This window comes from Gorilla gorilla, chromosome 20 (genome assembly GCF_029281585.2).
Source record: "Gorilla gorilla gorilla isolate KB3781 chromosome 20, NHGRI_mGorGor1-v2.1_pri, whole genome shotgun sequence".
Classification (NCBI taxonomy): Eukaryota; Metazoa; Chordata; class Mammalia; order Primates; family Hominidae; genus Gorilla; species Gorilla gorilla.
In genome coordinates this window covers 55,340,463-55,458,444 of record NC_073244.2, presented here as the reverse complement: position 1 = coordinate 55,458,444, position 117,982 = coordinate 55,340,463, and the positions used below count along the sequence as shown (strand labels likewise).

General features: G+C 38.6%; 3 protein-coding genes across 40 annotated transcripts; 2 read left to right on the top strand and 1 right to left on the bottom strand.

Moving 5' to 3' along the window:
• The first annotated feature begins 7,137 nt into the window (after nucleotides 1-7,137).
• Nucleotides 7,138-30,187, top strand: ZNF45 (zinc finger protein 45). Of its 27 annotated transcripts, none has more exons than XM_055369624.2 (12): nucleotides 7,198-7,253; nucleotides 7,756-8,053; nucleotides 9,029-9,135; nucleotides 9,790-9,875; nucleotides 11,117-11,235; nucleotides 17,037-17,170; nucleotides 17,934-18,093; nucleotides 18,185-18,257; nucleotides 20,580-20,626; nucleotides 23,115-23,241; nucleotides 23,851-23,943; nucleotides 27,616-30,187. In XM_055369624.2, the coding sequence occupies exons 9-12, from the start codon at nucleotides 20,612-20,614 to the stop codon at nucleotides 29,427-29,429; spliced, it is 2,049 nt and encodes a 682-aa protein (XP_055225599.1). In that variant the 5' UTR covers nucleotides 7,198-7,253; nucleotides 7,756-8,053; nucleotides 9,029-9,135; nucleotides 9,790-9,875; nucleotides 11,117-11,235; nucleotides 17,037-17,170; nucleotides 17,934-18,093; nucleotides 18,185-18,257; nucleotides 20,580-20,611; the 3' UTR covers nucleotides 29,430-30,187. The 27 variants fall into 27 exon arrangements, with proteins under 27 accessions (XP_030860467.2, XP_055225611.1, XP_055225610.1 ...); XM_055369626.2 differs by having other exon boundaries at nucleotides 7,201-7,253; nucleotides 7,786-8,053; XM_055369625.2 differs by having other exon boundaries at nucleotides 7,229-7,559.
• A 10,800-nt stretch (nucleotides 30,188-40,987) lies between these two features.
• On the top strand, nucleotides 40,988-73,222 carry ZNF404 (zinc finger protein 404). 9 transcript variants are annotated; one of them, XM_063701417.1, is made up of 5 exons: nucleotides 40,996-41,739; nucleotides 41,822-41,910; nucleotides 58,724-58,819; nucleotides 62,632-62,758; nucleotides 68,686-70,411. In XM_063701417.1, exon 5 carries the CDS (start codon nucleotides 68,791-68,793, stop codon nucleotides 70,114-70,116), a length of 1,326 nt encoding a protein of 441 aa, XP_063557487.1. In that variant the 5' UTR covers nucleotides 40,996-41,739; nucleotides 41,822-41,910; nucleotides 58,724-58,819; nucleotides 62,632-62,758; nucleotides 68,686-68,790; the 3' UTR covers nucleotides 70,117-70,411. The 9 variants fall into 9 exon arrangements, 4 of the variants coding, with proteins under 4 accessions (XP_063557489.1, XP_063557487.1, XP_063557488.1 ...); XM_063701418.1 differs by having other exon boundaries at nucleotides 41,011-41,731; XM_063701419.1 differs by lacking the exon at nucleotides 58,724-58,819 and having other exon boundaries at nucleotides 40,990-41,739; nucleotides 68,686-73,222.
• Nucleotides 73,223-93,991: 20,769 nt separating this feature from the next.
• ZNF283 (zinc finger protein 283) lies at nucleotides 93,992-117,112 on the bottom strand. Of its 4 annotated transcripts, none has more exons than XM_019014392.4 (7): nucleotides 116,965-117,112; nucleotides 116,429-116,634; nucleotides 116,129-116,208; nucleotides 113,052-113,115; nucleotides 108,842-108,929; nucleotides 107,252-107,378; nucleotides 93,992-97,481 (listed from the first exon to the last, which is right to left on the bottom strand). In XM_019014392.4, the coding sequence occupies exons 4-7, from the start codon at nucleotides 113,063-113,065 to the stop codon at nucleotides 94,267-94,269; spliced, it is 3,444 nt and encodes a 1,147-aa protein (XP_018869937.2). In that variant the 5' UTR covers nucleotides 113,066-113,115; nucleotides 116,129-116,208; nucleotides 116,429-116,634; nucleotides 116,965-117,112; the 3' UTR covers nucleotides 93,992-94,266. The 4 variants fall into 4 exon arrangements, with proteins under 4 accessions (XP_018869937.2, XP_055225596.1, XP_063557486.1 ...); XM_055369621.2 differs by having other exon boundaries at nucleotides 116,470-116,634; nucleotides 116,965-117,077; XM_063701416.1 differs by lacking the exons at nucleotides 107,252-107,378; nucleotides 108,842-108,929 and having other exon boundaries at nucleotides 116,965-117,077.
• Between the last annotated feature and the right edge of the window lie 870 nt (nucleotides 117,113-117,982).

Sequence of the window (117,982 nt, the reverse complement as noted above, 5' to 3'; positions counted from 1 at the left end):
TCCATCTGAAAAAAAAAAAGAAAAAAAAAAAAAAAAAAGGAAATTAACCTGGTTGGCTGCCTGCTAAAACAAAAAGAACTCAATGTTCTCTATAGATTTTAATAGGACCAGAATCTTGTAACATATTGAAAATGCTCAGGATACAATCCAAAATTACTTGACATGTAAAAAGAAAAACAGGTATATCTGACCAACTTCAAGAAAAAAGCCATTCAAGAGATTCCAACCCCTGAATGTTCTAGATTTTTGCATTATCAGAGACTTTTAAAAGTTATTGTAATCATTCTCCATGAGGTATAGGTAAGCATTTGAAATAAATGGAAATATAAAAGTTGTCAGAAAACTAGAAACTATAAAAGCAAGCAAATGGAAATTTCAGAACTTCAAAATACAACAACTGAAATTTAAAATCAGTCAGTAGCAGAATGGAGATGACAAAGGCAACTCATTGAGCTTAAAAACTGAACAGTATAAAATATCAAATCTGAAGGAGAAAAAGCAAACATAGAAAAACTGAATTGAGCCCTAAGGACATTTGGGACAACATTAAAAGATCTAACATTCCCATGATTGGAATTCCAGAAGAGGAGGAGAAAGGTATTGAAATAGGAAACTTTTCAAATAAATTATAGTCGAATACTTCACCAATTTAATAAAAGAAATACATCTGCAGATTGAAAAAAAACTCAGCAAAACCTAAATATGTTAAAAATGAAGAAAACCATACCCCAGCACATCATAATGAAACTATTAAAATATCAAAGATAAAGAAAAAAATGTTTGAAAGCATTTAAAGAAAAATTATACATTGCAAATAGGGCAACATTTCAAATGAATGCAAATTTCTTATCAGAAACCCTGGATGTCAGAAGACAGTAAAGCAGCATTTTAATGTGCTGAAAGTAAAGAATTGTCAATCCAGACACTATATTCAAGGAAAATATCCTCCAGAAATGAAAATAAAATAAGGACCTTCTCAGACAAAAGAAAACTAAGAGAATTCATCACTAGCAGATATACTTTAAAAGAAATGCTGAAGAGAAATAATATCAGAGGAAAGTTTCAGGAACGAAGGCAGAGAAACAGAAATAGTAAACTTGGTACATATAATACAATATTTCCCCCCTTTTAAATTCTTTAAAATATATATGATGGTTGAATATAAAAAATTAAAGTATTGGTGGGATTTTTCAGAGCATGTAGATATAATACACACACTATAGCATAAAGAGGGGAGGATAAACAGACCTCAATAATTGTTAAGTTTTCCTTGTTTTATGTGAAGCCATAAACTATTGGCTCAAAATAGTCCACAATATGTTAGGTATGTATACATGGGTTTCTAAAGCAACACTAAATCAAACAAAAGATAAAACCAAAGTCATGTAGTTTAAAAATAACATGTACAGCCTGGGCAACAGAGCGAGACTCTGTCTCAAAAAAAAAAAAAAGTAAATAAAAATAGAGCATTAAAAAAATTCAAATAATCCAAAAGAAGAAAGAAAGGAGGTAACATAGGAACAAAAAGAGACAAACACAAAAATAATAAATTGGTAGGTATAAATCAAACCATATAAATAATTACATTAAATGTGAAGTGTCTAATTTAACTACGTAAAGACAATGTTTGTCACATTATTTATTTTAAAAACGTGACCTGATCAGGGGTGGCTCACACCTGTAATCCCAGCACTTTGGGAGGCTGAGGCGGGCGGATCACGAGGCCTGGAGATCGAAACCATCCTGGCTAACGCGGTGAAACCCCGTCTCTACCAAAAATACAAAAAATTAGCCTGGCGTGGTGGCGGGCGCCTGTAGTCCCAGCTGCTCGGGAGGCTGAGGCAGGAGAATGGCGTGAACCCGGGAGGCGGAGCTTGCAGTGAGCCGAGATTGCGCCATTGCACTCCAGCCTGGGCGACAGAGCGAGACTCCGTCTCAAAAACAAATAAACAAACAAACAACAACAACGAAAAAAAGTGACCCAACTATAAGCTATATATAAGAAACTCACTTTAAATATAATTATATAGAGAGACTGAAAATGGAGTGATGAAAAATATGTGCCATGAAAGCACTAATCAAAAGATTGCTGATACAACAAGTGTTGGCACAGATGTGGAGAAATTGGAAACTTCGTGCATTTCTGGTGGGAATGTAAAATGGTGTTGTCACTGTGGAAAGCCATATAGTAGTTCCTCAAAAAAAAAAAAACATAAAATTACCATTTGATATAACAGTTCCGCTTCTGGGTGTATACACAGAATGATTGAAAGCAGAGACTTGAACAGATATTTGTATAGCAATGTTCATAGCAGCATTATTCACAATATCTAGAAGGTGGCAACAACTCAAATGTTTGTGGATAAATGAATAAACAAAATGTAGTATATACATACAACAGAATATTATTCAGCCTTAAGGAATTAAATTCTGACACATGTGATAACATGAATGAAGCTTAAAGACATTATGTTAAGTGAAAGAAGTCAGACATAAAAGGACAAATATTGTATGATTTCACTTATGCGAGGTACTTAGAATAGTCAAATACACAGAAACAGAAAGTAGAACAGCAATTACTCGGGGCTAGAGAGAGAGAGGATGTGAAGTTATTGTTTAATGGGTACTGAGTTTCAGTATGTGATGAAGAAAAAGTTGGAGATGGACAGTAGTGATAGTTGCACAACATTGTGAACATACTTAGCACTACTGTACTGTTCACTTAAACAGTTAAAACAGTAAATTTTATGCTATGCATATTTTACCACAATAAAAAGAAAAAATGTATGGCTGATGTGGTTACATTATTATCAGACAATTTAGACTTTAGGTCAATGAAAACTTCCAGGGATAAAGTGAAACATTACACAATTATAGAGGATCCATTCACTAACAAGACCTAACAATCCTAATTGTGTATGCACCTAAAAACAGAGCTCCAAGATACATAAAGCAAAAACTGATCGAACCTAAAAAACAAAATAGATAAATACACAATCAGAAATGAAAAATAGAAACCATTATTTATAATATTAGTAACATTGAAAATATGAAATATTTCTACATAATTTTTATAGCTATTCTGCCCTCAAGGAGATGGGATATAATTCCCTATTTCCTCCATGTGGGCTACTCATGGCGACTTCCTTCCAAAGAATACAATATGAGAAAAGGGGAAAAAGGGTGAGGAAACCTAACAAACACTACCTCAGCTATGTGATCAAGGTCAACATCAAGAGTGATAGGTTATATTGATCATGTACCCTTGAATGACATGATAAAAATGGCACTTTACTTCCCCAAAATCCATAACCTTAATTTGATTATGAGGAAAAAATCCAATTGAGGGATATTCTACAGGACACCCGACCAGCACTCCTCAAAACTGTCAAGGTCATCAAAAACAAGGGAAGTCTGAGAAACGATCACAACCAAGAGGAGCCTAGGGAGACATGATAAACTAAATATAACATGATATTCTGGATGGCATACTGGCACATAAGAAGGACATTAGTTTAAAACTAAATAAATCTCAACAAACCGTGGACTTTAGTTAATAATAATGTATCAATATTGGTTCATTAATTCTAGCAAATGTAACATACTAATGTAAGAAGTTAATAACGGGAAATTGGGTATAGGATATATGGGAACTTCCTCTACTACCTGCTCAATTTTTCTGTAAATCTAAAGCTTTTAAGTTTGAGGTTTATTTTAAAAACGACTATTTAAAGGTAAATCTGATCAAAGACATTCATGACATCTACATTGAAAGCTATAAAATATTGCCAAGAGAAATTAAAAGAGGCCTAAATGAATGGAGCAACATAGTATGACTAAGGATTGGAAGATACGATATTGTTAAGTCATCAATTCTTACCAAATTGATCTATAAATTGAATGCAGTCCCAATTAAAATTTCAGCAGGCTGGCCAGGTGTGGTGCCTCATGCCTGTAATCCCAGCACTATAGGAGTCCAAGAAGTATGGATCACTGGAGGCCAGGAGATCAAGACTAGCCTGGCCAACATGGCAAAACCCCATCTCTACAAAAATTAGCCGGGTGTGGTGGTGCACACCTGTAGCCCCAGCTACTTGGGAGACGAGGCAGAGAATCGCTTGAATTCAGGAGGTGGAGGTTACAGTGAGCTGAGATCATGCCACTGCACTCCAGCCTGGGTGACAGAGTGAGACTCTGTCTCAGGAAAAAAAAATCAGCATGCTTATTTGAGGAAATTGACAAGCTAATTGTTAAATTCATATGAAAATCCAAAGCATCAGAATAGCCAAAATAACCTCAAAAAAAAAAAAAGTTGGAGAACGGATGTTGCCTGGCTTCTAGACTTTTTATAAAGCTGCAGCAATCAAAACAGCATAATATTGGCATCAAATTAGACATATAAATCAAAAGAACACTATAGGGAGTCCAGAAGTTGGAAATAAACCCACACACATATATGGTCAAATGATTTTGTACCAAAGGTCTCAAGTAATTTAAAGAAGGGAAGAGTCTTTTAAAAAAATGAATTGGAAAAAAAATGAATTGGAAATACCTATACAAATAGTAATTACTTGGATGACAGGCCTAAATATAAAAGCTAAAATTTATAAAACTTCTAGAAGAAAACATAGGAGAAAAATCTTATCTTTGGAGTCAACAAAGATTTATTAGATATAATTTTTTTAAACTAACTATAAAAAATTGATAAATTGGACTTCATAAAAATAAAAACCTGCTCTTCAAAAGATTTTGTTAGAGATAAAAATACATGCCCAGAGTGGAGGAAACTATTCTCACTACACATATCTGACAAAAGGTTTTTTATCCAAAATATAAAAGAAGTCTGAATTCATGAATAATAAGACAACTAACCCAGTTAAAAAAATGGGCTCAAGATTTGAGCACTTAACAAAATACATAAATGGCCAAAAAGCACATGAAAATGTGATGAATATTTAGTCACCTGTAAAATGCAAACAAAAACCACCATAAGCACTACACACCCACAGAATGACTTAAAAAGTCTGACAACACCAAGTGCTGGTGAAGACTGGAGATGCTGGAATCTTCATACATTTTGATGGAAATATAAAAATTACAACCCTTTTGGAAAACAATTTGACAATTTCTGATAAAGTTAAGCCTATAAAAAAATTACAGAGTGGCATAAGGGAAGTTTTGAGTGTGACGGATATGTCCATTACCTTGATTGTGGCATGGTTTCTTAAGTGTGTACATATGTTAAGTCTCATCAAATTATATACTTTATGGGCAGTGTATTGCACGTCATTTATGCTTTCATGATGCTATAAAATATAATGTAAGCCAGCAGTTTCACTATTAGGAATCTAAACTACAGAAGTAAAAACGTATGTTTACACAAATCATTGTTGTGAAATGTCCACATCAGCTTTGCTCATAGTAGCAAAAAATTGAAAGCATTCCAAATGTTTATCAAGAAATAAATGGATTAATAAGTTGTGATATATCCGTATCATTGAAGAGTACTCAACAGTAAGAACAAATAGTACAACCCGAATGAATTTTAAAAACATGCTGTGTCGGCTGGGTGCAGTGGCTCATGCCTGTAATCCCAGCACTTTGGGAGGCTGAGGCAGGCAGATCACGTGTATTAAACTCTTTCTCTATTGCAATTCATGTCTTGATAAATTGGCTCTATCTGGGCAGTGGGCAAGATGAGTCCATTGGGTGATTACATTTCTCTCTTCCTCTTACTAAAGTAGAGAGAGTACTTATCTAGATTTTGAAATGGCATTGATGCAGGGCAGTTTCTTGGCTTTGCTCAGGAAAGAATTCAACAGCAAGCCAGCAGCGGAAGAAAGCAGGTTTATCGAATCAACAGTGTTAAAGCTCAGTGACTGTTCCTTGCAGACCAAGACTAGCCCACAGGCAGTGTGCCCAGAGTAGCAGCATATGGGCTGTTGGCTGGGTATATTTATACCAACTTTTCATTACATGCAAATTAAGGGGTGAGTTACTCGGAAATCTCTAGAAAAGGGGTTGGTAACTTCCAGGTGTTGCCATGGCATTTATAAACCGTCATGGCGCTGGTGGGAGTGTCTTATACTGATAGGTAGCAAAGGGAATTTACAGGTTGCTTTCCATCACTTGCCGGTTTCAGCAGGTTTCTTATGTGATCTTGGAATCACGCCCTGCTGGTCTCCTGCCTCAGCCTAAATTGAACATTGTTCAGATGTTTACAGCTACTCCTATGTAGTCAACTTCCATTTTTTCTTCTTTACCCTTTCATAATAAAGTTGGAAAAATATTTAGTTTCTACCTAGGAGAAAAGTGAATAGTATAGCTTTCTGTATTTTTTGCACTTCATGTCTTAATCCCTCACTTCACCTCCCTCTCCTTACTGAATATTCATAGACACTTTGGCAAATCATAAGACACCTTTACAGATTCCTGATTCTGAGAGCAAGAAGTGATGTGATTCCTTAATCTGAACTGAATGTTTTCAAGATTTTCTATAGGGTAGAGCCTATTCAATACTATAATACTTTCTTCAGTATCCTGCGAATAAAAGAAAACTAAGCGCAAGAAAAGTGGAGAATTTTGCTGCTTTTGTTTCATGTCCTGCTGGATGATTGCATCTCCTTTTTTGAGCATTTTTAATCACAGATGAATCCATACCCATATTATAAAAAGGCTTGTTGTTCTGGGCGGCTCTGGCCACCTCTTTTATTACCTCTGTTTTTAGCTCACACACAGCATTCCTTTGTATTTTCCTTTTTTTTTTCATATTTGCAACTTCTGTCACATATAAAAGGGAACAATGGCAAAAGGAAAAAGCAGGCTGAGCTCTACAAGCAACGACTTAGACTCCCCCCGCTAATTCAAAAGGAAAATTGTAGGCTGGCGGGAAGCTCAGCCCTACAGAGGATTCTGGGACGTGTGGTCCAGACTTTTGGGGGCACTTCAGCTCTGGGAAAGCGCGGCTTTGTTATTTGCTCCCCTGGGGAAACAGGAACCTATACCCCAGTGCTCAGTGGGTTCGGTGGTACTTCGGCTTTTTGAGGACGAGAACACTAAGCCCGCTCACCTTGGGGATTCTGAGAAATACGATTCGGCCGTGGGAGTCGAAGCCCGCACTTCCGCCCAGGGGGCGGGGCAGCGGCTTCCGTTCCTCCCGGGGATGCTGGGAAATGTAGTTCCAGAGCTCCCTGCTCTCCCAGGCACTTCCGCTGCAAGAGGTTGAGAGCGCGGCCTTCATTCCTCTTGTGGAGGTGAGTGAGTCCTGGGATCCCGCGACCTGTTTTAACTTTTATGGCTTGGTCGTAGGATCAGCGGGGCTCGCACTTCGGTCAGCAGGAAAAGACGCTGCGGCGAGCAGCGGAGGGCGGAGTTGAATGGCTGGGCAGCTGATTGCCTTACTGTATCCGGAGCTGCTGCGTTCGGGGCGGTTCGGGAGTCCCCAGGTTGGAAGTGGACCTGAATGGGGAGGCGTCTGAGGGTCTCCTGGGCTCTCAGCGGCCCGACCCGCCTTCCCCCACCTCCCACAGCTCTGTCGCTTCCTAGCGGTGTAACGTTGGGTGAGAACTTAATCTTTCGGTGCTTAGTTTCTGGTCTTAGTTTCCTCTTCTGCAAAAGGGAATATTAACCTTATATATTTGTTTTGACAATTAGTAATATAGTACAAGTAAAATGTGTATGGAATAGTACAGGAATATGGCAACATGTTGGCTGTTAATATTAAAACTATCATAATAAAAAATATTCATTTTTCAGCGAGCGCCTGGCTCTTTCTGATTCCTGCAGGAAAGGAGGCTGTTCTTGGACTATGTCTGACCCGTTTTTTAAGAAAGAGTGCATCACTCAACAGGTGGCGTCTGGAGTTATCCTCTGTGGATTTTCCAGGATCTCAGACAAGATCGTGCAATCTCCCAGCCTCCTTTCCTTCCCCTGCCCTGACTTCTGAAAGAATGCTGCGGAGAGGAGGAAGGAGAGCATCCTGGCTCCTGGCAGCAGAGCCCCACTGTGACAGGACCTAGCATTCACCTTTCTCTTCTGTTCCGAGTGCGAGAAGGTATTTCATTCCTTGCAAATGTTTCTGCTACAGAAGTGTTCCATTATTGTATAATTGGAGAAAATGTGACATGAATATTAGTCACACTAGTTAAACATTGGGTGCTGAGTATCACTCTGAGGGCTTTATAAAAACTAACACACTGAACCTTCACAAAGGCCTTGTGTTGTGGGTTCTGTTCACCTTACAAAGGTGATGTGGGTATTGTGATGTGCGTACTGTTATTACACCAATTATACAGATGAGGAAATGGAGAGAGCCTAATTTACTTTCCTATATCACAGTGCTAGTAAGAACAGTGGGGTTTGTGTCCTAGACTTGGGTTCCTTACATCTGAATACCCTTGGTCTCACAGTTTGAAATCCCAATTTAGAATTAGGAAATAAAATAGATAAACGATCCATATAAATAATCATAGGAAACTGGCTGCAAGGAGCCATTTGAGATCAAGTTGGGGAGGGAGGTTGGAATTTTACTGTAGAAGATTTTGAAAGCAAGGTTGAGTTTAGACTTTATAAAATTTTGAAAGAATTCTCATTTAATTTAATTTTAAGCAATATTAGTAGTTCATATTTTGATCATAGAGGTGCACGTTCTCTGTACAGGATGCAGAAAATACAGAAATATAAAATATTACAAATTTCCTTAATACTAGGATATAGATAATTATTAACATTTTAATGCATTTCTGTTTAGCAGTTTTTAATGTGTTTTTGTCTGTGTTTTATGAAATTGTTATCACACTATTCATAGTGGGTTGTTATTCCCTTATTTTTTACTATGGAAATATCCAAACATACCCAAATATAATGAACTCTTATGTACAGTCACCCTGCTTCCATTCTTGCTAATCTTATTGCCTCTCCCACCAACTTTTTTTCCCTTGAGTATTTTAAAACAAACCCAGATGATGAGTCAGTAAGGCTTAAAAACTAATAATTATCATTAATTGTGTTGTTTTTTGTTTTTTTTGAGATGGAATCTTGCTCTGTTGCCCAGGCTGGAGTGCAATGGTACGATCTCAGCTCACTGCAACCTCTGCCTCCTGGGTTCAAGCAATTCTCCTGCCTCTGGCTTTACAGGTGCCCATCACCACGCCCTACTAATTTTTGTGTTTATAGTAAAGACTGGGTTTCTCCATGTTGGCCAGGCTGGTCTCAAACTCGACCTCAAGTGATCCGCCCACCTCAGCCTCCCAAAGTATTGGGATTCCAGGTGTGAGCCACCATGCTAGGCCTCACTAATCGTTTATATATGAAGGCCAAGGGAGGGGCAATTATATTCATTTGCCAGGGCTGCCATAAGAAAATACTACAAATTGGCTGGATTATACAGAAATGTATTTGTTACAGTTCTGGAGGCTAAAAGTCCAAAATCAAGGTGTCAACCAGTTTTGGTGTCTTGTAAGGCCTCTCCCCTCTGTGTGCATGAGCTCCCTTGCTGTAAGTCAACTTCATCACCTCTTTAAAGGCCCTATTTCCAAAGACAGTTATTTCTGAGATACCGAGCATTAGGACTTTAACATTTTGAGAGAGGCACATACAATTCAGCCCATAATAGATATTAACAGTAACTCTGAGGTTTTTCACTCCTGGCAGCTAGGAGAATGCTACTTATGTGAGAAAGCTAGAAAGAGTTGCAATTAGGAAAAGAAAGATGATTGATTTTCTTTGCTTTTTTGGAGTTGCACTTGCCACTGGCATATAACTCTTGGTTTCCTATCTCTCTCCCATTAGACTTCAGGGACCTCTGTTTCATGGACATTATCATATTCTTCTCAGAGTACCCAGCAAGAGGTTTGCAAAGAGGAGTTATTCAGTGAGTAAGTGTGATTCATGTAGCTCTCCAACAGGCATCTGGATTTTGGGTGCTACAGCTTGCAATTAGAGAACAAAATAGAAGGATTATCCACAGTCCTTGTCTGTTATCTCACGTTTGGTGGGCTGTAGAATCCATCAACTTTTTCAGGGTATTCAAAAGTTGATGAACAATTGTGGATAATATTGTCAAGATCTAAAACAAACTCCCTTAAAGACAAATCAGACCACTATTAAGGTTCAGTTTTTTGGGTTTTTTGGTTTGCTTGTTTCTTGAGACAAAGTCTTGCTCTGTCACCCAGGCTGGAGTGCAGTGGCGCGATCTTGGCTCACTGCAACCTCCACCTCCTGGGTTTCAGCAATTCTCCTGCCTCAGCCTCCCCAGTAGCTGGGATTACAGGCGTGCACCACCATGCCCAGCTAATTTTTGTATTTTTAGTAGAGACGGGGTTTTGGCATGTTGGTCAGGTTAGTCTCGAACTCCTGACCTCAAGTGATCTGCCCGCCTCCGCCTCTCAAAGTGCTGGGATTATAGGCATGAGCCACCATGCCTGGCCAGGTTTAATATTTATCACATGGAGATTATGATGAGGACTGCTGACATTTGTTGGGTGTTTCTTATGACTTGGAGAATTTCTAGTGCTTTCCATGCGCTAGCTTATTTGTTCTTTATGACAGTTCTATTTTATTCTGATTTCAAAGATGAAAAAACAAACACACAACAAGTTAACTGTACAGATGAACTGGTGGCACAATCAGCGGGGCAGAGCCAGAATCAAACCTCAGCAGCTAGGTTGGAACACTCAGTGACTGAATAACCTTGGGCAAGTTACTTGACCTTTCTGTGCCTCAGTTTTCTTACCCGTTAAGTAGGGATGATATTAATAACTACCTCGTAAAGTTTCTGTGAAGACTAAAAGAGATATGTAACATGTTTGAAATAGTGCCTCGCATGTAGTAAGTCCTCTGTGTATTATAGACTAAAGCTGGCCTTCATCTTCTACAGATAAGTTGAAAAATGCAACAAGTTATTGAAGGAGCAAAGGTATATATATATATATACTTTTTTTTTTTTTTTGAGACAGAGTCTTACTCTGTTGACCAGGCTGGAGTGCAATGGTACGATCTCAGCTCACTGCAACCTCTGCCTCCCAGGTTCAAGCAATTCTCTGCCTCAGCCTCCCGAGTAGCTGGGATTACAGGCACCCGCCACCACGCCCAGCTAATTTTTTTGTATTTTTAATAGAGACGAGGTTTCACCATCTTGGCTAGGCTGGTCTTGAATTCCTGACCTCGTGATCCACCCGCCTGGGCCTCCCAAAGTGCTGGGATTACATGCGTGAGCCACCGTGCCCAGCCTCAAAGGTATATTTTTAAGTATTCTTTTCTTCCCCACTTTCCACTTTGTCTATGGATACTTTAATTCTGTTACATATTTAAACAAATGTGAATAGTTTCTATGATAGTGATTGTTGAAACCTATAACTAATTTGCTGTCTTTTGAACTTAGCAAGTCCCTGTGAGATGATTATATAGTCTATATTGCCTTAATAAAAAGGTCTAAACCTGCACTATCCAATAGTGTAGCCATTAGCCGCATGTGATTATTGAGCACCTGAAACGTAACTAGTCTGAATTGAGATATGTTATAATGGTAAGGCACAACAGATTTCAAAGATCTAGTATGAAAAAAAGAAAGTAAAATCCCTCAATAATTCTTAATACTGATTACAAGTTGAGGGGATAATACTTTGGATATGTTGGGTTAAAGAAAATATATTGTTGAAATTAAGTTCACTTGCTTCATCTTACCTTTTTCAATGTAGCTATGAGAAAAATTTAAATTACACAAATAGCTTGCCTGCATTATATTTCTGTTGGACAGCACTGGTCTAAGGGAAGCCTCCCCTTTCATTCTGAGAATTTGCCTCCAGAGGCATTACCAGTCATTCTGCAGCCCTTTCCTCTTATAGAGAGCTCTAGGGGCATCTTATACTGGAGAGGAGCAGGGAGCTGATAATCAGTAGGCCTGAGTGCCAGGCGGAGCCATGCCCCTGGTTTCCTGGGTGCCCTTGGACAGTTCCGTCAACTCTTTAAGAGGCAGTGTAGAATAATGCAGTGGTTCTTGAACTGTGGTCACATCAGAATCATAAGACCCAGGCCCTACACTACTTCTATGAGCTTGAACTTCTGTGTTCTTTATTAGTAATTCGGGGGTTCTGGTCACCTATTCACCCCATTGGTGAAGGAGGGATTCCCCCACCTGCTGCTGTCTGAGTGTCCTCCAAACATTGAAACTTAATCCCCATTGTGGTGTTATTAAAAGGTGAGGCCTTTGGGAAGTGATTAAGTCATGAGGGCATGAAGGAGTTAATGCTCTTATAAAAGAGGCTTCAGAGAGAGAGTTCACCTCCCTTGTTCTTCTGCCATATGAAGACTATGAAGACACAGCATTCCTCCATCCCCCTTTTCCCCTACCCTTCTGCCACGTGAGAACACAGCAAAAAGGCCCTTACCAGACCCACAACCTACTGGAGCCTTGATCTTAGACTTCCCATCCTTCAGAACTGTGAGAAATTTCTGTTCTTTATAACTGTGGTATTTTGTTATAGCAGCAAAAATAGACTAAGACATCACTTGAACTGGCAGGAGGTGGCTGAACACACAAACCCTACAGTCAGCCTATGCAGAAGAGGTTGGTAGCAGTTTATTAGTCACATATTCACAGCCCAGGGGACTTGCACTTGAGAATAGATTGAACCAACAGGGGCCATGGTAGGTTGATTTTGTAGTGACAGGAGGGTAGCAGGGTGACCCTTGGTTCCTGCAAGAAGATTTAATTGACCATTTGGATAATTCTACAGGCTGGCAGGGAGGCGAAACCTGTTATGTGGAGGACCTGGTGGGGTACAGGTGGTCTGGCTAAATAGGATGAATTGTGCCTAAGTCTTAATTTTATAAAAGCGGCTGAGTGACAACACGGAGAGATTAATGCCAATGAATAGTATTTTAATACTTAGAGTTCCACTGGTACATCACACCACACCAGACCACATGAAGCCCACTACAGGCAAGGGTCAGGAAGCAGACAGAGAAAGGAACTGGGGCCTATGCTTTTGTAATATGTCTTTCTCCCACCGGTGAAAGCTGCTTGCAGGGAAGATGCAAATAATTTTTGTTGTTAGTCTGGCCCTGTGATTCAGCAGACTTAGGGAGAGATTAGGAATAGCAGATATCAAATAGCCAGTACATAAAACATGGTTAACATTTGAGGAACTAGGTGGCCAGGGATCCTTTCCCACTGAGAGGGCATATCTGGAGAGAGCTGGGAGCTCATGGCTAGGCCTTCAGGGCCCTGTGAGTCTCAAAGGTATCAAGGCAGCACATGGAACCTCAGGCCTTTTGATATGGATGCATACCAGAGTTTGAGAACCACTGTAGAGCGGTTAAGAACATGGGCACAGGTGTCAGATTGCCTGGGTTCATTGCCTGGTGCAGCCAGTGTTCTAGTAGATAAGGCACTGGGTGAAAATCCTGACTTTTCTGGGCCACTTGTTAAACATGAACAAGTTACTTCTGTGTGCCTCTATTTCCTTGTCTGTAAAATGGGCATAATTATTTTCTCAATCTCTATCATTGTTATGAAAATCAAATGAGATACTACATGTGAAGAATTTATGTAAACAGTGCCTTGGTAGGCAGTCAGTCAGTTGCTCTAAATGTCAGTTGCTGTCATTATAGGGAGTATTTTATGAGTGTCCTGGGTTTTTTCATGGTTAATGTTAGGAGCATAGAGTTGATCTTGGCACTCCTGATCCTAACAAACCTTCATTCCTGTTTGTTAGTATCAGAGAGAAAGAGAAGCTTGCAGTTTGTTTTTACCTTCTTTAGTTCTTTTTGCCCTTAGGCAATAGGATAGTATATTGGGGTTAGTAGAAAAATTGGAGGTGAAAACCTCAAGTGTTAGTCTGTCTGAAAATATCTAGAGAGCTGTTTCAACTGATGCTATCAAATTGTAATTTAGGGACAAGCAGCATTAGCATCACCTGGGATATTGGTAGAAATAGGTTCTTAGTCCCGTCCTTGATCTTCTGTAACTGCAGAAGTACACGTGCAGGTTTGTTCTATAGGTAAACTTGTGTCATGGGGGTTTGTCGTACAGATTATTTTGTCACCCAGGTATTAAGCCTAGTACCCATGAGTTATTTTTTCTGATCATCTCCCTCCTCCCACCCTCCACCCTCCGATGGAGACCCCAGTGTCTGTTGTTCCCCTCTATGTGTCCATGTATTCTCATCATTTAGCTCCCACTTATGAGTTAGAACATGTGGTATTTGGTTTTCTGTTCCTGTATTAGTTTACTAAGAATAATGTCCTCCAGCTCCATCCATCTTCCCGCAAAGGACATCTTTTTTTTTTTTTTTTTTTTTTTTTGAGACAGAGTTTCGCTCTTGTTGCCCAGACTGGAGTGCAATGGTGCGATCTTGGCTCACCACAAGCTCGACCTCCCAGGTTCAAGCAATTCTCCTGCCTCATCCTCCTGAGTAGCTGGGATTACAGGCATTCGCCACCATGCCTGGCTAATTTTTTTTTTTTTTTTTTTTTTTTTTAAGTAGAGACAGGGTTTCTCCATGTTGGTTAGGCTGTTCTCGAACTCCTAACCTCAGGTGATCCGCCTGCCTCACTCTCCCAAAGTGCTGGGATTACAGGCATGAGCCACCGTGCCCAGCCAGGACATCTTTTTTATGGCCGCATAGTATTCCATGGTGTATATGCACCACATTTTCTTTATCCAGACTGCTATCGACGGGCATTTAGGTTGATTCCATGTCTTTGCTAAATACCAGACCTATGGCTTTTTAACAAAAAAAATATTTTCTATGTTCTTCAGGGCTGAATTACATGCCTTCAGATATCAGATATCTACATGGCTTTCGAAGTTCCTATATTTGAGGTCTCTGTTCAAATACAAGAGAAATCTTTCATGACAAAAACTTATTCTGTGACAGCCTCTCCTTTCATCTCTTTTTATTTCTTTACCCTGCCCTATTCTTAAAAGTGTCTCTCGCTATATATTGGGGGTTTGCTATGCTCTTGTAGCCCATTATAATATCATCTTTGTGAGATCAAGGTCTTTGTTCACTGCTGTATATTTCACATCTAGGACCCTTGGCTGGCACAGAGTAGACCCTTCAACAATCATATGTTGAATGAATGGTTCAGGTGATAAATAATGAGGCCCTGATCCACATGGTGTATCTATCAACTATTCACTGAGTCATTAAAGTAGTCATTCTGCAAATCTCTGGGTTCCTTCCAAATGCTTGTAGCAACTTAGTAGGTCTTGGGGATGGAGCAGGTAACGAAACTCCACATTAGACAAGTGTAATGAATATAAGTAAGTAAATACCTAGAAGGATGTTAGAGAGGAATAAGGGCTTAGAGAAAAGAAGTAAGCAGAGATGAGGGATAGGAAGTGTTGGGGTGCAGTTAGGAGACCGAAATTATCTACAGGATGGCTAGAGAGAGACTCTGAGGTGGTGACATTTGAATAAAGAAGAAAGAGTTTCTTAGTGTGGCTCTCCTAATAGTCTCTCTGGCCCTAGCCTCCTCCCCCTCAAGCCTCCTCCCATCTGAGAGGGTAATCTGTTTCTAACACGAAAGGAATCTTTTTACTCTCCTTTCCAGAAGTCCTTCAGTGTTCTCCTGCTGACTTGCAGATAATTTTGTGACTTGAACGTCATCATGGTTTGAATTCTGCCTTCCTGCCCATCTCTTTCTGCCTGTTATTTGTCTTCACATCATGACATTTGTTCTCTGGGAGTTTTATAGTGATTTGGATTCTCTGGCTAATAGAGCTCAGTCACCCTCCAGGGCTCAGATTAAGCTACATTTGTGTAGAACCCCCTGCATTCCACTGTGGGCTTATGAGCCCATTCCTCATGCCGCTAAAGGATGCTGTGCACTACTCTGGCATTTAGCCATGTATAGTGGAATTGCCAGCTTCCTCATCACTAGACTGTGAGCATCTTGAGGCTGGGGAATTGCATCTCTTTTAGTAAGGGTCCCACAAGTCTTCACTGAGTTAAACTCATCTATTTAATGAAGTAGTAATAAATTCACCTGTCTAGTGCTAATTATGCAGGCAGTAAAATAGTGTTCATTCTCAATATTTTAAGGGACACATTCTGTGGGTTCTGTAACAGTGACTCATGTTGTCGCTGATTTTGAAGAGCAGAGAGTACTTTCCTAAGATGGTATTTAACAAAATCCAGAGATGCTTTTCCTTCCAAAGATGACTTTGATCTTGCCCAAGGACAGCAAATATGGTGAAAGACCTAGAGGAAAAATTTGGAAATAAAACCCTTGCTCTCCAAATCTTCCCAACTGGAGTCAGTCTCAGGGAGACTTAGACCAACTAGTCTAGTCTTCCTATATGCCTCTCCATGTCTGATGGTGGGTTCAGTCATTTCTGCTGGGCAATTACTTTGTACAGGAACTGTTTTAGGTACTTGGGATATAAAGCTGAATAAACATTCATCACAAGACAGATGGTTGATTTGCTATTATCTCTTTTTTTTTCCCGAGGCGATGGAAATATATCCCCTGCAAAACATTCTTATTGAGCAGAGGTTGCTGGGCAAATATAGAGTTAGAACAAAGTGAATTACAAATTCTAAAAGAGTATTTCAGGCTGGGTGTGGTGGCTTACGCCTATAATCCCAGCACTTTGGGAGGCCAAGGCGGGTGGATCACTTGAGGTCGGGAGGTCGAGACCAGCCTGGCCAAAATGGTGAAACCTCATCTGTACTAAAAAAAAAAAAGAAACAAAAAAAATTAGCCAGGAATGGTGGCGGGTGCCCATAATCCAGCTACTGGGGAGGCTGAGGCAGGATAATCTTTTGAACCCGGAAGGCTGAGGTTGCAGTAAACCGAGATCATTCCACTGCACTCCAGCCTGGGCCACAGCGCGAGACTCCATTTCAGAAAAATAAATAAATAAGTATTTCTTCTAAGACTGGAAGGTTTTATGTTTCCCTTTTCAATAGTAAGGGTTCTTCTATCTGAAGTAAGAGAACTAAGAATAATTTACTAATAAATCAAGCAGTAATTAACTAATACTAAGCTTTTAATCTGGGTATTTTACTCGTTTCCACCCTCCATAGAATCAGAATCATACCCTGAGAGCTACAAGAACTCCATTTTTCACTGTGCAGAGGCTCTCTGCTGAAGGGTCAAGTGGAATCTGGAATCCAGCCCATGTTTCCCCATCATCAAGCCATGTGAAGCTGCAGACTCCGTGAGTGTCTTAGTCCATTTGTGCTGCTATAACAAACAATACCATAGGCTGGGTGGCTTAAACAACAAACCTTTATAACTCACAGTCCTGGAGACTGGGAAGTCCATGATCAAGTCACTGGCAAATCCAATGTCTAATGAGGCCACTCTTACTGGTTCGCAGAAGCTGTTGTCTTGTATCTTCCTGGGAGGAAGAGAGAAAGAGCTAGGTTACTTGCTTTTCTTACAAGGAAAGCAATCCCATTATGGAGGCTTCACCCTCATGACCTAATTACCTCCTAAAGGCCCCACCTCCCAATAACATCACATTAGGGCTTCAACATAAGAATTTTGAGGGGACACAGACATTGGTCCACAGCAGCAAGGGAGGGGTTCCCTGACTGTTTCATGTAAAGCATCTGCATGGGTTTATGTGTAACTTCTATTGATTGTTTAAGCTGCCAGAAACTGTTCCACATGTTTTGTGTATACTTAGTCACTTTCACTGACCTTCCTATGAAGTAGGTATTATTATTATATCCAGTTTATAGATTATACATTAGAGCACAAAGTACTAGCAAGTTGGAGATGCCCGTATTCCAGTACTGGTGGGCTGGTTCTGGAGTCTAGACTGTTCACAACTCTGTTCTCTACTCCCTCAAGCAGCTCCCTTGGCTTCAGAGTCCAATCTCCATTTCTGTGTCTGTCTTTTACCCCTAACTCTGGAGCCCTCATTTCTCCTTCCATGAGATCTTAGACTCCCATCTGCTTATTTTTGTCTTTAGAAGCAACAGAGAGACAAGATTTAGAATACTGGCTCTGGTATGAAAGCTGGATTCAGGTACTGTTCCTGCCTCTTGACCTCACCAAGCCTCAGCTTCCTCGCCTGTTAAATGGATACAATTGTCGTCATCATCATTTGTTGAGAACTCCCTAAAATGCCAGGTACTATGCCAAGGGCATTGCATAAATTCACTCATTGATTCCTCACAGTAATCCTATGATTAACATCCTGTTTTCATTTCCCTTCTTATAGCTGAGCATAGGCATGGAAGTTTAGGTGTTTGGACCAAGGTCACACAACTGATACAACAGTAGCTTCTTCACAGGTATGTGTGAAGTACCTTAATGAAACATGTGCCAAGTTCTTCATAAGGTCCCTAATATGTATTTAGTTAAATATCACCATTTTTGTTGTTATTATTGTGCTTCCTATAGCTTGTTAATTTCAGTGACATTATCTAATTTATAGTTGCATAAATCTTGCAGAGTCATGATTTTTTATTAAATTTTCTCTGTCTCTATGATAGTCTTTTTAAGGCCCTACTGTTAAAGTAAATTTTGCAAGGTCTTTTTTTTTTTTTTAGATTTTTTTTTTTTTCTCTTTAGAGATCGCTCTGTTGGCCAGGTTGGTCTTGAACTCTTGGCCTCAAGCAGTCCTCCTACTTTGGCCTCCCAGAGTGCTAGGATTACAGGCATGAGCCACTGTACACAGCCAAATTTTGCAAGGTCTTATACCTTTTAGAAACCAGTCCATATAGTCAAATTCATAGAGATAACATGGTTATCAGGGGCTGGGAGGGGGAATGGGGAATTATTACTTAATGGGTACATAAAAAATTCTGATGATGGATAGTGGTGATGGCTGCACAACAATGTAAATGTACTTACTGAATGTAACCACTTAAAAAATGGTTAAAATGGTAAATTTTATGTTACATATTTTACTATCAAAAAAAGCAGTCATCTATGTACAGTAGTCCCCCCTTATCCACAGCAGATACCTTCCAAGACCCCCAGTGAATGACTTAAACCTCAGATATTCCTGCACCCTAAATATACTATATTTTTCCTTTACCTGCATACTTATGATAAAGCTTAATTTATAAATTAGGCACAGTAAGAGACTAACAACAATAACTCATAATAAAATAGAATAATGATAAAATACTGTAACAAAAGTTCTATAAACATGGTCTCTCTCTCTCTCTCAGAATATCTTACTGCACTGTACTCACCTATTTTTGGACCATAGTTGACTTCAGGTAACTGAAACCACAGAAAGCAAAACTATGGATAGGAAGGACCACTGTAATCTTAAGTACTATTGCAAAAGCCTCAAGTTAAGTATGGGAAACCAAGAGAGAATAACAGGTATTTCAGAGGTTAAAGGCGAGGTTAAAGTAGAGGTTAAAAAACCTCTACTAAAGAATTCATCGGCTGAATGTGGTGGCTCACACCTGTAATCCCAGCACTTTGGGAGGCTGAGGCAGGAGGATCGCTTGAGCTCAGGAGTTTGAGACTGGCTCGGGCAACATAGCATGACCTCGTCTCTACAAAAAGTCAAAAAATTAGCTGGACATTGTGGTGCACACCTGTGGTCCCAGCTACTTGGGAGGCTGAGGTGGGAGGATCGCTTGAGCCCAGGAGGTCAAGGCTTTAGTGAATCATGATTGTGCCACTGCACTCCAGCCTGGGCAGCAGAGCAAGACCCTCTCTCAAAAAAAAAAAAAAAAACAAAGAATTTTGGTAGAAACCATTAATGAGGACAGGTTTTATGTTACTGAATGTTATGTGCTTTTCTGCAGCTAAGAAATAAGGTACTCTGAAAATATTCTTTGAGCTTTTTCCCTCATTTAATTCGTAAACAATCCTATGAGATTGTTAATTCTCTCATTGTTAAACTCTTCATTTTATGGATGAAAGAACTGAGGCACAGAGATATTAATAATTTGTCCTGGATTTCATAGCGAATAAATAGCAATGCCATAAATCTAGGCATTTGGCTCCAGAGGGGCCAAATACTCTTAATCTGGGTATTTTACTCTCAATTTCTACTCTCCCTAGAATCAGTCATACCCTGAGAGCCACAAGGAGAAATTATGTCGGGGGCATACTCTGTGTGGTCGGGCAGGTCACTTGCTGCCAGGGTCTTACAGCCAAAGGGACAAGTAGTATCTGGAATCCAGCCTAGTTTCTGTTCATCAAGCCAGCCCGAGGAAGGAACACTGTTGCTATTTCACGTTAAAAAACAAAACAAAACAAGGCCGGGCGCGGTGGCTCACGCCTGTAATCCCAGCACTTTGGGAGGCCGAGACGGGTGGATCACGAGGTCAGGAGATCGAGACCATCCTGGCTAACACGGTGAAACCCCGTCTCTACTAAAAATACAAAAATTAGCCGGGCATGGTGGCGCGCGCCTGTAGTCCCAGCTACGCGGGAGGCTGAGGCAGGAGAATGGCGTGAACCTGGGAGGCGGAGCTTGCAGTGAGTCGAGATCGCACCACTGCACTCCAGCCTGGGCGACAGAGCGAAACTCCGTCTCAAAAACAAAACAAAACAAAACAAAACAAAACAAAACAAAACAAAAAAACAGCTATGGTTTTTTTTTTGGCCAAACTCTCATGGCTTTTTTCTCCTTCCCTCTTAAGACTTGGCACTTCTCCAGAAGGAGGAGGACAAAATGACGAAGTCTAAGGTGAGTTGGACCTCCCTTTCTCTGTAATAATTGTCATCTCATTTCGGAAAGATTACACACACCTTATTCTCTTTGTTAGGAAGATGAAGGAGAACGGTAGACATTTGAGAACCTCTTGTGTGCCAAATGCTTGCTGCTTTTTACTTTTGTGTTGTTTAATTTTTGTTGCTTTATTTTATGACTTTATAATTTAATAAATAAGCATAGAATAGAAAAGTCAATAACAATAAAAATCTCTCATTTTCCTACTGTTTCCCTTACAAAACAACTGTTTTGATTTTCCATGTTCTTTTCCTCAGATGTATTCATAACTGCGTATTTGTAAGCATTGTATAGACAAAATGTTCAAGTTACACCTTTTCTAATTAATATTACTTGCTCCATATTTTTATAGTCCTTTGAATTGATGTTACTCTGTGGTGTGTATGTGAGATAACTTTTCTCCTCATTCATCAATGTTTAGGTAGTTTAGAATTTTTACTGAAAATTGTTACTACAGTTTTCCCACCAATAACCATTTTTTCCAAAAAGCAATTTGAAGGAGTTTTGCTATTATTTACTTTTAATGTTATAGAAACACTATATTGAAAAAGTACTTTTGATATGTGGTACTTTGGGTAGTTCCTATGTCAGTGATTCAAATATGACATCGTGTGACATGATGTCACTGATTTTAGAGAAAATATTATTAGATATTTCCACGTAAGAAAGCTAGATTTTTCTTACCCAGGCCTGAGTTATACCCTATGTATGTTTACTTACTGATCCGTATTGTTTTACTCTTATGTTAACTTATTTTATTGAAGTAATAATGTACTTAATTTTAAAAGTCTAGCAGTACAAGAGGACTTACCAGATACTTCTCTTACTGTATTTATTCCTCAAACCAACTTTATGAGGCAGTACTTGGTCTCATGTGCATTTTAATTACAAAGAAACAAGATTGTAGAATTGTGGAAAGTTGCTTAGTTTCATATAGGATACCAAAGATCCAACTGATTTCAAAAGACTCCAGGATTTTTACTTGATTGAAGGGAGAGAGGCAAAGGAAAAGAATTCTCCACTCAGTGGACCTGGCCCTTTTTGTGTGGGTGCCTAGCTTGTCCTGGTTGGTGGAAGGTGCCTCAGATAATACTGCCCCTACTTGATTCACTCTCCAGTGGCCTCTTCTTCTCTATGACCACTGTCATTCATTTAGGGCACCTGAATGTGCAGGGCTCCAGGGATGAACAGTCTTCATATGAAAGTTAAAACAGTATGATAATGCTGGCCGAGCACAGTGGCTCACACCTGTAATCCCAGCAGTTTGTGAGGCCGAGACAGGTGGATAACTTGAGGTCAGGAGTTCGAGACCAGCCTGGACAAACATGGCTAAACCCCATCTGTACTAAAAATACAAAAATTAGCCTGGCATAGTGGCGCACGCCTGTATTCCCAGCTTCTCGGGAGGCTGAGGCACAAGAATCACTTGAACCCAGGAGGCGGAGATTGCAGTGAGCTAAGATCGTACCACTGCACTCCAGCCTGGGGAACAGAGCAAGGCTGTGTCTCAAAAAAAAAAAAAAAAAAAAAAAAAAAACCAATACGATATGCTAGTGCTTCTTTATCATGGGTGACTTTACCGCCCACCACCCACCGCCCCCCCCGCCACCCGGCAACATCTGGAAACATTCCTGGTACCACAGGTCGGGGGTGCTACCAGCATCTAGTAGGTAGAAGCTAAGGGTGCTGCAAAACGCCCTACAGTGCCCTAGACACCCCCACACAGCAGACAACTGTCCCGCCCGAGACAGCAATAGTGTTGAGTTTAAGAAACACTCCTGAACACAAAGCTGTAAAACACCAGCAAAATGTAGGTGAACAACAACGTATATGCTAAAAAAGACTTAAAATCATCACTAGAAATTTTACAGTTATAAGATAAAATTCTAAATGGAATATCAATAAAAGGACAGTAACAGGTGAGATACCAAAGAAAAATAAAGATGTCCAGTAAATATACGAAAATATGATCTTACTAGTTAATTACAGACCAAAAAACCCAGTTGTTTCTTACTGGACAGATTGCCTAGGATTTTTTAAAAATTGGTTATATTCAGTGTTATCTATGGTATGGAAAATCAATGATACTTACTTTATCTTGGGGGAAGGATAAGATAGGGAAAAATTGAAAAGAAAATCTGTCGTACATCATAATTTGGAAGTTGCATATTCTTTGACATTGTGATTTTTCACTTCTTGGAACTTACCTAAGAAAATAGGTGGGTAATATCTATGCAAAAAGTTGTTCTTTACAGCATTTATTATGAAAAGGAAAAACCTCTAAAATATAATACACTTTATATGTGTTTAACTGTAGTAAAGTTGAGTATGGTCTCTTAAGAATCTGACACCTTTCCCTACACATCTTTTTCACATTTCTCAGTGGTATCCCTTTTCCAGTGGACCTTTATTGCAAGATTTAGGTGGAGTGTGTTTGATGTTGTAGGAGGCAGTGACATTCAAGGACGTGGCTGTGGTCTTCTCTGAGGAGGAGCTGCAACTGCTGGACCTTGCCCAGAGGAAGCTGTACCGAGATGTGATGCTGGAGAACTTCAGGAATGTGGTCTCAGTGGGTGAGGACAGGCATTCTCTGACTGAACACTGGCTCCCTCTGTTGTCTCTCTGTCCTTGGGTATACAGGGCTTTGGAGCTCTTGAACTGGTTTTCAGTTTTCTAGTCATCCATCATAAGACAGATATGGAATTTTTAAAGTCTTTCTCCCCTGGCGAAAGTGTATATTTTGTTAATGAACCATAAATTGACAGCATGACAACTATACACTTTTATCCTTTCTCAAATTGTGGTCATCTCCAGTTAGTGGGTCCTGATATACATTTGATGAATTGTACCATTGGTTTTTTTAATGAAATAAAATGGGGTAGAAAATGTCAGAGCACTTGGCAATAACTGCACATTGCAGCAAAAACTATGTCCTGTTGCCAAGAAGAATGTGAGAGACAATGGAGAGGGTATGATGAAAACATTTTTTTTCCAGTAATTTATACTTATATCTGCATATCTTGGGTCTTTGCATGAAATATACTTCCTCCAATGGGTCATGATTAGAAGTGTGGAAAACACTAAGTTTGATGTCCTGAAGACGATGAAATGAGGACAATAATTTTTAGTGATTTTGGCTTCTGATGTATTAATTATAAACCTATGTCCCTGCCTTTTCACAGGGCATCAGTCCACACCAGATGGTCTACCACAGTTAGAGAGAGAAGAAAAGCTGTGGATGATGAAGATGGCAACCCAGAGAGAGAACTCCTCAGGTGAGGAGGGGCTGGGGCTGCTGGACTTTTTTCTATTAGTCTTGGAGATATTCCAAGGTTGGCAAACAAAAATATGTGACGAAGGCATAGTCTAGAACAGTTTTTTTCCCCCTGATGAATATCTAATCTAATTCTAATTTATTGGGTGCTTTTGGATACATGAAGATCTGTATTCATTAACCCACTTAGTTTGCTCAGGATGCTAAAACAAAATACTATGGACTGGGGGAATTATAAACAACGGAATTTTATTTCTGACATTTCTGGGGGCTGGGAAGTCCAAGTTCAAAGCACCAGCAGATTCAGTGTCTGCTGAGGGCCCACTTCCTGATCCAATGACAGCACCTTCTTTGCTGCGTCCTTACAGGGAAGGGGCAAGAAATCTCTCTCAGGCCTCTTTTATAAGGGCACTAATCCTATTCATGAAAGATCTGCCCTCATGACATAATCACCTTCCTAATGCCTTAGGAGTTAGGATTTCAGCATACAAATGGCAAGGGCACACACATTAAGACCATAGCACTCACATCTAATGAAAGCTTAGCTTTAGTTGTAATCAAATTGAGTATCATTTCCCCCTTGTGGCTTTCCTGTAGCCGTTAATAGTGAATCTTGCTCACTTGGTGAAGAACTACTTTTTAGAATAAAGGCTCTCATAGCCACTTTTAAGGCAAGTCCCCAAAAACACTTTACACAAGGAAAAAACAATGTTTAGAGAATAGCTTTTAAGTCTTTCCCTTTAAAAATTTTCTTTGTGGCAACCATCCACCTCTTCCAAAGAGAGTTACAGAAAAGAATATTACTTACCATTTTAGTAATCCCTATTGAAATATGGTATGTATGGCAATGCCTTTATTTTCTACAAAATTAGCCACTAAGCAAATAAATGTTATAGAAGATAGCCATTAAATAAACATATACTAAAGAAGGTAGATTTTAGTTTTCTCTTCATTGTAATAAGGGCCTAACATATCATTTTCAATTAGAAACATTATAACCTGGGCAAAATAGGGAAATTGCCCTCCTCAAATTGACACATTCTCAGGAAGACCAAAAAAAGTCACATTTAAAAGTGAAAACTTGCAGCCAGTCATGGTGGCTCACACCTGTAATCCCAGCACTTTGGGAGGCTGAGGTGGGTGGATCACCTGAGACCAGGAGTTCCAGACCAGTCTGGCCAACATAGTGAAACCCCGTCTCTACTAAAAATACAAAAATTAGCTGAGCATGGTGGTGCATACCTGTAATCCCAACTACTTGGGGGGCTGAGGTAGGAGAATCGCTTGAACCTGGGAGGTGGAGGTTGCAGTGAGCCTACAGCACGCCATTGCACTCCAGCCTGGGCAACAAGAGTGAAACTCCATCTCAAAAAAAATAAATAAAAATAAAAGTGAAAACTTGCAAAATATATACAGACATGACAAACTATGTAGGCTTCAACTTAAAGGAAACACATTTATCTGTTTCCCAAGTTTCCATTATTACAATGTAACTTTCTATTTGAACAATTTGTTTGATTAAGAAATTAATACCTTTCTTAATCATTTAGACTGGGAGGTTTCAAACTTTTGAGTATGAGTTACAATAAGAGATACATTTTATATCATAAACAATACAGGCATTCACATATGGGTAGGTGTGTGTGTGTGGCCTTAAACAAGAGTTTATGCAGAGAAATACATTTCTTGCTTACAAAACACGTCTAATATTTTTCTTTTCTGTTAATGCTTGTCACAAGCAACTGAATTTATTTCCAACTCACTAATAGTCCTAGCCTTCAGTTTGAAAAACAATGGTGTGATCTATATAGAAAAATATATTTACATCCATCCATTTTTATAGTCTGCTTTCAGAGAAAACATTATTCCCGAGGCTCTAAATATTGACTCCTACTTGAAAAAGGAAAAATCAGAGAACAAAGATTTTAGAAGCAATCAGTCCCTAGATCCCCTGGCCACTTTTCTGCCTTATGATTTTTTTTTTTTCCTAAGTAATTCTTACCATGATTTTGTGATCAGCATGATTTTCTTATCAGCACCATCCACTTAGCCCTGAATCTGGTGAAACCTTTAAACTTCCCAGAAGAATCGCTCTTTCCAGTCCCTTTCCCATTATGCATCATTTACTTGAAAAAGTTCTTTCACTTTTGTAATTTGGCTCAAAGTCTCCCAGAGAAGACAAGTGGGAATTCTTTTATTCAACACATCTATTGAACACTGTGTTGAGTCAGGCAGAGCTCTTGGGTGATGATAAAGTGGTGAATGATATAAAATGTTTGTTCTCATGGATGGCAACATCCATTCAACAGAGACATAAAAAATAATAAGGGACATATATAGTTTGTCAGAGGGTAATATGTGCTTTGTCAAAACAAAACAGGTGAATGGAAATTGCCAGGGGTGTAATGTAGATGGGGAAAATTTACTATCTGATATTGAGTGATAAAGAGGCATCACTGGGCCAGGCGTGGGGGCTCACAGCTATAATCCTAACACTTGGAGAGACTGAGGCAGGTGGATAGCTTGAGCTCAGGAGCTTGAGACCAGCCTAGGCAAGATGGTGAAACCCCATCTCTACAAAAAAATACAAAAATTAGCCAGGTGTGGTGGTGTGCTTCTGTAGTCCCAGCAGCTTGGGGGGATAAGGCAGGAGAATCACTTGACTCAGGAGGTTGAGGCTGCAGCAAGCCATGTTTGCGCCACTGCATTCCAGCCTGGGTGACAGAGTGAGACTCTGTCTCAAAAAAACAAAAAGAAGGCCAGGTGCCGGTGGCTCGCACCTGTAATCCCAGCACTTTGGGAGGCCGAGGCAGGTGGATCACAAGGTCAGGAGATTGAGACCAGCCTGACCAACATGGTGAAACCCCCCTGGTGGTTATGGAAACTTTAATTGCTATCAGGTTTTAGAATAATGTATGTTATTACCATAAACCTCTTCTCCCAGGTGTTCTCATGGAGGCTATTTCCTAGCAAGAGGTAAAGGACCACTATCTGTTTACACTCGAACTTTAGGTATGTAGGTCAGTGATCCCCAATCTTGGCACCAGGGACTGGTTTGTTGGAAGACGGTTTTTCCACAGACTGGGGTCGGGGGATGGTTTTGAAATGAAACTGTTCTACCTCAGATCATCAGACCTCAGTTAGATTCTCATAAGATTAGATTCTCACGCAACCTAGATCCCTCGCATGCGCAGTTCACAATAGGATTCGCACTCCTATAAGAATCTAATGTCACCACTGATGTGACAGGAGGCAGAGCTCAGGCAGTAATGCCCACTGGCCTCCTGCTCACCTCCTGCTGTGTGGCCCAGATACTAACAGGCCACGGACTGGTACTGATCCACGGCCTGGGGGTTGGGGGCCCTGACTTAGGTGATAAGGTATTTTCTGAAAAATGTGTCTTTCTAACTAGCACAGTGCCTCAACATCTCCCAACCTTGGAATAAACTTCCAATGAAATAATCCCAGGCAAAGGTTTTTGAAAATTTATGTGTAGGAGTTTTACTAGACATTTTGAACAGGGCCACTTTGTTCAGATGTCTATGCAGTAGGCAATGGAACCTTCTCCTGGTTCAATGAAGCCTTAGGCTGTGGGCCCGAGTTTATAAACTTGACATCTTGGAACAAAACATTATTCACATGCCCCATCTCCAAATTTTCTTTATCCTTTTAGGAGCCAAGAATCTAAAAGAGATGGAGACTCTTCAAGAAGTAGGATTAAGGTACCTGCCTCATGAAGAGCTTTTCTGCTCCCAGATCTGGCAACAGATTACAAGAGAGTTAATCAAGTATCAAGATTCTGTGGTAAATATTCAAAGAACAGGCTGCCAGTTGGAAAAACGAGATGATTTGCACTATAAAGATGAGGGATTCAGTAATCAGAGTTCCCATCTTCAAGTTCACAGAGTCCACACTGGTGAAAAACCCTACAAAGGAGAACATTGTGTGAAAAGTTTCAGCTGGAGCCCTCATCTTCAAATTAACCAAAGGGCTCACGCAGGAGAGAAGCCCTACAAATGTGAAAAATGTGATAATGCCTTCCGTCGGTTTTCAAGTCTTCAAGCCCATCAGAGAGTCCACAGTAGAGCAAAATCATACACAAATGATGCAAGTTACAGGAGTTTTAGTCAGAGGTCACATCTTCACCATCATCAGAGAGTTCCCACTGGAGAGAATCCATACAAATATGAAGAGTGTGGGAGGAATGTTGGGAAAAGCTCACATTGTCAAGCTCCTCTGATAGTTCATACGGGAGAGAAACCCTATAAATGTGAGGAGTGTGGGGTGGGCTTCAGTCAGAGATCATATCTTCAAGTTCATCTGAAAGTTCATGCTGGAAAGAAACCGTATAAGTGTGAAGAGTGTGGGAAGAGCTTCAGTTGGCGTTCACGACTGCAGGCTCATGAGCGAATCCACACTGGCGAGAAACCATACAAATGCAATGCATGTGGCAAGAGCTTTAGTTACAGCTCACACCTTAACATTCATTGTAGAATCCACACAGGAGAGAAACCCTATAAGTGTGAGGAGTGTGGGAAAGGTTTCAGTGTGGGTTCACACCTTCAGGCCCATCAGATAAGCCACACTGGAGAGAAGCCATACAAATGTGAGGAGTGTGGGAAAGGCTTCTGCCGGGCCTCAAATCTGCTGGACCATCAAAGAGGCCATACTGGAGAGAAACCGTATCAGTGTGATGCATGTGGTAAGGGCTTCAGTCGTAGCTCAGATTTTAACATTCATTTTAGAGTCCATACAGGGGAAAAACCCTATAAATGTGAGGAGTGTGGCAAGGGCTTCAGCCAGGCCTCAAATCTTCTGGCCCATCAAAGAGGCCACACTGGAGAGAAACCCTACAAATGTGGTACATGTGGGAAGGGCTTCAGTCGGAGCTCAGATCTTAATGTACACTGTAGAATCCACACAGGAGAGAAACCCTATAAATGCGAGAAGTGTGGTAAGGCCTTCAGTCAGTTCTCCAGCCTTCAGGTGCATCAGAGAGTTCACACTGGAGAGAAACCATATCAGTGTGCAGAGTGTGGGAAGGGCTTCAGTGTAGGTTCACAGCTTCAAGCCCATCAGAGGTGCCACACTGGAGAGAAACCCTATCAATGTGAGGAGTGTGGGAAGGGCTTCTGTCGGGCCTCAAATTTTCTGGCACATCGTGGAGTCCACACAGGAGAAAAACCATACCGATGTGATGTGTGTGGTAAGCGCTTCAGACAGAGATCCTACCTTCAAGCCCACCAGAGGGTCCACACAGGAGAGAGACCATACAAATGTGAGGAATGTGGGAAAGTCTTCAGCTGGAGCTCATACCTTCAAGCCCATCAAAGAGTTCACACCGGAGAAAAACCATACAAATGTGAGGAGTGTGGGAAGGGCTTCAGTTGGAGCTCAAGTCTTATCATTCATCAGCGAGTCCATGCTGATGATGAGGGTGACAAGGACTTTCCTTCATCAGAGGATTCACACAGGAAAACTCGATAAAATATGTTTTACTATCTCAGATGGGTGCTGAAATATTTTAATAATCAGAGCTATCATAGACAAAACATTTGTTTTATAGGGTCAGTAGTTCAGCCAAGTGACTGGGAGACCACACAGCAGAGAAGCCTCACAAGAGTGGAGACATATGGACTGCATTCAGAACATTGACCATTAGCTGATACATGCAGACAAGAGGATCAGGAAGGATGAGTCTGATCTGGAGTAAATCAGAAGTACTAAGATGGAAATGCTGGATTCTGTTCCACTAGAATGTAAGATCCAAGAGGGCAGGGACTTTGTTGACTGCCAAATCTACTCTGCCTTTTCAGTGCCTAATACGTTGTAATTTTTCAGTAATATTTGAAATTACTGTCATATTTGAAATTCAGTAATATTTGACATTTTTATTTATCTCTAGAAGCTTCTCTAAAATTGTACTCAGAAGAATTCTGCAAGGCTTGGAGGATATATAAGTTAGTCATATGGCCTGATTTTCCCATTTTTGCAGATCTCGTGGACAAGTGTTTATCAAACTGAAGGTTGCAGCTTGTTAGTGGGTCCAGAAATCAGTTTCTGGCTAGCAACTAGAAGTTTTGTATGTTAACAGTACTTTATTGAGGTGTAATCTGCATGCAGTAACATGCACAAGTCTCAAGTTCATGGCTTTCTGAATTTTGACAAATGTAATGATCATCAAGATCAATGTATACAATATGTCTATTAAACCAAAAAGTTTTCTTGTGCCCATTTCCAGTCAATCCCACCTCCAGTGCCAAGTATTATGATTTCTATACCATAAATTAATTAGGTCTGTTCCTGAGCTTCCTATGGATTTAGTATGTACTCTTATATCTGGATTCTTATGATCAAATGTATGATCATCTCAGTAGATTCAGAGAAAACATTTGACAAAATTTAGCATCCACTCATGATGAAAAAATTCTTCAATGAGATAAAAGGCATCCATGAAAATCATATAAGCTAACATTCTTTTTTTAATTAGGGAATAATTTATATACAGTGAAACTGACTCTATCATTATGCATTTTGGCAAGTGCTGTTATGTGAACACCACCATCACAATCAAGATAGTCTACAGTTCTAGTACCCCCTGCCCTGAAACTTGCTTGTTTTGTTTAGTCAGCTCCTCTCCCCATCACCAGCCCTTGTCAACCACTGACTCATCTTCTGTCTGTATAGTTTATATCATTTCCAGAATGTCATATAAATGGAATTCTAGAGTATGTTTCCTTTGGAGTTGCACCTTTCACTTAATGCTTCTGAGACTCATCTGTCTTGTTGCATATATCAGTACAGAAGTCATTTCTTTTATTGCTGAGTAGTAGTCTGTCATATGGATGTTCCACAGTTTGTTTATCCATTTATCACTGGGGGGATACTTGGGTTTTCAGTTTTCAGTGATTATGAAGAAAGCTGCTGTCAACATTTGCAAACAGTTTTGTGTGTCCACATTGTCTTAGTAAATATCTAGGAGTGGAATTTGCTGGGTTGTATGGTAACAGTATACTTATCTATGAAAAACTGACAGACTTTTCTAAAATAACTGTATCATTTTACATTCCCACCACCAGTGTATGAAAGTCCCAGTTCCTTAACTTCACTGACAATTGGTATGTCAGGGTTTGGTTTCATTTTTATTTTGTTGTTAGGATTTCAAAGGGTTATAGTGGGATTTCATTTTGGTTTTAATTTACACTTCCCTAATGGCCATTGAGCATCTTCACTGCTCGTTTGCTATCCATTTGCCTATTTTCTTTTGTGAACTATGTTCAAATCTTTTGTCCATTTTTTTAAAACCTGGATTGTTCCTTATTGATTTTTGAGAGTTCTTTATATCTTCTGGATAGATAGCTTTGTCAGTTATGTGTTTTGCAAATATTGTATACCATTATGTGGCTTGTGTTTTTATTCCATTAACAGTATTTCTCACACAAGAAATTTTTTTTAATGAAGTTCCTTTTTTGTCTTTGATGGATTGTGCTTTTGGTTTCAAATATAAGAATTCTGCCTAATCCAAGGTCACAAAGATTTTCTCCCACTTTTTAATCACAACTTTTATGTTTTCAGGCTTTATATTTAGGTCTATGATATATTTGAGTTCGTATTTATATAAGATGTGAATCTTTATATAAGGGAGGTCCACTATTTGCATATGAGAATCCAATTATTCTTTCAGTATTGCCATGGCACCTTTGTGAATCCATTAACCATATATGTATGGGTCTTTTTCTGGCCTCAGTGCAGTTTCATTGATTTATGTGTCTATCATTTTGCCAAATATTGCACATCTTGACTTTTGTATCTGTATATAATGTCTTGAAACCAGATACTGTGAGTCTTCCAACTCATTATTTTATTTTGGCTATCAAATTTGTCTTGCCATAATTTCCAGAATCCACTTTGTCATCTGTAAAAATAATTTGCTGGGATTTTTATTGAGATTGCAATGAATATATAGATGAGTTTGGGGACAACTGACATTTTAGCAATACTGAGAATGTTCTAAACCATACACACAGTATCTGCCTATTTAGGACTCCCTTATTACATCAGTAATTTGTAGTTTTAACATATAGATTCTGCACATACTTTATTAGATTTATACCTACATATTCCTTTTTTAGGGTTCTAAATTAGTACTGTTTTTCAAATTTCAATTTCCAATTGTTCTTTTTCAATACAGTTGATTGTTTTATGTTGACCTTGTGTCCTATGATCTTGCTAAACTTAGTTATTGGTTTAAGTAGCTGTTCTATTGATTGCTTGGGATTTTCTGTGTAGACAATCTTGTCATCTGCAAAAAAAAAAAAAAATGTTTTTCCCTCCCAATCTATATGCCTATTACAGCACCTCTACTATGATGTGGGGAAACTCCTTCCAAGGTTAGGTTTGAATGTCGAAACTCCTTCCAAGGTTAGGTTTGTATGTCAAACTCCTGACGGCAGTCCTTTGGAATGATCAAAGAAAGATGATTACAGGGGTGGGAGGGCTGTCCAAGAAAAGATCCAAAACAGAAAGAATAGTCAGTGTTCAGGCAGTTTATAAAAGGGGATGTCCTGCCAGCACAGAGTTTAAAAGAGGTGGTGGAGGGCATATGCACTTGTGGAGCAGTAAGTGAACCTCATCAGGATTGTGAGGGAGACTGGACATAGGCAAGAGATGCTTATAGGTGGCTTGCACTAAGTCAAACACCAAGTTTCCTCCAGTCTTCACAATTCACCCCTGATGTTTGGGTTAGCACAGCAAACTCCTAGGTTTCCTATAAATAAACTTCCATTTGAGAGAGGCCAAATATGCAAAGTTGACCCAATAAAATTAGGCCAGCAATTATAATAGCTCCCTGAAAGATAATGTGGTGCCAGATAATGTTAATCCAGGCAGAAGGAAGCAGTCAGGAGAAGAAATACGGATTCAGAAACTCTTGCCACATTTTAGTAACTTAGTAACATCGTTGACTGTTTTGGTTTGTTATCTACTGAACGATTCTGGAGAGCTCTCCTGTTTTTACTGACCTTCACACAGCCAGAGGTTCCCTTCAGAGGGCCAACTTGAGATGCCACTAGTTAGTCTAATGCAGTATTTTATCAACTACCATGACAGCTACAGAGCTTTATCTCATTAAGGGCTTCTAAATCTTGGGCTGTTTGGTATATATGGTCTGCCAGGAATTGTGACGTTGTTTGGCTGGCAGCTCTAAGAATGAAGTCTGCTACAGAACTGAAAAGATCTAGACTTATGCCTATTATACCAAAGATTGTGATGAGGCCCAATTTATAATATACAAAAAGGTGGCCTTGTATCCCCTTTTATGGGAAGGGCATTCACCAGTGCATATGTGTGAGGCCCTTGTACTTTCAATGGCTTTATATAATATCAATCGTTGATAGAGGGCAGGAAAGGAGGGACTGTGAAGGAAAAATTCATGAGGAAGAACCTGATGAGGTTGAGGGTGCCTGGGGAAGTAAAGGAGCTGGAGGGTGACCAGAGAGGATGGCAACTGGTTAGTAGTATGGATATCACATACCTCCAAGAGTGTGGAAATTAGTTGTACGAGTGGTTACCCAGGTTGGGACGCCTGCTGGCAGGCCCAGCATTGTTGGAGTTTTATCTCTTGGATGACATGTTCTGTTGCTGTTTCACATGTATTATCTGGCAAGTTGAAGAAAGTAGGATGTGGTGTCATGATGAAGGAATAGTGCAGAGTGAAGCATGGATTGTTGGACAATGGGACTGGCGCTGATGTGGTTGTGGAGGTCACTGTGGAGACCACAGAGGGGTAGTTATCATGTCCAGGTCCCAACTGTTAAGCATGAAGGGAAGTATAGTTTTAAAGGCTTTTGTGTAGGGGTCATTTCACCCAAAGGATGAAATTAAGTGGTGTGGCACCAATGGGTGTAAGTTGGCTAGTTTGTAGGGCATTGGCTTACACCAAAAGGGCATCACATGAGGAGCCAATAGAATGGGACAAGGACAAATCTAATCTGCAGTTCCTTGATGCAGAAGGGTAGGTCATTGGCAATGGTAGGTCCCTGTGTGCCGTCATTCATCAGGGTTTGGATATACCTAGATAAGTAAGGGCCTGCCAGTAAGCTTTAGCTTCTTGCAGAGTGTGATTACATTGTGCAGGACAGGAGAATACACAACTGTAGACAGCTATATAGCAGGCAATGTGGGAGCTTCAGTTAAGTGTGAGGTTTTATGTTAATCTGGCTAGGTGTTGGGCTGTGTTTAATGTTTGATTTAGCTGAAGGTGTCAGAGGTTTCAGTTTTACCTTTCTCTAGTGTCCCTTCTTTTTCCTTCCCTGTTGTCTTTGAATTTCCCTAAGAACTTTAAAAATAGAATCTGTGTCTTGCAGCCTTCTCACTTTTACTATCCTGTTGTTATACAAGAATCCTATTGATATGGTGGTAAAGTGTGGGGAGAGGGGAAGTGTTCTACAATCATATGATTTAATCTGTCTTTTAGTGGGCCTGAGTCCCTGGCCTGTGATCTTCAGACGCAGTTCTTAGTCTTTCTGTTTTCCCCTTAGGTAAGACAGGAAGGCGAGTTGACATATTGCCTTTCTCCCCAGTTATATAAGTATCTGATAAAGTCATTTCCCTTGGATAGCAGTCCTTTGTTATGTGGAACACTCTCAGTGTATTTCAAAATAGTTACTTTTGTCCTCCTCCAAAACATGAGATTTTTCTTGTAAATTCACCATGAGAACCTAGTAGCATTACTGGACGTAAATTCCATGAAAGTGTGAGGCTCCCCCTAAGACTGCGTCCCTGGAAGATTTTTGAAGCTAGCCTCCAATGAATTCTCTAAATTACCAATTAAGCGCTCCTACCAATAGCATTGCTAATTACTTATTATCAACTAATTGGTAACACTTAGTTACCAGTTAGCTGGTAATACTTAATTACACTGCTAATAAATATTACCAATTAGCTGGTAATACTCAATTAGCAGTGTTATTGGTAACACTTAGTTACCAATGTTCTTTCCCCACCTAAATGGTCTTACTTTGGTCCTTCTGCTCCAAGTAAGCTGATCTCTGTTTGCTTGTCTCTCCAGATTTAAGGCTGGTGGTTTGCCTTGTGACCTCTATTATCTGACAGATCCAGAAAAAATTAATTTCTTTAGTTTTGTTGTTGTTGTTGTTGTGAGGATGGGAGTGATCATCCCAGAAATCTGACTGACTTCCAGAAATTGGATTATCCATTTTTTTTTATTGTTGAGTTCTAAGAGTTTTTGTATTCTAGATACAAGTCCATTGTCATATGTATGATGGGCAAATATTGTCTCCCATTTAGTGGGTATCTTGTCACTTTCTTGATGGCATCATTTGCAGTAAAAAGTTTTAATTTTGATATACTCCTATTTATTGTTTTGCTTGTGCTTTTGGTGTATCCAAAATATCATTGCCTATTCCAAGCTCATGAAGATTTGCCCCTGTGTTGTCTTTGAAGAGTTTTATAGTGTTAGCTCCTATAGGATTTAGGTCAGTGATGTGAGTTAATTTTTGTGTATGGTATAAAGTAGAATTCCAACTTCATTCTTTCTTTGCAGATAGATATCCAGTTTTCTTACCATAATTTGTTGAGAAGACTATTCTTTCCCCTACTAAATGGCCGTAGCACCCTTATTGAAAATGAATTGACTGTAAGTGTCAAGACTTACTTCTGGACTTTGAAATCTATTCCACTCATCTCTATGTCTACCCTTGTGCCAGTACCACACTGTAGTTTTCCAGTAACTTTTGAAATTGGGAAATGCGAGTCCTCCAACTTTGTTCTTCCTTTCTAAAGTTGTTTGGTTATTTTGGGTCCCTTGTGTCTCCATATGAATTTAGGATCAGCTGGTCAATTTCTAGAGGCAGTGGGGTTGGGAGGGGGGAGCCAGCTAGGATATTGTTAAGGACTGCATTGAATCCGTAGATCAATTTGGGAGGTATTGGCATCTTAACAATATTAACTTTTCTTATCCATGAACCACAGATGTCTTTCCTTTTATTTAGGTCGTCTTTAATTTCTTTCAATGATGTTTTATAATTTTCAGTGTACAAACTTTCCTCTTCATTTGTTAACTTTATTCCTTAAGTATTTCCTTCAAATTCTGTTGTAAATGGAATTGTTTTCCTACTTTCATTTTTTGATTATTCATTGCTAGTGTGTAAGAACACAATTTTTTTGCATATTGATCTTCCTGTAACTTTGCTGAACTCATTTACTAGTCTTATTAGTTTTTTGTGATTTCCTTAAGACTTTATGTATATAAAATCATATCTGCAAATATAGCTTTACTTCTTCATTGTACTTCTTCATTTCCATATGGATGTCTCTTATTTCATTTATTTGCCTAGTTGCCCTGGCTAGAACCTCCAGCATGTATCAAATAGAAGTGGTGAGAGTTGGCTGGGCATGGTGGCTCATGCCTGTAATTCCAGCACTTTGAGAGACTGAGGCAGGGAGATCACTTGAGGTCAGGAGTTCAAGACCAGCCTGGGCAACATGGTGAAACCCCATCTCTACTAAAAATACAAAAATTAGACAGGTGTGGTGGTAGGCGCCTTTAATTCCAGCTACTAGGAGGCCGAGGCAGGGGAATCCCTTGAACATGGAAGGCGGAGGTTGCCGTGAGCTGAGATCGCGCCACTGTACTCCAGCCTGGGCAACAGGGCAAGACTCCTGTCTCAAAAAAAAGTGGTGAGAGTGCACATCTTTGTCTTGTCCCTGATCTTAGAAAGTACTCTGTCTTTCACCATTAAGTATGATATTAGCTGTGGGTGTTTTATAGATGCCCTTTATTATGTTGAAGAAGTTCCCTTCCATTTCTAATTTGTTGAATGTGTTTTTTATCATGAACAGGTGTGCACGTTTCATGGATTTCTCTCTTTTTTTTGTTTCCTTTCTTCTGCCTACTTTGGGTTTCAGATGTTCTTTTTTTCTTGTTCCTTAAGGTAAAAGCTTAGGTCACTATATTAGTCTGTTCTCACACTGCTATAAAGAAATCCCTAAGACTGAGTAACTTATAAAGAAAAGAGGTTTAGTTGGCTCACAGTGCTGCAGGCTGTACAGGAAACACAGTGGCTTCTGCTTCTGGGGAGGTCTCAAGGAGCTTTTACTTATGGCACAAATCATGGCTGGAGAAGGAGGAAGAGAGCAAGGGAGGAGGTGCCATGCACTTTCGAACAACCATATCTCCTGAGAATTCACTCACTATACAGTACCAAAGGCGGATAGTGCTAAACCATTCATGAGAACTCCACACCCACGATCTATTCACCTCCCACCAGGCCCTACCATCAACACTGGGGATTACAATTTGACATGAGATTTGGTGGGGACACAGATCCAAACCATATCAGTCACTGATGGACGAATACAGTGTTTATCTTAAGTAACAAGAGAAAAAGAAGAGCATCTGAAACCCAAACCATATCAGTCACTGAGACACTCTTCTCTTTTAATATAGGCATTTAATGCTATAAATTTTCCTTGAAGTCTTATTTTATCTACATCCTATATGTTTTGATATGTTGTTTTTATTTTTTATTTTATTTTATTTGACCTATAGATTGTGAAATGCTGGCTGGGTGTGGTGACTCACACCTGTAATCCCAGCACTCTGGGAGGCCCAGAAGGGCAGGTCACTAGGGAGTTGGAGACTAGCCTAGCTAACATGGCGAAACCCTGTCTCTACTGAAAATACAAAAATTAGCCTGGTGTACAGCTTACACCTGTAGTCCCAGCTACTTGGGAAGCTGAGGCAGGAAAATCACTTGAACTCAGGAGGTGGAGGTTGCAGTGAGCTAAGACTGTGCCACTACACTCCAGCCTGGGTGACAGAGCAAGACTGTCTCAAAAAAAAAAAAAAAAAGTTATTTAGTTCCTGCTATCTTTTTGTTATTGATTCCTAATTTAATTCCATTGTGGAATAGAGAACGTATTTTATATAACTTGAATCCTTATAAAGCTTTTGAGATTTGTTGCATGGTCCAGGTTATGGCCTATCTTGACATATGTACTCGGAAGAATTGGGCAATTTGCTGCTGTTTGGCAGAATGTTATGTCAATTAAATTTAATTGGTTGATAATATTGTTCAAGTTTTCTCTGTCCTTATTGATTTTTCATCTATTCTATCAATTGTCAGCAGAGTATTACTATGTTTAACTATAATTGTTATGTCAATTTCTGTATAGTTTTACACATTTTTGTGTTTTTGGTCTTTTATCCAGTCTGTTGTTCATTCTGGGTCATTTCTACTGTTCTGTCTTCCGGTTTCCTGATTCTTTCCTCTGTTCTTTCCTTTCTGCTGCTGAGTACATCCAATGAGTTTTTAATTGGTTACTAAATTTCTCAGGAGTCAAAATTCCTTGGTGTTCCATTATATCTTTGATTTCTTTGCTGAGACATTCTATATTTTAATTTATTTCAAGCATGTTCATAATTATTGTCTGAAGCATTTTTAAGGTGGATGCTTTAAAATTCTTGTCAAATAGTTCTAATATTTCTATCATCCTAGTGTAGGCATCTATTGAGTCTTTTTCATTCAGTTTGAGATCTTCCCAGTTCTTGGTGTGGTAAGTGATTTTCTGTTAGAACTGAACATTTTTGGTTTTCTGATCTGAGGCTCTGGATCATACCTAACAAAGTACCACCGATTGGGCAGCTTAAACAACACAAATTAATTTCCTTACAGTTCTGAAGGGTAGAAGTCTGATATCAAGGTGTCAGCAGTATTGTTTCTTGTGAGGTCTCTCTCTTTGGCTTGTAGATGGCCATGTTCTTCTGGTAAACGTGCTACCTTCACACACCCTTTGTGTATCTGTGTCCTGATCTCCTCTTCTTATAAGGATACCAGTCATACTGGATTAGGGCCCACACCAAAGACCTCATTTAACCTTAATTACCTCTTTAAAGACCTTATCTCCAAATACAGTCCACATGTTGAGGTACTGAGAGTTAGGACTTCAACATATGAACTCAGGGAGTGGAGTACAGAATTCAGTTTATATCACCTGTTCTCCTCTGACATCACTGTGGTAGGGGAAGTGGATCCTACCTCATTATTATTAGGTGGTGACAGAAATCCAGATTTCCCACTCAGCCTCCATTGATACCCACAGGGGGGCTCCTCATTACTAGTGGCAGGGGTGGGAGTTCCAGTTTCCCACTAGACCTCCACTGATACCTTTCTAATTTGGAGGGAAAGGAGTGCCTTATTACTGCACTCCATGTGGCTTCTACTGTTAGCACTGGGTTGAGGTGTGGGGAGGAAAGTCCTAACTCTCCAGGCAAGAGTGGAAGCATGGGTCTTTGCTGGCATGCTGGGGATAGTGCTGAAGGTTTTTTCTTGTGGTGTTTTGACTAGAGCATGGCAGTAATTGTCTAAAAGTTTTCCTTCTTGCTTAGGCTGCCCTCTTCCTCGTCTTTTGGCTAAAGACAGCAGGCTTTTGCTGGGACTTTTTTGTCTGTGCCCATTGGTGTATTGGGACTGCTAGCTTCTTTGGCTTTAAGTCTGGCACAAAGGAGGCACAAAGAAAACCAAGGGAACTCAGCACCAGTCTACCTTTTCTCTACCACTCAGTGTTCTTTTTCTCTTTTTTTATAACTAATGCCCAGGGTTTTTATTGTACTTAGCTGGACAAATAGAAAAAAGTACATCTATTCCATCTTCCTGGAGGTCCCTTCTCAATTTTCTTTTTCTTTTTTTGTGGGGGAGAGACAGAATCTCACACTTTCTCCCAGGCTGGAGTGCAGTGGCACGATCTCGGCTCACTGCAACCTCCACCTCCTGGATTCAAGCGATTCTCCTGCCTCGGCCTCCCAAGTAGCTGGGACTACAGGCACGGGCCCCCACAGCTGGCTAATTTTTGTATTTTTACTAGAGACGGGGTTTTGCCATGTTGGCCAGCCTGGTCTCGACCTCCTGACCTCAAGTGATCCACCCACCTCAGCCCCACAAAGTGCTGGGATTACAGGCATGAGCCACCACACCCAGCCTTTTCACAATGTTTAAAATACCAATTTTCCTGAAAAGTACCCATATATTGAGTGCAATTCCAATCAAAATGGCAATGCCACAAACATCCCCATTCATGTATTTTGGTGAATATGTATACACTTACTTTTGGGTTAAAGGTAAGAATGGAACTGCTAGGTTATAGCAAATGCATACATTCAAATTCAATAGATCTTGCCAAATAGTTTTCCCAAGTGATTATATCAATTTATACACTCGCCAGTAGACTACGATATTAAGTTTCTTTGACCTTAAAATTCATTTTCTTATTTTGAAAGAAAACATTTCTGTGGGCTCTCGGTACTTTGCCCATTCAGCCTAATGGATAAGTAGGCCATAGTAGTATTTACCTTGGACAAATCAGCCAGATTCGTATTTTAAGTGAGAGAATGGCAATTGGGCATGAGAAATTTCAGAGCGGGAGTAGGAGTGAAGGGAGAGGGCTTAAAAAATTTACATAATCTCAAAATCTGAAACAAACCATTTCATGTCCAAAGTAACACACTTAGAAACAAACCATAATCCGGAATACAACCCCATCCATGGTCTCACACAATGAATTTCACAATGTCACAGAGTGAAAACACAAAACGCACAGGCATTCTTTCTCTAAAACCAATGCACACTTAACGCCTTCTGTGCTCCTGGAGCTACTATAGGTGCTGGCGCTACCTGGGAGCGCGAAAAACAAAAGCCCCTGTCCTCAGCTCGCACCTGGAGTACCAACCGTGGACCATACGCTGGAGCTCGCCAACTTCTCCTCTCACACGCAGGTTTGAGGCTTTGAGGTCTGCATGCCCGTGCTCTGCCTTCTCCAGCCGAGACTCAAGATTCCACTCGCCTCCTCTAAACACGCAGGACGACCTGAAATCATAGCCCTTAATAGAGCAAGTCAACCAACGGTACACATGGTCAAGCTCTTGCTCATGTGCCCTCCGAGCATAGGCTACAGAATGGCGGGCGCCGTGGACATGGTTATTCCAGGTGGACTACATTTCCCAGAAGTCACCGCGCTAGGGTCACCCTGGAGCTCTAGATCTTTTTCCGGTGTCCGAGCTGCTGTAGCCCCTACGTGGTGAGTAGATCGTGTCCAAAGAAATCAGCGGAGGCTTCCACAGTCCCTGGTTGGAATGGAACCGGCGGTGAGGATGAGAGGCGCTGAAGACCAGAAGACCCAGGGCGTGAACGGGGCGTGTCATCCCTGGAGTTTCAGTAGAATTTCAGGCCTGTCTGCTTGAGCAGCAGAGGAGGAGTTTCTGTGTGCCTGTGAGAGACTGTGTGTGTGTGTGTGTGATGAATGAACAGGGTTGTGTACGTGTGTGTGCGTTAGACAAATGAACAGTGTTGTGTACCTGTGTGAATTGTCACTGTGACTCCAGGCTCTAGGCTCTGCAGATTCCTCAGCCCTATCGCCTCACAGACACTTGGGATGTGCAGCAGGTAAAAGAGAGAAGCCAGATTCATGGAGGCATGAAGGATCACAGCAAGAAAACACAGACTTGATCTTGAGACGAGATTTTTGAAATTGGTTGCGGCCTCAAGGCAGGCTCTGAGAAGACTCGATAAAGAGTTCTCACGAATAGGCATCCCTCCTGGATATTTCCCCCTTGGAAGCGCCGAGGAGCCAGCTATATGTTTGTAACCATAGCATTTCTAAAGCTCCAGCCCCAGGAACCTGCTGTGAATTAGAGACAGATTCCACCCTATTGGGAAGGTCAACACTGTTCCAGTTTCTCTCCTACTCCCATCTGGTTGTGCTCGGTGAAGTAGGTGAGCAGGTATGATCATTGAGGGTATTTTCTAAGTTACTGTGCTATCCAAGAAACCCCAGCTGTCTCATGATTGCCTTCTCTTTTCCAGTGCTACCCTTCTTAAAAAAAAAAAAAAAAAAAAAAAAGATCCTGAAAGAGGAAAGAATTTTTGCTGCACATCTGAAAGCTAAAGTCCAGGTGAGTTTATATTTCCTCATTACTTGTAAGATGCTCTTTAATTTTAAAGACATGAGACCCTTTCTTCTCTTTGGAAATGTCCTGCCTAACAGTGACGTATCTGTGAATATGCCATTACAGCCTCCTTTCAAGGCCCTTAAGCCCTTCTCTTCATAATTTATTTAACCTTTTGCCTACTGCGAGCTATTATGTTTCTAATTGTTGACTAAAAACTAGTCTATAATGAACACCATTTTGCAGAGATCTTTGCTTCCTTTTATAGCCATTCCCTGAGGATAAACCCTAGTTTCAAAATTTGAGTCAAATATCAGATATTTACCATGTGCTTGTACTTGTTGGGATACAATGACAAAAAGATATAGTTGCTATCCTCAAATGACTTGGTATCCAGTAAGGAAAATGAAATCGGAATAGGGATAAGAAAGATAGTTGATGTGAAAGGCCACTAGAGAAATTCAGATGACCTGTCTTGGGAGTTCACAGGGAAGAGGCATCATTCTGGCTATAGCAGCATTGTCAGGATATGATCGAACTGTGAGAACTCAGTGAAAGAAAATGGATCTTATACCTTAGAGTTTTTATTCTAATGATGTTAAATGCAAAGTGACATTCAATGGAACAAGATGTCTTAACAGCTGCTTGTAGGACACTGTGATTAGGAGGATAGATTCAGAAGTAAAATAAACCCATCTATCAGGAATGTATAATAGGAAGCAGCTTTGAGACTACCAGTAATGCATACGAAATATCAGAGTCTCCGATTTACACTGACATACATTTCTACAGGCAAACGAATCATAGGGTGGGTTCAGGTAATGGGAACTGATGAAAATAAAGTAAAAGCTTTCAATAAAACACAGCAGCAGTTTTTAGAGCAGCGCTGGTTCTCAAATGTAGGATGCATCAGAATCACCTGCAGGGCTTGTTCAAACACAGTTTGCTGGGCCCCAGCCCTAGAGTTTCTAATTCGGTAGGTCTGGGGTAGAGCAGAGAATCTGCATTGGTAACAAGTTCCCAGGGACCATATTTAGAGGACCTTTGTTCTAGAGTATACTAAGTTTTCTCCTCCAGATCAAAAGATATTTAAAAGGTAAGGCAGGGAGGATTTTTTCCCACTTGTTCAGAGAAAAGATTGCTCTGTTAAAAATTCAAAAATCTATCTAACTGTGTCTCAGGACAAAAAGATATAGTTGCTATCCTCAAATGACTTGGTATCCAGTAAGGAAGAATAAATCAAAATAGGAATAAGTAAGATAGTTGCCTTTTTAAAAAAAGTTTTAATTTTATGAAATATACTCTTATGAATAGGCAGAAACCCAGGACTATAAAACAAATATTAAGTAAGTTAATATATGGGTTTATGTTTTCCACGCTTTTTTCAATTTATTGATGTCTGTCAGTTTTTCTCTATATATTGATAAATACATATATTTTATAAATAATCATATTTACATTTGCATAATTGTATACACTTGTAACTCAATTCTATTTTTTTTTCTTTTTTTTTAGACGGAGTCTCGCTCCGTCACCAGGCTGGTGTGCAGTGGCGCGATCTCGGCTCACTGCAACCTCCGCTTCCCAGGTTCGAGCAATTCTCCTGCCTCAGCCTCCCGAGTAGCTGGGATTACAGGCCCGTGCCACCACGCCCAGCTAATTTTTCTACTTTTAGTAGAGACGAGGTTTCACCATGTTGGTCAGGCTGGTCTCGATCTCATGACCTCATGGATCCACCCGCCTCAGCCTCCCAAAGTGCTGGGATTACAGGCATGAGCCACTGTGTCCGGCCCGTAACCCAATTCTTAAACAGCTTTATTAACATATAATTCACATGCCACAAAATTCAGTAATTTAAAGTATACAGTTTAATGTATTTAATATATTCACAGAGTTGTGCAACCATCACCACTGTCAACATGAGAAAATTTCCATAACCTCAAAAAGAAATTCCATACCCACTAGCACTCACTCTGCATTTTCCCCAGCCATAGACAACCATTTATCTACTTTCTGTCTCTATGAATTCACCTCTTCTGGACATTTCATATGAATAGAGTTATATAATAAGTGATGTTTTGTGACTGGCTTCTTTCACTTAGCCTAGCGTTTTCAAAATCCATCTGGGTTGTAGCATATATCAGTACTTTGTTTCTTTTTATTGCTGAATAATATTCCATTGTATGACTATGCCACATTTTTGTTGTTTATTCATCAGTTAATGGACATTTAAGTTGTTTCTACTTTTAGCTATTATGAATAATGCTGCTGTGAACATTTGTGTACAAGTTTTTGTATAGACATATGTTTCTATTTCTCTTAGATATATACTTAGAAGTGGAATGGCTGGGTCATATGGTAACTCTTTTGAGGAACTGCCAGATTGTTATCGAAAGTATCCCTTTACATTCCCCCCAGCGTAAGAGGGTTCCAGTTTCTCCACATTCTTACCAACACCTGTTATTACCTTTCTTTTTATTATTGTCATCCTCATGAGTGTGAAGTGGGTATTGTGGTTTTGATTTGAATTTCTCTGATGACTCATGGTGTTGAGCATTTTTTCCTTTGTTTATTGGTCGTTTGTACATCTTTGGAGAAATGTCTATTCAAATTCTTTGCCCCCTTTTTAATTGCTTTTTTAAAATGTTGTAACCTAATTTTCTTCACTGACAATGTATCTTGAATGTTTTTATTCCCTTAAACAGCTTCCTAAACTTAGCATTAAATGGTTGCTTAATATTTCATTATATGGATGTCCTGTTACATATTTAATTAATCAGCTGTTGCTGAGCTCAGAATGGTGAGCATGCCCGCTTCTACATGCTGTTCTCCTTTCATAGAATGATCAGCTCACTTCTTTCCATTCCTCTGGGCCACATGGTAACTTCAGTCTTTATAATTTCAGAGATAGTAACATCTGAGAATGTGGCAGCATCCTCTACTGTGTGGAGCACTGATCACTGCACTATTTCAGACGGACTTGTAAATGATTGTGATACTGAAAAACTACAGGAGCAGACTCTTTATGATCAACTCTTTACATTCAAAATATGATCTCTAGAGCTTTTTTATCCCTTAATGTGACCCTCTAGAGAGGCCCTGGAGTGTTTGAATTTATGAAGGATTTCTTTGAGATTCATTGATCATTCCATTCTGTTTTCCTTGAAGCATCATTTTCTTGGTCCCTCGGGTGGCTTTCATTTGGCCTTTCTTGTATGGAACCTCTCTGCCACAGGATTGTACTGGAATTTTTCAAAAGCCTCAGCATGCCAAAGTCCCATTTCTTTTTTCATATGCAGATATTTCCTGCATGTTGGAAACAATTGATTTTTTAACCAAAATGGCTTATTTCTAAGGTAGGTGCAATTCCTGAACTGGAGCAGGGAGTCCAGTCCTCATAGGTGGAGAGTGTAGTGACAAGAGGATTTATCCAAGTGACTTAGGGAAAACCAGTAAAAGGAAAACTGTTGTATATCAGTATTCAAAACTCAGAGCCTTGATATTCTAATTTGAGACAACTCAAAGACTTTAGGACTTGGGAGAAAACAAGGCCTCCTCACCGTACTCCAAATATCACTGTATTCATAACTTATTTTATTACATTCTCTAATCTTAGAGAGATTGATTAGCTCTATTATCATTTTTTACTATAAAAGTAATACATTCTCATATAGTAGTTCAGAAAATACAGAAAAACCCAAAGTGAGGAAACAACAACTGTAAACATTTTACTCCAAATCTTTTTGGTTGGGTACGGTGGCTCATGCCTGTAATCTCAGCACTTTGGGAGGCCGAAGCAGAAGGATCACTTGAGCCCAGGAGTGTGCGACCAGCCTGGGCAACATAATGAGAGCTCATCTTTACTAAAAATAAATTAGCCGGGCCTGGTAGTATGTACCTGTAGTCCCAGCTACAGGTCCATGCCACCACCTGAGACGGGAGCATAGCTTGAGCCCAGGAGGTCGAGGCTGCAGTGAGCCGTGTTTGCACCACCACATTCCAGGCTGAGTGACAGAGTGAGTCCGTGTCTCACACACACACACAATATATATATATGTATATCTCCATCCCTCAAGGCATATGCATATATTCATATGTGTTATTTTACCCACCATAACAGAATAACAGTTTGTAATGTAATATTTTTACTCACTATCATCAAATAAAGCTCTGTCATCACTTTTTATTGAAGCATGTATCATATACAATAAGGTGCCCACATCTTAGCTATATATATAATCCAATGAATTTTTGTATTTGAAAGGATCAGTGTACTCACCAGCCAGATGAAGACACGGAAGATTTCTGTGCCCTGCTTTAGAGGATTTTTCTGTGTCCTGTCCTAGTTAGAATCCACTGTTCTCCCATAAGGAGTAAGTGCTATTCTGACTCCTGTCACTCAAGATAAGATTTGCGTGTTCTTGAACTTCATATAAATGGAATCTCTTGTATCTCTCTTTTTTCATCCAAACTGGTACTTCTGGAATTCACCCATGTTGTTTTGGAAATCAACAGGGCTTTTTTTCAATTGTTATATAATCTTCCTTTATATGACCACACCACCATTTGTTTATTCATTCTCATGATGATAGGTTTGTAGGTTCCCCAAGTTTCCCTCACTCTCTATGTTTCACAGAGTGCCTTGATCTCTCTGTGACCTGTTCAGCTGCATGTTTTCCCTGCAGGTTTGAACCCAAGCCAAGGCCTTGAACATTCCCAGGCACTAGTGAAGTTGTGTAGGTTATGGCCTGAAACACTGGAAGATCAAAATGTGTTGCACAACACATAGAAGCTAGCTGTGATCCTGAGCCAAATTTCTTAAGCCCTCTTATAAATATCATAACCCAGCCCATTTATTGTGGACATACCTAAGTAGATGGGTCTTCATTAAAATTAAGAACATCTATTTATAATAAGACATGATTAAGAAAGTGAATAAGAAGACACAGGCAACTCTTTCCTCTCTCTCTCTCTCTCTGTTTCTCTCTCTCCCTCTCCTTCTCCCTCTCCCTCCCTCCCTTCCCTTCCCTTCCTCCCTCCCTCCCTCTCCTCCTCCACCCTCCTTTTTATGTCTGTATACACACACAAAAGACTTGTGTTCAAAATACATTTATAAATTCCTAGAAATCAATAGGAAAATGACAAATCAAATTAAAAAATGGGGAAAAGAGTTGAATGACCCAAGAGTATATCAAAATAGATAATATCATATGAAAAGGTGTTCCCATCATTATCAGGAAAATGTAAATAAAAATCACAATGAGATACCACTACACATGCACCAGAATAGCTAAAGTTAAAATGTCTGACAACACGAAGCATTGGCAAGTTTGAGGAGCAACTGGACCTTATATACATCGCAGTCTGATAAACTAGGTAAACCACATCCTCCCTTAGGTATATACCCAAGAAAACCAAGAATATATGTCCACACAAAGACTTGTAAAGGATGTTCATAGAAGTTTTATTCATAGTAGTCAAATACCAGAAACAACCTTATTTTGTCCTGCTGAACACTCAGCTGGAGTCACCCCAAAAGCAGTGGCAGGGGAGTTCCCTAAAGGGACTGCCCCAAACCATCCCAGGATGGGGCTGTTGGGATTCCAAAGAAAGAAACAGCAATACCAGGGTGACCAATTCAAAGTGTTTATTAGCAGAACCTATGTACATAGGGGAGCTGCAGTGTATCCTCACATTGGACACCAAGACAAGAGATGCTAAAGTTAGTGGGTGAAAGTTTGAGGAGAAAGAGGATTTGCATAGTGTTAAAGTATTACCCTCCCAAGATGTTTATTAACTACAAATGGGAAGGTAGTAATGTACAGAAGGAAAACACAGGAGAAAACACTTTAACCAAGTGATGAAGGTTAATGTCACCAGTAATAAAACATTGACATCACGCACCCTTGGACATGATGATGCAATGTGAAGGACACAGCATCATTACTGTGCCACTGCCAAGAATACATGCCTCATTTCAGTTATAAAAACACATCATACAAACCCAGCAGAGGGAAATTTGACAGAATAAATTATTGGTACTCTTCCAAATTGAAAGGACATGAAGATAGGTATGACAGGCAGATGTTAGGTGGCCCCATGATTCCCACCTCCTGGAGTCCACAGCCTTGTTTAGTCCCCTCCCCTGGAGTATGAGCAGAGGTGGTGACTTGCTTCTAATCAGTGGAAAATGGCAAAGGTCAGGAAATGTCACTCCTCTCATTAGGTTAATTTATATGGCAAAAGTCATGGGTCAAATGGTATTTCTGGTTCTAGCTCCTGGAGGAATCTCCCATTACTGGGTATATACCCAAAGGATTCTAAGTCATTCTACTATAAAGACACATGTACACGTATGTTTATTGCAGCACGATTTACAATTGCAGACTTGGAACCAACCCAAATGCCCATCAGTGATAGACTGGATAAAGAAAATATGGCACAGATACACCATGGAATACTATGCAACCATAAAAAAGAATGAAATCATGTCCTTTGCAAAGACATGGATGAAGCTGGAAGCCATCATTCTCAGCAAACTAATGCAGAAACCGAAAACCAAGCACCACATGTTCTCACTCATAAGTGGGGGTTGAACAATGAGAACACATGGCACAGGGAAAGGAACAACACACACTGGAGCCTGTCGGGGAGTTGGGGGGCAAGGGGAGGGAGAGCACTGGACAAATTATCTAATGCGTGTGGGGCTTAAAACCTAAATGTCAGATTGATAGGTACAGCAAACCACCATGACACATATATACCTATGTAAAAAACCTACACATCTGCACATGTATCCCAGAACTTAAAGTAAAATAAAAATTAATTAATTAATTTTGAAGAAAAAGAAACCAATAATCCAATTTTAAAATGGGCAAGGACTTGAATAGACTTTTTTCCAAAGATGACACGCAAATGGTTAAGTGGTACCTGAACAGCACATCAGACAAATGCAAATGAAACCACAATGAGATGTTACCACAATACCTGTTAGGATGACTATTATAAAAAGAAAGTAGGTAAGTGGGCTGGGCGCGGTGGCTCAGGCCTGTAATCCCAGCACTTTGGGAGGCCGAGGCGGGCGGATCACGAGGTCAGGAGATTGAGACCACGGTGAAACCCCGTCTCTACTAAAAATACAAAAAAAATTAGCCGGGCACGCTGGCAGGCGCCCGTAGTCCCAGCTACTCCGGAGGCTGAGGCAGGAGAATGGCGTGAACCCGGGAGGCGGAGCTTGCAGTGAGCTGAGATCACGCCACTGCACTCCAGCCTGGGCGACAGAGCAAGACTCCGTCTCAAAAAAAAAAAAAAAAAAAGAAAATAGATAAGTGTTGGTGAGGATGTAGAGGAAAGGGAACACTTGTACGCTGTTGGTGGCAATATCAATTGGTATAGCCATTATGTAAAACAGTATGAAGGTTCCTTAAAATAATAAAAATAAACCTATCATATGAAAAAAAAAGTGACGAGATGTCTCTACTGTGATTATGTTATACCATAAAAGACTCATAGAAGATTGGACTTCTTTTGTGGGCTTGATGAAGTAAGTGGCAATGCTGGAGAAGCCCATCTTGCAAAGGAACTGCAGGTGGCCTGCAGAACCTGAGGGCAGCCTCCAGCCAACAGTCAGCAAAAAGGTGAGGCCCTCAGTCATATGGCCACAGGGAAATGAATTCTCCCTACAATCTGAATGAACCTGGAAATGAATTCTTCCCCAGTTGAACTCCAGAGGAGAACACAGCCCAGGTAACACCTCGTTTGCAGCCTGTGAGACCAGCCTGAGGAGAGCACCCAGCTAAACTCCAGGTCCATGGAAACTGAGATTTTATATATATATATGTTGTTTTAAGCTAAATTCGTGGTAATTGGTTATGGTAGCAACTGAAAATTAATGCAGTAAGAAAGTCTAAGGAGATCGGAAGAGACTAAAGAGAAGTAACAGCTAAATACAACGTAGATTAATGTGTGGGATCATGGAAAAGAAAAAGGACATTAATGGGAAAACATATTTGAATAAGATGTGCAAATTTTTCATATTGTACCAATGTTAATTTCCTGGTTTTGATAATTATCCTTTGGTTATGTAAGATAAACGCTAGAATGAAGGGTATACGAGAACCCTCTGTACTACTCTTGCAACTTTTCTCTAAGTCTAAAATAAGTGGAAATTAAAAGTTAAAACAAAAAAAAAGGAAAATTTTATCTATCCCAAGGTCACAAAGTTATTTTTCTGTTTCTTCCTCCAGAAGCTTTATTGTTTGTTTTCACACTTAGACCTATGATCCATCTTGAATTTATATCTGTGTATGTAGTGGGATGAAGTTCAAAATCATTTTTTTCATGCAGATATCCAAGTGCACTGGCACCGTTTGTTAAAAACACTGGCCTTCTCTTAAGCTGCAGTCAGACTTTTACTGTAAAGCATGGGCCCATATATGTGCAGGAGTCTTTCTACTTTTCCGTTGGTCCTCTTTGTCAATCTTTGTGCCAGCACCTCCATTTTAATTCCTGTAGCTTTATATTATATCTTGATAATCTGGTAATATAAGTTGAAGAAAAACTTTGTTCTTCAAAATCACTTTGTCTATTCCAGGTTCTTTGCATTGCTCTATAATTTTAGAATGAGTTAATTAATTTTCTCAAAACAAACAAAACACCCTGCTGACATTTTGTTGGCAGTACATTGAATCAGTAGATAAATTTAGAGAGAATTATCTCAAAATTGAGTCTTACAGTTCATGAACATGGAATACATTTCCATTTATTGAATTCATCTTTAATTTCTTTCCTTAAGGTTTTGTTATTTCCTGTCTAAAGGTCTTGCACATCTGTTAAATTTATTTCTGAGTGTTTTACATTTTTTATGTTTTTACAAACTGTTAAGGTTTTAAAATTTTTATTTTTCAGTAGCTTTGCTTTAATATAATTGTTTTATACTTTTACCCTTTATTCAACAATAAATTATTTAATTTAAAGCTTGTGGAATTAAAAAATATTTTATGTACATAATCGTGTAATCTACACTATCTGCAAATAAAGATCATTTTACTTCCTTCCATTTACACCTTTTATTTTTTCCTTATGATATTGGATAGATCTTCTACTACAAAATTGAAAAGACATGTAAGAGTAGACAACCTTACCTTGTTCCTGAAATCAGAAAGACAGTGGTCCATATTATGTATAATGATCCCTTTATGTACAATGGTAGTTGTAGTTTTTATTCCTTAGGTCCCCTTTATCAGATGAAAGAAGTTCCCCTCTAGTCCTGGTTTGCTGAGAATTTTTATCATGATTAATGTTGTATATTGTTAAATGGATTATTTCTAATGAAATAATTGAATGGTTTTCTCCTTTATTAGTTAACATTGAAAGATTACATTGATTTTTTAAAAATTAAAGTTATACTTGTTTGAGGTTATGGTAAAAAAATTAAATTAAATGGCCTTTGAATTTCTAAAATAAAGCTCTCTTGGTCAATATGTTACTGGTTTCTCTTTGCTAATATTTGGTTTAATATGCTTGCGTCTGTGTTCATGAAACAGATATATTGTAATTTTCCTTTTATGTAATATCCTCATCTGGTTTTGATATCACAGTTATTCTGGCCTTATGACATAGTTTGTTTTTTTCTATTTTCTAGAACAAGTTGAGTTTGATTGGCATTTTTAATTTCTTAAATGTTTGGGAGAATTTGCTACTGAATCCTCTTGGCCTGACATTATTTTTGTAAGAAGATCCTTAATACAGATTTAATTTCTTTAATAAATAAAACAATATTTAGATTTTCAATTTCTTATATCAGTTCAAATTGTGTTTTCAAGGAATTTTAAAATTTCAGCTACATTTTCAAGTTTATTAGAAAGTTATAAAGTTGTTCATACAATTCTGATTTTAATGTATGTAGTAAAATAGGTAGTGATATCTTCTTTTATATTCCTGATATTGGCAATTTTTTCTTGATCAGTGTAACTAGAAGTTTATTATTCTTATTAATCTCTTCAATGAAATAGCTTTGGCTTTATTGATTTTTCTTTATTGTATATTTGGGGTTTTTTATGTTATTGGTTACTTTTGGTATGTTATACTTTCTATAGGTTTAATTTGCTTTTCCTTTTCAAGCTTCTTGATGTATATCACTGATTTTCAACCTTTCTGTTTTGATAGAACATATATTTAAAGCTTATATCTTCATAAGCATTGGTTTACCTGCATCTCACAAACTTTGATATATCTTACTTTCACTATCATTTAACTCAAAATATTTTCTAGCTTCCGTTGATTTATTATTTGACCAGTAACTATTTAGAAGTATGCCTTTTACACAGGCACATCTCATTTTATTGCATGTTGCTTTATTGCACTTTGCAAATATTGCAATTTTTACAAATTGAGATTTGTGGTAACCCGGCATTGAGCAAATATATTGTCTCTGTTTTTCAACAGCATGTGCTCATTCTGTGTCTTTGTCACATTTTGTAATTCTAGCAATATTTAAAACTTTTCCATTATTTTTATGGTGATCTGTGATCAGGGTCCTTGGTGTTACTGTTGTAATTGCTTTGGGACACCGTGAGCCACACCCATATAAGATGGTGAACTGAATGAATATATGTTATGTGTCTTCTGACTGCTCCACCGACCAGCTATTCCTGTCTCTCTTCCTCTCTTTGTGCCTCCCTATTTCCTGAAACACAACAATATTGAAATCAGGCCAGTTAGTAGCCCTACAATGGCCTCTAAGTGTTCAAATGAAAGGAAGAGTCCTCTGTTTCTCACTTTTAATCAAAAGCTAGAAGTGATTAAGCTTAGTGAGGAAGGCATGTCAAAAGCCAAGACGGGCCAAAAGCTTGACCTCTTGTGCCAAACAGTTAGCCTAGCTGTGAATGCAAAGGAAAAGTTCTTGAAGGAAATGAAAAGTGCTTCTCGAGTCATATGGAGATACTGTGATACAGAGAAAGATTAGTGGTCCACATAGAAGATCAAGCCAGCCACAAAATTCCCTTAAGCCAAAGCCAGAGCAAAGACCTAACTGTCTTCAATTTGGTGAAGTCTGAGAGACGTGAGGAAGCTACAGAAGAAAGGTTGGATGCTAGCAGAGGTTGGTTCATGAGGTTTAAGGAAAAAAGTCATCTCCATAACATAACAGTGCAAGGTGAAGCAGCAAATGCTGATATATACGCTGCAGCCAGTTGTCCAGAAGATCTAGCCAAGATTATTGATGAAGGTGGCTACATTAAACAAAAGATTTTCCATATAGACAAAACAGCCTTCTGTTGGAAGAAGATACCATCTAGGACTTTCATAGCTAGAGAGAAGTCAATGCCTGGCTTCAAAGGACAGGCTGACTCTCTTATTAGAGGCTAATGCAGCTGGTGACTATAAGTTGAAGGCGATACTCATTTACTATTCTGAAAATTCTAGCGCCCTTAAGAATTGTGCTAAATCTACTCTGCCTGTGCTCTAGAAATGGGACAACAAAGCCTGAATGACAGCACATCTGTTTATGGCATGGCTTACTCAATATTTTAAACCCACTGTTGAGACCCAATGCTCAGAAAGAAAAAAAAAAGATTCCTTTCAAAATATTACTGCCGGTTGACATTCCACCTGGTCATCCAGGAGCTCTGTTGGGGATGTATGGAAAAGATTAATTTTGCTTTCATGCCTACTAACACAACATCCACCCTGCAGCCCATGGATCAAGGAATAATTTCAACTTTCAAGTTTCATTTTTTAAGAAAAACATTTAATAAAATTCTAGCTGCCATAGATTGTGATTTCTCTAATGGATCTAGGCAAAGTGAATTGAAAAGCTTCTAGAATGGATTTAACATTCTAGATGCCATTAAGAACACTCCTGATTCATAGAAAGATGTCAAAATGTTTAACAGGAGTTTGGAAGAAGTTGATTCCAACCCTCACAGATAACTTTGAGGGGTTCAAGACTTGAGTAGAGGAAGTAACTGCAGATGTGGCAAAAATAGCAAGAGAACTAGAATTAGACATGGAGCCTGAAGATGTGGCTGAATTTCTGCAATCTCATGATAAAACTTTAATGGATGAGGAGCTGCTTCTTACAGATGAGCAATTAAAGTGGTTTCTTGAGATGGAATCTACTCCTGGTGAAAATGCTGTGAATGTTGTTGAAATAAAAACAAACAATTTTGAATAGTACACAAGCTTAGTTGATAAAGCAGCAGCAGGGTTGGAAAAGATTGACCCCAATTTTGAAAAAAGATCCCCTGTGGGTAAAATGCTATCAAACAGCATCACATGCTACAGAGAAATCTTTTGTGAAAGGAAGAGTCAATTGATGTGGCAAACTTCATTATTGTCTTTTTTTTTTTTTTTTTTTTTTTGAGACAGAGTCTCGCTCTGTCACCCAGGCTGGAGTGCAGTGGCGCGATCTCGGCTCACTGCAACCTCTGCTTCCTGGGTTCAAGCGCTTCTTCTGCCTCAGCCTGCCGAGCGAGTAGCTGGGACTACAGGTGCGCACCACCATGCCCAGCTAATGTTTGTATTTGTAGTAGAGACAGAGTTTCACCATGTTGGCTAGAATTGTCTCGATCTCTTGACCTTGTGATCCACCCACCTCAGCTTCTCAAAATGCTGGGATTACAGGCATGAGCCACCGCACCTGGCCCATTATTGTCTTCTTTTAAGAAACTGTCATAGCCATCCCACCCTTCAGCAACCCTGATCAGTCAGCAGCCATCAACATCAAGGCAATACCTTCCACCAGCAAAAAGATTATGACTCTCTGAAGGCTCAGATGACCATTAGCATTTTTTAGCAATGAAGTATATTTAAATTAAGGTATGCACCATATTTTTTAGGGATAATGCTATTACACACTTAATAATACAGTATAAACATATCTTTTCTATGCACTGGGAAACCAAAAAATTCATGTGACTCACTTTACTGCAATATTCACTTTAGCATGGTGGTCTGGGGCCAAGCCTGCAATATCTCCACAGCATGTCTGTATTTGGAAACATTTGAGAACTGCCTCTTTTTGAGTTCTAAGCTAATTGTAAAGGCTCAGAAAATATACATTGTTTTATGTTAATCCTTTGTAATTTATAGATACTTACTTTATAGCCCAGAATGTTATTCTGATAAATGTGATGTAATCATTTGAACAGAATGTGTAGTCTGCAGTTTGGTGTAATGTTCATTTGGTTCAATTTGGTTAATCTTCTTCAAACTTTTATGGCTTTGTGGATTTTTTTTTCTTTTTTTGGTGTTCCTATTAGTAGTTACCAATAGAGAGTGTTGAAATCTCTAAAATTTGTCTATCCTTTAATTCTGTTGACATTTATATTTTTTGAAACTATGTTATTAGGTACATACAAATATAGGACTACTGTTGTATTCTTGCTGAATTGCAGAATATGACCCTCTTTATTACTTACAATACTTCTTGCATTAAAATCTACTTTATTTGTTATTAGTATAGATGTCTATTTTCTTCTCAATACTGCTTGATAGATTTTTTCCATTTTTTTAAACACGTGTCTTTATATTTAGAGAACGTTTCTTGTAAGCAGCCTAATTGATCCTATTTTTCTTTTTAACCTAATCTTATAATATTAGTTTTGAATTGCAATTGTTAGTTCATTTGTATTTACTATAATTACTATAATAGTATAACTTATACTGTAGTAATATACTATAATTTATATTTACTGTAATATAAGTCTGCCATCTTGCTATATGTTTTCTGTTTGGCCCATTTATTCTTTATATTTTTAATTGCTCTTTTCCTGATTTTTTTGTATAAATTAAGTTTTTTTTTTATTATTCCATTTCATCTCCTCTGTCAGTTTTTTTTGTTTTTTTTTTTTTTTTTTTTTTGGAGATGGAGTCTCGCTCTTGCCCAGGCTGGAGTGCAATGGCTCGATCTCGGCTCACTACAACCTCCACCTCCCAGGTTCAAGCAATTCTCCTGCCTCAGCCTCCCGAGTAGCTGGGATTACAGGCACCCACCGTCATGCCTGGCTAATTTTTGTATTTTTAGAAGACACGAGGTTTTCTCATGTTGGCCAGGCTGGTCTCGAGCTCCTGACTTCAGGTGATCCACCCGCCTCGGCCTCCCAAAGTGCTGGGATTACAGGCATGAGCTACCATGCCTGGCCTCTTCTATCAGGTTTTTCAATTGTACATGTTTGTACATTCTTTTGTTTTATTTATTTATTTTTTGAGACAGGGTCTTACTCTGTTGCCCAGGTTGGAGGGCAGTGGCACAGTCTCAGCTCACTGCAACCTGCGCCTCCCAGGTTCAAGCAATTCTCCTTCCTCAGACTCCCAAGTAACTGGGATTACAGACACGCCACCAAGTCCAGCTAATTTTTGTATTTTTAGTAGAGACGGAGTTTCACCATATTGGCCAGGCTGGTCTCAAACTCCTGACCTCAGGTGATCTGCCCATCTCAGCCTCCCAAAGTCCTGGGATTACAGGTGTGAGCCACCACTCCTGGCTGCCAAGATATTATAATATAATGTGCGTCTTTAATAGAGTCCCCATAGTGTAAGGGCATTTCAATAGTCATTAATAGAGGTTAATGTGTTAACTCCATTAACCTCCTTGCTCACCATTTTTGCTATTATTGTCATTCCTCCATCCTATATTACAAGCCCCATAAAACATTATTATTTTCGTTGCTTTAAATAATTCATTTGTTTAGTCATATCGGTTGTGTCTTTACTCCATCTACAGCTGTTCATTGCTTGTTTGCATATTCATGCTTCCATCTGGGATTACCTTCCTTTAGCCTAATGCTTTCTTTTAGTATTTCTTATATTGTGGGTCTACTAATAAAGAATTATCGTAGCATTTGTTTCAACAAGTATTTATTTCACCTTTATTTCTGAAAAATTTTTTCTCTGGGTATAAAATTCAGAGTTCTCAGTTTTTTTCTTTCAGTACTTTAAAGTTACAAATTCCATTCTTTAGGCTACTATAGTTTCTATTGAGAAGTCAACCATTTTTCTTACTGTTTTCTTATAGCTGACAGCTTTTTTTTAAAATGATGTGGTTTAAGTTATGTTTTTCAGTGTTTTTTTCAGCAGTTTGACTATGATATCTCTAGGGGTGAATTTCTTCATTTTATTTTGATTAGGCTTGACAACTTTTTTGATTTGTATATCAAGGTATTTCCTGAGATTTGGAATGTTTTTGTTCATTATTTCTTTAAATAATTTTTGTGTCCCATTCTCTCTTATTTTCTTCTAGATGTTCAGTGTCACATTTTCACTGTTTCTTGCATTTTTCTTTTCAATTGTGTTCTCTTTTTTTTCCTCTCTGCATAAGATTATTGTTAATTTGAGGCTCAGTGCAGTGCCTTATACCTGTAATTCCAGCTACTTGGGAAGCTGAGATGTGAGGATCACTTGAGCCCAGCAGTTTGAGGCTGCAGTGAGTTATGATCATACCACTGCACTCCAGCCTGGGTGACTGAACCAGACCCCATCTCTAAAATAATAATAATAGACATAGAGGATTTTTTGAAAGAAAGATTATTGTAAATTTGACTTAATGTTGCATAATAAGCTCTTTTTTTTGAGATGGAGTCTCACTATGTCGCCCAGGCTGGAGTGCAGTGGCACGATCTCAGCTCACTGCAACCTCCACTTCCCCAGTTCAAGTAATTCTTCTGCCTCAGCCTTCCAAGTAGCTGGGATTACAGGCGGATGCCACCACACCTGGCTAATTTTTGTATTTCCAATAGTGACGGGATCTCACCATGTTGTCCAGGACGGTCTCAAACTCCTGACCTCAAATGATCCACCCGCCTTGACATCCCAAAGTGCTGGGATTATGGGCATGAGCCACCGCACCCAGCCCAATAAGCTCTTAATTAATTTTATAATTCTAAAATATTCATGTGATTGTCTTTTCAGATCTGATACTCTATTGATTTACTCCATTTTGCAATCCATTTTGCTCATCTTTTCCTTTCTTTTCTTTAGCATGTTAATCATATTATCAAGCCCTTGTCTGCTAGCTCCCATATCTGGATTCTTTGTGAGTCTATTTCTGTTGAGATTTTTTTTTCTCCTGCTCATTAGTGACTTTTTCCTGTTTTTTTCATGTTTAACAGTTATCATGTGTTGGCATAATCTGTTATATATTATAGAGACTCTGGATTATGGTATCTTCCTTTAATGAGTCTACTTCAGGGTTTTTCACCCTTGACACTATTGACATATTTGGCTAGCTAATTCTTTGTTTTAGGGACTTTCCTGTGCATTGTACATTGTTTAGCAGCATCCCTGGTCTCTTCCCAGTAGATACCGTAACACCCCTGCCTACATTATGACAACCAAATGTGTCTCCAGACATTGTCAAATGTTCTCTTAAGAACAAATTCACTGCCTGTTCAGAACCAGTGATCTACACAATTGTTTTTAATATCTACCTTGTTTTCCATTATGTGAATACACAGTCATTTATTTAATTAACTACCCATCTATGTATCTTTAGATTTTTCTCCAGCTTTTTTCATTACAACTAATATGTATCATCACATTCCTTTATACATCTTTGAGCACATTTTATAATTATTTCCTTTGGATGGAGTCTCAGAAACGGCCTTTCATGGTTAAGTTCTTCTTATGCAGAACTTACATGTATTAATGCCCTTGATTTTCACAAGTCTACAGAACACCATGAGAATGCACTTTACCCTACAGCCTTACTAATATGTGGTACATCATCAACCTTTTAAATGTGACAACTAAATACCTGTAAAATGACAGTATCTTATTGATTAGAAACATCTGTTTAGTAAAGTTACATATCTTTTGGCAGGTGATGCCTTGATTACCTAGCTTTGGCTTCTCTGAACTCTGCTTCTCTGGTAGAGGAAACCTGAAGAGAACTAGCATTTCTAAAACCACGGCCCAGGTGAGTTGATGTCTCTTTTGCTTTTCTGACATATTGTGATTTTTTAATTCATGTAATATTTTCATTTTTTATCCTGAAACCGCCTATCTCAGAAAGCTGTCTCTCGGAACCTATTTCACATTCCTCCCATTCCAGTGAAGGATGATGTCCTCCTCATTTGCCCTCCTTTTTTGAACTGATTTTCACTTATTTTCAAATAATTCATCCATCTTCCATGTGTTCAGTCTTCTCTCAAGAGCAGTGTTAGAGCAGTGAAAGAGTGAAGTACCTTGAAATAGTTGAGCAGACCTTGTCAGGTTCATGGTTTCATGGCATAGGAACAATGGTCCTATTTGACTACAGGAGTGGAAACTTTCTCCACAGCTCCCTTATCTCCACAGTTAGATAAGGGAAAACTTGGTTATGAGTGGTCTCAGTCTGTTTGAGATGAGATCTCAACCTTGAAATGCATTTAGGTTTGAGTGAAGATGGGATTATCACTTACCTAGAGAGAGATTAGGGATCTAGCTAAGGGATCACTGAGAAATGAAAACAATTCCAGGGTCTCATTTTGTAGTGGAAGAGAAATTGACAGTCCTGAGGGAATCAAGGTTGTTCTGGATCATTCTGCATTACTGTGTTCCAACTCAGGAACAGATCTATAAAGGGTTGTAGAAAGGAAAGTCAACTAGAATGATATGTGGTAGATGATATTGAACTATGGGGAAGAGGTTGGGATTTGTGTCCAACATACATGCCATGTTAGTATAATACTTTATACAATAATATTATTTTTAATAATAGTGCCTTAATACCTTAAGAAAGATGAAATCTAATAAGAGGGTGCTTGTCACTTTATTCTTTTTTTTTTTCTTTGAGATGAAGTCTCACTCTGTCACCAGGATAGAGTACAGTGGCGCTATCTTGGCTCACTGCAACCTCTGCTGCCCGGGTTCAAGCGATTCTCCTGCCTCAGCCTCCCAAGTAGCCAGGATTACAGGCGCCTGCCACCATGCCCAGCTAAATTTTGTATTTTTAGTAGAGACGGAGTTTCGCCATGTTGGCCAGGCTGGTCTCGAATTCCTGACTTCAAGTGATCTGCCCACCTCAGCCTTTCAAAGTGCTGGGATTGCAGGCGTGAGCCACAACGCCCAGCCTCTTTTTAATTTTTAATTTTTTTTAATTTTTTTTTTTTTTTTCAGAGATGGAGTCTTGCTGTCTTGCCCAAGCTGGAGTGCAGTTTTGTTATCAAGGTTTACTGCAGCCTCAAACTCCTGGGCTCAAGTGATCCTCCCACCTCAGCCTCCCAAAGTGCTGAGATTACAGGCATAAGCCACCACACTTGGCCATTTTTTCATTCTTTTAACTGAATTTTGAAGAGCAGAAGTTTTTAATTTTTCAAAGTGATAATACCATTTTACATTCCCACCAACAGTGTATGAGAGTTCCATTTCTGGATGAAATCCAGTTTATCAGCTTTTTCTTTTCTTTACAGATTGTACTTTTTCTTTAGAGATTGTACTGTTAGTGTTGTATCTAAGAAATCTTTGCCTCACCCCAAGCTTATGTAGATTTTCATACTGTGTTTTCTCATAGAAGATCTATAGTTTTAGGTTTTATGTTTATCTCCATGAGCCATTTTAAGTTAATCTTGGCATATGGTAGAAGGTATAGATCATTTATTTTGCATATAGATACCCAGTTGTTCCTACACCATTTTTTTAAAAGGCGGTCCTTTATCCACTGAATTGCCTTTGGTCACTTGTTTAAAGCCAGTTGTCTAGATATGTATAGGTCTATTTCTCAACTCTGTTCCATTGACTTATTTGTCTACGTTTATGCAAACACCACATACTCTTTATTATTGTAGGATTATGTTAAGCTTTCCAATTAGTAGGGTTGATCCTCCAACTTTGCTCTTCTTCAATGTTGTCTAGGTTATTCTAGATCCTTCGTGTTTTCATCTGAATTTTAGAATCAGCTTGTCTATTTTTACAAAAGCTCTGCTGGGATTTTTTTTTTTTTTTTTTTTTGACACAGAGTTTCGCTCTTGTTGCCCAGGCTGGAGTGCAATGGTGGGGTCTTGGCTCACTGCAACCTCCGCCTCCCAGGTTCAAGCGATTCTCTTGCCTCAGCCTCCTGAGAAGCTGGGATTACTGGCATGCGCTACCACACCTGGCTAATTTTGTATGTTTTAGTAGAGACAGGGTTCCTCCATGTTGGTCAGGCTGGTCTCGAACTCCCAACCTCAGGTGATCCGCCTGCCTCACCCTCCCAAAGTGCTGGGATTACAGGGGTGAGCCATCGCACCCGGCCTCTGCTGGGATTTTGACTGAGATTTTGTTGAATCTGTGGATCTGTTTGCAAAGGTAAGAGTCATCTGACTGATGAACATATTATAGCTTTCTATGTATTTAGATCTTTTAAGTTTTTTCTCAGTAATTATTTGTAGTTATGAGAGTATTAGTATTGTACATCTTTTGTTAGATTGATTCCTAAGTATTTTATATTTTTCATTTGATATTCAGTATTTTTTATTTTAATTTCCACCAATTGTTGCTAATTAAAATGCCATTTATGTTTAACATATTGAGCTTGTATCTTCTCAGCTTGCTAACTCACTTGATAGTTTTAATGAATTTTTATTAGATTCTATTAGATTTTCTATGTAGACAATCATGTTATCTGTGAATAAAGAGATTTTTACTTCTTTTTCAATCTAGATGCTTTTTATTTCTTCTTCTTGCCTGAGTTGCACTGGCTAGAACCGCTAGTACAATGTTGAATAGAAGTGGTGAGAGTAGATATCCTTGCTATATTCCTGATTTGGGGAGGAAAGCATTCAGCCTTTCACTATCAAATGTGATGTTAGCTATGGGTTTTTTATAGATGTCATTCTTTGGGTTAAGGATGTTCCCTTCTTTTCTTGTTTCACCAAGGATATCAGCAGTGGATGTTGGCTTTTGTCAGATGCCTTTTCTGCATCTATTGATATGTTCATATGGTTTTTCTTTTGTAGTTTGTGAATATGGTGCATTACCTTGATTGATTTTTAAATGTGAGACAGGCTTGGATTGAGCCTTGGTCATAATAGAGTTCCCTTTCTTATATATTGTTAGATTTGATGTGCTAAAACTTTGTTTGGAATCGTTGCATCTGTGTCCACGATGGATATTGGTTTGTACTTTTCTTGTTCTCAGTGGAATCCAGTGGGCTTTGCTTAGGTTCCCGCTCCCTGTGCCATAGCCTAGAAATTGTCTCCTTACAGTAAACTAGTGTGACTGTAGGTTTCACCTCATTTGTTACTTGTCTTTCAGGTATCATTGCCCAATGGTTTAATATATTTTGTTCAGATTTTCAGTTATTTCATACAAGAAGGTAAATTCAATCCCTGTTATTCCATCTTGGCTGGAAAAGATTTTATAATACAATGGGGGAGGGGGTAGTTATCAATTCATGTTTTTTCATATTCCTTGAAGAGAAAAGCTGTAACAACTTGTATTTATTAATATTATATGGCTTAGGTACGTAGAAGGTATTGTGCTTATATATACTATTTAATTTGGAAAGTTTGGTGACTTCATTTATTTTTATATATTTGGATTTTTCTCTAATATTACTAAGAAAATTTTGTGTGCTCCAACAGGATTCCTTAAGATTGTGTGGGCACTCTACTTAAGACATGCTAATTTATTTACTCTTATCTAACCATGTCATCATCTTGTAACTCTAGACTACTTCTTTTTACATATTGCCCCTTTATTGCAATTTAATGTTCCATCTTGAAAAGTCTTCTTTACTTTTACAAATAATACACAGGTTTGTCATTTCAGGTGCCATTGACATTCAGCGATGTTGCCATAGACTTCTCTCAGGAGGAGTGGGAATATTTAAACTCGGATCAGAGGGATTTGTACAGAGATGTGATGTTGGAGAATTATACTAACTTGGTCTCATTGGGTAAGAATATCTGCACAAAATGATGTACAATATGCTCTCTAGAATATCAGCCTTCTCTGTTGTATATTTTATGGTCTATGCCAAGAAACCAGCTACATTTCTGCTCCATATTCTCAAAGTTTGTTAGGTGGAAATGGGCATATTTGAAGTTTGTTAGGTGGAATGGGCACCCCCATTCAGCACCTGAATCTTCACTATTCTTCACTTGCCTTTATGCCTGCCTCTGCCCTGTCCTATAATTACTTCTTTTTCTAAATGACTAGAGGTTTGAATTCTGGTATTTTTCTGCAAAGACACTATCAGCAAAAACAAATTTTAAATTATATGTGTGTTCAGAATGTCTGTAAATACTTTAATTGCTGATCTTCCTACATAAAAAACCATGGTTTTCTCTTTACCACAAAAGAGCCTCCATAATTTTTATAGTAGTAGAATGAATTAAGATTATTCTCTTTTTTACTGTTATTTTTGTAGTTCTAGCAGTGGGCCTGTTGGCTTCCAGTGATCTGATAGATTCCATGCAGAAGGGGCAGTATTTGTTCAGTTTTTGGAAGATAGGTGACCATTCTCTCCTCCCATCTGGGACTTTAATTACACCTATGTTAGACCTTTTGAGCATATCCCACAACTTTATCATGTCCTTATCTGCTTTTCTCCTCTCTTTCCCCTCTATTTTTCATATGATGGAGTTTGAATGTTTCCTGTTGACCTGTATTCCAGCTCACTTATTCTGTTTTCTAAAGAGGGGTTTTTCATGTCAGATATTGTCTTTTTCAGTTCCAGAAATTCAATTTAATTCTCTTTTATAACTTCCAAATACTTGTTGAAATCTTCATTCTTTTATTTGCTTTCCTTTTATTACTAAATTTTCATCTGTTTTCTTGGAACATTTTAATCATAGTTAATTTTTTAATTCTTTTATGCCTCATTTTTTGTATCATCTGGGGGTCTGCTTCTTTATTGTTTCTTTCTTTTAATCTTGTTATTTGTCATTTGTTAATGCATCTTCAAGTTACTAGTAGTTGTGATTGTATGCTGGACATTGCATATAAAATAAATGAAGAGGTTTCAGATGATGGTATCTTCCACCAGAGGGTATTTATGTTTTCCTCTGTTAGTCTGATAGAATGCAGGCTGATGACAGTAATACAACCAGGAATTAAATGGGTCACTGCTGGTTTTCAGTTTGATAATGCTCAGCTACCTCTTTGTAATCGCTGTTCTTTTAACTCCTGCTGTACTTAGAATCAGGGAGTTTTTTCAGGGGAAAAGTAGTTGTAGAGCCTTAGGGCCAACTTACCACTCCTGGCTGGTGGAAACAGGAACTATCCCCTAACTACCCTTGGTGACTTTCAGGTATTGTTCTGCCTACCCCTATATGGTGGTGCTTTCCTTTGCCTCATTAGTTTGCTCACATGTAAATTCATATCAGTACTCAGCCAGAGCCTCCAGGGTAGTTCCATCAGAGTGAACAGGCAACCTACAAAATGGGAGAAAATTTTCACAACCTACTAATCTGACAAAGGGCTAATATCCAGAATCTACAATGAACTCAAACAAATTTACAAGAAAAAAACAAACAACCCATCAAATAGTGGGCGAAGGACATGAACAGACACTTCTCAAAAGAAGACATTTATACAGCCAAAAAACACATGAAAAAATGCTCACCACAACTGGCCATCAGAGAAACGCAAATCAAAACCGCAATGAGATACCATCTCACACCAGTTAGAATGGCAATCATTAAAAAGTCAGGAAACAACAGGTGCTGGAGAGGATGTGGAGAAATAGGAACACTTCTACACTGTTGGTGGGACTGTAAACTAGTTCAACCATTGTGGAAGTCAGTGTGGCGATTCCTCAGGGATCTAGAACTAGAAATACCATTTGACCCAGCCATCCCATTACTGGGTATATACCCAAAGGACTATAAATCATGCTGCTATAAAGACACATGCACACGTATGTTTATTGCGGCATTATTCACAATAGCAAAGACTTGGAACCAACCCAAATGTCCAACAATGATAGACTGGATTAAGAAAATGTGGCACATATACACCATGGAATACTATGCAGCCATAAAAAATGATGAGTTCATGTCCTTTGTAGGGACATGGATGAAACTGGAAACCATCATTCTCAGTAAACTATCGCAAGAACAAAAAACCAAACACCGCATGTTCTCAGTCATAGGTGGGAATTGAACAATGAGATCACATGGACACAGGAAGGGGAACGTCACACTCTGGGGACTGTTGTGGGGTGGGGGGAGGGGGGAGGGATAGCATTGGGAGATATACCTAATGCTAGATGACGAGTTAGTGGGTGCAGCACACCAGCATGGCACATGTATACGTATGTAACTAACCTGCACAATGTGCACATGTACCCTAAAACTTAAAGTATAATAATAAAAAATAAATAAATAAATAAATAAAAATAAAGTAAAAGGGGAAATCTGATCCCTCTTAATGTTTCATAACTAAAAGCACAAGTTATTTTCTGTTATCTTTAAAAGCTTCTTTGCATTTTAGTACAAGAGGTTCCAGATTCGCCTTGTATCTTCCCTCCCTGAACTAGGAATTAGCTATTTCTCCAAGGCACCCTAGTTCACATTAATGGGAAATAGTATATAGAGACCGAAGCCTGACCAACAGGGAGCTAACTAATTGTGACCAGCTGTTTGTGGGGAAAAATATTTTAAATTTTTTTTCTATTTTTTTTCATGGAAATTGGTCTGTTTAGATTTTCCATCTCTTCTGGAGTCTATTTGTTGTTATTGTTTTACTTTCATTTTGAAATAATTTTAGAGTTATAGACAAGTTACAAATGTGGTACCACAGGTTCCTATAATGATAACATCTTACATAACCATGGTACATTTATGCAAACTAACAAGTTAACATTGTTAACAAAACTATAGACAAACTATTAGCAAAACTATAGATTTTATTCAGTTGTACCAGTTTTTCCACTGTCTTTTTTTCTATTCCGTGATTCAATCCAGGATATCACATTGCATTTAGCCATCATGTGTTTTAGTTTCCTCCTACCTGTGACAGTTTGTCTTTCCTTGTCCTTTCTGGCCTTGATACTTTTTGAAGAGTACTAGTCAGGTATTTTGAAAAGTGCCCGACAATTTGGGTTTGTTGAATTTTTTATGATTAAACTGGGATTATCGGCTTTGGGGAAGAATACCAAAGAAGTACCTTTCTCATCATATCGTATCAGAAATACATGATATCAACATGATTTATTGCTGGGGTATTAACCTTATAAATTTGTTTAAGGTGATGTCCATCATTTTTCTTCACTGTAAAGTTATTATTTTTCCCTTTTCATATTCTGTTTGCTAGAAGCCAGCCAGTAAGTCTAGCTGGTGTCACTTTTGATAAATTTTATTTTCAGGAAGATTCATCATTTCATGTACATTTGAAATATATTAGCACAGTTGTATGATTTTTTTAACATTATTTCTTTATTGATGGTCATTTCCCCCTTGTCATTATATTTGGATTTTCCCTCCTATCTTTTATTCCTTAGGTATAAAGGAAATAATGGTTTGTATGTGTTAATTCTACTGTTTTATTTACATTTTGCTTGTATTATATTTTCCTTTTCTGCAGTCCATCGTTCTTTTCCTAATGTCTCCCTAATTTTTATTTATATTTATTTATTTATTTTTGAGACAGAATCTCACTCTGTCGCCCAGGCTAGAGTACAGTGGCACAATCTCAGCTCACTGCAACCTCTGCCTCCTGGGTTCAAATGATTCTTGTGCCTCAGCTTCCCAAGGAGCCAGGACTATAGGCGTGTGCCACCACACCTGGCTAATTTTTGTAATTTTAGATTTCCCATTGTTGGCCAGGTTGGTCTTGAACTCTTGGCCTTAAACAATCTGTCTGCTTCGGCCTCCCAAAGTGCTGGGATTACAGGCATGAGCCATTGAGCCTGGCTGTTTTCCCTAATTTTTAAATGAAATGTTTCATTTATTCATTTTAATTATTTTATTTTTAATTAGATGTAAGCATGTTAATCTTTGAGTTTGCCTCGGTGCATTATAACTGAAAGCCATAGATTCTGATATGTAGTATCTCCATTATCACTATCTTCAAGAAATTCTACAGTTTCAGTTTGTATTTTGTCTTTGACCTAACAGTAGTTGTTGAGTACTTTCTGTTTATAAATAGGAAGTGTTTTGGCTGTTTGATATTGCTACTTATCCTTTATTGCATTGGCTCAGAGGATAACATCTGTATTATTTTGACTTTTTAAATTTATACTTTTTTCACAGAATTCCACTTGTTTTCAATACTTGACCCATTTAGCATATTAGATTTCAAAGGCTGCTCCCTCACACAGATTATCAATCTTCAGCCTACGTCCAATATATTCTTTGTTGCAAACTACTAGGCACTCAGTTTCCTAGACTCTTGCCCCATTTTTTACTTTATTTTTCCCAATATCCCCAGGTTTATTTGCTTTGACTTTGATAAGCCTTTCAATATATTAATTCGTGCAATTCCTGAAAAATTGCTGAGATGCATTTCTGTAGAATTCAAGAATGATCCACCTTGGCTTTAAATGAATAGAAGGGAGAATTTGGGAAAGGCATTGAAGAAACACAACAGATTGAACATGTGTAGAATGAAAAGAAGTAAAATCTTCAACCTTACAGGCATTATTTGTAGATTTAAAAAAAATTATTTAAAACATTACAGTAAAAATTAATGCAACATGTGATTACTTTGATTGAGATAGAAACAGAAAAGCATGGCTATGAAAAGGAAAGAATGAACACCAGTGGTAGAGGCATGTATATTTTTAAGGGGACAGGTTATTGCAGAATGGCCGCATATCAGCCTTTTCCACTTATATTCTTGACTGAGCTATTTTGGAAGTGCATTTTTCTCACCTGTAAAGTAAATGTGAGGTAAAAGATTAATAAGGAGTGAGAGATTGGAGTCAGGGAGAGATACCTGATAATTTTTACATAATTTTCAGAAATGAAATGGTTATTTTACTCAGCTCTCTTTTCCAATGACCTTTATTTTCATCCAGTTTACATTTTTAACTCAACATTTCATTCTACAATGAATTATGTAATACTTACCAATGGTAGGGACTTGTTTTTCAATGGGAGTTGAAAGAAGATTTGCACCTATGCTATGTTTTAGGGTAACAAAATAAGTAGTAAAACAAATGAGATTTAGTAAATATGTAATTGAGAGAAGGAGTATAAAGGCAAATAATTGGGAAATGGAATATAGACTTAAAAATATGAATTTACTTAAAGTTAGCCAATTATTTAAAGAAGCCACTTAAGAGGATTTCTGAAAGGTGGAACATCTATGTAACACCCCAGGAGATGGGAAAGATTTGTGGTGTGTTCTCACAGCTGAAAAGATGCAATGTGGTACAATATAGGGAGCAGATATCAAGGGCTTGAAATGAATTTGTGTGGATAAGACAGGGCCTTTTATTCATGGTTATGTGTTTGGTTTTCATTCTAAGATAAAGCCAAACCACTGACAAAATTATATAGAGAGCAATGTGATAATGTTAGGAATAGAGATATTCAGGACGTACTCCCGTGCATTCTGATCCACTCAGTCTGAGTGGATATCTAAAAGATAGTGTATGTAAAATGCTCCTATGGTAATTCTGATTTGCAACTAAATATGAGAACTAGTGACTTTGTCTTTGCCTACTCATAAATCTTACATCCTCCTGTGCACTTTCATAATTTTCTGAGCCCTTCTTGCCTTTTAAAAATTGCACGGCAGTACTTTAGAATTTTCTAAACTCTTTTACTACTAACAGATACACTTTTTAGTTTATCACTATTTTTAATATAGATGTCCTCTCCCTACCCCTATTATTGGAAAATAGCATTTGTTTGTTTTTTCATTTTCTTCCAGACTGATTTCACAACTGAAAGCGACAAGTTATCTTCAGAAAAAAGAAATTATGAAGTAAATGCGTACCATCAGGAGACATGGAAAATAAATAAAACCTTCAACCTTATGAGGTTTATTTTCAGAACTGATCCACAGTACACAGTTGAATTTGGGAGACAACAGAGACCTAAAGTGGGATGTTTTAGTCAAATGATATTCAAAAAACATAAATCCCTTCCTCTACATAAGAGAAATAACACAAGAGAGAAATCATATGAGTGTAAGGAATATAAGAAGGGCTTTAGAAAATATTCGCACCTTACTGAACATCTGAGAGACCATACTGGTGTGAGACCCTATGAATGTAATGAATGTGGAAAAGCATTTGTAGTTTTCCAGCATTTTATTAGACATCGAAAAATCCACACTGATTTGAAACCCTATGAATGCAATGGATGTGAGAAGGCCTTTAGGTTTTATTCACAGCTTATTCAGCATCAGATAATTCATACTGGTATGAAACCCTATGAATGTAAGCAATGCGGGAAGGCTTTTAGACGTCATTCTCACCTTACAGAACATCAGAAAATTCACGTTGGCTTGAAACCCTTTGAATGTAAGGAATGTGGGGAAACGTTTAGATTATATCGACATATGTGTCTGCATCAGAAAATTCATCATGGTGTGAAACCCTACAAATGTAAAGAATGTGGAAAGGCTTTTGGTCATCTTTCAAGTCTTTACCAACATAAGAAAATTCATTCTGGTGAGAAACCATATAAATGTGAACAATGTGAAAAGGCCTTTGTTCGCAGCTATCTACTTGTTGAACATCATAGAAGTCATACTGGTGAGAAACCTCATGAATGCATGGAATGTGGAAAGGCTTTTAGTAGGGGCTCAAGCCTTCTTAAACATAAGAGAATTCATAGTAGTGAGAAACTCTATGATTGTAAGGATTGCGGAAAGGCCTTTTGTAGAGGCTCTCAACTTACACAGCATCAGAGAATTCATACTGGTGAGAAGCCACATGAATGTAAAGAATGTGGGAAGACTTTTAAGCTTCATTCACATCTTATTCAACATCAGATAATTCATACTGATTTGAAGCCATATGAATGTAAGCAATGTGGGAAAGCCTTCAGTCGTGTTGGAGACCTTAAGACACATCAATCAATTCATGCTGGGGAGAAACCCTATGAATGTAAGGAATGTGGAAAAACCTTTAGACTTAATTCTCAACTAATTTATCATCAGACAATTCATACTGGTTTGAAACCCTATGTATGTAAAGAATGTAAGAAGGTCTTTCGTTCTATCTCAGGTCTTTCTCAACATAAGAGAATTCATACTGGTGAAAAACCCTATGAATGTAAAGAATGTGATAAGGCCTTTAATCGCAGTGATCGACTTACTCAACATCAGACAATTCATACTGGTGTGAAACCATAGAAATGCAAAGAATGTGGTAAGGCCTTTAGTCATTGCTATCAACTTAGTCAACATCAAAGATTTCACCATGGTGAGAGACTCTTAATGTAATGAGAGGGAAAGCCTTTAGCCATGGCACATTTTTACTGTTGTCACTATTATGATGCTATAGTGAAGATTAAACTAGTTAATATAGAATATAAATACTTGGAAAGGCATCTGGCACATATTATTTGCTTACTAAATACATTATTTTTATGATAATTGTTAGAATTACTAAAAATAAATTTTATAGAAGGAAGACCCTATGAGTGTGATATTTTGAAAATGCTCTATCATCACTTCATATAATTTATTCTGGACAAAATCCTGTAGAATATATTAAATGAGAAATTTTTAAATTCAGAATTCATACCCCTGAAGATTAATGCTGGAATAAATAATGTGTATTTATTGAATAATGAAAGGATAGCTGTTGAAAATTAGAGAGTGGTTTAAAGAAATTTTTTCACAAATCCTATAATACAGATAACATATATTTTGCATCCTCTACAATTAAAATAAATTAGAAATGAACAGTTAGGTAGCCAAAAGACAGATATTAACTTGGAAAGGTTTTCCCTAAGTTTATGAAAATGTTAAGATTTACATCCTTACAGAAAAGGTAACTGTTTACAGTGGTGCAGTGAAGGCTTGTTTGCCCTTCACCTAGTTTCAGTACATCTGATGTCTCTCTTTTTTATGTGTATACTAACACATATATACACACAAATACATATATACCCATGCATGTCTTATGTCTATGTATATACACAGATGCATATATATATCATACTTATTACACATGAATATATGTATATATTACATATATCACTTTTCCTGTTTTTTGAGTGAATGTTTTAGGTATCATTCACCTCTAAAAAAAAGGCAACATACAACTGCTAGGATCAAAGATAATCTTCTAGATGTCTACTAAACCATTGTCACAAAAAAATTCACAGTAACCCTATAATGTCTTAAAATATTCACTCCATTTGCAAATTTCTCTAATTTTTAAAATAATGTCTTTTAGCACTGTCTTTTTCACAAGCCAAGAACCAAACTAATCTCATATATTTTATATGATTATGGCTTATTAAGTCTCTTTTAGTCAACAGCCTACCCTTCATCATTTTTTTTTTTTCATCGTTTTGTGACATAGACTTTTTGAAGACTTTAGATTTGACCTAAATAGTGTTGCACATGCTGTGTTTGTCTTATTGTTTCTGGAGGTGTGATTAACTTGTTTCTTTGTCCTCTATATTTACTGTGACCTGGAGGTTATGATTAGAGGCTTGATTGGGTTTCAGATTAAACATTTTCAAAAGACTACTTCATAGATAGTATCATGTACTTAATATTGTAAAGTATCAGGTGGCCTACAAGTGAAACTATGTTTTATCCCTTGATTCATGTATTGACCACCAGCTCCTTCCATTGTATGGGTGAATTTTTTCTTTGCAATTAAATAAGTAATCCATGGAAAGTCATGTTGGAAATTTGAACAGTCTTCTGTATTCTATTTTTAGAGATGGGGTATTGCTATGTTGCCCAGGCTGGAATTCAGTGGCTATTCACAGATGTTATATAGCACACTACAGCCTTGAACTCCTGAGCTCAGGCAATCCTCCTGCCTCAACCTCTGGAGTAGCTGGGACTATAGGCACACAGTGCTACACCCAGTTGCTTAAAGAAATTAAGATGAAAATCCTCATCTTTTATATTTACCCATATATTTACTATTTCCCATGCGGTTTATTTCTTTCCAGAGATCTGAATTTTTCTCTGGTATCATTTCCCTACAGTATGAGGAACTTAACTTAGCATTTCTTAGAGTGAACGTCTGCTGGTGATGAATTTTCATAGTTTCTTTTACTGAAATGCCTTTATTTTTTAAGGATTTCTTCTGGCTATGGAATTCTGGGTTGGCAGTTTTTTTGAGATATATGAATATATGTGTGTGTATACACACACACACACAAAGAATACACACACATATATATACTCGTAAAGAGATATATATTGTTTTATATATGTATATATAAATCACCGACTTCTGGTCTTCAAGTCTCCATAGATTACAAGAAGAAATCATTTGAATTGTTTTTTCTCTTATGTAATGTGTCCTTTTTCTCTGGGTGCTTTCCAGATTTTCTTATTACCTTTGGTTTTCAGCTGTTTGAGTATGATGTGCCTAGGTATGGTTTTCTTTGTGTTAATTCTGCTTGGGGTACTCTGAGCCTCTGAAATTTGTACACATGTGCCTTTCACCAAATTCCAGAAATTCTTGGCCATTATAACTTCAAATATTTTTTCTGCATTTACTCTACTCATATGTTAAATCTTTTGGTACTGTCCCACAGGTCACTGTCTTTGTTATTTATCTTCAGTATTTTTTTTCTGTTCTTCAGCTTGGACAACTTCTGTTACTCTATTTTCAAATTCACTTATTCTTTTTTTCTGTCATTTCAGTTCTGCTGCTAAGCCTATCTATCAAATTGTTTAATTTCAGATATTACATTTTTCAGTTCTAGAATTTTCCTTTAGTATTTTTATAGTTCCTATTTCTTTACTAAGATTGCCTATTTCTTCATTGCATGCATCTTTTCACAAGGCTTTTCAGTCCTGTTAAAATCCTCTATATATTGATTCATGCTAGAAAAATATATAAAATCATTATTATGAACTTATACTGTGAAAAGTTTTCATTTCAATGAATGTTCCTATTATTTTCACTAGGTCACAAAAAAAAAAGCTTTCCTTTCCTTGGAGTTTCAGATTTTGCTTATTCATATGCAATGTGATACTGGTGAGAAAAAAAATCACTGTCTTCTTTTTCCTTTATTATTAAATATTTGGAAAACTTTCTTTAAAGAAAATCTTGAACTGGAGTTCAAAGTACGAGAAATCTTTGTAAATGTCTTACACCATTAAACAGATGAGCATTGGGAAAGAACATAAGATTAATCGTTCTCTATTTCTTTTTTGTTTTGTTTTGTTATGTTTTTTTGAGACGGAGTCTCACTCTATCACCCAGGCTGGAGTGCAGTGGCGCGATCTCGGCTCACTGCAAGCTCCGCCTCCCAGGTTCATGCCATTCTCCTCAGCCTCCCGAATAGCTGGGACTACAAGTGCCCACCGCCACGCCTGGCTAATTTTTTGTATTTTTAGTAGAGACGGGGTTTTACCATGTTAGCCAGGATGGTCTCGATCTCCTGACCTCATGATCGCCCGCCTCAGCCTCCCAAAATGCTGGGATTACAGGCGTCAGCCACCAAGCCTGGCCTCTATTTCTTTTAACAGTTCCATGAAGTAGTTGTGATTCATAATATTTACATGTATATACTTCATAGATATATTCTTTATACAGTAGAGCAAAGCAGTTAGGGAGACATCAGTCTCTTGCATTAAAATTCCAAGGAATTCAGATTTTTAACCTAATACAGCTGGTGTATCATCTATTGTGATAGAAATATTTTTTGATACCTAACAGAAATTTTTCTTTGACAGATATAAAAGACAAAAATATCTATGTCATGACTCTGGTTTTGTAGGCTGCGAATTGACAGCTTTTTTTATTTGGGGATCTTTTGAGACAAAGTGTACCCACAGTATCAATTGGGCTAAATTATCTTATATTGCACAACTCATATATGGCTAAAGAAGAGTACTTGAAGCTTTTGCTAACTTTGAATTAATTGATCCATGATATTGTTAGAAATATCTTGTATTCTATGAGCAGTTTTTAGGTGACTTAATTTTTTTTTACTTTTTATAAGATCATTTTAGTCTTTCTCAGAATATGCTAACAAGATTTTTGCAACCAAACTAATAATTTGTCTTATCTCTATATCCAACATTTCTTTTTTGTGCAAGAATCAGAGCCATTTTATAGTTCAAAAAGGTTACAAACTCAGATTCTGTTTAAAAATTGTTTAAATATTTTGGTTGGACATTTAATTCTAATTTCAGGCAACTAACTTCATCTATTCCATTTTGCTTATCAAGAGAAAATGTCTCATCAAATTTACTATGTATTTGCTGAAAATGTTTCACAATATTTTTCTCTTTAACAATTTAATTTGTTATGTAATAAACAGCTTTTTTGTTTGCTCTCTCACAGCAAATTGCAATTGACATTCATCATGAAATTCATAGTATATTATCTTCCAGGCTCATTTTTTACAATTCTGACCATAGTACTGGTCTCCACTCAATTCTGTGTAATATGCCTTCATTTATTTTAAATTTTAAATTTTGTCCATACTTATTTTTCAACCTAGAATAATAATTTAATTATAAAGTACTAAGTATTTCCATTTAATTACTAATAATTATTTCCTTAGTATCACTGTAACTCTTCTTCTTTTTGAAGTATTCAAATAAATACATCAAGGCAGGGCACAATGGCTCACGCCTGTAATCTCAGCATTTGGAAGGCTGAGGCAGGCGGATCACTTGAGGCCAGGAGTTCTTGGACTGGCCAACATGGCAAAACCCCGGCGTTACTAGAAATACAAAAATTAGCCTGGTGCAGTGATGCATGCCTGTAATCCCAGCTCCTCAGGAGGCCGAAGCACAAGAATTGCTTGAACTTGGGAAGTGGAGGTTGCAGTGAGCCGAAATGGTGCCACTGCCCTCCAACCTGGGCAACAGAGTGAGCTCTTGTCAAAAACAAAAAATAAAACAAAAAAAACCCAGAGCTAATACTTTCCATGAATGTTTCCACGTAAGGACTCATCCCCAACTCATCAAAAATTCAGAGTATCTGCAACGGGAAGACACTTACAGAACATTTCCATCATTCCTAAAAGTTCTCTCTTGCTTCTTATCTTTCATTCTCCTAAGGCTACTGTTGTTCTGATTTCTATTACAATTAATGTGTTTTACCTTATCTTGATCTTCATGTAAATGGAATCATACATTATGAATACTACTATTCCTTAATTCTTTCATTCAATAGAAAAATTTGAGATTCTGCTATGTTATTCCTTAGATTAGTAGTTTATAGCTTTTTACTATTTAGTAATATTCAAGGTATGAATATACCATAGTTTATTCATCTGTTCTTCTATTGATGGATTTTTGAATAGTTTGCAGGAATTTTTTTATTATAAAATCTCTCCAAATAGATTTTTTAAGATAAAAAATTATTTCCCTCATTGATTTGCATAGGTGACTCTTATAAATCAATTGGTTGTATATATTTGGAATTATTTCTGGAGCCTGTCTTCTGTTACACTGATATATTTAACTTTCCTTATACAAATACTACACTCTGTGAAATAGCTTTATATTAAGCTTTGAAACAAGGTAAGCTAAATATCCCAAAGTTTTGAAGATGGCCGAATAGGAACAGCTCCGGTCCACCGCTCCCAGCGTGAGCGTCACAGAAGACGGTGATTTCTGCATTTCCATCTGAGGTACCGGGTCCATCTCACTAGGGAGTGCCAGGCAGTGGGCGCAGGTCAGTGGGTGCGCACACCTTGCGGGAGCCGAAGCAGGGCGAGGCATTGCCTCACTTGGGAAGCGCAAGGGGTCAGGGAGTTCCCTTTCCAAGTCAAAGAAAGGGGTGACAGACGGCACCTGGAAAATTGGGTCACTCCCACCTAAATACTGCGCTTTTCCAACGGGCTTAAAAAAACAGCGCACCACGAGATTATATCCCGCACCTGGCTCGGAGGGTCCTATGCCCACGGAGTCTCGCTGATTGCTAGCACAGCAGTCTGAGATCAAACTGCAAGGTGGCAGCGAGGCTGGGGGAGGGGCGCCCGCCATTGCCCAGGCTTGATTAGGTAAACAAAGCAGCCGGGAAGCTCGAACTGGGTGGAGCCCACCACAGCTCAAGGAGGCCTGCCTGCCTCTGTAGGCTCCACCTCTGGGGGCAGGGCACAGACAAACAAAAAGACAGCAGTAACCTCTGCAGACTTAAATGTCCCTGTCTGACAGCTTTGAAGAGAGCAGTGGTTCTCCCAGCACGCAGCTGGAGATCTGAGAACGGGCAGACTGCCTCCTCAAGTGGGTCCCTGACCCCTGACCCCCGAGCAGCCTAACTGGGAGGCACCCCCCAGCAGGGGCACACTGACACCTCACACGGCAGGGTATTCCAACAGACCTGCAGCTGAGGGTCCTGTCTGTTAGGAGGAAAACTAACAAACAGAAAGGACATCCACACCAAAAACCCATCTGTACATCACCATCATCAAAGACCAAAAGTAGATAAAACCACAAAGATGGGGAAAAAACAGAACAGAAAAACTGGAAACTCTAAAAAGCAGAGCGCCTCTCCTCCTCCAAAGGAATGCAGTTCCTCACCAGCAACGGAACAAAGCTGGATGGAGAATGACTTTGACGAGCTGAGAGAAGAAGGCTTCAGACGATCAAATTACTCTGAGCTACAGGAGGACATTCAAACCAAAGGCAAAGAAGTTGAAAACTTTGAAAAAAATTTAGAAGAATGTATAACTAGAATAACCAATACAGAGAAGTGCTTAAAGGAGCTGATGGAGCTGAAAGCCAAGGCTCGAGAACTACGTGAAGAATGCAGAAGCCTCAGGAGCCGATGAGATCAACTGGAAGAAAGGGTGTCAGCGATGGAAGATGAAATGAATGAAATGAAGTGAGAAGGGAAGTTTAGAGAAAAAAGAATAAAAAGAAATGAGCAAAGCCTCCAAGAAATATGGGACTATGTGAAAAGACCAAATCTACGTCTGATTGGTGTACCTGAAAGTGACGGGGAGAATGGAACCAAGTTGGAAAACACTCTGCAGGATATTATCCAGGAGAACTTCCCCAATCTAGCAAGGCAGGCCAATGTTCAGATTCAGGAAATACAGAGAACGCCACAGAGATACTCCTCGAGAAGAGCAACTCCAAGACACATAATTGTCAGATTCACCAAAGTTGAAATGAAGGAAAAAATGTTAAGGGCAGCCAGAGAGAAAGGTCGGGTTACCCTCAAAGGGAAGCCCATCAGACTAACAGCAGATCTCTCGGCAGAAACCCTACAAACCAGAAGAGAGTGGGGGCCAATATTCAACATTCTTAAAGAAAAGAATTTTCAACCCAGAATTTCATATCCAGCCAAACTAAGCTTCACAAGCGACGGAGAAATAAAATACTTTACATACAAGCAAATGCTGAGAGATTTTGTCACCACCAGGCCTGCTCTAAAAGAGCTCCTGAAGGAAGCACTAAACATGGAAAGGAACAACCGGTACCAGCCGCTGCAAAATCATGCCAAAATGTAAAGACCATCAAGACTAGGAAGAAACTGCATCAACTAACGAGCAAAATAACCAGCTAACATCATAATGACAGGATCAAATTCACACATAACAATATTAACTTTAAATGTAAATGGACTAAATGCTCCAATTAAAAGACACAGACTGGCAAATTGGATAAAGAGTCAAGACCCATCAGTGTCCTGTATTCAGGAAACCCATCTCACGTGCAGAGACACATATAGGCTCAAAATAAAGGGATGGAGGAAGATGTACCAAGCAAATGGAAAACAAAAAAAGGCAAGGGTTGCAATCCTAGTCTCTGATAAAGCAGACTTTAAACCAACAAAGATCAGAAGAGACAAAGCCATTACATAATGGTAAAGGGATTGATTCAACAAGAAGAGCTAACTATCCTAAATATATATGCACCCAATACAGGAGCACCAAGATTCATAAAGCAAGTCCTGAATGACCTACAAAGAGACTTAGACTCCCACACATTAATAATGGGAGACTTTAACACCCCACTGTCAACATTAGACAGATCAACGAGACAGAAAGTCAACAAGGATACCCAGGAATTGAACTCAGCTCTGCACCAAGCGGACCTAATAGACATCTACAGAACTCTCCACCCCAAATCAACAGAATATACATTTTTTTCACCACCACACCACACCTATTCCAAAATTGACCACATACTTGGAAGTAAAGCTCTCCTCAGCAAATGTAAAAGAACAGAAATTATAACAAACTATCTCTCAGACCACAGTGCAATCAAACTAGAACTCAGGATTAAGAATCTCACTCAAAACCACTCAACTACATGGAAACTGAACAACCTGCTCCTGAATGACTACTGGGTACATAACGAAATGAAGGCAGAAATAAAGATGTTCTTTGAAACCAAAGTTTTTCCTCTTCAAGACTGCTCTTGGTAATTCTAGACCTTTTTATTTCTATGTGCATTTTAGAATTAGCTTGGAAAGATTTACAAAATGTTTGCTGGGATTTTTGTTAGGATTGCATTGAATCTTCATATCAATTTGGGAAGAATAAACATTTTAACAATGTGGAGTATTTCAATCCATGAACATGGTATATTTCTCTATATATTTAGGTTTTGTTCAATTTCACCTAGCAGTATTCTGCCTTCAAAAACACAATATGGGGCATAAACTCCCAACTTTCTGCCACTGCATAGCTATTGCCATCATTCATAAATCACACACGCACATTAACCAAAAGTAAATACTAGCAAAGCAAATACAGTTTGCCCTCTGTATTTGTGGATTGTGCATCTGCAGATTCAACCAACTGAGGACCAAAAAAATAGCAATAAGACAATAAAAAATGCAAAATTTTAAAAATACAGTATAACAACTACAGTTGACCCTTGAAAGTCCAGAGGTTAGGAGTGCCAACCCCCTGTACAGTCAGAAATCGAGAGGTAACTTTTGACTCCACCAATTAGTAACTTCTACTAATAACCTACTATTGAGCATTACCAATAACATAAACAGTCAATTAACACAATTTTGTATGCTATATGTATTACACACTGTATTCGTAAAATGAAGTAAGCTAGAGAAAGAAAAAAAAATTTTTTTTTTGAAAGAGTCTCGCTCTGTTGCCCAGGCTGGAGTGCAATGGCGTGATCTCAGCTCACTGAAACCTCTGCCTCTGGAGTTTAAGCGATTTTTTTTTTTTTTTTTTGAGACGGAGTCTCGCTCTGTCGCCCAGGCTGGAGTGCAGTGGCGCGATCTCGGCTCACTGCAAGCTCCGCCTCCTGGGTTCACGCCATTCTCCTGCCTCAGCCTCCCGAGTAGCTGGGACTACAGGCAGACACCACCATGCCCAGCTAATTTTTTGTATTTTTAGTAGAGACGGGGTTTCACCATGTTAGCCAGGCTGGTCTTGAACTCCTGACCTCAGGTGATCTGCCTGCCTCGGCCTCCCAAAGTGCTGGCCGAGAAAGAAAAATATTTTAAAGACAATCATAAAAAAGAGAAAATACATTTACAGTACCATACTGTATTTATCAATAACATATTTATGTAATCTGTTTATAAGATGAATCATCTGTCTGAAATGGCAGGCAACTGCAGCCACAGACCTCAGTCTATGGTACATGACAAGCAATTCAACTTTTTCTTGTAATGTAATAACTTTTCACAGCTTCCTGGGAGCACTTCGAATATCACAAGCAGTGCTTTGTATGGGCCCCATGCTGTTATTCATCGTTTACAGTATTGCACTGCACATGATGAAAAATATATGAGAACTGCAAGAGATCACTTTTTACTGCAATATGCAATTTACTGGAGAGACAAACTGCTCCCACAGAAATGACTAGTATCACATAGTGTTTTAAGTGAATACTTGCAACACTTGCATGCACTGCAATAACAACTGGAGGTGACTATGATATTATTATAATAGAACAGTATGTTCTACAGTTAATTTTATGCAGTTATAATTTAATACTGCATCTTTACAATTAATTACATTTCTCCAACTGCAAATGGTACCATGTAGGGTCTGTAAGTGTTTGTGTGTGTGAGATTTAATATATTTTAATTTTTTTAAAATTTTGTCATTTGTTAAAACAGCATCTATATACCTAAAGATTGCTACATACATTCAAGAATTATTATTTATGCAGTATACAGATAATTCTTGATACACAGAGCGAGGTATTCCCAATACCCTTGCTCTGACTTAGTGATATGTCTCTCTTCCCCCTCCACCTCCGGAAGTAGAGAAATACTTCTAAAGATATATAATACTTCAAAAAATTATTTCTAGCAATTTTTTCCTAATTAGCACCTAAGCATCTATTCATTTGCATGATCACAATTAAAATTAAATTGTTATGAAACACTTTATGGGGTTAAAAACCTATTATTTTACTTATAGAAACTTAAAAATTGACAAATGTACATATTTATGTGGTACATAGTGATGTTTATGTATATATATACACACACATACATATAAAATGCATAGTGATTAGATCAGAGTAATTAGCATAGCCATCATTTCATATATTTCATTTCTTTGTATTGGGAATATTCAATATCCTCCTTCTAACTATTTGAAACTATATATTACTGTTAACTATAGGCATCCCACAGTAGTATAGAATACTAGAATTTATTTTTCCTATCTAGCTGTGATTTTTTCATCCTTCAACAAATCTGTTCATATTCTCCCCTTCTCAACCTATAGTATCCTCTGTTCTACTTTTTACTTCTGTGAGATCGACTTTTTTGGTTTCCACATATGAATGAGAACATGTGGCAGTTAACTTTCTGTTCTTGGCTTATTTCACTTAACATAATGTCCTACACTTCCATCCATGTTACTGTGAATGACAGGATTTCATTCTTTTTATGGCTTAGTCCTCCACTGTGTATATATACCACATTTTCTTTATCCATTCATTTGTTGTTGGACACCCAGGTTGATTTCAAGTCTTAGCTATTATAAATAGTGCTGCAATAAATATGGGGATGTAGATGTCTCTTGGATATACGGATATCCTGTCCTTTGATAAATGTCTGGGTGGGATTGCTGGACCATATGATTACTTCTATTCGTAGGTTTTTTTGAGGAGCCTTCATACTGTTCTCCATAGTGGCCATACAAGTTTACATTCCCATCAACAGTATATGAGTTCCCTTTTCTCCACAGTTTTGCCAGCACTTGTTAATTTTTTTGTCATTTTGATAATAACCATCCTAAGTGGGATGAGATGACACTTCATTTTGGTTTTGATTTGCATTTACCTGATGATAAGGCTGGGAATTTTTCATATATTTGTCATCCATTTCTGTGTCTTCTTTTGAGAAATGCCTGTTCAAAAAATTTGCCCATTTTTTTAACCAAAAATTTTTTGGCTGTTGAAATGTATATTCTGGATATTAATCCCCTGTTAGATAAATAGTTTGCAAACATTTTCCCCAATTCTCTAGGTTGTCTTTTCACTCTGATGATTGTTTCCTCTGCTGTGCAGAAGCCTTTTTAGTTTGATATAATTTCATTCGTTTATTTTTGCTTTTGTTGCCCGTGGTCTTACTTAAAAAAAAAAAAATTCATTAAAATTTTTCCCAGACCAGTGTCCTGAAACATTTCCCCTATGTTTTCTTCTAGTAGTTTTGTGGTTTGGGGTCTTACATTTGGTATTTGATCCATTCTGAGTTTATTTTTGTATAGCATGAAAGATGGGTATCTAGTTTCATTCTTTTGCATATGGATATTCCGTTTTCCCAGCAACATTTATTAAAGAGAATGTCCTTTCTCCAATGAGTGTTCTTCATACCTTTGACAAAAATCAGTTGACTGTGTATATATGGATTAATTTCTGGGTCCTCTATTCTGTTCCATTGGTCTATGTGTGTTTTTATGCCAGCACCATGCTGTTTGGGTTACTGCAGCTTTGTTTTGTATTTTGAAGTTTCATGGTATGATGCCTCCAGCTTTGTTCTTTTTGCTCAAGATTGCTTTGACTATTCCAGGTCTTTTGTGGTTCCATACAAATTGTGAGATTTTTTCTGTTGTTGTGAAGAATGCCATGGGAATTTTGATAGGGATTTCATTGAATCTGTAGATTCCTTTTGGTAGTATGGTTATTTTAACAATATTAATTCTTCCAATCCATGAGCATAAGGTGTTTTTACATTTACTTGTATCCTCTTCAATTTTTTTCATCAGCATTTTGTAGTTTTCCTTGTAGAGATCTTTTACCTCGTTGGTTAAGCTTCTTCCTAGGTTTTTTTTTGTTGTTGTTGTTTTTGCAGCTTTAGAAAATGAGATTGCCTTTTTGAGTTCTTTTTCAGCTAGTTTGTTTTTCGTGTGTAGAAATGATACTGATTTTTGCATGTTGACTTTGTATCCTGCAACTTTAGTGAATTTGTTTATCTGTTTTAAGAGTTTTTTGGTAGAGTCTTTAGGTTTTTCTATATAGAAAATTATGTAGTCTGCAAACAAGAACTATTTAACTTCCTTCTTTCCAGTTTGGATGCCTGCTATTTTTCTCTTGCCTAATAGCTCTAACTAGGACTTCCAGTATTATGTTGAATAAGAGTGCTGAGAGTGGGCATCCTTGTTTTGTTCCAGATCTTAGAGGAAAATCATTCAGCTTTTCTGCATTCAGTGTGATGACAGCTTTGGGTTTGTCATATATGGTCTTTATTGTGTTGAGGAACTTTCCTTCTATACCTAATTTATTGAGAGTTTTTATCATGAAGGAATGTTGAATTTTATCAGTTGCATTTTCTGCATCTATTGAGGTGATCATATGGTTTTTGTCTTTCATTCTGTTGATGTGATAGATCACGTTTATTGATTTGCATATGTTGAGCCATTTTTGCATTCCTGGAATAAATCCCACTTGATCATAGTGTATTGTCTTTTTGATGTATTGTTGTATTCCATTTGCTAGTATTTTGCTGAGGTTTTTGCATTTCTGTTCATCAAGGATATTGGCCTGTAGTTTTCTTTTGTTGCATTCTTATTTGACTTTGGTATCAGGGTTATGCTGGTCTCATAAAATGATTTAGAAAGAGTTCCCTCTGCTTCAATTTCTTGGAAATATTTTCAGAAAAATTGGTATTAATTCTTTAAAGATTTGGTAGAATTCAGTAATTAAAACCATCCATTCTTGGACTTTTCTTTATTGGGAGTCTTTTTATTACTGATTTAATCTCATTACCTGTCATTAGTCTTTTCAGGTTTTCTATTTCTTCTTGGTTCAATCTTAGTAGGTTGTATATGTCCAGTAATTTATCCATTTCCTCTAGTTTTAAAATTGCATTGGCATATATTTTTCATAGTATTGTCTAATGATCCTTTTTTCTGTGGTATCATTGTAATGTCTCATTTTTCATTTCCAATTTTATTTATTTGAGTCTTCTCTCTTTTCTTATTTAGTCTGGCTAATTGTTGATTTTATTGTTTCAAAAAAACAATTTTTTGTTTCGTTGCTCTATTGTATTTTTTACTCTCAATTTTATTTTTGCTCTGATTTTTATTATTTCTCTCCTTCTACTAATTGGGCTTGTTCTTCTTTTCTAGATCCTTGAGATGCATAATTAGGTTGTTTATTGGAAATGTTCTATTTTTGATGTAGGTATTTATTATGCTGATGAAAAAAATGTGTATTCTGCACCCATTGGGCAGAATGTTCCATAAATGTTAGGTATATTTCATCTATGGTGCAGTTGAAATCCAATATTTCTTTGTTAATTTTCTGTCTAGATAATCTCTCCAATGCAGAGAGTAGAGTGTGGAAGTCCCAAACTATTACTGTATTTCACTTTATCTCTCTCTTTAGATCTAATAATATTGGCTTTATAAATCTGAGTGTTCCAGTGTTGGGTGCATATATACTTACAATTGTTACATTTTCTTCCTTAATTGATCCCTTTATTATTATATAATGTTCTTCTTTGTCTGTTCTTACAGCTTTTGACCTAAAATTTGTTTTGTCTAATATACATATAGCTATTCCTGCTCACTTTTGGTTTCTATTTGCATGGAATACCTTTTTCCATCTCTTCACTTTTAGCCTATTTGTGTCTTTATAGGTGAGGTGAGTTTCTTATAGGCAGCATATAGTTAGGTCTTGTTTTTTTTTTTAATCCATTTAGCCAGTTTATATCTTTTAAATATGGAATTTAATCTGTCTACATGCAAGGTTATTATGAATAGGTGAGGGCATACTCCTGTTATTTTATTGATTATTTTCTGGTTGTTTTATATATTCTTTGTTCCTTACTTCTTCTCTTATTATTTTTGCTTGGGTGGTATTCTGTAGTGATAAGGTTTGATTCCTTTCTCTTCTTGTGCATTGGCTCTACCAGTGAGTTTTATAGTTTTGCATGTTTTCAAGATGGTGTTTATAGGTTTTCAGCTATTATTTCTTTTTATTTCTGCCATCTATGAATAAATCAGCTATTATTTCATTAAATATGTTTCCCTCAACTTTCTCCTTCTGGAATGCCCATAATGTGAATATTTGTTCACTGAATAGTGTGCCACAAATCCTGTAAGGTTTTTTCATTCTTTTTTCTTTTTTTGTCTGCCTATGTTATTTCAAACAGCCTGTCTTCAAGTTCAGAAATTCCTTCTTCTGCTTGGCCTAGTCTGTTTTTGAAGCACTTGACTGTATTTTTTATTTTATTCATTGAATTCTTCAGCTCTAAATTTTGTTTGGTTCTTTTTTATGATGTTTCTCTCTTTGTTGAATTTCTCATTCAAATCATACATTGTTGCCCTGATTTTGTTGAATTATCTATCCGTGTTCTCTTGTACCTTGTTGAATTTTCTTATAAGCATTATTTTGAACTTTTGTTCTGGCATTTCATACATTTCCTTATGATTGGGGTCTATTATTGAAGAATTATTGTGTTTCTTTGGAGGTGTTACGTTTTCTTGCATTTTCATGTTTGATGTTTCCCTATGTTGATTTCTAGTCATCTAGTGAAACTCACATCTTCCAATATTTTGGAGTAGGTTTTATAGGGAAAGACTTATCTGCTTGGACTCAAGCACATTACATTTATTGTGCACTTTATTTCTATTATTGTTACGTTAGAATATATAATTAAATAATTATACAACTCACCATAATGTAGAATCAGTGGGAGCCCTGAGTTTGATTTCCTGCAAATAGGCAGTCCCATCTGGGGGTGATGGGAGACACTGACAGATCATCAGGCATTAGATTCTCATAAGGAATGCACAACCTAGAACTCTTGCATGCACAGTTCACAATAGGGTTCATGCTACTATGACAATCTAATGCCTCCACTGATCTGACAGAAGGGGGACCTTAGTCAGTAATGTGAGTGATGAGGAGTGGCTGTAAATACAAATGAACTTTGCTCGCTCTCCTACTGCTCACCTCCTGCTGTGTGGCCCAGTTCCTAACAGACCAGTATGAGTCTGTGGCCCGGGGGTTGGGGACCCCTGCTTTAAAGCAAGAAAAAGAGGGCCAGGCATAGCAGCTCATGCGTGTAATCCCAACACTTTGGGAGGCTGAGGCAGGAGGATCACTTGAACCTAGGAGTTTGAGACTAGTCCAGGCAACATAGGGAGACCCTGTCTCTACAAAAAGTTTAAAAACCAGCCAGCCATGGTGGCCTGTGCCTGCAGTCCCAGCTACTCGGGAGGCTGAGGTGGAAGGACCAATGGAACCCAGGAGTTTCAGGCTGCAGTGAGCTATGACCATACCCCTGCACTCCAGCCTGGGCAACAGAGAAAGATCCTATCTCAAAAAATTATATAAATAAAGCCAGAGAAAGAAAATACATAAAAAGAACACGATAAAATTAATATTTTAGATAATATGATAGTAAGCCAAGAAAACACCAAAAAATCATCAGATAAATTATTAGAACTAATATAAGAATTCAGAAAAGGTATGGACTCAGGGCTTTTGCCCATGCCTTTTGGATGCCACTTATAGTCTTGGCAAGCCAGATCTGGAGGTCTGTGGGAAGTCCTTATACAGAACTTACAGGCAGTGCCTTAACCATGCTGCATGTTTTCACTCATATAATACCCTCCACAGTGCTACGACATGGTTACGCTATTGTTATATCTCTATTACAGATACTAAAGATTAAGTGACTTGAGATTAAGACATTAAGTAAACTACTAGTAAGTGGTGGAGGTTTAGTCTCTGAGACAATGCCCTCAACCACTGCATTATTTTGTGTGGTGTGAGTTCCAGAATCAAAGAATAAGGGTTGATTCCTTCACACTACATTCAAATTACCAGAAGTCAATTAAATCCAGGAAGTAATATTATTCCAAATTGCATCCTTATAAATATTAGGTTCCTCAGTGCATTTAACTCTACTTTAGTCCTCACATATTTTCCTTCCCTAAATATGAGAAACTCATACTATTCAGAGCCTTGAGTTTTATTCTCTAAAGGAGGCAGCAGTACTCCACCTCTATCTAGAGTCTAAATATGAATCAATCCATTTTCATTTTTATTCCTTCAACAAATATTTGAGCATCTTCTCTGAGCCATACATTTCTCTAGATATTGGAGATACAATGATAGCAAGAGAAGCATATCCCCTGATCCTGTGGAACTTATGTCCAAGAGTGTAGACAATCAACATGGGGACAAATAATGTCACTTTCTTTGACACATTATTTAAAATCAAAGAATGCCTGGCCGGGCGTGGTGGCTCACGCCTGTAATCCCAGTACTTTGGGAGGCTGAGGTAGGTGATCACTTGAGGTCAGGAGTTCGAGACCAGCCTGACCAACATGGTGAAACCCCATTTCTACTAAAAATACAAACATTAGCTGGACGTGGTGGCGCATGCTTGTAATCTCAGCTACTCAGGAGGCTGAGGCAGGAAAATTGCTTGAACTCGGGAAACAGAGGTTGCAGTGAGCCGAGATCACGCCACTACACTCAGACACAGGCAACAGAGCAAGACTCCATCTCAAAAAATAAAATAAATAAATACATAAATAAAATCAAAGAATGTCACTTAGTGTTTGGTGAAATGAGGAAATTTTTAAAAATAATCTGAAAGAGTGTGACTGACAGAAGGGTGGGGCTAGTCAAGTGGGTGGTCAAGAAAGACCTGTTCAATCAGGTGGCATTTGGGCAGAGACCTGAATTACAAGAAGCCTGTGAAGAATAAACTATTCTCAATGACATCATTAATTATTGCTCAGTTGCCCCCCACAGTGGAATGTGTTGACTCACAGTCATGCCAGTAATGTTGGTATGAATCTGGTGGCTTAGAATATTTGCCCACAATTCTTCCCTTACTCTCCACCCTTGGCAGAGCTCATCCCTGCCCCATTGGTGTTGGGCTTGGCCATGTGTCTAGTCAACAGAATTTGGGTGGATTACAATGGATATAGATACTTTAAATATGCTTTGGCTCAGCCTCTTGTGTTTCTGCCATCTACTATGAAAAGAACATGCCTAGGAACCTGCTGGCCAAGAATAGGGAGACACCAAAAACAGAAGGGTAGAATAAAATCCTTTCAACCACGTGAATTATTTCCAAGTCACCTCTTCAAAGAAAGCAAGTGGAAGGGGTTTTCCACCAGAATGAATGAGTAGAAAACAAGAAATTCAGTAGAGGAGAGAGGTGAAGAGAATCCCAGTGGTGATGGTGGTAGAGGCCACAATATCTCTTGTGCACCAGGCAGAGATCTGGGCAAACAGTCCGGAATGAACCATATTTTTTAAATGTGGCCAAGGACACTGCAGACCCTTCCTCCACAGTAAACACTTGGGTATAGTGAAAATAAATTGAACCAAAATTTTTATTGATGAAATCCATAATGACACTGGTATATGACTAACACTGAATTATGAGATAGTAAAGGAATACTTTCAAATCTTGAATGTCTACTCTAAGGCAATGTACTCTGCTATTTACATGGACTATCTGCTCAAGAACACAGAAGAGGCTGGAAAGTGTAGTTGTCTCTGAAAAGGGTGATTTTAAAGCTTCAGAAAAGGTGAGAGATAAGATTTTTGTTTCTTTTGAATTTAGTGCTACGTATGTGTGCTGTAAAAATGAACTGAGGCCAGGTGCAGTGGCTCACACCTGTAATCCCAGCACTTTGGGAGGTGGAGGCAGGCAGATCACTTGAGGCCAGGTGTTCAAGACCAGCCTGGCCTACGTGGCGAAACCCTGTCTCTACTAAGAATACAAAAATTAGCTGGGCACGGTGGTACACGCCTGTAGTCCCAGCTACTCGGGAGGCTGAGGCAGGAGAATCGCTTGAACCCGGGAGGCAGAGGTTGCAGTGAGATCACACCACTGTACTCCAGCCTGGGTGACAGAGAGAGACTCTGTCTCAAATTTTAAAAAATGAATTGAGTAAATATGTTCACCCAAATTCCAATTACACCTTGGTTTCATTTCCACATTGTAAATCTTGGCCTTCTCAGTCTTCAGGTTAACTAACAGAATTCTAGAAATTAAGAGTAGGCTCCTGAGTCTGGAAGAAAAAATACTTAACAAGGTTAGACCAAAAATATTTTCCCTGTCCCCTACATCTACAAACAATCAGATAATATTCTATATCATAAAAAATTCCTGGTAAATGTTCTAACAATATAGACTTTATATTTCAGAATTTCTGCTTTTAAAAATTAACATTAATCTCAAAAAGGTGAAATTATGTTTGTGGTCTTAATATAGACATTAAATTATCTGTATTATGAAATTTATACATATTTGTAATTTTACTTTTTAAAATAAAGGATCACTTGTTATGTCTCATACATAAAAAGCTAATGAAACTTAAGAGTCTGATTTTTTATTTAACTAAAACCTTTGAGAGTCTATGGCTAATTTAAAGTAATACCAATGATTATTTCAGGAATTACATATAACCCATTTTAGCAACTAAAAGCAGATGTACGCTGCTGGCCAATGGGAAATGTTTCCTTGCTCCTGTCACGGGAGATGCTCTCCCTTATTATTTTCTGTGGATGTTGTCATGTCTGTTTGTAATATCTGGAAACCTGCCAGCCATCATGGTGCCAGCCAACACTGGGGAGTGCAGAGTGGAAAATGGAAGAGAAACTGAGCCTCTGAAAATTTAATTTTGCGGCCGGGCGCGGTGGCTCACACCTGTAATCCCAGCACTTTGGGAGGCCAAGGCGGGCGGATCACGAGGTCAGGAGATCAGACCATCCTGGCTGACACGGTGAAACCCCGTCTCTACTAAAAATACAAAAAAATTAGCCGGGCGCGGTGGTGGGCCCCTGTACTCCCAGCTACTCGGGAGGCCGAGGCAGGAGAATGGCGTGAACCCGGGAGGTGGAGCTTGCAGTGAGCCGACATAGTGCCACTGCAGTGCAGCCTGGGTGAAAGAGCGAGACTCTGTCTCAAAAAGAAAAAGAAAAAAAAAAAAAGAAATTTAATTTTGCTGATGAATCAAAAATATCTGGAGCCCACTGTCCCTCTGAAAGCATGTTATATCATTCAATATACTTCCTCATTGCTCTAGCCAATGTGGTTTTTTTTTTTTTTTTTTTTTTGAGATGGAGTCTCGCTCTGTCACCAGGCTGGAGTGCAGTGGCACGTTCTTGTCTCACTGCAAGCTCCGCCTCCTGGGTTCACGCCATTCTCCTGCCTCAGCCTCCCGAGTAGCTGTGACTACAGGCACACGCCACCACGCCTGGCTAATGTTTTTGGGTTTTTTTTTTTTTTTAATTTTTAGTAGAGACAAGGTTTCACTGTGTTAGCCAGGATGGTCTCAGTCTCCTGACCTTGTGATCCACCCGCCTCGGCCTCCCAAAGTGCTGGGATTACAGGCGTGAGCCACCGCGCCTGGCCCCAGTGTGGTATTTTAATTTCTGCTGAGTGTATCCTAACTGAATCAAACAACTAAGGGTCATGGTTCATACTGGGAACTGGAGATGCAGAGATAAAGCTGATTCCATCACAGTCATCAAAACCAGCTCACTGGTGGGGAATACACACACACACACACACACACACACACACACACACACACACACACAGACACACACACACACACACACACACACAGAGAGAGAATGTCATGGCCTAGGTGTTAATTGTTGTCCTGCAAACTGAACAGAGGCTCTGTAAAAAACAGACACATCGAATGCATCCAATGCCTGGAGCAAGGAGCAAAGAGAAATTGCAAGAATATACAAATAGGCAGCAATCAGAAAATGGAAAATTAAACCACAATTATCAACAATCAAATGCCACTATATTACCTATGAGAGTAATGAAAATATTCTTTAAACTGATGATGTCAAGTATTATCAAAGATGTGGAGAAAGCAGAACACTGATATACTGCTGGTGAGAGTATAAGACGGTTCATTTGTTTGGAAAACTGTTCAGAAGAATTTAAACTTACTAAAAGTTGAACAGATGTGTATCCATGACCACACCCCAGCAATTCCACTCCCAGTATATACAGAAAGAAATGTGTACACGTGTGCTCCAAAAGACATGTACAAGTATGATCATAACAGCCCTATAAGGAAGTTCTGACTTCCCAACACATTATTCTTAAGAACACATAATGAAGGATTTTCAACAAGGGGCCATGCTGGGATGCGTCTTTTATGCGGATCTTGGCTAGTACTACATGGCTATGAAGGCTCCTTAAAGGAACTGTGCTAACACTCAATAAATCTGTTATGTCTGAAGTAGGAATTAAAAGACAAAAAAAAAAAATGCAACAGATGGAACTAGAAAAGTGGTCAAGGATCAAACAAAATAACCTAATAGGATCATACAATATTAAAAAACAGGCTATTGCAATACCAAAACAAACAAAAATACAATAAAAAAGAAAACTATTATATAATCTCACTCATGAGATGCAAAAATACTAAATAAAATGGCAAAATGAAATCAAGCAATGCATCAGAAGGATACTATGACTAACCTGGAATATCCAGGAATGGGAAAAAGTCAGTGAATCCATCAGAATAAATTATCACATGAACAAATTAAATACTATAGAAGTGCAGAAAAAGATAGTGAAACGGCATTTAATAAAACTCAGGAGGCACCACTACTTAGCTACAATAAAGATTTTCACTCATAACTGAGACCATGATGCTGCCATTCCATCATAGCTAACAACCAGACATGGTGACTGAAATTCTCTTTTGGTTATAGCAGCAGTTCCCAGTGCAATTTCACCCACCTACAAAGATAATAGGTCATGGGAATAAGTATTTCAACAGTGAAGTTTGCCATACACCAGTTTAAACAAAGTTCAACCATTTTCTTCACTAGAATACTCCTTAGTCTTTTTTTATTTTTATTTTTTTGAGACGGAGTCTCGCTCTGTCGCCCAGGCTGGAGTGCAGTGGCGCAATCTCGGCTCACTGCAAGCTCCGCCTCCCGGGTTCACGCCATTCTCCTGCCTCAGCCTCCCGAGTAGCTGAGACCACAGGCGCCCGCCACCACGCCCGGCTAATTTTTCTATTTTTAGTAGAGACGGGGTTTCACCGTGTTAGCCAGGATGGTCTTCATCTCCTGACCTCGTGATCCGCCCGCCTCGGCTTCCCAAAGTTCTGGGATTACAGGCATGAGCCACCGCGCCCGGCCATCTTTTTTTTTTTTCACTTCTCTTTAGTCTTTTGATAAGCTGGTGAGGTGCTTTTGCTTGTTCCTTAAGAGGGGATTTAGTAGATGCTACTTTATAAGCTTCTTTAACTGTAAAATCCTCCTTCATTGTCAAGTACTAGTAAGCACTGGTGATTCCTTGAGATATAATTTCAGAAATGTTGGGATAAGGCACCATGTCTACATTTCTTGGTTAACAGGCAAATGTGGCACCCAGAGGGAGTGGCATAATAGCCAGTTACCAATAATATATCCTGTTAAAACTCCCAAAGTACTCTGCTTTGTGTTACAGTTGATTATTAAAAGTGCAACTGTTGGCTTTTTATGCCTTTGAAAAAGTGCAATCATGTAGAATGATGATCACTAGATGGTGAATGACTGACTGGACAGTGATATTACGAATCCCCTATGTGCACAAAATAGAGAGGTCAGGTGTAGACCTATGACAAGGAACCACAGACATTTAGTCATCAATGCATTAGTTCTGATGGAACTGACATTATTTTCAAAAAGAAATAATTTTTAAAAGGGTCGATTTCTAACTGTGTGAGTATATAAACACACACTCTATTTCTTCATAACTAACCTGCCTTGATGCTAGCACTAAATCATGACAGGCACCTGGTTGAAAGTGGTTGCAAGAAGCCATCAATTTTAAGATGCATTGTGATTTCCAAATAGTAAAATACAGCCAGGCGCGGCATCTCACGCCTGTAATCCCAACACTTTGGGAGGCTGAGGCAGGTGCAGGAGTTCAAGATCAGCCTGGACGAACATGGCAAAACCCCATCTCTACTAAAAATACAAGAATTAGCCAGTGTGGTGGTGCACACCTGTGGATCCAGCTACTTGGGAGGCTGAGGCACGAGAATCACTTGAACCCGAGAGGTGGAGGTTGCAGTGAGCCGAAATCACACCACTGCACTCCAGCCTTGGTGACAGAGAGAGAGATTCTGTCCCAAAAAAAAAAAAAGTAAAATACGTACCATATGATCACACATTTCCAAAGATCATTGATCAAGGTTGACCAATCCTATTAGGTATATAATGGATCTTTATAACGGACAACTCCAGTAGTTATCATAAGTGATCAAACTTGGCACTGGTGATACTGGGGGAAATGGATACTATCTGCTTCTGAGGTATTGCAAGATGAAGTACACATCACTATCTATGAATTGTTCTGGTAAAAAATGTTTAAGCCTCTATTTCCAACTTCATGTTACGAGAAATGTGAAGGAGAGGCCCATATCAAATTTCACCATGAGGAAAGAAACTAATGTGTGACATTCTATAAAACAGCTTTCCTAAACTCTTCAAAAGTCTGGGTTTTTTCAAGTCTCATTTTTTTTTAGCTCAGCTTAAGGGATAAACTCTGAATTAAAATCCCCTCAAATTCTTTATACTGTACTAGATCTTATCCAGAATGAACTATCTGAAATTCAAATGGATGAGTGGTTATGGGAAGCTTTTCTGAATTCATTCCTCAAAACGGTTGTGCCTCTCCTAAGAATTCACCAGTAGTAATACTAATAATAAAGACAATATGAACAATAGCTAATATGTATTGAGCATAGGCTACATACCAGATACTCTTCCAAGGATATGATGTATACTAAATCCATCTCATCTCTGTAACAGCATTATTAGTTACCATCAGCATTTGAAACATCATGTCCAGAAGAGATAAGCATTTTGCTCACCATCCTACAGGTAGTATGGAGGTGAAATGGTGATGACAGTATGGTATTTGCCATGGATAAGGGTTTTCCTACATTTGTTACATTAACAGAGTTACTCTCTAGGATGAACTTACTGAAGTTTAACGAAGACTGAATAGTGTTGGAAGGCTTCTGTACATTTAACATATCTGGTATAAATTATCTTATGCTGTTACAGGCATTAGAAAATTTTGATTCCCTCATTTGCCAAATCTTGCTATAGTATGAATATTCTGCTATTCTAATCAGAGAGGTGCAAGTGAAGAATTTCTTATTTAAATTGTCACTTGTCTCACGTCTTGAAAAGTGTGAGTCTTGTCTCAAATTATTTCTGGGAAAGAACAAACTTTGTTTTCAATTCTCAATCATTTATGGACTGATAATTTTGTAAAATAGAATGTTATGGAAATGTCAAATTGCTATAAAAGTTCCAAATATTTACTCACTTTCCACATTTATCTCACGATTGACAGATGACAATTTTATGACTGCACCACTCTCTGGATAATAATTTGAGTAGCATTTGTCTAAAGGCCTTCCTATAATTCTAATTCAAATGATTTCTCATTTGGATGAATTCTCTGATGTACTCTAAGATATTTACTATGTCTATAAGCCTTCCCAAATTCCTTATGTGCATAGGATTACACAGCAGTATGAATTCTCTGATGTGCAGCAAGAACTGAATTAAGTTTAGGTCCTTCCCACATTCCTCCCATTTAAACTCTTTTTAACAAATACCAATTATTTGATGTTAATCAGACTTTGTGTCATGAATGAAGATCTTCACACATTCCTTACATTTAAATGATTTTACATCAGTATAAATTGATATCCAATAAGACTGTACAGAAGTCTAAAGGCCTTTTCATATTAGTTATATTCAAAATATTTCTCACTAGTATGAATTGCTGGATAGCAAGATAATTGCCCATAAACAGAAATGAATGGCTTTTGCACAACCCTTACATTCACAAGGTTTCTCAAGAGTAAGAGTTCTTATTATGATAAGTTGTCTATACACACACACAAAATATTCTTTTACAACTTTCAATCATAAGGTTTCATCAGTATCAATTTTCTCATTTGAGTAAGTTGTCCACAGAAAGGCTTCCCCACATTCGTTATATTTGTAGGGTTTATCATTACTATGAGTTCTCTCATGAACAAGTTTTGAGCCATGAGTAAAGGTCTTCCCGAATTCCTTACGTTGATAAAGCTTCTCACCAGTATGAAATCTCTGATGAACACTAAGTTGATAGCCACTACCAAAGGCCTTCCCACAGTCTTTACATTCATAAGACTTCTCATTAGTATGGACTCTCTCATGCCTAACTAGGCTTGAACCCCAACTGAAGGCCTTCCCACATTCCTTACATTTGAAAGGTTTCTCACCGGTATGAGTTTTCTGATGTTGAGTAAGGTGATAGCCACGACTAAAAGCCTTCCCACATTCTTTACATTCATAGGGTTTCTCCCCTGTATGGATTCTTTCATGTTGAACAAGGCTTGATCTACAATTAAAGGCCTTTCCACATTCTTTACATTCATAAGTTTTCTCACCAGTATGAATTCTTTCATGTTGAATAAGACTTGATCTGCAATTAAAAGCCTTCCCACATTCCTTGCATTCATAGGGTTTCTCACCAGTATGAAATATCTGATGTCGAGTAAGTTGATAGCCCCAACAAAAAGCCTTTCCACATATTTTACATTCATAAGGTTTCTTACCAGTATGGATTTTCTGATGCTCAATAAGTTGATAGCCACGACTGAAGGCCTTCCCACATTCTTTACATTTATAAGGTTTCTCACCTGTATGAATTATCTCATGTTTAGCAAGGCTTGAGCCCCAAAAAAAGGCCTTCCCACATTCCTTACATTTATAAGATTTCACACCAATATGAATTTTCTGATGTTGGGTAAGGTGATAGCCACGACTAAAGGCCTTCCCACATTCTTTACATTCATAGGGTTTCTCACCAGTGTGAATTCTCTCATGTGTAACAAGGCTTGATCCCCAGCTAAAGGTCTTCCCACATTCCTTACACTCATAGGGTTTCTCACCAGTATGAAATCTCTGATGCACATTGAGTTGATAGGCACTTAAATAATTCTTCCCACATTCTTTACATTCAAAGTGTTTTTCAGCTGTATGAGTTCTCTCATGTTGAACAAGTTTTGAGCCATGACTGCAAGCCTTCCCACATTCCTTACATTCATAGGGTTTCTCACCAGTGTGAAATACCTGATGTCGAGTAAGTTGATACCCACTACAAAAGGTCTTTCCGCATTCTTTACATTCATGGGATTTCTCACCAGTATGAACTCTCTCATGTTTAACAAGGCTTGAACCCCAACTAAAGGCCTTTCCACATTCTTTACATTCATAAGGTTTCTCACCAGTATGAATTCTTTCATGTTGAATAAGACTTGATCTGCAATTAAAAGCCTTCCCACATTCCTTGCATTCATAGGGTTTCTCACCAGTATGAAATATCTGATGTCGAGTAAGTTGATAGCCCCAACAAAAAGCCTTTCCACATATTTTACATTCATAAGGTTTCTTACCAGTATGGATTTTCTGATGCTCAGTAAGTTGATAGCCACGACTGAAGGCCTTCCCACATTCTTTACATTTATAAGGTTTCTCACCTGTATGAATTATCTCATGTTTAGCAAGGCTTGAGCCCCAAAAAAAGGCCTTCCCACATTCCTTACATTTATAAGATTTCACACCAATATGAATTTTCTGATGTTGGGTAAGGTGATAGCCACGACTAAAGGCCTTCCCACATTCTTTACATTCATAGGGTTTCTCACCAGTGTGAATTCTCTCATGTGTAACAAGGCTTGATCCCCAGCTAAAGGTCTTCCCACATTCCTTACACTCATAGGGTTTCTCACCAGTATGAAATCTCTGATGCACATTGAGTTGATAGGCACTTAAATAATTCTTCCCACATTCTTTACATTCAAAGTGTTTTTCAGCTGTATGAGTTCTCTCATGTTGAACAAGTTTTGAGCCATGACTGCAAGCCTTCCCACATTCCTTACATTCATAGGGTTTCTCACCAGTGTGAAATACCTGATGTCGAGTAAGTTGATACCCACTACAAAAGGTCTTTCCGCATTCTTTACATTCATGGGATTTCTCACCAGTGTGAAATACCTGATGTCGAGTAAGTTGATACCCACTACAAAAGGTCTTTCCGCATTCTTTACATTCATGGGATTTCTCACCAGTATGAACTCTCTCATGTTTAACAAGGCTTGAACCCCAACTAAAGGCCTTTCCACATTCTTTACATTCATAAGGTTTCTCACCAGTATGAATTCTTTCATGTTGAATAAGACTTGATCTGCAATTAAAAGCCTTCCCACATTCCTTGCATTCATAGGGTTTCTCACCAGTATGAAATATCTGATGTCGAGTAAGTTGATAGCCCCAACAAAAAGCCTTTCCACATATTTTACATTCATAAGGTTTCTTACCAGTATGGATTTTCTGATGCTCAATAAGTTGATAGCCACGACTGAAGGCCTTCCCACATTCTTTACATTTATAAGGTTTCTCACCTGTATGAATTATCTCATGTTTAGCAAGGCTTGAGCCCCAAAAAAAGGCCTTCCCACATTCCTTACATTTATAAGATTTCACACCAATATGAATTTTCTGATGTTGGGTAAGGTGATAGCCACGACTAAAGGCCTTCCCACATTCTTTACATTCATAGGGTTTCTCACCAGTGTGAATTCTCTCATGTGTAACAAGGCTTGATCCCCAGCTAAAGGTCTTCCCACATTCCTTACACTCATAGGGTTTCTCACCAGTATGAAATCTCTGATGCACATTGAGTTGATAGGCACTTAAATAATTCTTCCCACATTCTTTACATTCAAAGTGTTTTTCAGCTGTATGAGTTCTCTCATGTTGAACAAGTTTTGAGCCATGACTGCAAGCCTTCCCACATTCCTTACAAACATAGGATTTCTCTGTATTATGAATTCTTTGATGTGGAGTAAGAGATTTACTTTTTCTGTAAGAAGGTATTTTTTCATAGCTGATTATCATTTGACTGAGGTATCCCTCTTGATGTCCTTTTAGTCCCTCGAATATGCTTTTGCACTTCCAATTATTTCTGAAGATGGATGCCTCAAGGCCAAGGGTTTTACTTTTGTCCTTCATCTCCCACTGGGAAAAATTTATTTCAAAAATATCATTTTCTGAAAATATTTTTTTGGTCTCATATGTTGTTGACTCCAAATCTGAAAGAAAACAAGAAAACCACACATTTTATTTCCTTCACTAGGGAAAAAAACAAAAAAAACTACAGTAGAAATAAAAGACAAATTAGGAGACTTACTGAACTCACTCCTTGGCATTAAGGCACTCCCCTATTAAATAACAAACTCAGCCTTGATTTTGCAGCTCTTGTGATCTGAATGTTCTGATTTTATAGTTTTCTGGAGGATTCCACAGAGGTCGCTTCAACAAGTCCCTCATTTTCCCACGCTGATGTTCCCTCAAACCAAATGTCAGCTTCCATCAGTCAAGCCCTTATGTGCCCAGTTGTGGTCATCCAATGTATCTTAATGGGAATCAAATTCTTATCATAATGAGCTTTGGCTGATTTTGTTTTGTCTAACAACTCTTTTGTCTAACAACTCAATGGTCGCAACTCTGCCATTTTATCAAGGCAGCCATGGGCAATATGTAAACATATAAACAAATGGGCAAGACTATGTTCCAATACAACTTTATTTGCAAAAACAGGTGGATTTGGCCTCCAGAGCCAGAGTTTTCCAACCCCTGAGATAAAGCAAACATTGCTTTCATAAATGTTCACAATTGTAAAAATATAAAGTTCAATTAAATTTAAATTTTACATTTACTTAGATTTATTAGCCAGAATTTTTATAAAAGGATTGATTTTTATAACTTCATATAATGCTGCAATTATGTGACTCTATAGATTTTACCTTATTTAAAAATTTTAAATGTCTATCAATTTTAAAAATCAACAGTAATTGTATTGCTATTTACGGATCACTTTAAATTATAAGATCTCCAATTCACTTAGACAAAATGATCTTGAGAGTTACTAATAAATAATTTCTGGTTGCATAAAAAGTTCCTAAGAAGATATTCATAAAAGAGGAAGAACAAATATTTTGAGTTACTTTTCAATTAAGTTTACTTATTTCTTGACCATTGTTAAACATATTTTCACTCAACTAAGCTCAAACTACCCTGTCAAAAATCAATGTGATACACACATCATCTTATAACACATTAATACTGTTAATTATATTTTAAAATTGAAAATAAAGCTTTAAATTATAGTGTCATTCAGCATGGTATATTGACAATATTAGCAGGTTTAAATGCATATGGGAAATGCTATGTCATATAATGTATGAAAAAAGTGACATAAGTATGATATGATAGAAAAGACTGCTAGCTAAGGGAAAATGATGATCTTGGAGTAAACTGTCCACTCTGTATGAGGAAATTAAAGTATTATTCTTTTTCTTCAATACATGAAGAAAATAAATCTGCATAATTTTGCCACACTTCTGTGTATGCTTCAAATTTTAAGAGTCAAATAATTTTCATGCTTTTAGCTACCCTATACTACACATCTAAACTATTTTTAAATAGAACAGAATTTTTTATTTAAATAAAAATTAAAATCTTGCTACCTTCTCATTATTTTAAATATTGTGTTGATGTTCTGATTAATTAGTCACAACTATTGTTCTTGTCAAAAGCTCCTCTGACAACTCTTTTTGTTAATGCCTTTTCCAATTCAGAATAATGAAACAGATTGTAACAGATTATGTCTTTCACATAAAATCTGCCTTTCAGGTTTCCTAAAAGGCCACTGAGCAAGCACAAAGATTTGCTCTTTCGCTTACAAAAGATACTAGAAACAATCAGGTTTCTTTGACATAATCCAGAATTTACTTAGCCCAAAACTACTATGACTGTGTTTTTGTTTATATAACCCCAGGTATATTAAAAACCAAAAGCTGACAATAAAAAGAGAAGTTTGGCCTTTCTAGGCTAATAAGTTACTTGTTACTAAAAGGTACCTGTCCCAGCAATAATGTACTTGTCAAGTTGGAGAAGATGTATATTCATATTCGTGTACCCACAGGTTATGACTTTCTATAAATTAATTTTAAGAAAGATTGTGTACCTAGGTTTAAATACCCTTGTCAATTTGGAACAATCGTAATACTCTTTCATTGTCCATAATGTGTTTTGACTTCAAGGTAGTCACTTACTTCATCCTTATAAATTAATTAGGTTTTATACCTCAATAGAGGATTTAATTTTTTTCCATTATGAAGTTGTTGTTTATTATATTAAATTAACCAGAGCCATTGAGCCTTAACAACTACAAGAAGGTTTTTCCAAACTCAAATCTACTGACATTTGGGCCCAAATCATTCTTGGTTGTGCAGGGTTTTCATGTGCCTTGCCTGTTGATGACTGTATAACATTTTGGTTGAGCTATTAAATGATGGATGATTATTGTGATGTGAATGTGGGAAGTAAGTTTAATCATATATAGTTGGTCACAGGTCTAAACTGCACTATTGCTGTTTCATTTAACAATGTCTTGCTGCTTTTTATGCATTAACATTTGGGTGTAAAGATTCTGTGGATAACCAAAACAAAGCCACAGTATTTAAGCTGACCAACCTAATATTCCAACTGAATATGGAGGTGACCAATTATGAACTAAAAGGAGTACAGTTTTGTACAACATAGCATCAGTAGTTTAGCGAATTTTAATTTCTATGTAAGGCTTCGATTTTAATTTAACATTATAGATTTAGATTTAACATTTTAGTTACTTACTACTTATGTTTTATGTAAGGTTTTACAGTGTCAGTAAATAAATATGGGTTTAACTTCTTCTTAAATGTCAAAAAAAATCATTGAGGACCCAAAAGACTTTTAGTTTATGTAGTTATATATTTTGATATTTGTCATGTTAAAAATTTAAACAGAGAAATTTTAAGATATTTACTAATTCACTTAAAATAACAATAAACCATTAACTGTTAACATAAATGATTTGTTATAAAAATAATATTTTCTAAAACAAAACAAAAGAGGTTTTAAATTTTTTCAAATCTTTTAAATGGATGGTTTAATAAAAGACACCTGGATTCTCATATCTGCTTCTGCATTCAATCTATGGCAATATGTTATTTAGGTTGAAATATATGAAGAAAATCATACATATGAAGTATATGAAGAAAATCTAGCCTCTCATGGTACATAGTTGGAAAATGGCAGAATATTTTACTAGTCCATGCAGATAACTGTGGATATTTTTCTTTGACACCACCCTAAAACTTAAGAAATGGTAGTGTCTGGTAGGTTAAGTACAATGTGGAATACAAAATCATATCTGTGAACTTTTCATACTATGTTACATTGCACTTTGAATAATCTTTTATCCATGTGTAATTTTGTAACATCATACACTGGTCATTTGGAAAATACTGATTCAAAGAGTTATGCAGATCTTTGAAATGTTGACGTAGTTCACTATACAACATCAAAAAATCACATGTTAATATTACCACCCATCTCATAAAAAATCTTAATGTATTAGGAAGCTATAAAGCTCAAAATTATGAATAAACATTTTACAAAATTCTAATTTTAACATGACAGATTGAATTATATCATTGGCAACAAATATTAGTTAGTTTTGAAGTGACAGGCTCACTTGCAAGAAAATGTTTTCCTACTGCCCAAGTCTGAACAAACAAAGTTTGTCATTCTTTGGTGAAAAATACGGTGTTTTGTCAAAAAAGCAGTTGGTTTAACTCACAATTTTTTTGGAGGTGGGGACGTAGTCTCACTTTGTCACCAGGCTGGAATGCAGTGGCGCGATCTTGGCTCACTGCAACCTCCGCCTCTCGGGTTCAAGCGATTCTCCTGCCTCAGCCTCCCGAGTAGCTGGGACTACAGGCGCGTGCCACCATGCTCAGCTAATTTTTGTATTTTTAGTAGAGATGGGGTTTCACCGTGTTGGCCAGGATGGTCTCGATCTCTTAACCTTGTGATCTGTCTGCCTTGGCCTCCCAAAATGCTGGGATTACGGGCATCAGCCACAGAGCCTGGCCTTTAACTCACAACTTAAACAACTGTACAAGTGGTTTTCTTCAAGGCAACCATCATACTTTGGTATACAGCAGAAGACCTTAATGGATACTTCCCATTTCATTACATAGAATATTTTTTAAATGTATATATAATCAAGGGTTGAGATTTAATAAAATGAATACTGCTTCTTCAAGATGTTCTTAAGTGAAAATGGGTTTTTTCTTAACACATTTTCTTTGTGTGTGGAGGTAAAGAATATGATGATTACTAGTACTATTTGGTGCCTCTGCCTTTGCTCATGCTAAAGCAGAGAAGATTCACCATGGCTTCTACACCACCAGTGGAAGTGTCACCACAGTGAAAAAGGCAAACCTCTCAGTATTGTTATGAGAATATTTTTCACTTTGTGAAAGGTTTGGCCCACTGAAAGGTTCTTGGGGACTCCCAGGGGTCTTCAGTCCACAGTTTGAGAACCACTGCCCTACCTAGAGTAAGAATTATGTCCAGGACTAAGGATAAAACCAAACTGTACCTGCCTTCAAAAATCAACTCTTAAAAAGATCATTGTGATCTGCTATTAATTTAACTGCTTGCCTGAACAGTTCTAAATAACTATTAGGAAGATAATAAAATCCCCAAGTCACTACAACATGGCATCTACAATGGCCAGTATACAATGAGAAATTGTAAGACCGGTAAAGAAGCAGGAAAATTTGACACAAGATTTAGAGAAAATACAGTCAATAAAAGCAGACCCACAAAACCAAATGTAAATTCTATAACTATAAAATGTATGTGGAATGAAATCTTTATTGGATAGGCTTAACAATAATTGGACACTATCAAAGAAAAAAAAACAGTGACTTGAAGACAGGTAAATAGGTATTACCAAACTGAAGTACAAAGAGTAAAAAGACTGGGGGTTGCACCTCCGTTACTGGTGGCACCATATAAGTGGTCTAACACACATATAATTGGAGTCTTAGGAGGAGGAAAAGTACTAAAGAAGCAGAAAAAAGTATTTGAAGATACAATGGTTGAAATTTCTCCAAATTCAATAAAAAAATCAACCCACTGATCAAAGGTAAGGGAAAGTGAAGCATGATAAATGTAAAGGAACCATATCTAGAACTTTATAGTCAGATTGTTACAGACCAAAAATAAAGAAAAAACTTAATAACAGAGAATAAAGTATATATAAAATGAACAATAAGAATCATAGCTGTCTAATCATTATATACAATAGAGTTCAGAAGATAATGGAACATTTTTGAAGCTAACTAAAAGAAAAAATATATCAGTTGGGAAATTCATATCTGGTAAAAATATCCTTCAAAAATAAGAAAGATGAAGGCTGGGTGTGGTGGCTCATGCCTGTAATCCCAGCACTTTGGGAGGCCAAGGCAGGTGGATCACCTGAGGTCAGGAAATCAAAACCAGCCTGGCCAACACAGTGAAACCTTGTGTCTACTAAAAATACAAAAACTAGTCAGGCATAGTGGCACATGACTGTAATCCCAGCTATTGGAGGCTGAGGCACGAGAATTGCTTGAACCTGGGAGGCAGAGGCTGCAGTGAGCCGAAATCATGGCACTGCACTCCAGCCTGGGTGACACAGTGAGACTGTCTCAAAAAAAAAAAAAAAAAGATAAAATTAGCTGCTAGTAGCCATGTAACACAAGAAATGCTAAAGGAAGCTTTTCAGGCTGAATGAAGTTTACAGATTAGTAAAATTCTTACATTATACAACAAAGTAGTATGTTATTAATTTCAAGTAGACCATGCTAAATTAAGGATGCATATTGTAATCCCAAAAGTAAATACAAATAATATAGCAAAAGATAACAGATGAGATAAAATGGAATACTAAAAAATACTTGATGAATCCAAGAAGGTGGAAACAAAAGAAAGAACTAGTGAAACAAAAAATAGCAAGATGGTAAACTGAAATCTAACCATATCAATAGTGACATTAAATGAATATGTAGGAGTGATGTCACACAAAATGATGAAATAGGAAGCTCTAAGGGCTGGTACCTCCATCAAAGCAACAATTGAGCTGGAAAGACAGATTGTCATTGGCCAGGCGCAGTGGGCCACGCCTGTAATCCTAGCATTTTGGGAGGCCGAGGTGGGTGGATCACGAGGTCAGGAGATCGAGACCATCCTGGCTAACACGGTGAAACCTCATCTCTACTAAAAAATAAAAAAAAAAAAGGAGAAAAAAAATTAGCCGGGCGTGGTGGCAGGCGCCTGTAGTCCCAGCTACTCAGGAGGCTGAGGCAGGAGAATGGTGTGAACCTGGGAGGCAGAGCTTGCAGTGAGCCGAGATCACACCACTGCACTCCAGCCTGGGTGACAGAGCGAGACTCCATCTCAAAAAAAAAAAAAGAGAGAGAGAGATTGGCATCCACAAACTCTTAATTCTGGAATCTTATCAGGCACTTCCATAACAACAAGGGGAGTGCTGGATGAATAAAGAGGCTACTATTCTTAGGTGAAAGAGTGGCTCGTGCAAGCCACCATCCCCCATTTCTCAGTCCAGCCAATGCTATGGGATGACAGGCCTATGTGCCTGGAATGCTGTGTACCAACTAATCACTTCCTTCACTCCTCAGCTCCACCACAGCTGTGGGGAGAGCAGCCTGTATTCCTGGAACAGCTGGTTGGGACCTGGGTGGGCAGCGTGACCTTGTCTTCCAAAAAATTCAGGGTTGTGCAGTTTGGTGGGTTTTGTGTTACCTTGAGGGACCAGCACAGATGACTGCCTTGATTTTAGCCCCATCAGCCACAGCAGCTTTACCCAGAAGTATCTACTGGAAGATTTAAAGGGCTAATGGACCTTTTTTTCCTCCCCTTTTTACAGCCAGATATTTAAGTAAATCTTTATCTGGTACTAACTGACTGCAGAGATGATGGAACAGAAACTTCAGTGACCACATACAATAAGGAATATACAATTTGCAAAAAGAGTTTGAAAAAATCTGACAGCTCCAGCCCTCAACAAGCAGAAATCAGCTATGCCTGAGGAATGGGAAAATTGAATCTCCAGAGGTACCACATTATAATACTCAAAATGCCCAGTTTTAACAAAAAAAATTACAAAGCATACAGTGAAACAGGAAAATACGGGGCCCGTTCAAAGGAAAAAAAAGAATCTGACAGAAACCATTCCTGAGGAAGCCCAGACATTAAATGAACTATCCAAATATGCTCAATGAGCTACAGAAACCATGGACCAAGAGCTAAAGGAAATCAGGAAAACAATGTATGAACAAAATGAAAATATCAATAAAAGGATAGAAATTATAAAAAAAAGGAACCAAACAAATTCTGGAGTAAAGTAACTGAAATGAAAATTTCAATAGTGGATTCAGCAGAAGAAAGACTCAGCAAACTTGAAAATGAGGCATTTGAAATTATTGCACTAGAGAAGCAAAAAGAAAAAGGAATAATGAACAGTGAAGAGAGCCTGAGGGATCAATGGGATACCATCAAGCACACCAACATACACATCATATGAGTCCCAGAAAAAGAAGAGAGACAAAAGTACAGAAAAAAATTTGAAGAAAAAATGTCTGAAAACTTCCAAAATCTGACAAAAGGCAGGAATACACACATCCAAGAGGCTCAACAACTTCAGACATGATAAAGAGATTCATATCTAGACACATTATTGTCAAATTATGGAAACCCAAAGACAAAAAGACTTCAGAACACAGGAAGAAAGCAGCAGCCTACCACATACAAGAATCTGCAACAAGATTAACAGCTAATTTCTCATCAGAAACCACAGAGAACAGAAAGTAATAGGATGGTATATTGAAAAGTCCAAAAGAAAAAAAAACTGTCAACCAAGAATTCTATACCAGCAAAAACTGTCCTTTAAGAATAAAGGTGAAATTAAGGCATTTCCAGAAAAAACAAAAGCTGAAGGAGGTGATTACCAGTAGACCTACTCTAGAGGAAATGTTAGACAAGAGTGTTTCAGACTAAAGTGAAAGGACACTAAACAGTAATTAGAAGCCATAAGGAGAAATAAAGAACATTGGTAAAGGTAACTACATGAGTAAATATAAAAGTTAGTATTATTGTACTTTTGATTTATTGATTTAAAAGACAAATGCATAAAATAATAACTATAAATCTGTGTGAAAGTAACCAGGCACTTCAAAGCAATAGCTGATTGTAAAACTAGACAAGGGAAATTTCATACAAGATGAAACTCTAACACCTTGTTTATCAGAAAACCAGGAGGTACTCAAAGAGTGACGGAGATGTGCCAAAAAGCCATATCATGAAAGGATTCCCACTGACTAAATCTGGACAAGCTCCAACACTTTGAGCTTCAAAATAAATAACAGAAAAAAAACAGAATATAGCCCATTGACTAGAAAGCGAACATATGAATAAATGGAAAGTTTAAAGAGGAACACAATATTTATTTATTTATTGAGGTAGGGTCTTGTGTGTCACCCAGGCTGGAGTGTGGTGACACAATCTCAGCTCACTGCAGCCTCAACCTCTTAGGTTCAAGCAATCCAGCCACCTCAGCCTCCCCAGTTGCTGGGACTAAAGGAGCGCACCACCACAGCCCAGCAAATATTTTTGTATTTTTTGTAGAGATGGGGTTTTGCCATGCTGCCCATGCTGGTCTCGAACTCCTGGCCTCAAGCGATCCGACCATCTCAGCTTCCCAAAGTGCTGGGATTACAGGTGTGAGCCACCACTGTGCCCAGTTCCACAATATTTAATAGTTTCAAAGTTCCTCCCCACAAAATAGTTGTGGAAGGGAAAAAGGGCAACTGCACAAGGAGGAAGCCAGCAGACGCTACCTTAATCAAGTACTCAGAGTGAGTAACATGAGTAATGATAAATTAATCACACCACCCAACAAAATGCAGGGAGAAGAACGCAGCATCAATTCTGTGATAATCCTGCTAAAGATCCATATTCTAAATCTAATCATGAAGAAACAGCAGACAAACCCACATTGAGGAACACTATACAAAATAGCTGGCCTGTAATCTTCAAAAGCATCACAGACATATATGCAAGTCAGGGAAAGACATGTGAACTGTTTCAGACTGAAAGAGACTAAACAATCCAAATTCCACAAACAAGAACAACAAAACAATGTATTATCTGGCCCCTTCCTATCTCCCTGGCCTAATTTCTTAGTACATGTTCCTTTAATAACGCTACTCTAGAGTTCTGGTAAAGTTCCTTTCCAACAACAGGGCCTTTGCATTTGCTGTTCACTGTGACTGATCTGTTCCTCCGCCAGATATTCACATAGAGATCCCAGGCTCCACATCTCTGTTCAAGAAAGCGTTCCCCGACTATCTTACCTAAATTAGCCCTGTCAGTCCTCATCATTTTCTATTCCCTTATGCTGTTTACCTTTTCCAAAGAATTTGCTTCATTACATACTATTTATCTATTTATAAATTTACTTATTTGATGTTTCTCCTTTACTACAAAGTAAACTGCATGAAAATGGGCAAGTTATCAAAGCTTGTTCATGATTCAACTGACAGTGCTCAGCACAAGGCTGGCCAGGAGTAGATATTCAATATAATATTTTCAGAATTTATGAAATCTGGTTTCTTTGCCATAGTTATGAAATAAATGTCCTATAATGCAAATCCAGCCCCTTGGCCATTAAAGGAGAGAGGTGATTGCAGGGAGGGCCCGAAAATGGTGTAAAGCTCACTGAGGGATGGGGAAGATCAACGTGTTTAACGAACCCATTTCTAACCCAGCAAGTATAAAAGCATGCCCCTGGGAAGGGGGAGAAGAAATTCACCTGGTTTCTTCAAAGATAGCCCTGTAATTTCCAGTGCAGAAAACTGATGATGCAAAGAGGAGACTCTAAATTATTTCAGGCAGATGACCTTACCCAGTGACACCAAGTTACTATAGTTCTCCAACATTACATCCACGTACAAGTCCCTCTGAGCAGGGTCCAGGCATTCCCACTCCTCCTGAGAGAAGTCGATGGCCACATCCCTGAATGTCACCAACCCCTAAAACCAAAAACCCATGTATTACTTGTGAAATTAAAGAAAACATTTCCAAGAGGAAAAAAGAGGGTACAAAGGATGAACTACAAAGAGGGGGAGAAATATAACAATCGAGTAAGCTGAAAGCCTCTGATATAGGTAAGAAAAAGCAAGAAAATCTGTGACTAAAGCAGGATGTCAACATGTTCTATGAGAATCTTGTTATAGCAGAAAAAACTTCCCGGATACTGTGAGATAACTCAGCTATCCAGATCTGTCTGGTAATATATTTTAAAAATCTCAGTTTCTTCTCTGTTATATAAAAAGTACATGCGTATACATCATGCACATTTACAATGTGCTATGTGCCTTCCTCATCAATTCTTTGTAAAAGTGAATTGCTCACCATCTTTCCCCTTTAAGAAATAAAAACAAGGCCAGGTGCAACGGTTCATGCCCGTAATCCCAAGCACTTTGGGAGGCTGAGGCGGGCAAATCACTTGAGGTCAGGAGTTCGAGACCAGCCTGGCCAACATGTGAAACCCCATCTCTACTAACAATACAAAAATTAGCCAGGTGTGGTGGCAGATGCCTGTAATCCCAGCTACTTGGGAGGCTGAGGCAGGAGAATCGCTTGAACCTGGGAGGCGGAAGTTGCAGTGAGCCGAGATTGTGCCACTGCACTCCAGCCTGGGTGACAGAGCAAGATTCTGTCTCAAAAAGAAAGAAAGAAATAGGAAAACATGAAAACTTTTTTCCAAATGTACTACAAAATCTTTATTTTATAAAAATGATTCCCATTAAATTAGGGACTATCATCAAGACTCAAATACATCACTGTTAGATTACATCATAAGCATTTTTTCTTATGATGAATAAACAGTATTTTTATTTGTTGCAATTCATTTTATCCTCTCAATATATGAGCTTAGTCACTCAATTATATCTGTACATTTAGGCTGAACAAAACTTCTGTAGATTTTCTTGATCGTGGAAATATATTATCATCTAGACCTTAGGCATCATCTTATCTGTTACTATCAACTACCCCTCGCTTAGTACTTCACTTGTTCCTGAGTTAGAGAGTACTGACACAAGACACATGAGGATACTGATATAGGATATTGCACATGACACAAATGTCACTCATGGCCTACACATCCTGGTTGACGACAAAATGACTTCAAAGTCAACTGGTTCTAAATCCACTGGTGGTGGAGTCCTTTGGTGACTCCAAAGACCACTGGTCTTCATCTCTTAGGAAATTGCTGGAAAGAACCACTAACTCCCCTCTCTCTAATCTGAAGCGCCTCCCAACACATGCAGCTTCACATAAACTGAGGTTGAGACCAAGCAACCCCAAAGTCCTTATCTCTGTGGAAAACTTGGGTCTATGGAGAAGTTCTATAGGTCTAAGGAAAATTAATGAAAAGATTCACACACCCTAAAAATCACAGTATTTCATGGAGAGAAAAATACCAACTTACATCAGTCATGGTTCTGGAATTGCAAGAACTAATTAATGCTCCATGGGATTCCTCTATTGGTGAAGCAAAGAATCCAGAGAAGCCAGAACTGGGGAAGGAAAACGAAGTGTTAAACCAGGTGTGCCTCAGTGATCCCATCCTGACTTATGCTAATAGAAGATCTTATCTTCTCCATGCCCGCTTCTGCTACACACCCCACGCACCATTTATGGAATTCAAACTTTCACCTAAACCCCAAAGGTCTTCAGCAGGGAGGTTTCTGGCAGTGTCTGGTTCTGAGGATGTGAATCTGGACCTGGGATTCGACAATTCAGTCCTGCCCAGGAAATCAGATCATCCTCCTTCCATTCCTACCTCTCAGGAATACCTGTCACGGTCCAAGCTAGAACATCCTTCATGGGCTCAGGACTGAAGGAAGTTGGTCAAAACATGGGAGCTGGACAGGATGTATAAGGAATTCATCAGGAACCCAAAAAGCTGACTTTCTAATGCATATATCAGAATATTCATGACACAGAACATCATGCAATGAGTACACGCTAACTTAGGGAAATAATCAAGATATACTCAATAGAAAAAGGAGGTTATGAGACTTATGATATGATTACATTTATAAAATACATATGTATCAATACAGAAAGACTGACAATCACATCAATAGATGAAAAAATGTTTAGAAAGTTATACATCTCAAGAAAGAAACAGGCCGGGTGCGGTGGCTCAGGCCTATGATCCCAGCACTTTCGGAGGCTAAGGCGGGTGGATTATGAGGTCAGGAGATCGAGACCATCCTGGCTAACACGGTGAAACCCTGTCTCTACAAAAATACAAAAAATTAGCCGGGCGTGGTGGCAGGCGCCTGTAGTCCCAGCTACTCGGGAGGCTGAGGCAGGAGAATGGCGTGAACCCGGGAGGCAGAGCTGGCAGTGAGCCGAGATCGCGCTGCTGCACTCCAGCCTGGGTGACAGAGCAAGACTCCATCTCCAAAAAAATAAATAAATAAAATAAATAAAAAATAAAAAATAAAATTATATATCTATATATATTAATAACATTTATCTTTTGATTATGATCATAATATTTTCTGTTTAGGTAATCCACACAATCATTGTAACCATGGCCATACATTACACGAACTGTATAATTTCTACATATGCCTATGTCTTGCCTAGAAAAAAAAAGGATGAAATTCCCCAAGTTATGCCACGTATATATTAATGGAATAATATTAATGAAATGATATTAATATATCCATGGCATAAGTTGAGGAATTTCATCCTTTTTTTTCATTTTTTTTTGGGGGGGGTGGTTTATTATTTTTTTGTTCCTCTTCCATTAATGAGGTTTTGATTCTGCTTTTCTTATCTTGACTGATGGATTTATTTTGTATCTGAACCTGTCTTACACGTGGTACTCTCCAGATAACTGAATCCAGATAACTGAATCACCTGATCCTATTAGGCTCACTTTGCAACCAACATTAGTAGAATAAAAACTATAAAGTATAAACCTTACAGAATAAATTCCATTTGCCTCCAAATGCTTGATCATAGTTCAACAGTATTGCTTATAACTGCCTTCCTATGAGTTCCTAAAGCAGGTCCCCTGGATTGCCTACTGGCCTTTGTTGCTCACTGCTGGCTGCCTTATGCTTACCCCAAGGCATATTTGGTCTCCAAGGTAACAAGTATGTCTTCGAAACACTGTATTACCCCCTAAGTACAAGTATCACAGGGTCAGGCATTTGGGGCAAATTCTTTACCCAAAACTTCACTTCTAGAAATGTATCCTTAAGAAATAGGTAAAGAAGGGCCAGGCACGGTGGCTCATGCCTATAATCCCAGCACTTTGAGAGGCCGAGGTGGGTGGACCACGAGGTCAGGAGATCGAGACCATCCTAACATGGTGAAACCCCGTCTCTACTAAAACTACAAAAAAAATTAGCTGGGTGTGGTGGCAGGCACCTGTAGTCCCAGCTACTCAGGAGTCTGAGGCAGGAGAATAGCGTGAACCCAGGAGGCAGAGCTTGCAGTGAGCCAAGATCGCACCACTGCACTCCAGCCTGGGCGACAGAGCGAGTCTCCATCTGAAAAAAAAAAAAAAAAAAGAAATAGGTAAAGAAGAAAGAAACACACAAGATGAATACGCAAGGGTACTCAACCAAAAATAATTTCTGGTAACCAAAAATGAGAAACTACATAATAGTAAGCAAAAGGTTTAATAAATTATGGCCCACCATATCCTCATTAGTTATGATGGTGTTGGTTCATATTAATTGATGAAGAAAGACATGCATGATCAATTCCTTAGGCAGGCCGGTTTGTAACTAACATAATGTGGGAGGCATATTCTATTGAAATTAAGATAAAAGTTCTGGTGTCAGACCTTTAGGATGTGAATTTGAGCTTGATAGTTATCCATTTCTCAATACCTCTGTTTCCTCATCAATAAGACGGGTGAGAACAGTGTCTACCATAGAAGAGTAAGTAAGAAATCCATACAAAATACTGAATGGTATATGATAATTGTTTATAAGTTGTCTTTTTTTTTTTTTTTTTTTTTCAGAGACAGGGTCTTGCTCTGTTGCCTAGGCTGGAGTGTAGTGACACAAACACAGCTCACTGCAGCCTCGACCTCCTGGGCTCAAGTGATCCTCCTACCTCAGCCTCCATCCCCAGTAGCTGGAACCACAGGTGCACGCCACCTTGCCCCACTAATGATTCTTCTTTAAAATTGTTTGTAAAGAAAGGGTCTCACTGTGTTGTCCAGGCTGGTCTCAAACTCCTGAGCTCAAGGAATCCTCCTGCCTTGACCTCCCAAAGTGCTGGGATTACAGGTGCAAGCCACCAGGCTTGGCCACATTTTCATCATTATTATTGAAAATGAAGAATGTTACTGTCCCTTATCTTGTTATGCCAAAGAAACTTAAGGCTACTCTATTTTGCTCACAGTAAAATGTGTCTTTCTCAGACCTGCTTTCTTATAACGTGAACTCAAATTTCACAGGTCAACCTTGAGTCTGCTATTCTTCCTAAATAACAATGTGAGCAAAACAGGTTCTCAGAAACATACAGAGGAAAATACCCCTTCCTCCCAGAAGTTACATAGAGATTCAGCATCATTAAGCTGCATCAGAAAATACAACCTGATTAGGTATAAAGCTGAGAACTTAACCAGAGGCTCAGTCTTACTCTTCAGTACAAATTGGTGGATTACTTAAACATTTACAACAAGAACCTTCTTATTCTACCTCCTGGTATTTACACCTGTCCTTGGAAATATTATCTGTAAAATGTATTTTTTGTAAGATGGCTGTATATTGGAGATTATTGCCATTGTCTGTAGAGGTAACCTTTAAAATAATCTAATTCTAAAACTCTTTTTTGCCTGGTAATTCATTTTTAAATGACATTTCTATAATCCCAGAAGTTGTAAATATTTGAAGGTTTTCAAATAAGGGAATCACTAGTACGTCCTTCTTCTCTCTAAATATTCAAGATTAACATAAAACCTAGAACTGGGTTGGATTTTTTTTTCAAACTAAGAACTAAAGAGTCTTCAATTCATTTACATCACCAATTACTATAATTTTATTCTGCAGAAAAAAAAAAAACAGACCCATAGGCTCAAAGGAAAAAGGATTTAAATAAAAATATTCCAAAGTGCTGGGTGTGGTGGCTCACGCCTGTAATTCCAGCACTTTGGAAGGCCAAAGGAGGTGGATTGCTTGAGCTCAGCAGTTCAAGGCCAGCCTGGGCAACATGGTGAAACCCCATCTCTATCAAAAACATGAAAAATTAGCCGGGCATGGTGGCACACACCTGTGGTCCCAGCTACCTTCCCTCTGAGGTGGGAGGATCGCTTGAGCCTGGGAGGTGGAGGTTGCAGTGAGCTGACATTGGACCACTGCACTCCAACCTGGGTGACAGAATGAGACACTATCTCAAAAAAGAAAAAGAAAAAAAACACCAAAACATTAAAAATGATTAACTCTAGAGGATGCAATTTTTAGCTTCCTTCTCTATATGTCTCTTGGACTGCTGAGTTTTTTTTCTGGACCAAGCGTGCATTAATTCCATAATTGGAACTATAAAGACATTTCCAAATGTAAAAAACTGAGTGACAGGAGGAATATATTCCAGTCATTAAGAAAACTGAACAAACGGGGCCAACACTGAAAATCAGTGGGCCTGAAACAATTTACACCTACCAGCTCTCGAACATCCTGTAGCTGTTATTCAATGTAATGAGACACGTTCACTGGCAAGATTCTCCTGTAAATCAACACAGATTAGATAAACCACCTTCAAAGTCTGAGGAAGAAAATAAATGTGCATAAACAAAACAGTATTTGGTATAGAGTAGATACTCCGTAAGTACGGCTGCATCTTTCCACTTCTTCAGTGAATGACCAATTAAAGTAAGATTTTAATGTAATTCTTGAAATATGTCTTCCAAAACCGTGTCTTATCAGATGGGATTGACACATAACACAATATTCTTGAGCACTTTTGTTCATAACTATAATAATTGCTTAAAATTATATCATTTATATTTTTCCTTCCTTTGACTCTTTATAAACTTAATTTTTATTAGGTGCATATCATTCCATCACTAGACATACTGCAATTTACTTGACTATTTCCATTCTATTGGACACTAATTTTTTTTAGATGGAGTCTTGCTCTGTCACTCAGGCTGGAGTGCAGTGGTGCAATCTTGGCTCACTGCAACCTCTGTCTCCCAGGTTCAACCAATTCTCCTGCCTCAGCCTATTGAATAGCTGGGTCTACAGGTGCACACCACCACGCCCGGCTAATTTTTGTAATTTTAGTACAGATGGGATTTCACCATATTGGTCAGGCTGGTCTCGAACTCCTGACCTCAAGTGATCCACCCGCCTCAGCCTCCCAAAGCGTTGGGATTACAGGCATAAGCCACCGAGCCCAGCTGGACACTAATATTTTTCAAGCTCTTTCCCGGCAATTACAGTCTTTTTTCCAGAACAATGGAGCTAGATCTTTTTGGGTCATGGTCACTTTTGATAATCTCATGAAATTATAGACACTTTGCCCACTTAAAAAAACACATTTACATATATTTACAAAAATTTAGTCTCAATTTCAAGGGATTTTGGTCACCTGGAAGCTCGTCAATGGAACAAGAAGACCTCAGGTTAAGACTTCCTGTTGTAAGCCTGGGCACAGTGGCTCACGCCTGTAATCCTAGCACTTGAGGAGCCCGAGGCAGGCAGATCACCTGAGTCCAGGAGTTAGAGACCAGGCTGGGTAACATAGCAAAACCCCCTCTCTATAAAAAATACAACAAAAACTGGTCAGGCTTTGTGGCACGTACCTGTAGTCCCAGGTACTCAGGAGCCTGAGGTGGGAGGATCGCTTGAGCCTAGGAGGCCAAGGCTACAGTGAGCCATGATCATGCCACTGCACTCCAGCCTAGGCAAAAGGCCAAGAACCTGTTTAAACAACAAAAAAAAAGTGTTCCTGTCCTAGATCATTTGAGCATCTGGTCACTTTTTCGTGTCTGTGTGTGAGACAGTCTTGCTCTGTTACCCAGGCTGGAGTGCAGTGGCGCGATCTCGGCGCACTACAACCTCCGCCTGCTGGGTTCAAGCAATTCTCCTGCCTCAGCCTCCCGAGTAGCTGGGACTACAGCCACCCGCCACCATGCCCGGCTAATTTTTTGTATTTTTAGTAGAGACGGGGTTTCACCATGCTGGCCAGGCTGGTCTCGAACTTCTGACCTTGTGATCCACCCGCCTCGGACTCCCAAAGTGCTGGGATTACAGGTGTGAGCCACTGTGCCCAGCCCCCACTTTTTTAGTTAATTTGCAAGCAACCGTCACAATCAACTTCATACTTGTGTTACTCTAATCTATAAAAAGTTTATGGGAAATAATCTAGAAGAGCCCAATAATAGCAACTCAATATTCAGTAAGCCCATATCATGGGGATGACACTGCTCTACGAAGCTTTACATATAATATCTCATCTTACATCATATCAACTCCATTAGGTAGGTACTATCCTGTCCCTATTTTATAGATGTGGCACAGAGGGCCTGAATCAATTGTCTAAGTACACACAGCTACCAACAGGCAGAGCCAGGATTTGAATTCAGATACTTTGGATCCAGAGCCTTAATTTTTTTGTTGTTGCTGTTTTTTCGAGATGGAGTCTCTCTCTGTCACCCAGGCTGGAGTGCAATGGTGCAATCTTGGCTCACTGCAACCTTCACCGCCCGGGTTCACGCCATTCTCCTGCCTCAGCCTCCCGAATAGCTGGGACTACAGGCACCTACCACTACACCCAGCTAATTTTTTGTATTTTTAGTGGAGACGGGGTTTCACCGTATTAGCCAGGATGTTCTCGATCTCCTGACTTCATGATCCACCTGCCTCAGCCTCCCAAGTGCTGGGATTACAGGCGTGAGCCACTGTGCCCGACCCCAGAGCCTTATTTTTAACTACAGCATAATACGGCTTCTTACATGCCACACAAAGCTGGACTTGAAACAAGTCATGCTTGGAAATGTTACAGATTTCTATATAAAGATTATCTGAAAGTCCCCACTCTTGTTGGTGCAAATTACAAATCCCTATGTTCAAAGCTCAATCATATTTCCACCCCTAAAAGCCTCACAAAGCAGACAACATTGTCATTTACTGCCAGAAACATTCCCTTACTTAAAATCCCTTATACCTTGCCTTTCTTTAAGCATCATGACTATGGGCCAGGCGTGGTGGCTCACACCTGCAGTCCCAGCACTTTGGGACGCCAAGGCCAGAGGAACACCTGAGCCCAGGACTTCAAGGTTGCACTGAGCTATGACTGTACTACTGCACTCAGCCTGGGCAACAGAGTGAGACCTTGTCTCTAAAAAAAGTTTAAAAAAAAATTTAATTATGACTACAGAAAAGATAAAAAATAATGTTTATATAATACCACCTAATTACTAATCTCTTCAAATAATCATAGTATAAAATAATGCTCTAATAGCAATCTACAAGAGGTGCCTTTCTATAACTCTTCAGTGCATCATAATGCACTGAAGTATTTGAACAATTTGCCATATGAACAGGTGGGTAAGAATTGTGGAGAAGAACAATAGGGGGCCACTGGGAGGAAATATGTACCAGCATGGCGGGTCATGTAACTGGGAAAACCCAGTCAAGATATTTCAGGCCAAGGAAAGAAAATGTTCTCATGACCTAGAAGCAAAGGTAATTGTATGTATATGTATTTTAAAAGTATGTATAAAAAACCTCACCTGAACCTTGATTTCTAAACATGCAAAAATCCTTTTCTCCTCTTCAAACTCCTTCTTAGAAATCTGGCAACCTGGCAGCACTGGGGGAAAAACAGTAACATGAGACATCAGCATTTCTAGCGCGTCACAGACTTAATTAAAAAAAGAAAAAGAAGAGCAAAACACCCTCTGGGGCCACTTCTGCCTTCATCCACACAAAACCAAACGGAATGAAAAGGGAGGCTAGAGTCTGTCTCTGTGTTGAGGGCAATTCTTGGGGACAGAGGTCTGCTTGCAATGGCTCTGAAACATGTAGCTCACCACCAAAGAGCTCCTAGAGGCGCCTCTTCTAGGAATCCCACCTCTAGAACTTCCCCATCAGGTCTTGACAAGGTCCTGTCCCGCGGACACTTCCAGATCTAAAATTCTCATCCTTCTTGCTTGAAACGTTCATTATGGGGCTTAGCATAGATTTCTTTCTTGCGGTCATTTAATTGTGGCAGGCCCGAAGACAGGCTAAAGGGAACCTAGAGCATTTGGTCAAAGCAAATCACATTTACAAATACGGCCACGCACCCCGTCAGCCCGTCACACATTCACAACTGCACCCACCTCCGTGGAGACACGCCCCGTCCCTGCCACGCCGTCTGAGACACACTGTCCCTCGGCTGCTCGCGTGCACACAGGCTTGAGGATCCGGACACGACACGCTCTGTCCGTGACCCAGCCCTCCCCACCCCCAGCGCCCCCGATGCCACCCCCACCCTCACTGCCGGTTCCAGTCCGGCCCCAGTAAGCCAGCCGAGCCCTCCCAGCTTCACCTGGGCAGATTACTTCTACGGACACGACCAACTCACCATGCAGAGTCCAAGAACCTTAAGGACACCGGAAAAGGACCCAGAGACCTGTGGTTAGTTTGGACCCAGAGGCTGATGGGAAACAAGAGCCTGGAAATGCTCGCAGGCTGGGAGAGGAGCTTCTGGCAGGCAAGCTCGCCCCGCCCCTAAAAGACCTGTGCCCCGGAGACTTCTGGGAAATGTAGTCCACAGCGGGAGAGTCTCCGGAAGTTGAAACCTGGACAGCAGGGATGCTCCCAGCATGCAACTTGGCTTCACCTGTGAAAGGCGCTTTTTTCGAAGACGCCCAGGAGCTCTTGCTTTTGCTTGAGGGTCTCTGGTGTTGACTGAGAGCGAATTAAAAGGTTCTCAGCTTTCGCTAAGGAACGCATTCTGGAGTCTAGAACAGGCGAAGACGGGACTGGGGTGTCTGGGGACTTAGACGTGAGCGAGCAAGGGAATCCGGGGTAAGTTCGCTGGAAATGACCTGCGCGACACTACCGGTTTACCTGGGTATGAGCGCCTGGAACAGTGTCTGGCAATTGAACAGATGGGTGTGTCTTGCTGTGAGGGAGTTTCTTAGTTCGATTCGGTGTCTGGGACCCTGCGTGGACCTGTTTATGTTCATGGGATGTTTTCTAAATTTATGCCTGTGTGAGTCTATTTTATTAGGTGTGAGATGAACTGTGTTACAGATTTTATATGCCGCTGTTGAAAGACAACAATAAGTGGTAGTGAGTGGATATTGTGACCGTGGAGACTTATGGCAGTGCAAAGGCGGCCATAAACAATACACAAGCAATCCAGCATGGCTGTGTTCCAATAAAACTTGATGGATTATAAAATTTGAATCTCATTTTTTATAGAGTATGAAACCATTTATTCTGAAGCACACACTCATACTCCAAAAACAATACTATATATTCCCTCTCTCTCTCTCCTGTGTGTTTGCGTGTGTGCGTGTGTGTGTGTGTGAGAGAGAGAAAGGTTTTAAAGGAGACAACTAACTGATTCTGAGGTTAGGGCAAAAAGATTGGGG

Excerpts from the sequence above, each read along its gene's own strand:
- ZNF404 (XM_063701419.1), top strand. The coding sequence starts at position 68,791 with ATGAGGTTTATTTTCAGAACTGATCCACAGTACACAGTTGAATTTGGG.
- ZNF45 (XM_031004607.3), top strand. Across the intron at positions 23,242-23,850 it reads CAGGAATGTGGTCTCAGTGG|GGCATCAGTCCACACCAGAT; the intron begins GTGAGGACAGGC and ends GCCTTTTCACAG. Across the intron at positions 23,944-27,615 it reads CCAGAGAGAGAACTCCTCAG|GAGCCAAGAATCTAAAAGAG; the intron begins GTGAGGAGGGGC and ends TTATCCTTTTAG.
- ZNF283 (XM_019014392.4), bottom strand. Across the intron at positions 107,379-108,841 it reads ATTCCAGAACCATGACTGAT|GGGTTGGTGACATTCAGGGA; the intron begins GTAAGTTGGTAT and ends TTTTGGTTTTAG. Across the intron at positions 97,482-107,251 it reads TAGTAACTTGGTGTCACTGG|ATTTGGAGTCAACAACATAT; the intron begins GTAAGGTCATCT and ends GTTTTCTTTCAG.